This window comes from Salvelinus namaycush, chromosome 26 (assembly GCF_016432855.1).
Source record: "Salvelinus namaycush isolate Seneca chromosome 26, SaNama_1.0, whole genome shotgun sequence".
Lineage (NCBI taxonomy): Eukaryota > Metazoa > Chordata > Actinopteri > Salmoniformes > Salmonidae > Salvelinus > Salvelinus namaycush.
Genome location: NC_052332.1, coordinates 12247344 through 12391522, shown reverse-complemented (window position 1 = coordinate 12391522; position 144179 = coordinate 12247344). Strand labels below are relative to the sequence as shown.

At 43.6% G+C, this 144179-nt stretch overlaps 1 protein-coding gene across 2 annotated transcripts; it reads left to right on the top strand.

Moving 5' to 3' along the window:
- Nucleotides 1–48745: 48745 nt before the first annotated feature.
- LOC120021912 (synaptic vesicle glycoprotein 2C-like) lies at nt 48746–109507 on the top strand. 2 transcript variants are annotated; one of them, XM_038965749.1, is made up of 12 exons: nt 48746–49364; nt 77181–77361; nt 89128–89279; nt 99995–100128; nt 100281–100370; nt 102304–102414; nt 102515–102603; nt 103655–103819; nt 105118–105251; nt 108512–108715; nt 108943–109102; nt 109324–109507. In XM_038965749.1, exons 1-12 carry the CDS (start codon nt 48746–48748, stop codon nt 109505–109507), a joined length of 2223 nt encoding a protein of 740 aa, XP_038821677.1. The 2 variants fall into 2 exon arrangements, with proteins under 2 accessions (XP_038821677.1, XP_038821678.1); XM_038965750.1 differs by lacking the exon at nt 108512–108715.
- Nucleotides 109508–144179: the final 34672 nt, after the last annotated feature.

Sequence of the window (144179 nt, the reverse complement as noted above, 5' to 3'; positions counted from 1 at the left end):
ACATAGTTCACTTTCATAGCAGGCCTATTCAAACGGGATGATCACTTTGCTCATTGTATAATTCCTTCTCGCATCTCCACTTCTCACCTGTGCCCTTCACTTGAGCACAACACAACAGCTGTCTGTGACCAGGCAAAAAAAAACTTTCCAAGCCAAACCTTCATACCATAACCACTAACTGTAACACACACCCTAAATTGTTGTCACCATATTAGTTAACATCATAGTCAACATAGCTACTAACACGTTGGAAAACCCACTACAATCATGCAGTAGAGCGTACAGCAAGCAGTTTAACAGTTACACCTGCGGGCCACGGTGGCAATAAATTATTATCTGGAATGATGGAGTTGATGTGTGCCATACCTAGGGCTGTTGCGGTGACCGTATTACTGCCAAACCGGCAGTCATGAGTCATGACCGTTGAGTCACGGTAATCTCCTTTTATGCACTCTGGACATGCATTAGTCGTGAGTACCCAACTGGCTCAGGATCATCAGGTCCTTATGGCTGGGTACTCAGGGCTCTGTTGTCCCTCTAACCCCTCTGACGTCAATGCAAATGCAATGGAAAATCACATCAAGCACTTATCATCAAAACAGTATGTGCTTTTAAAACTCACCTCAATTTGAAGAAAGTTCACCAACAGGTTGAAACGGAGTGGAAAACATGGTCACTGTGGATGTTGTTTCAAAACCTAACACAATGAAACGGACAGCGCTTTCTAAGGTGATGATTCATTCAAAACCCTCATATGCATATTAGAGCTTATGCATAAACATAGGCCTACAATATATATCAGCCTAAGCCTGAAAAAAAAATCAGACTTAAAATAATGATTGTGCAATACATAGTCTACCGAATTTGTATTTTGATTTTGAATAGCCTAGTAAAAATGATTTTTTTTGTATATATTCATAATAAATAGGCTAACATTACCTTTAGATACAGAATAAGCTCACAGAGAAGTGGTAGGCCACACAAGCTCACAGAACAGGACCAACGAGTGCTGAAGCACGTAGTGCTGGAAGCAACGTCAGCACAAGAACTCATGGTTGGGAGCTTCATGAAATGGGTTTCCATGGCCGAGCAGCCGCACACAAGCCTAAGATCACAATGCGCAATGCCAAGCATCGGCTGGAGTGATGTAAAACTCTCCGCCATTCGACTCTGGAGCAGTGGAAATACGTTCCCTGGAGTGATGAATCATGCTTCGCCATCTGGCATTCCGATGAACAAATCTGGGTTTGGCGGATTGTGAGCCAGGCCTAATCGCCCAACATCAATACCTGACCTCACTAATGCTCTTGTGGCTGAAGGGAAGCAAGTCCCCACAGCAATGTTCCAACATCTAGTGTAAAGTCTTCCCAGAAGAGTGGAGGCTGTTATAGCAGCAAAGGGGGGACCAACTCCATATTAATGCCCATGATTTTGGAATGAGATGTTCGACGAGCAGGTGTCCATGTAGTGTTTGTGATAGTCATTGCTAAACAATATGAGTAGTATAGGTAAGGGATGAAGGGAAAACCAATAGGAGGATAGCTCTCCACGAGGTGGGTTGGGCCTGAAATGACAGCAGGCTGTTCAGTACTGAGTCATGCTGACTGACACGTGGTGTGGGTTGGTACAGGGCAATTCCACGATAACAAAATGATGCTGAGACTCCAATTTTTCACTTTAAAATGTATGTCAAACAAACCGAATGATTGCGAATTGTTAAATGAAGACCTTGTGCATAGGTTTAGTCCTGTGCGGCTCAGTTGGTAAAGCATGGCACTTGCAATGCTAAGGTTGTGTGCTCAATTCCCACGAGGGACCAGTATGAAATAAAACATTTCTCTAGAATCATTGGTTTTTGTTTGACATCATTTTTAAAGTGAAAAATCTGAGCGTCAGCATCACCCTGTTACCGTAGAATTGCCCTACAGCTCGGCTTAGTCCAGTTCCACATCGTGTGTTATCACTTATTTGGCTAAATGATCCATAGTTGCCTCTTTTGATACAGCCACAGCAGTCTTAAAATGGACTGTTACCTTGAATGTAGCATTAAGCCATTTAAACTCCAACTGAAGTTTGTCTGTTACGTTTCCTGACATCTTACTTTCTTCTCTCTCTCACTCCAGTTGTTCTCAGGAGACCGGTCAGTGTGTGTAGAGAGAATACATTTGATCAGGTGGAGTCAGGCTTCTACTTCATTGCCCTGGACCACTACACCAACGAGGCAGAGGACACCAAGTTTGGACCAGTCACCAACTCTTCTGCCTTACACAACTGAGCACATATGTATCGCTCCACCTTCCTCAAACTCTTGTTCCCTACTTTTGTTTACCTTTTGTCTATGGATTGTACAAGGATTTCAAGTTGGGACTTCGACTCCATACTAAATCTAATTCAATCTCCTGTATTGTTCTGCCCTCTCTATAGATTATGCTGATGCCCCACTGTAAGAACCTGGAGATATTCACTGGTTCTGAGGGAGGTGACGTGGCCAAAAACAGTGCCTGTCTAGAGAACAGCCAGAGGGTGGTCAAGACATCTGCCACAACTTCATCTTTAGTGTGTCAGCTCTGCTGCACCTGGGAGCTAAAGATAATGCCACGACACTCCCAACAGTCATGTATGCGTAGCCCTTTCATGCAGTCAAATGACCTAGTGGCCTCATGGGTGGAATGTTATTAATATTTGTCATAATTTAAACATTTATCAACATTATAAATAAATAAAAAAACACAGAAAATCCGGTATTTATATGTGAAACAGGTTTGTTATAATTCAGTCTTCTGTGATCTATATAAAGTGTAATATTGGGATGCAAACTCAAAATTGAATACATTTCAACTCTATATCTGACATGGTACAGGTGTCTTCTATTTTAAGCCCAGAACCATGTGTGTGAGGTGTATACTTTTGTTTCAAAGTGTATCTGTTAAAGACTATTAAAAAACACGACAGTAAAAGGTTAAACATACTTGTATGCGGATTTATGTGTTTCTTAAAGCGCCAATCAGCAGTTAAAACAATAACAAAGCCGCGTCCCTGCCACTGTTTCGGTAAAAGGCCTCAGTTTGGGACTGAAGAAATTAGACAGAGCTATGGATGCAAGGACTGACCATGGCACCTCCTTCTGAAACCCCATTGGAGGATCCTCGCCTCGGACTTCCTCCAATGGGTTTTGAGAACAATCTAAGTAGAGAGTACAGTAAGTGAGGAGTTGAGCAGAAATGAATTGGGACCGAGCTCATTTCATTGTTTTAGGTGGAATCTTATGTTGCATGATACTGTACATTTATTATCCGTTTGCACTTATATCTTTGTTCTCCTTGCGCTCTTTCCACAGATGGCTCTGTCTTGCTGATAACATCTGAACTGATGGGACTGCCTTTGCAATTTGACTCCTGTATTAGTGACTGTATTCAATCAAACTTCTGATGCCAAACTGAAATGTAACGTGACATTGTGTTGATCAGTCAGCGCAAATTTGGATTATAATGACAGGAAGAAAATTGCATTGACAGAGGAGGGAGCGTACAGAATTAGTGCATAAGGTAACGGCTAGAATTTGCTCTGGATCTTCTTACAGTGACACGTCTGTTCTGGTGTGTGCATGTATTATACATTAGCAGCTTGGCAATTTCCCCAAAGTTTGGTGTACCTAACTTGCTATAATAGCAGTCAAGGACATTCACTAACTTATTTGTGCTCTGACTACACGCAAGTGTCCAGATCAGCAGTTTAAACAGATGACTTCAGCCATATGAAAAACCTTCCATAGGAAAATTTACCTAGCTAGCGAGCTACTTTCCTTTTGCTTCTCATGCAACTGGTGTTAGCTAGCTACAGCTGCTAGCCTTCTACTAGCTAGCTGCTACTGTTGCACAGCAACCAAAGTTTTAGAACTCTGAGATTTGGCGTAAAAGATGTTAGTATTGTCAGAAATGCTACAAAAAAGGTAGCACATCTTTGGTTTTTATTGGGCAGAAATGTGCACGTGAGAGCAGTAAACTGGGTATTTAATGACATCTGTTGCCCCTAAAAACATATTTAGTCCAAATGGATGTAAGTCTAATGGTCAACTTATGGACGCTGTAGCCTCGTTTTAGTCTGACGTCTAGAATTTGAGCTAGGTTTGTGCCCAAAAAATTCTGACGACCCTATTTCTTTAAAAAAATGTAACCTTTATTTAACGACCCTACAAAAAATAATGTATAGTGGTTCTTGGTAAAGGCCGGACAGTCTCAGAACATTTCATATTATTCTGTATGTAAATCTGAGACACTCCATTTAGTATGATATGTTACATTCGTATGGTATGTATTCATTTCTGGATGTCCATCACCTATTTCGTATGATATGTTACAAATTATCAAAATGTACAATATGCTACAAATGTGAAAAATGTACAATATGTTACGAATTTGCAAAAGGTATGACTTGTTATCAATTCTAGCTAGGTGGCTAGGTGGCTAACGTTAGCTATCTCGCTAACGTTAGCTAGGTTAGGGGTTAGGGTTAGGGTTTAGGGTTAAGATTAGGATTAAGTTTAGGAGTTAGGTAAAAGGGTTAAGGGTTAGGGGAAGGGTTAGCTAAAATGGTGAAGGTTAACTCTGTAAGGTCTGCAATGACTGACATGACTAGAGGAAAACTGATGATGCACCACCCAATTTCGAAATTGCACCTTGTGCATTCTACTATTACAACTTTCAGGAGTAAGTTAAAAGCCGGACTGAGTTCCTTAAAAACAAATATTTCTGTATTACAATTAAAAACAAATTTGCTAAAATCTCTAAAAACATGTAATCATTTTGTCATTGAATTGCAAAGCTGGAGAAATGAGAGTTTCAGTCTCCTGTCTATTAGAACAGAGAAGGAGAGAGATCGAAGAAAGTGAATCTCATTCTAGTTCTGTGAGAGAGATACTGGCTCGCTTCTCTCTCTTACGGCTGAGATCCTCTTAACTTGTCAATTCGGATAGCCACGCTTGCTTTGCCATCATGTTGTTTCTAGCAAGCTAGCAAGTAGGCTAGATAGTGCTAGGTACCAACAGCCAATCTAGTAGGGGCTGGAAACTATAACGACCTTCGATTGGTCAATATCAAAGCAATGTTGTGGAGTATTTACATAAAGTTCAGCTTTCCCCAACTTTGTCCTGCCTTGTTCAGTTACCTTGCCCATGCTCGCCTCGCCCAACGGTCCCCCGCCCACTTTGATTCCTTCATTGAAAATGAATGGACTTTCGTTGTTTAGTCTCCCCAACATGCTATGTGGATCTCTTGTGTTAACGCAATGGCTACGCCTGAGTTATGTTAAAATGTTACGCAAACCTAAGCATGGGTGGCCCAAACCAATTCTTAGATTATCAGGCGCGGGCTATCGCATGGCATTTTTTAGGGGGGATGAGAATTAACGAGGAGGGAACTCAAATTAACTCTGATCGCTTTTATTTGAATATTTATTATACAAACAGTGAAAATGATTTTTTACGCCACGAGAGGTACCGGATCCGGCCAAACAGGTTCTGGAACGAAACAGACCAAAACTGAGAGGTGCCGGATGCTGTTCCAGCAAGTTCTGGCTCAAATTAAGCACTGGCAATATATCATACTCAATGGAGTGTCACAGATTTACGTACAGAATAATAAGAATTTCCCTGTGACCACGTTGCACCTAAAGGTCAAGTGAAGAGATCAAATCTGATCAAACACACAATAGTGATGATTGATGTGTCCCTCATATGACTAGTAGCCACACCGCCCACTCCTGACTCATTGCATTACATTTCACATTACTACCCTCACTCACGGCTGTATGGGACACCGGCGGAGAATCCACACCCACATTATATTGTGGTGCTAACTGGGAAACCCTGGCGGAAACACACACACACACACACACACACACACACACACACACACACACACACACACACACACACACACACACACACACACACACACACACACACACACAAACACCAGTAGTTTTCTTCCTGCAGGTCATACATTAAGCTAAGTGCTTCCCGTGGTTGTTGGAGTTTGTAAAGGAAGACTGGACAGCCTGGGGTGGATTCCACTCCTCTTCTCATTTCCTCCCACTTCCTTTTATTTCCTCTTTTCCCCTCTTCACCACACTCCCATCCCCCTCTTTCTTACTCTCCCCTCTACTCCCTTCCTTTTGTCTCGCCTCATCTCCTTTATCCCCTCTCCTCCCTCCTTACTGGTGATGGGAGGAAAAAGAGAGAAAACAAGGAGAATGGGGACAAGCGACAGATGGGGGGAGAGAAGAAGAGAAGGGATGAGAGGGAGGGGGAAGACAGTAAGGAAATAGGGAATGGGAGAAGAGAGGGAGAGGGGAAGATAGGAGAAAGAGAAGGGAAAGAGAGGAAGGGATAGTGGGGAAAAGAGAGGGCAAGGGCGTAAGAGAGGTTATCCCCTGGGGAGATATTTGAGCATCATCAGGTTTGTGTTGTAGTGAGAGATGGTCCTTTCACAGCTCTCTGTATTGTCCCTTACAGTCTCCCATTGGGATTGCATTAGGAAGGACAGACACACCAGACATTAGTTGAGATACATTATACACTGTGGCTATAAAACCAGGATGTCAAGCCAGCTAATATGTACTTAGCTCACTGCAGTAGTTTAGATACTATTGTTACATGTGATTGTCGAAATACGGTACATGTGTAAAAGAGAGTATGGTTATGGACCACATATGAGTGTAATGTGTTTTGTTCTACTTTAGGCAATGACGGATAATGAAGGAAAGAAGATGCTCAATTCCCTTGGTGAAGAAAGGAAAATAGGACAACAAGCAACAGCCAACATGACCTTAACTCACTGCAGATCACACACACACACGCACGCACGCACGCACGCACGCACGCACGCACGCACGCACGCACGCACGCACGCACGCACGCACGCACGCACGCACGCACGCACGCACGCACGCACGCACGCACGCACGCACACACACACACACACACACACACACACACACACACACACACACACGCTGTTACTCAGAACTCAGACACAGAGTGAGATCATTGTTGCAAATCTAAAGATACAGAGCACAAGATGACAACAATCCTGAGAGAGAAAGAGAAAGAAAAAGGAGAGAGAAAGATAGATATATACATATTTTTACAAGTTACGTTTCACTGTATGTATAAAAAAAGACAAATAATAGGCAAATAATAGAAGCTATAAACCAGACCTATAGCTTCGTATAGTGGCCATAAGATTAGCCAATTATTGTAAGCAACACACACATTTAGACAGGTAAAAACATCCTTCTATCTGTTGAATGTATCTTTGTTGTTATTTCTGGACCAGTAGCTGCTGACGTCTGGAGGAAAACCTCTGGGAGCTGCTTGACATTTTGGCATTTGCAGAGCCAGAATGCTCTTGGACAAAAGTTAACGTTTAGAAATGCGACAATGCTAAATATCACGCCATTCAGAGTGAATTGCTTGTTGTCATGGAACTTTCCAGAACGGAGCATGAATAAGCGTTTTTGTTCACAGCTGTTCAATGACAAGTTAGTGAGAAGAGTCGGCATATGAAGCATCGATATGTTTCTGTGTGTCTGTAAGTCCCTCTGGGAATTAATTCATAGCATGTCGACAAATGTAAAGGGTTAGAGTTACACACACACGCACGCATGCACGCACACACACACACACACACACACACACACACACACACACACACACACACACACACACACACACACACACACACACACACACACACACACACACACACACACACACACACACACACACACACACACACACACACCTCAGTGGAGAAAAAGATCAATGATATGCATGATGTGGATTTCCCTTACACATTTTTTTTTAAATCGTGGAAAAAATCCCATATGTTTTTATTACAGTATATATTTTTTACACGTGTATAAAGAACATTTGTCTGACAGACTGCTCGGTGTTGTATAGTGAGGCTGCCTCTTGAGTCTGTTACTGTTCTGAAGAGCTGTGTTCTGTGACTCTCTGTCTGGTTCTTAAAGCAGCAATGTGTCTCTCTGCCTCTGGAGGAAAATAAAAGGAACAGGGACATCCCCACCACTACATAACATCTCTGTTCTCTAAGGACTGCTGAAAGAGAGAGAGAAAAAGAGAGACGGGAAGAGATCTATCTCCTTCCTTTTGACCCCTTCACCCTTTCTCCTCATCTCTATTCCTCTCTCCCTTCCCTCACAGCCCTCCTTTATTCTCCTCTCTTCCTCCACACTCCCCCCTTCCTCTCTCCTCCCCCACCTCAGTGACTCTGGACCTCTGGGTGTTAACAGATGTAGTTAACCTTGCTGTAAACCCCCCCCAGCTACTATCCTATAGTCCTGCTTGTTTCACAACTTAATGCGATGTATGCATCATTCAGCCTTCAGAGGCTTGTTTATAGGCCCTGGTCTGGGAACTGTGGAATGAGGAAAGCGATGGATCAAATGCCTGCTAGAGGTGGATAGGAAATGATGGGCTGAAGGAAGATAGGAATTTATGGATGGAAACACCCATCAAGGAGCCTTGGTCTGAACGGGAATGTAGATTTTATTAGCTGTGACCCTCTCTGTAATCACTAGCAGACTGTCATCAGAAGTGATTAGCAAGTACATGCTATTTGTTCTTAACTCGTTCACTGTTGGTTAGGAGTACGGTTAGATTAGACTGAGAGCCTTAGATAGATAGAGCCACCACTAGCCAGTGGTTAAAATCCATTTTGTTGGAGAGAAGGCTCTATCGTTTTGTCAGCATTGCCAGAGAGTGATGAGTGTCTGTCAGTTCAGTGTGCGCACTACAATATCACGGAGTCAGAGGGGAAGTGCTGGAGGCTTAAAGCTTCCTCTTCGCATTAAGTGGAAAGAAAAATGAATTCACAGATGAACAAACACACTATCGATATCAAGATATGGAGAGCTAATATATGGATGTATTAATGAAATGAGAGTTTTATCAACAGAGGGGCTTTCATGACAGACATTTTTTAACAAGGCAAGTAAGCTAAAGAACTAATTCTTATTTACAATGACAGCTTAGGAACAGTAGGTCAACTGCCTTGTTCAGGGAAGAATGACACAATTTTACCTTGTCAGCTCAGGGATTCGATCTAGCAACCTTTCGGTTCCTGGCCCAACGCTCTAAATGCTAGGCTACCTGCCACCCCTATAGGAAATGGGATATCTGAACGCAGCAATTATGTTGAAGCTGATGGTATTGATGACCTCAAACTATTTACTTTGATGCATTGAGAGTTGGGTTGAGTCTTTTATTGCCATGAGTTTATTATGTGTGGAGACTGTGTGAGTGCGGTGGGTTGGAAGTAAAGAGAGACACGAAGAGAGTTTTTGGCAAACAAGAGGACCAGCAATATGTAATTATCACCCACTCTTTTTACACCCACAGGTGTTTTGTGTGTGTGTGTGTGTGTGCGTTAGCATCTCTCAAAAACGGCCCCCTACTGCTCCTTTCGAAGCCTATTCACACACACACACACACACACACACACACACACACACACACACACACACACACACACACACACACACACACACACACACACACACACGCACACACACACACACACACACACACACACACACACACACACACACACACACACACACACACACACACACACACACACACACACACACAACCTGATTGGGAGGGGAGGACAGAGATGAGAGGAGTGTGTAATTATAGCGAAGAACAAAGCACTGCATGGTAAAGCAGACCTTAACAACCTCCTATGTTTTCAGCCTCATCTGCATGGAATTATGTGCCCCGCTAAGCCATGTAATTGGTGATCAATTAAACTCCATTTCACACCTCTACCTCCACTGATGGAACAACTTGAAGACTATCACCTACACATGCTGCCCCCGGGGCCTTCATCAGGCGTTCTGGGAACGACCTCGGAAAATGTCAACGTTCTATTGAAGGATTGGAATTTTTGAACTGCTGGAAAATAAAAGATGACTTGTTCTGAAGGAAAATGGATAGAGTATGAAGTTATTGTGTGTGCGTGTTTGTGTGTGTGTGTGTTTGGGGATGGTGCAGCGGTCATACCTCTGCGTGTCAAGGGACGGCTGTGTGAAAAGTTAGTGTTGTATGTATTTAACGCTCAAAGTCAATGTCTGCGTGCGTGTATAGTGGTGTACCACTGCAGGTCCCCTGGGCACCAGTTCAAGTAGCCTATGTAGGCTACGTGCGGCTACAGTGCATCTCGCATAGCCGCGGGAAGTAGGGGTGCTGAGACTGCTGCACTACCCCCTGAAAAATCAAAAACCAAATAATAATAAATTCAAAATTATATGTATTTTTGAGAAGAATATAAAATCTCACAAAAGTAGTGCACTGGGCCTAGTCCTGTATTAGTGGATCGATATAGCAATCTGTGGCGCCGGAAAAATTACATTTTTGCAACAGTCGGCATGGGTTTGAATCCGGTCCACTGCCCTTTAACTCACCCTTCCCTGCCTTTCCAACACTGTTCTATCTCTCCAATAAAATGTTTTTTTTTAAAGTATCAAAAATAAATTCCATATGCTGAGATTCAGGTCAGAGATTTTGAGGTGGAAATTAAAGACTTCAGAGGACTTTTAAGCATCCAATACATAGTTCGCCTTTTCACTTTTGATTCACACATTGAGTGAGTGGAGGAGTTTCACCATTGCATCGTTATTTTCCCATGAACTTAACTAAAAAGTGGGCGAGCATCCACACTGGAGGTAAGTTAATCGTTTTACAGTAGGCCTCCATCTGTCAATCAACTGATGGCCCAAGTCAGCTCATCAACTCAGCCAGGGAAACCCAAACAGTAGCCTATCATTACGACTATGGATATAAGGGTAGCCAACAGAATGTATTGGAACCTAATAAAATAACAAGGGGCCTATTGCAACCATCGATTGCACTAGATTATCGCCAGTTGATGTCTTTGTAAATCAATTGCAACCATTTTGGTCACCTCATTAACGCTCCCTAAAAGATGATGTCGGTGTTACCTTAGTCTTGCAACCAAAGTTTTTCAAGATGTGGTTGGTATTATCATTGGAACAACTTAGTTATTTTTTAACAGACTAAGGGCAATTTATCTCCTGTATTTGACAAGCATTCCAAACAATAGAAATAAAGTATCTCTTCGTTTACTCTGGCAAATCCACTGTGGCAATTCACCCGAAACCAACGTTGGTGTAGTTTACTGTCTTTAAATTCTTTTTTATTTGCTTCCTATTTCTGTTTTCCATTAAATACAACTGTCTTTAAAATAAAAGTGTAATAAAAGGGTAATTTCTTATCAATATCACTAGACTGTCCATACTTTAAATGTGTAACTAAGTCAAGTCAGTAAGGGGGATAGAGTTATGGTCAAGGACATGGTAGGCGCTGAAGGCAGCAGCCCTAACTAGACACCCAGGCCATGATTGAGCAGTTGATTCATAAACCTAAGGTCCCCAGAAACCTTAAGATGTCCTCCTTTACAATAATAAATAATGTTGATTAAAAAAATATATATATGTTTTTTGGGGGGTTTTAAAATCTGAGTCGCTCTCTTTCATGCCATTGCATTCCAATCTGAGGGCTACCTCATTATTCTCAATTTCATCTTGTCTTTAAATCTGATATTATAGACCTCTGTGTGCAATTACACTGAAAACTAATTGTGTTGGTCCCACGTTTCATGAGCTCAAATAAAAATGTCTGTCAAATGTGGTGCACAAATCAAATCTAATTTGTCACATGCGCCGAATACAACAGGTGTAGACCTTATTGTGAAATGGTTACTTACAAGCCCTTAACCAACAATGCAGTTTAAAAAAATAGAGTTAAGAAAATATTTACTACATAAATTCAAGAAAAGAAAAGGAATACAAAATAACAATCATGAGGCTATATATACAGGGGGTACCGGTACCGAGTCAATGTGAAGGGGTACAGGTTAGTCGAGGTAATTTGTACATGTAGGTAGGGGTTAAGTAACTATGCATAGATAATTAACAGCGAGTAGTAGCAGCTTAAAAACAAAGGTCAATGCAAATAGTCCAGGTAGCCATTTGGTTAATTGTTCAGAAGTCTTATGGTCTTATGGCTTGGGGGTAGAAGCTGTTAAGGAACCTTTTGGACCTAGACTTGGTGCTCCGGTACCACTTGCCGTGGAGATAGCAGAGAAAACAGTCTCTGACTTGGGTGACTGGAGTCTTTGAAATTGTTTGTGCCATCCTCTGACACAGCCTAGTATAGTGGTCCTGGATGGCAGGAAGCTTGGTCCCAGTGATGTACTGTGCCGTACGCACTACCCTCTGTAGTGCCTTATGGTCGGATGCCGAGCAGTTGCCATACCAGGTGGTGATGCAACCGGTCAGGATGCTCTCGATGGTGCAGCTGTAGAACTTTTTGAGAATCTGGGGACCCATGCCAAATCTTTTCAGTCTCCTGAGGAGTAAAAGGTGTTGTTGTGTCCTCTTCACGACTTTCTTGGTGTGTTTGGACCATGATAGTTTGTTGGTGATGTGGACACCAAGGAACTTGAAACTCTTGACCCCCTCCACTACAGCCCCGTCGATGTGAATGGGGGCGTCCACGATCATCTCCTCAGTCTTGCTCACGTTGAGGGAGAGGTTGTTGTACTGGCACAACACTGTCAGGTCTCTGACCTCCTCCCTATAGGCTGTCTCATCGTTGTCTGTGATCAGGCCTACCACTGTTGTGCCGTCAGCAAACGTAATGATTGTGTTGGAGTCGTGCTTGGCCACACAGTCTTGGGTGAACAGGGAGCACAGGAGGGGACTAAGAACGCACCCATCAGGGGCCCCCATGTTGAGGATCAGTGTGGCAAATGTATTGTTGCCTACCCCTACCACCTGGGGGCGGCCCGCCAGGAAGTCCAGAATCCAGTTGCAGAAGGAGGTGTTTAGTCCCAGGGTCCTTAGCTTAGTGATGAGCTTTGTGGGCACTATGGCGTTGAACAGCATTCTCACATAGGTGTTCCTATTGTCCAGCTGAGAAATGGCAGTGTGGAGTGCAACTGAGATTGCGTCATCTATGGATCTGTTGGGGAGGTATGTGAATTGGAGTGGGTCTATGCTTTCTCGGGATGAGAGTGTTGATGTGAGCCATGACCAGCCTTTCAAAGAAATGTGTCTACATCTCTATTAGTGAGCATTTCTCCTTTGCCAAGATAATCCATTAACCTGACAGGTGTGGCATATCAAGAAGCTGATTAAACAGCACAATCACTATACAGGTGTACCTTGTGCTGGAGACAATAAAAGCCACTCTAAAATGTGCAGTTTTGTCACACAACAGAACGCCACATATGTCTCAAATGAGGGACCGTGCAATTGGCATGCTGACTGCAGGAATGTCCACCAGAACTGTTGCCAGAGAATGAAATGTACATTTTTCTAACATAAGCCGCCTCCAACGACGTTTTAGAAAATGTGGCAATACATCCAACCAGCCTCACAACCACAGACCACGTTTAACCATGCCAGAACCTCCACATCCGGCTTTTTAACCTGCACAAACTGTCAGAAACCATCTCAGGGAAGCTCATCTGCATGCTCGTCGTCCTCACCAGGGTCTTGACCTGACTGCAGTTCGGCGTCGTAACCGACTTCAGTGGGCAAATGCTCACCTTCGATGGCCACTGGCACACTGGAGAAGTGTGCTCTTCACGGATGAATCCTGGTTTGAACTGTACCGGGCAGATGGCAGATAGCGTGTATGGCATTGTGTGGGCGAGCGGTTTACTTATGTCAACGCTGTGAACAGAGAGCCCCATGGTAGCGGGGGGTTATGTTACGGGCAGGCATAAGCTACGGACAATGAACACAATTGCATTTTATCAATGGCAATTTGAATGCACAGAGATATCGTGACGAGATCCTGAGGCCCATTGTCATGCCATTCGTCCACCGCCATCACCTCATGTTTCATCATGATAATGCACAGCCCCATGCCTCAAGGATCTGTACACAACTCCTGGAAGCTAAAAATGTCTTAGGTCTTCCATGGCCTGCATACTCACCAGACATGTCACCCATTGACCATGTTTGGGATGCTCTGGATCGACGTGTACGACAGCGTGTTCCAGTTCCCGTCAATATCCAGCCACTTTGCACAGCTTTTGAAGAGGAGTAGAACAACATTACACAGGCCACAAGTAACAGCCTGATCAACTCTATGCGAAGGAGTCGCGCTGCATTAGGCAAATTGTAGTCACACCAGATACTGAATCGTTTTCTAATCCACACCCCTACTTTTTTTTTTAAGGTATCTTTAACCAACTGATGAATATCTGTATTCCCATCATGTGAAATCCATATTAGGGCCTAATGAATTTAATTCAATTGACTGATTTCCTTATATGAACTGTAACTCAGTCAAATCTTTGAAATTGTTGCATGTTGCGTTTATATTTTTGTTTGTGTAGTTTTAATAGTCTAAAGTAGAATATAGTTTAGGTGCATTTCAGATACACTTATGTTGTGGAAACCAATTTTGGTCTAGTTTTATTAAGCTATATAATGCATTTGTAATGCATTTATTAAGCTATATAATGCATTTGAGATACATTTTTGTACGTTTGAATGTTGCAGTAATAGGACCATAGGCCTACAGTACTGTAGCAGTAGGACATTTATTAATATTCTGTCTGGTGTTTTTAGCGTTTGAGCAAGCGACAGGGAGGATGATTTTGATAGCTGGCACTGGTCCAAATGATTTGACTGCCCCCGCATGGAGAGAAATAGAACTGTGGGTTTTCAGTTGCTGTATCTAAATCACAATTTATTTATTATAGTTATTTAACCTTTATTTAACTAGGCAAGTCAGTTAAGAACAAATTCTTATTTACAATGACAGCTTACCCCAGCCAAACCCGGACGACGCTGGGCCAATTGTGTGCCACCCTATTGGACTCCCAATCATGGCCAGATGTGATACAGCCTGGATTCGAACCAGGGACTGTGGTGATGCCTCTTGCACTGCGATGTAGTGCCTTAGACCGCTGCGCCACTCACACAAGGCTCATTTGAATTTCCTGATGCCCAGGAAAAAAAGTGCAACAAAAGTGTGAGCAAATTAAGATCCAACATCTGTAGGAAAGGTGGGGGCGGTGGGGGGTAGATGAGGTAGGACAGTGGGTGGGTTGATCAAATCAAAGGAGCAGGTTGTCTAATAAAGATGCTATGAAACACACCAGATGCCCAGAGCCTGACTTCTAACATGGACACGTTACACAACTCATATTAATTAAATAATGCCGGAGCAATTAGTTGCTGTGGAGCCAGGAGTGTGTGTTTATGCATGGTGTGCACGCGTGTGTGTGTGTTGGTGTGAGAGAGAGAGAGAGAGAGAGAGAGGGAGTGTGTGTGTGTGTGTGTGTGTGTGTGTGTGTGTGTGTGTGTGTGTGTGTGTGTGTGTGTGTGTGTGTGTGTGTGTGTGTGTGTGTGTGTGTGTGTGTGTGTGTGTGTGTGTGTGCGTGTGTGTGTGTGTGCGTGTGTGTGTGTGTGTGTGCCAATCTGTGCATGTGAGTGTGTAGATGAAACAGCAGCTGGTCGATATAAATGCACATTTATTAGCATTTTCATTTGAGTTGGAAAAAAGGGAGGTCCTTCCTTGCTTCCTTCCTCTCTACTTGAGATTTCTCTCTCTAATGGTTTTTTTTTTCGAGAAGAGAAGAGTAAAAAAAAGAGATGCTGGAAAAGGAGAGGAACAGGGGAAGAGGATAGGAGAGAAAAGGAGAGGAGAGGATAGGAGAGGAAAGGAGAGGAACGGGAGGAGAGGATAGGAGAGGAAAGGATAGGACAGAAGAGGAGAGGATAGGAGAGGAAAGGAGAGGAGAGGATAGGAGAGGAAAGGGAGGAGAGGAACGGGAGGAGAGGATAGGAGAGGAAAGGATAGGACAGAAGAGGAGAGGAGGATTCATTCACCAGAGTTGATAATGGATGTTGTCTAGCCAAGCAGAATAGATGGCGCTTTTTGGGAAGATGGGATTTTCTACCCACAAGTCTCTGGGGTCCTCTTCAGAGCCTAAACAATCAACACACACACAAGCACACACGCACACACAGTTTGTCTGTTCTCATTTGACCCATGATGAAGGATAAACCTATTAAGTATGCATCATTAAAAGTACAATTATACTTGTTTCATTTCTCTATTTGGAAAGTTAATGACACATGTAAAAACCCTACCAGGCCTGCTTGGATGATAAATCATTATTGAATTCACTGAATAAGTCAAGTGTCTATCTCTTGCTTAGGATTGTCCTCAGAATTCCAGGAAACAGTGAGTCATAATCTGACAGAAGTATGTGTCAATGCAAGGGTGAAGTGGATTAGTCTATCTATGCACAATAGTTCAACAGTGTTAGCTAGCCTACTGAACAGTAGTATTTGGGGAATTATAGGGTCAACTCAGACACACTCTCACTATATTCAAATCAAATATTATTTGTCACCTGCTTTGTAAACAACAGGTGTAGACTAACAGTGAAATGCAGAGATGCAGAGAGAAAAAAAGACAAATGATAGAAAAATAAAAACACGAGGAATAAATACACAATGAGTAACGATGACTTGGCTATATACACGAGGTACCAGTACTGAGTCGATGTGCAGGGATACAAGGTAATTGAGGTAGATACTGTATGTACAGGTGTTGGTTCCACTTTTCTGGGCTCCATTATTTACTTAACAAATAAGGAACACTCAAAATGTGCATATATAAAATTAAGATATTTTAATTAGAATACAGCTGTAGACAGAAGTCAAAGATCAAACATCAGACATACAACTGATGTATCTCCTGAGTTCTGCCCCGAACAAAAGAAAGACAGGATCTTATATACCCAAGATCACACCTTATGGTGCGACCTCCTATGTCAAACCCTGCATGTGCAGCTCAAAGAACAAGTTATTCTTAACACAAAGTTTCTGAGAACCTGTCTCAGTGGCATGCAAATCTGCCCTTGTTTCAGAGAAAAACAGACACTGTCTCTCTGTGTCTCGCTATCACCCTCAGTCCCTTTCTCACCTTCTCTCACAGACGCACTATACAGGGGTGCAACTTTCATTGGGGACGGGGGGGTCATGGCCAACCCACATTTGAAATTGCATTTTTGTCCCTCCTAGTTTTATCTTTGCAATGTGATAAAAAAGCGGCAACGGTGTGCTTTAAACGGTCTTTGAACCACGGGGACGGTCTTAGAACCACACGGACACCGCAGAGTAGGCTGACTGGCTGTGTGAACTGCGAAGGCAAAGCTTCTAGAAGGCTGGCTGGACCAGCATGGGAGAGTTGAGCATAGTTCAGTGTGTATGTGTTGTGTTCTTTCACCGAAGTTGTAAAAGCAAGAGGAGCAGAAACTGGCTACTCTTTAGTTGACTGATGTAGCTGGCAAGGTAACTGCTGTTTAACTTAACAGAAAAAACAAAACTAGTGTTTATTCGCAATGCTGAGCTACTATTGTAACTGACATGTAACATTAGCTAATGTTTCATCCTCTCTCGACTGAGGTGAATGAATAAGCTACACTAGCTAGTAGCTACCACAGCCAGGTCAGCTCTAGCCTCTAGTTATCTGTCAGAAAGAGATATGAGGTGGCAATTATTACTATCTAACAGCTGTTGTTTGTATGGAAATGTTTAGTAGCCTTTGTCCTGTTTCAGAAGTAAATGAACTTGGCTAGCTTAGGCCAGTTTATGTACCGTTAGAAAGAGAGCTGGCCAAAAGTTGGCTAACGTTAGCTATTATTTTTGCTTCAATCATTATATTACTGGGTAAAATAACGTATAATTGTACACCAAGGTAATTCTTTATCATGCCTCATTTTAGGAGGATCAGACAGGGGTCTCAGCACTGTCAGGCAGACAGGGAAGACCAGTCTGTGACAAAGGTGAGGTGAATTTTTGCAGATACAACACTTTATTCTCTCTGTGCAGCAAACACTGGACAAGCCAGATGCTATTTTAAGGCAGTCTGACAAACCTCCAAAGTTGATTTCCAAACTGTATCAAGGGTTGATAGAGGCTTTTACAGGGCTCTAACTCCTCTGGCTCCACAATGAGATAGGGTGCCTGCTTAGTGGAGTCTGCCACTAGCACAGTCAGTGTAGTCAGCTCAGCTATCCCTATTGAGACCGTGTCTGTGCCTTGATCTCTGATCCTAATCTTGATGTGACTGGCCTGACTGAAACATGGCTCAAGTCTGATGAATTTACTGTGTTAAATGAGGCCTCTCCTCCTGGTTACACGAGTGACCATATCCCCCGCGCAGCAAATTTCAATCCCCCCCCCCAAAAATGCCTGCATTTTTGTATTTTGAGCTTCTAGTCATGATATCTATGCAGCCTACTCAATCACGTTTTATAGCTAGTGTTTAAAGGCCTCCTGGTTCATATACAGTGTTCCTCACGGATTTCCCTGAATTCCTATTGGACCTTGTAGTCATGGCAGATAATATTCAAATTTTTGGGGACTTTAAATATCAACTCAGAGGGTTTTGTCCAACATGTCTCCAAACCTACTCATTGCTACAGTCATACCCAGTATCTAGTTTTAATAAATATTGTGGATCTAAACGCTTTTTCTCATAATCCTGGACTATCGGACTACCATTTTATTACATTTGAAATCGCAACAAATAATCTGCTCAGACCCCAACCAAGGATCATCAAAAGCCGTGCAATACATTTTCGGACATCTCAAAGATTCCTAGATGCCCTTCCAGACTCCCTCCACCTTCCCAAGGACATCAGAGTGCAACAATCGGTTAACCACCTAACTGAGGATCTTAATTTAACCTTGCATAATACCATAGATGCAGTCGCACCCCTAAAAACAAGAACATTTGTCACAAGAAATGTACTCTCTGGTATACAGAAAATACCCGAGCCCTGAATGAAGCAAGCTTCCAGAAAATTGGAACAGAAATGGGACTCCACCAAACTGGAAGTCTTCCGACTAGATTGGAAAGACAGTAACATGCAATATCGAAGAGCCCTCACTGCTGCTCGATCATCCTATTTTTACAACCGAATTGAGGAGAATAAGAACAATCCCCCCCAAAAAATGTATAAGGTTGCAAAGCTAACTAAAAAGCAGCATTCAACAAGGGAGGATTGCTTTCACTTTAGCAGTGATAAATTCATGAACTTCTATGATGAAAAGATCATGATCATTAGAAAGCAAATTACGGACTCCACTTTGAATCTGTGTATTTATCTAAAGTTCAGTTGTCCTGAGTTTGCACAGAACTGCCAGGGATCAATGGAGACACTCTTGACTAATTCATGAAAATAGTCATGGCCTCTAAACCGTCAAGCTGCATACTGGACCCTATTCCAACTAAACTACTGAAAGAGCTACTTCCTGTGCTTGGCACTCCTATGCTGAACATAATAAATTGCTCCCTATCCACCGGATGTGTACCAAACTCACTAAAAGTGGAAGTAATAAAGCCCCTCTTGAAAAGCCAAACCTTGACACGGAAAATGTAAAAATGTATCGGCCTATATGAATCTCCCATTCCTCTCAAAAATTGTAGAAAAAGCTGTTGCGCAGTAACTCACTGCCTTCCTGAAGACAAATAATATATACGAAATGCTTCAGTCTGGTTTTAGACCCCATCATAGCACTGACACTGCACTCGTGAAGGTGGTAAATTACCTTTTAATGGCGTCAGACCCAGGCTCTGCATCTTTCCTCGTGCTCATAGACCTTAGTGCTTCTTTCAACACCATCTATCACCCCATTCTTTTGGAGAGATTAGAAACCCTAATTGGTCTACATGGACAAGTTCTTGCCTGGTTTAGATCTTATATGTTGGAAAGATATCAGTTCTTCTCTGTGGATTGTTTGTCCCCTGACAAATCAATTGTAAGTTTTGGCATTCCTCAAGGTTTTGTTTTAGGACCACTATTGTTTTCACTATATATTCTACCTCTTGGTGATGTCATTCAGAAACACAATGTCAACTTTCTCTGCTATGCGGATGACACACAGCTGTACATTTCGATGAACATTGGTTCATTGACTACCCTGGAAGCCTATGTTTCAGACATAAGGAAGTGTATGGCGGCACATGTTTTACTTTTAAACTTGGACAAAACAGAGATGCTAGTTCTAGGTCTCACGAAGAGATTGACTGTTGGATCTGACAATTAACCTTGATGGTTATACAGTCGTCTCAAATAAAACTGTGAAGGACCTCGGCGTTACTCTGGACCCTGATCTCTCTTTTGACGAACATATCAAAACATTTTCAAGGACAGCTTTTTTACATCTTCGTAACAAAAAAACAGAAACTTTTTGTCCAAAAATGACAAAAAATCGAATTCATGCTTTTGTCACTTCTAGATTAGACTACCGCAATACCTTACTCTCCGGCTACCCAGATAAAGCACTAAATAAAATGTAGTTACTGCTAAACACGGTTGCTAGAGTCCTGACTAGAACCCTAAAATTTGATCATATTACTCCAGTGCTAGCCTCTCTATATTGGCTTCCTGTTAAGGCAAGGGCTGATTTCAAGGTTTTACTGATAACCTACAAAGCATTACATGGGCTTGCTCCTACCTATCTCTCCGATTTGGTCCTACCTACATACCTACATGTACGCTACGGTCACAAGAAGCAGGCTTCCTTATTGTCCCTAGAATTTCTAAGCTAACAGCTGGAGGCAGGGCTTTCTCCAATAGAGCTCAATTTTTATGGAATGGTCTGCCTATCCATGTGAGAGAGGCAGACTCGGTCTCGACCTTTAAGTCTTTAGTGAAGACTCATCTCTTCAGCAGGTCCTATGATTGAGTGTAGTCTGGCCCATGGGTGCGAAGGTGAACGGCAAGGCACTGGAGCGACGACCTGCCCTTGCTGTCTCTGCCTGGCCGTCTCACCTCTCTCCACTGGGATTTTCTGCCTCTGTCCCTTTTACGGGGTCTGAGTCACTGGCTTACTAGTGCTCTTCCATGCCGTCATTGGGGGGTTGCGTCACTTGAGTGAGTTGAGTCACAGATGTAATCTTCCTGTCCGGTTTTGCGTCCCCCTCGGCCTCTAGTGGTGTTTCTTCCTAGGTTCCCGCCTTTCTAGGAAGTTTTTCCTAGCCACTGAGCTACTACATCTGCATTGCTTGCTGTTTTGAGTTTTAGGCTGGGTTTATGTATAGCACTTTGGGACATCTGCTGATGTAAAAAGGGCTTTATAAATAAATTTGATTGATTTTCCCGATGATGCAAAACTTGTAAAACAAAAATGTGAGGAAGACCTGGTAAAAGCTATCGATGATGATGCATGGATACAGATATGTTTGAATGCCCAGTCATGTTCATATCATCATAGACATAAATTACTGCAGTTGAAGACCATCCATAGAACGTACTATATATGCCAGTGAAACGGAATAACATGCAGTTAGAAATGTCATTCCTCTGCTAGAGCTGTAAAACACTAAAGGGGACATATTTCCATATGGTCTTGTCGAGGCTGGCTGAATTCTGGCAAAGAGTATGTTATTATATCACAGATTCTCCCTTCTCCCTGTTTTTGTTTGCTTTGAAAAGTTGATACTGGAGACTGTTATCTGAAGAAACTGTGTAACCAAGCATTTATATCGGCTAAGCAATCCATTGCCATTAATTGGAAGGTTGGATATCCTCCCACAATATCAAGTTATACAGTTGAAGTCTGAAGTTTACATACACCATAGCCAAATACATTTAAACTCAGTTTTTCACAATTCCTGACATTTAATCCAAGTAAAATTTCCCTGGCTTAGGTCAGTTAGGATCTCCACTTTCTTTTCGTTAAAACTTCTTATGGCTTGGGGGCAGTATACTGAATTTCTGCCTGACTGACGTGCCCAAAGTAAACTGCCTGTTACTCAGGCCCAGAAGCTAGAATTAGATAGAAAACACTTTGAAGTATCTAAAACTGTTAAAATAATGTCTGTGAATATAACATAAATGATATGGCAGGCGAAAACCTGAGGAAAATCCATCCGGGAATTTTTTTTTTGAGCTCACATGCCTTTCCAATGAAAGTATATGGGTCTATATATAAACAATTCCTTCCAGACTGCAGTACCTATGGCTTCCAATAGATGTCAACAGTCTTTATACAGGGTTTCAGGCTTGTTTCTTGAAAAACTAACAAGTAATAGTAGTTTTTCCAAAGTGACCTCAACAGGAAAAGTAAGCTTTTGGCGCACGTGAATGAGGGCGGGCTCTTCGTTATTTTCCTTTCCTATTGAACACCGTTCTTTCCGTCTGAAATAGTATCATTTATTTACATATTAGGGTACCTGAGGATTGTTTAGAAACATTGTTTGACTTGTTTGGATGAAGTTTACCGGTAACTTTTTGGATTCCTTTGTCTGCATGTTGAAGGAGTGGATTACTGAAATCAATGGCGCCAACTAAACTGACTTTTTTGAATATAAAGAAGTATAAAGAAGGACTTTATCGAACAAAACGAACATTCATTGTGTAGCTGGGACCCGTGGGATTGCAAACAGAGGAAGATCTTCAAAGGTAAGTGATTGATTTAATCGCTATTTGTGATTTTTGTGAAGCCTGTGCTGGTTGAAAACGTATTTTGATGTGGGGCGCTGTCCTCAGATAATCGCATGGTATGCTTTCGCCGTAAAGCCTTTTTGAAATCTGATTAACAAGAAGTTAAACTTTTAAATGATATAAGACACTTGTATGTTCATGAATGTTTAATATTACGATTTTGTCATTTGAATTTGGCGCCTTGCAATTTCACCGGATGTGATCCCGCTAGCGGAACACCTAGCCCAAAGAGGTATTTTAAGAATGTGAAATGTCAGAATAATAGTAGAGAGAATGATTTATTTCAGCTTTTATTTCTTTCATCACATTCCCAGTGGGTCAGAAGTTTACATACACTCAATTAGTATTTGGTAACATTGACTTTAAATTGTTTAACTTGGGTCAAACGTTTCGGGTAGCCTTCCACAATCTTCCCACAATAAGTTGGGTGAATTCTGGCCCATTCCTCCTGACAGAGCTGGTGTAACTGAGTCAGGTTTGTAGGCCTCCTTGCTCGCACACACTTTTTCAGTTCTGCCCCACAAATTTTCTATAGGATTGAGGTCAGGGCTTTGTGATGGCCACTCCAATACCTTGATTGTGTTGTCCTTAAGCCATTTTGCCACAACTTTGGAAGTATGCTTGGAGTCATTGTCCATTTGGAAGACCCATTTGCAACCAAGCTTTAACTTCCTGACTGATGTCTTGAGATGTTGCTTCAATATATCCACATAATTTTCCTCCCTCATGATGCCATCTATTTTGTGAAGTGCACCAGTTCCTCCTGCAGCAATGCACCCCACAACATGATGCTGCCACCCCCGTGCTTCACGGTTGGGATGGTGTTCTTCAGCTTGCAAGTCTCCCCCTTTTTCCTACAAACATAATGATGGTCATTATGGCCAAACAGTTTTTCTATTTTTGTTTCATCAGACCAGAGGACATTTCTCCAAAAAGTACAATCTTTGTCCCCAATGTGCAGTTGCAAACCAGTCTGGCTTTTTTATGGCGGTTTTGGAGCAGTGGCTTCTTCCTTGTTGAGAGGCCTTTCAGGTTATGTCGATATAGAACTCGTTTTACTGTGGAAATAGATACTTTTGTACCTGTTTCCTCCAGCATCTTCACAAGGTCCTTTGCTATTGTTCTGGGATTGATTTGCACTTTTTGCACCAAAGTACGTTCATCTCTAGGAGACAGAACGTGTCTCCTTCCTGAGTGGTATGACAGCTCCTTCCTGAGTGGTATGACGTCCCATGGTGTTTATACTTGCGTACTATTGTTTGTACAGATGAACGTGGTACCTTCAGGCATTTGGAAATTGCTCCCAAGGTTGAACCAGACTTGTGGAGGTCTACCATTTTTTTCTGAGGTCTTGGCTGATTTCTTTTGATTTTCCCATGATGTCACGCAAAGAGGCACTGAGTTTGAAGGTAGGCCTTGAAATACATCCACAGGTACACCTCCAATTGACTCAAATGATGTCAATTAGCCTATCAGAAGCTTCTAAAGCCATGACATCATTTTCTGGAATTTTCCAAGCTGTTTAAAGGCACAGTCAACTTAGTGTATGTAAACTTCTGACCCACTGGAATTGGGATACAGTGAATTATAAGTGAAATAATCTGTCTGTAAACAATTTTGGAAAAATGTATTGTGTCATGCACAAAGTAGATGTCCTAACCAACTTGCCAAAACTATAGTTTTTTAACAAGACATTTGTGGAGTGGTTGAAACACTTAGGTTGGGGTCATTAAACCTTGTTTATGTAAACTTCCGACTTCAACTGTATATCACTGGATTTTATTTATTACAAGATTAAGGTTATACTGGGCAACTTTCATAAGGTCTGGATGCCTTATATGGAATACAGTATGACTAAAGGAGTCTGTATTAAAAACATGCCCACGTCAGGGGAGATACCTATTTAGGCGATCCCTAGCTGCTGGGCTGCTCATTCCTGGACCTGGAGGTCTGCTGTCCTGTAGGTTGTCACTCTGGCCTTGGCCTAACACACCCCAAACCAATAATGAATGTTTCGCTAAGATCCTAAAGCTGAGTGGTGTGTGTTGGGTTGGAGCGCTGCAGGGCCGTGGACCCCTAGAGACAGGGCGGAGCGACCCAGCTATATTGTGTAAGTAAAAATAGCTTTACATTACTATTAGTCCTATGAGATTAATTAAATGGAGGATTTGCTGTTTTTGTGTGTTAATGTATATTTGATGTGTATGTGTTTTATTTAGTTTTGTTGTTTTGTTTCCAAACCTTTCCCTTGGGAATATTATTTTTAATGCAGGCAGCTTGGGCTGGCTGGCCGGTCTGGCTGAAAATGTATATAGAGGATGTTTTAACAAAGACAATCAAAAGTCTTTGTATTGTTGATTTTTTTTTAGGCTATTGGTTAAAGGTGCAACACAATATTTATTATTGAATTACTTTTGATCTAGTTCAGTCTTATTAATCACTTAAACATATGTAATAATGATCTCTTACCTAGCTTGATGACTGTGGCTTATTTTGCTTACTTTTTGTTCTAAATAGAGACGGCATATTGGATTGTGTAAAAATGCAGGAAATTAGCTTAAAATGCCTAAAAAAAAATGATGGGGGAGGACCCCCAGAGCCCTCGCCAGGTTATGTCCCCCCACTACTAAAACCAAAGTGGCACCCCTGGAATAATAGAACTGAGCTGCAGGGATACTCTCTATCTTTCCAGCTGTACCTACTATATTAAGCAGGCAGCATCAGCTCAGTAGTGGCCAAGCTTCTGGAGTGACTTCTCTCAGAATATATCTCTATCGTTATACATCTTTCACATTACCATGTACGATGAATAAACGTCTTGTAGACTCACTCGCAAGTTTTATTCAGATTGATTCAGACCGAGTTTCAGTCAACTTGGAACACTTATACTAATTGTAAAACGGAATGCACAACGAGTCTGATTTCCTATTCAGTTGTAATAAACATGATGTGTGTTTTGATCGCGAATATTCGCTGTTAGATGTTGTGGCCTATTCCTCTGCATCAAAGTATTGCTTTATTATTTGAATATCCTCTCAACGTAGCAGCCAGTGTCCCATCCAACCCTCATCCCTCCCCGCATCAGATACTAGACAGATTGTTCCATTATAGGGGACTGCCCACTACTATTATTTCATTCACCCTATTCCATCGTAGGCTAGGATAATGGATAATTAAATGAAAAACACAATACAAAGATATGTACACCTTATAAATCCCGGAGTGTCTCTTGGGACTCAACAATCAATCAACACAGACTACACCCCGAATGTGTAGTACTCGCGCTCTCTCTCTCTCTCTCTCTCTGTTTTTCTTTCCCTCTCGGCGTCTCTTCTCTTTATTGGAGTACTGCAGAGGCACCGCTGCATCGTGCATCGTGTAGGAGAGGGGGAGAAAAAAAGAAGAGAGAAATAGCACTCCTTGCGCGGTCACTAACTACCTCAGTTTCTGCGTCGCGAGGGAAAAGAGGAAATATCCGCTGGAGAAGGCATACAGCTGGCTCCCTGCGCTGTTTTACCGAACTGTCCATCTTCTGTAGTCTGTGAGTATAGTTGTTTTCCTCTCTTTATACTTACATTTGACTTCAACTCTTTGATGCAAACCCTGTGTATTGTGAGTGGCCTATCCCAGTGATTCCTTTTATTTTTGCCAGGTTTACAGTTGGATAAATGTAGATTTGAAATGTGTATCAAACCGTAGTGGGTACTCATCTGCACTAGATTATCTCATCAATAGCTCGAAATACGCTATTTATTGTCATGTATGATAAGACATGAATGGAATAAGACGTTCGCATATTTTGGGAAAACTTTTAAAAGGTATGTCACGTTTCTAAACTTCAAACGGTGTAGTTTGCCATCCGCTGTCCTCCGTGTAATTCAGCAGCTGTCGCTGTTGGAGAGGGACACTTTGATCAACACGTCTCACCCTGCTGAGATCACAACACCGTACATGAATTATCACACATTTAGCTGTATTCATGTAGGCTACTCTAGGCTACAAGATGCTTAATTTATTTAAATTGAATTAATATAGTTATGCTGTTTAAACTCTAACGGTTTTGCAGAAAGGCAATTGACTAATTAACGAATTCACACTCTCTTTCATTCTAATAAACAACATTTTGGACTGAAGGATAATGAAATAAAGAACACAATACAAAGATATTTACACCTTATAAGTCCCTGAGCGTCTCTTGGGACTCATGAACCAATCAACACACATTACAACGAATTTGTATCACTCTCTCTCGCTCTCTCTCACTACACACACACACACACACACACACACACACACACACACACACACACACACATACACACACGGACACACACGGACACACACACACACACACACACACACACACACACACACACACACACACACACACACACACACACACACACACACACACACACACACACACACACACACACACATTATGCATAAAGAGAACAGATCCATCTACAGCAGAGAGAGCGAGCGAGAAAGAGATTGAGTTTGATGCAGATAGTAGCCTAGACTCATAGACTAGGCGTAACATAGTACATATAAATTAGTATGATATGTTATGTTTGGTATGGTTATATAAGACAAGGTTACTTGTTAAAGCAAAAAATGAAATGGATGGGTTTGGTGTATAGCGCAAACATCCAGCAACCCAAGGGTTGAGCGTTCAAATCTCATCATGGACAATTTTAGCATTTTAGCTAATTTGCAACTACTCAACTTGTTAGCTAACCCTTCCCCTTACCCCCTTAACCTAACTCATAGCCTAGCTAACAGTAGCCACCGAGCCACCTAGCTAACGTTAGACGCACCAAATGCATATATCATACTGTACTTATTGCAAATTCGTAACATATTGTACTAATTGCAATTCATAACATATATGAAATACAGGAGCATGTGCCTTGGGTTAAGTGCCTTGCTCAAGGGCACATTGTGGATGATGGAGGTTTGATTCCCGTCCACAATGTCAGGACAAGCCCTAGAATCTCATTACAGAACGCGGCTTTCGTCAAAAGGCCGGCCGGTGATTGATGTCCTTCCTGGCCGGGTTTACTGTGACCAAGTAGCAGCAGCGCAGCAGCGCAGCCTCTCACGAGCTGATAGAACCGCGGTAGTAAAGGGGGAACCCGTGGTGCGTGAAACGACCAGCAGAGAGAGGGGGTGGGTAGAACGAGAGCCAGAGAGAGAGAAAAGAAAGAGAGGAAGAGAGAAAGAAGGAGAGAAAGAACACTCAAGATATTCTCTCTTTGCCCAGTACTACTATCTCTGCTTCCATTGTTAGTGCTGAACATACACAACACCCCGCTGTCTCTCTTTGTACTGTAACATTGGCGATGTGTCCATTTGATGGAGACCGACACTAAACAGTTGAAACAGTTAATTATGGGAGCTTGAGCAGGACTGAACGTGGGCGTATTGACATTTCCCTGGCTCAGCTATACATCGTGGGCGTATGTCCCAAATGGCACCCTTTTCCCTATAGTGCGCTCCTTTTGACAAGAATCCCCAATGGGCCTTGGGAATAGGGAATAGGGTGCCAATTGGGACTGACTCTGGAGAACGTTATCTGGCTACCAGACAGACATCTACCTTAATTAACTCAATGTTGACTGTAAATTGGAATAGAGGTATATCAACGTTGGAATAGAGTGTATCAACTCACGAAAAGATTGTTCCATTGATTATAGTAGTCACATTTAATGTAATTGGGACTTTCTATAAACTAGGGTACCAGTGAAGAGTTCCAATGCTGGACAACTTGTTACAGCGGAAGTCATTCATAATAATATGCCACTTTGTTTAATGTCATTACATCAAGATATAGGGGGGGAACATAAAACCTATGTTTAACTCTTTATCATGGTTGGTGTCTTGACGGATTTTGTCGAAAATCGTTTAACATAAACATAATTTTTCTGTCTTTGCATTTATGGTAGAGTAAGTTGTCGCTATATCATATATTAACCATTAATTAGTTCAATTATACATTGAATTTGAACCCTGTAAGAATACTGGATCTTGCTGTCGGACATCTCACAAATGCAGTGTAACTATGTAACATTTCATGTATTATGTTACTGGGTGAAAACAGTTTTCATGGGCATACAAATCCAAAATAATAAATGCAATTGCAAAATCGAATGCTTCTAACCGAAAGAGTCATATTACCTTGATAATTAAAACCTAATTCGATACAGTCATTGACGTGGTTGATCAATAATTATGTATAATACTTGTTGGATGCACACTTGGTGTTGAGCTGCAATTATGCTGTGATAATTTCACACATCATCATCTGATCCAGGAAGGAACGCGGGGAACAGGAACAGCTGTTGTGACAGCGCATGCAATGCTACGACAGCCCGAGTGCTGAAAAAAAGGTGTTCACTAGGAATGTCCAGAATATTTTGGTGTCTCATTCGTTAAACAGGTGAAGACAGTTGTGAATGGATTCACGTCGGGTCTAATATCCCTAGTGAATTGATGTTCATCATCTGTTGTCTGCTTGATTTACAGCAAGGTCTCCTTAGATTTAACAGAGAAAAGCATCAAGGTAATGAGTTCACGTTTTCATATGTTTTTAGCCCTGGGATTGAACACGTGTGTAGTATATATTATTGCGCAACACTATTCCTATGAATTATTCTTGATATAATGACAACACATTACGTAGCCTCGTGGGCTTCTTCACACTATGATCTGGTAATGAAATAACATGACGAATACATTTTGTTCTCCATGTTAGACCTCCAATTTTAAACAACACGGGGCTTGAAGTAGTCTACTTGAATTTGAATTTGGAGCTCCGAAATTCAAGTAGGAATAGGCCTACCTTGAAATTCAGACATTTCCTCAATTTGGTGCTTGAAAAGTCCTTGTAATTATTGTAGCCAATTTCTAACTTCTCCTGCTACCTTATAATTATCCGTGATTTCATTTTTGATACGTTTTTGTGAGAGATGTGACCAGTTTCGGGTTGTTTCCCGCCGCTTCAATTGACGGGTGTTGGTGAGCTAATCTGTTGCGGTTAAACCACGTGCGGTTATTATGAGGATGACAATATCTATTGTTGGCTTCAACTTGGCTTCTCATAAAAATCCTCCCATTACAAAAGTAACCTGGTTTTTGGTCGTTTTGTCATTATAAAAACAGATGGCGAGATTAATGCTCCCGCTACTCATGGTTTTATTATGTTTGCCTGTGTGGGCAACATAGGCTACAGAAAACCGGCATGGATGTGTTCATTCAATTAATTTAGTCAGGCAAGTACACATTATTCTCACATATTTTAGGTATATAATAATAATTATAAAATCAATGCATTTACAAGGCCTAAACAATTCATTATTCTGAAAGTGTGTTAATTGCCTACTTATTTATTTATTTTTACACTTTTTGCATGTTTTTTTTGTTGGGGGGGGGGGGGTGTTCTATATTAAGCCCTATATGTGCATACATCTAAATTATGGCATTTTAGTCATTTAGCAGACACTCTTATCTAGATCGTTTTACAGGAGCAATTAAGGTTAAGTGCCTTGCTCAAGGGCACATGGACATATTTTTAACCTAGTCGGCTTGGGGATTCAAACCAGCAACCTTTAGGTTACTGGCCCAATGCTCTTAGCCACCAGGCTAACTGCTCCACAATTGTATAACATTGAGGTATTTGAAAATACAATTAAGTGCTTGAGAAAGTCCCTGAATGGCCTTGAATTTGACTCGCCGATGTCTGTATCAACCTTGCTTAAAGGATGTATTGTCCTAGGCCGATGTTGAAATTGGAATTATGGGTCAATTTGCATATATTCCTCTATTCCTGGAGCTGCATAAAAATCATTTTTATTTTTTGTTTCAAACCATTTAGAAATGTTGAGCCCAATGTCACACATTGGCCCCATTATTGATGGAAAGACCCAATTCCTTTTGGATACTTATATTTTATGGTCTTTATGTCAGTATTGGTACTTACATTGAACGCCGACTGCGAGCCAGGCCTAATCGCCCAAACACCAGTGCCCGACCTCACTAATGCTCTTGTGGCTGAATGGAAGCAAGTCCTCGCAGCAAGGTTCCAACATCCAGTGGAAAGTCTTCCCAGAAGAGTGGAGGCTGTTCTAGCAGCAAAGGGAGACCAACTCCATATTAATGTCCATGATTTTGGAATGAGATGTCCGACGAGCAGGTGTCCATGTAGTGCTTGTGATAGTCATTGCTAAACAACACACACACACACACACACACACACACACACACACACACACACACACACACACACACACACACACACACACACACACACACACACACACACACACACACACACACACACACACACACGCACACATGCACACAGTCCTCAGTGCCTCTATGAAACCAGTTTGATCTCTTACAGCTGTTGTGCAGTCATCCCCAGCAGCCAGTCAACCCACACAGCCATCCATCACCATATTACTGCACGCAGCCAGGCAGCTTGGTGGGTGTTGGTGCGTGCCCACGTGTGTGTCCTGAGACTATGACAGCTTTCATGCAGTGTGTGTGTGTGTGTGACTCCATAAATACATAATTGAGTCCCAGTGTAATGAATGGTTGTTATACTGCCCTTTGTCTTAAGCAGTCAGTAACCAATCACCAGACAATGCTATGTGGAGTACAGTAGGGAGACACACAAAATGTCGCAATGTGACATCACTGAGACTATGACATCATAGCCCCAAGAGAGGCAGAGCAGTGAATTTACACATAACTTTTTCAGCCAGTACTTTTTCACCTCTGGACCAATCATTCAAAAAATATATATATATATATAGTTTTCTTGTTTTTTATTTCTATTTTCCAATTGATGCAGGATGATTAAGAACAAGCCTGTACTGTAACCTTTGTTGCCCCTGAGAGGTAGAGTTTTGGGGTTGGCTGGGATGAAATGATTAAAGAGGGAGTGAGAGCATGGGGAAACCACGTCTGATGCTACTGCAGTATCCTGCAGCTACCTAGACAAGAGGACGGGTGTCGTTCCTTCTTCAAACATCCTTATAAGGAAACATCGCCACCCTGCACACATACACATTCACTCCCTGAGGAATACCTGGGTAGTGTTCAGAAAGCACGAAAAACAGGAGGAAACATTTTTTTTAAACGGAAAAGGTACTACATATATCTAAACAGTTCTCTCCAATCAGAATACAGATTTTTCTTTTAAAAACTTTTTCTGTTTGCAACCCTGGTTGGATATGGAAAGCTGCATGTTAGTCATTGAGCAGACACTCTTATCCAGAGCAGAGCAATCAGGTTTAAGTTTGTATTTTTTTTAAAATTTACATTTTTTATCCCACCATCTCCTACAGAACGGGAAAAATCTCCCCTGCTCTTTGAGCCACTGTGTGTGTGCATGCACGTGTGTGTCCGTGCGTAGGTGTGTGTGTGTGTGTGCGTTCGTGCATGCACGTGTGTGTGTGATTAATGAAGGTGGCTGGGTGGCGTCAGCGGGCCATGACAGCCCCACTAGGAGGAAATCATTTGTCCCCCTCAGCAGGCTCCTGATTCCAGCCAGCAGGAAATGTGCTGATTGCTTAAAACACATCTTGAGGCTGCGGCAGCTATATTAACCCCAATCACTGCACTAGGCACAGCAGCTACGCAGGGAGAGAGACGTGGAAAGGCATTTGACTCTGGATTTGAAATTGGAAGGGTAAAGTGTGTGTGTGTGTGTGTTTGATTTTCTGTTCGCACCTGCGTCAGTGTGTGTTTATACTGATGTACCATATAAATCCATAGTGTGTTATCTGTGACGCTCAAGGTGCATAGTGGTGATTTATAAATGTCAGCATTAATGAGCATTAGCATATTAACTGTATGTAGGAAGGAATGGATCCACCATCATACGTAATGAAATGTCAACAGACAGACATACAAGGCCTTTAAGTCCCAGATTGCCTGTATGAAGATGACTTTGAAGCGTTTTTACATTTACATTACATTACATTTAAGTCATTTAGCAGACGCTCTTATCCAGAGCGACTTACAAATTGGTGCATTCACCTTATGATATCCAGTGGAACAACCACTTTACAATAGTGCATCTAACTCTTTTAAGGGGGGGGGGGGGGGGTTAGAAGGATTACTTTATCCTATCCTAGGTATTCCTTAAAGAGCTGGGGTTTCAGGTGTCTCCGGAAGGTGGTGATTGACTCCGCTGACCTGGCGTCGTGAGGGAGTTTGTTCCACCATTGGGGTGCCAGAGCAGCGAACAGTTTTGACTGGGCTGAGCGGGAACTGTACTTCCTCAGAGGTAGGGAGGCGAGCAGGCCAGAGGTGGATGAACGCAGTGCCCTTGTTTGGGTGTAGGGCCTGATCAGAGCCTGAAGGTACGGAGGTGCCGTTCCCCTCGCAGCTCCGTAGGCAAGCACCATGGTCTTGTAGCGGATGCGAGCTTCAACTGGAAGCCAGTGGAGAGAGCGGAGGAGCGGGGTGACGTGAGAGAACTTGGGAAGGTTGAACACCAGATGGGCTGCGGCGTTCTGGATGAGTTGTAGGGGTTTAATGGCACAGGCAGGGAGCCCAGCCAACAGCGAGTTGCAGTAATCCAGACGGGAGATGACAAGTGCCTGGATTAGGACCTGCGCCGCTTCCTGTGTGAGGCAGGGTCGTACTCTGCGAATGTTGTAGAGCATGAACCTACAGGAACGGGTCACCGCCTTGATGTTAGTTGAGAACGACAGGGTGTTGTCCAGGATCACGCCAAGGTTCTTAGCGCTCTGGGAGGAGGACACAATGGAGTTGTCAACCGTGATGGCGAGATCATGGAACGGGCAGTCCTTCCCCGGGAGGAAGAGCAGCTCCGTCTTGCCGAGGTTCAGCTTGAGGTGGTGATCCGTCATCCACACTGATATGTCTGCCAGACATGCAGAGATGCGATTCGCCACCTGGTTATCAGAAGGGGGAAAGGAGAAGATTAATTGTGTGTCGTCTGCATAGCAATGATAGGAGAGACCATGTGAGGATATGACAGAGCCAAGTGACTTGGTGTATAGCGAGAATAGGAGAGGGCCTAGAACAGAGCCCTGGGGGACACCAGTGGTGAGAGCACGTGGTGCGGAGACAGATTCTCGCCACGCCACCTGGTAGGAGCGACCTGTCAGGTAGGACGCAATCCAAGCGTGGGCCGCGCCGGAGATGCCCAACTCGGAGAGGGTGGAGAGGAGGATCTGATGGTTCACAGTATCAAAGGCAGCCGATAGGTCTAGAAGGATGAGAGCAGAGGAGAGAGAGTTAGCTTTAGCAGTGCGGAGCGCCTCCGTGACACAGAGAAGAGCAGTCTCAGTTGAATGACTAGTCTTGAAACCTGACTGATTTGGATCAAGAAGGTCATTCTGAGAGACACTGTAGAGAGAGCGAGGGAGAGAGAGAGGGAGAGAGGGGGAGAGGGAGGGAGAGAAGGGAGAGAAGGGGAGAGGGAGGAAGAAGGACAGTGTGGTAAAGTGACGAGTCTTTCAATCAACCTTTACTAAAACATTTCACTGGCATTCCTATTCCACAGTCTACATCCCACCCCTACCTTGGCTGCTTGGTTATCCCATTCTCACCGGTATTCTTACCCCGTTTTGTAAAAGGTGTGCCGAAATTAGTCAGGCAGAGTTAATCAGCTATTCCCTCAACCTCCCCCCCTGGGTGCAAAACCTCAGCCTCCAGTGTGATTTTGGTCTGTTGTCCTGGTCAGACCCCCACTGAACCGTCAGACACTGTGTTAGGGAAGGAGGAGTACTGTAATTGATTTTAGGGAACTTGTCTAACATCCCAAATGATACACTGTTCCCTATATAGTGCAGTACTTTTCACCAGGGGCCATGTAGAGAATAGGGAGCCATTTAGGACGCAGCCTCCGAGACAGCTCTCTCCTCTCTAGATGGGCCAGATGAACAGGAAGTAGAGATATCTTTGTGTTTGTTGTCCTGGTGGTACATTATTGCTGTATGTTTATGGTTTGTTGCATTGTGGTTGAGGTATTTTACTTTCTTTATTGGACTGGGTTGATTGGTGCAGTGAAGTAGAAAGATACACCACATAACGTGGTTGTGTGAACACACGTCACATACTATACACATACAGTACACATGCTGCATGGGCACACACATGCGCACGCACGCACGCACGCACGCACGCACGCACGCACGCACGCACGCACGCACGCACGCACGCACGCACGCACGCACGCACGCACACACACACACACACACACACACACACACACACACACACACACACACACACACACACACACACACACACAAACACACACACACACACACACACACACAAACAAGACTTCCTTCTACACTACACACACAGACATCTTCACACGAACACACACACACCCCAAATCCACCAGCAAAGACAAAGTTAGTCAGAACAATGCTGCTTTCCACTCCATTTGACTGCTGCAATGCAGCAAAATCTCCAGGGCTGGTTGAGGTTGGTCTAGACCCCAGCTTCAATGCTCCTGGTAGCATGACAGATGCATCCTCATGTCTTATCTCAGTCCTGGGACCAGAGGTTAGCACAAACACCATACATCATCCTGTCATCTGCCTATACAGGGGCCTCAACCCACACTCAGCCCTCTCTACATATGAAGGCTACTACGCTCCACTCTACACTTCTTCTGTATACGCACAGTATACAGATACAGTGCATTCGGAAAGTAATCCATCCCCTTCACTTTTTTTTTTACATTTTGTTACGTTACAGCCTTATTATAAAATTGCTGAAATCGTTTTTTCCCCTCATCAATCTACACACAATACCCCATAATGACAAAGCAAAAACAGGTTTTTAGAAAATTTGCAAATGTATTAAAAACAAACAACAGAAAGATCATATTTACATAAATATTCAGACCCTTTAATCAGTACTTTGTTGAAGCACCTTTTGGCAGCGATTACAGTCTCGAGTGTTCTTGGGTATGATGCTACAAGCTTGGCACACCTGTATTTAGGGAGTTTCTCCCATTCTTCTCTGCAGATCCTCTCAAGCTCTGTCAGGTTGGATGGGGAGTGTCACAGCACAGCTATTTTCAGGTGTCTCCAGAGATGTTCGGTCGGGGTTCAAGTCCGGGCCCTGGCTGGGCCACTCCAGGACATTCAGAGACTTGTCCCGAAGCCACTCCTGCATTGTCATGGCTGTGTGCTCAGGATCAACTTCCAACCCGACTTTGCTATTAAGTTACATTTTTTATGTTGACTTTTTTGTACAGAAAGTTCATACTATTATCACATATTTGACCCAGCGCCTCTTTTCAGTCTTATATAGCAACATTAGAAATAGTGTGTTTCACATTGGATAAAAGTACAGACTCAAAGCTACAAAATTGTATATCATAGACTGCAGTTGAGGAACAATGGCGAAATAATTATGCTTTGATAGTGAATAAACTTGTAACCCCACTTGTTTTGAATGTTTTGGTACACCCTGCTTGAGAGCTCTTCTTTGTCTACTCCCACTCAGCATTGTTCACACCCTCTTATGCCTTAATCCCACACATCTCTTTTAAGGATTCACATGTGAGGCCATGTGCTAAACAGGGCGAGTAAGGTAGTGTAGTAAACAAGCAAAGATTTCAAGACTAAATGTGGTGAAAATAGTAGCCTACAATAAAGAAAAACCCAAGGTAAAAAAAATATTTATCTAGTCCTTGGCCTATATATTAATCTGACTTTGAAGCAGGTCATGTTGTTCTTCACATTACCTTCTCTGGTAAACACACACTATATCAAATGAAATCCAAGTCTGTTTGTCACATGCACAGGATACAGCAGGTGTAAACATTACAGTGAAACGGTTACTTGCATATTTCCATAGTAACAATATCAAAAACAGAAAGTGTCCAGATAAAAAAAACTATAACAAAAAGTGTCAATTCCAGTAGAGAAAGAAGTAAATAATATACAGTGTGTACAAGAGCAATATCAATAAGGATATCAGTGATACTGGTGATAGATGAGGTAGTTACAGTACATGCATACAATCAGGGCAAAAGTGGCTGAGCAGCAGGATAAAAAAAATCTATAGTAGCAGCAACGGTATGGTGTGTGTGTGTGTTAGGAGAGAGTCATGTGAATGTGCATAGAAATGGTCCGTCCGCACCACGCATAAACAAGGGAATCTATATTCGGAGAGCCTGTTTCTGTTCTGCCCTTGACTTAGGTCAATGTCCGTGCCCTCTTCATCGCCAAACTTCCTGATCTTCTCAAAAAGCTACATTTGTCTAGTCGTGTCCAGTCCAGGTGGTGCTTGTACAGGCAGACCATCTATAAGAGGGAGGACATCAGCGTTTTGCAGCAGCAGAAACCTGGTACCGACAGTCTGAACGCTCCTTGACAACACCAGGCTCCAGAGCCTCAAAGCTGTAAAACAGTAAAATAGACAAAACATTTACAACACAATACAACCTTAACATAACATCAATTCACCTCCCACGTTTAGATAATAAACAATAACCTCATACAATGCAATGAAAATGATATTCATCTGAAGTGCTGGTACTGCTGAAGTACGGAGTCAGGTGTTGTTGCCAGCCATAGCTTTCCACCAGCACCGTACCATCCTCCAGTCCAACCAGCTGTGGGATGTTGACCCCTGTCACAGTGCTGTCCTTCACCACACCAGAAATCTCCAACAAAGTGTTCACTCTGGTCTTTCCGAAGTGGTGCTTGATGAGGCTGAAGCACCAGTTGGGGGCAAACTTGTTGTGGCCTGTGAACAAGAAGTGAATGTCCAGACTGTGATGGAACTTGTGCATGGTCCGCCAGGTACAATACCAGAGTAAAAACTTGTTCTTGTTAAAAAGTATATGGGACCTGGCTGCAAAAAAAGAGGAAAACAATAGGGTCAGAAGGATTGTGCACCTGCAAACAACAACAAAAGAACATTAGAGAAATGAAAATTCATTGTCACATCCCTGTCGATCTGTCGTTACACAGTTCAGTGAAAGATGCGTGCCTGCTTCCCATTTATATACACAGTGCATTCGGGAAAGTATGCAGACCCCTTGACTTTAACAACATTTTGTTACGTTACAACCTTATTCTAAAATGATGAATTAAATAAAAAATCTCAGCAATCTACACAAAATATCCCATAATGACAAAGCGAAAACAGTTTCGGGGAATTTCTTGCAATTTATAAAAAAACAAAAACAGAAATACCTTATTTACATAAGTATTCAGACCCTTTGCTACAAGACTCAAAATTGAGCTCAGGTGCATCCTGTTTCTATTGATCATCCTTGAGATGTTTCTACAACTTGATTGGAGTCCGCCTGTGGTAAATTCAATTGATTGGACATTATCTGGAAAGGCACAGACCTGTCTATATAAGGTCCCACAGTTGACAGTGCATGTCAGAGCAAAAACCAACCCACGAGGTTAAAGGAGTTGTCCGTAAAGCTCTGAGACAAGATTCTGTCTAGGCACAGATCTGGGGAATGGTACCAAAATATTTCTGCAGCATTGAAGGTCCCCAAGAACACCGTGGACTTCATCATTCTTAAATGGAAGAAGTTTGGAACCAACAAGACTCTTCATGGAGCTGGCCACCCGGCCAAACTGAGCAATCGGAAGAGAAGGGCCTTGGTCAGAGAGTTGACCAAGAACACAATGGTTACTGTGATAGAGCTCGAGAATTCCTCTGGGAGAACCTTCCAGAAGGACAACCATCTCTGCAGCACTCCACCAATCATGCCTTTATGGTAGAGTGGCCAGACGGAAGCCATTCCTCAGTAAACGGCACATGACAGCCCGCTTGGAGTCTGCCAAAAGGCACCCAAAGACTCTAAAACCATAAGAAACAAGATTCTCTGGTCTGATGAAACCAAGATTGAACTCTTTGGTATGAATGCAAAGCGTCACGTCTGGAGGAAACCTGGCCACATCCCTACGGTGAAGCATGGTTGTGGCAGCATCATCCTGTTGGAATGTTTTTCAGAGGCAGGGACTGGGAGAGTTGTCAGGATCGAAGGAAATATGAATGGAGCAAAGTACATAGAGTTCCTTGATGAAAACCTGCTCCAGAGCGCTCAGGACCTCAGACTAGCGCAAAGGTTCACCTTCCAACAGGACAACGACCCTAAGCACACAGCCAAGACAACGCAGGAGTGGCTTCGGGACAAGTCTCTGAATGTCCTTTTGTGGCCCAGCCAGAGGTGAAATGTTTTTTTTTTAAAAGAGCCCGGACTTGAACCTCGATCGAACATCTCTGGAGAGACCTGAAAGACGCTCCCCATCCAACCTGACAGAGCTTGAGAGGATCTGCAGAGAAGAATGGGAGAAACTCCCCAAATAACGGTGTGCCGAGCTTGTGGCGTCATACCCAAGAAGACTGAAGGCTATAATTGATGCCAAAGGTACTTCAACAAAGTACTGAGTAAAGGGTCTGAATACTTATTTTTTTTAAATACATTTTCAAAAAATTCTAAAAACCTGTTTTTGCTTTGTCATTATGGGGTATTGTGTGTAGATTTATGAGGGTAAAAAATTATTTAATACATTTTAGAGTAACGCTGTAACAACAAAATGTGGAAAAAGTCAAGGGGTCTGAATACTTTCCGAAAGCACTGTATTTAAAGTACCCGTCAAAAGTTGACACACCTACTCATTCAAGGGTTTTTCTTCATTTTTTACTTTATTTTTTACTATTTTCTACATTTTAGAATAATAGTGAAGACATCAAAACTATGAAATAACACATATGGAATCATGTAGTAACCGTAAAAGTGTTAAACAAATCAAAATATATTTTATATTTGAGATTCTTTAAAGTAGCCACGCTTTGCCTTGATGACATTTACATTACATTACATTTAAGTCATTTAGCAGACGCTCTTATCCAGAGCGACTTACAAATTGGTGCATTCACCTTATGACATCCAGTGGAACAGCCACTTTACAATAGTGCATCTAAATCTTTTAAGGGGGGGGGGGGTCAGAAGGATTACTTTATCCTATCCTAGGTATTCCTTAAAGAGGTGGGGTTTCAGGTGTCTCCGGAAGGTGGTGATTGACTCCGCTGTCCTGGCGTCGTGAGGGAGTTTGTTCCACCATTGGGGTGCCAGAGCAGCGAACAGTTTTGACTGGGCTGAGCGGGAACTGTACTTCCTCAGTGGTAGGGAGGCGAGCAGGCCAGAGGTGGATGAACGCAGTGCCCTTGTTTGGGTGTAGGGCCTGATCAGAGCCTGAAGGTACTGAGGTGCCGTTCCCCTCACAGCTCCGTAGGCAAGCACCATGGTCTTGTAGCGGATGCGAGCTTCAACTGGAAGCCAGTGGAGAGAGCGGAGGAGCGGGGTGACGTGAGAGAACTTGGGAAGGTTGAACACCAGACGGGCTGCGGCGTTCTGGATGAGTTGTAGGGGTTTAATGGCACAGGCAGGGAGCCCAGCCAACAGCGAGTTGCAGTAATCCAGACGGGAGATGACAAGTGCCTGGATTAGGACCTGCGCCGCTTCCTGTGTGAGGCAGGGTCGTACTCTGCGGATGTTGTAGAGCATGAACCTACAGGAACGGGCCACCGCCTTGATGTTAGTTGAGAACGACAGGGTGCTGTCCAGGATCACGCCAAGGTTCTTGGCGCTCTGGGAGGAGGACACAATGGAGTTGTCAACCGTGATGGCGAGATCATGGAACGGGCAGTCCTTCCCCGGGAGGAAGAGCAGCTCCGTCTTGCCGAGGTTCAGCTTGAGGTGGTGATCCGTCATCCACACTGATATGTCTGCCAGACATGCAGAGATGCGATTCGCCACCTGGTCATCAGAAGGGGGAAAGGAGAAGATTAATTGTGTGTCGTCTGCATAGCAATGATAGGAGAGACCATGTGAGGTTATGACAGAGCCAAGTGACTTGGTGTATAGCGAGAATAGGAGAGGGCCTAGAACAGAGCCCTGGGGGACACCAGTGGTGAGAGCACGTGGTGAGGAGACAGATTCTCGCCACGCCACCTGGTAGGAGCGACCTGTCAGGTAGGACGCAATCCAAGCGTGGGCCGCGCCGGAGATGCCCAACTCGGAGAGGGTGGAGAGGAGGATCTGATGGTTCACAGTATCGAAGGCAGCCGATAGGTCTAGAAGGATGAGAGCAGAGGAGAGAGAGTTAGCTTTAGCAGTGCGGAGCGCCTCCGTGATACAGAGAAGAGCAGTCTCAGTTGAATGACTAGTCTTGAAACCTGACTGATTTGGATCAAGAAGGTCATTCTGAGAGAGATAGCAGGAGAGCTGGCCAAGGACGGCACGTTCAAGAGTTTTGGAGAGAAAAGAAAGAAGGGATACTGGTCTGTAGTTGTTGACATCGGAGGGATCGAGTGTAGGTTTTTTCAGAAGGGGTGCAACTCTCGCTCTCTTGAAGACGGAAGGGACGTAGCCAGCGGTCAAGGATGAGTTGATGAGCGAGGTGAGGTAAGGGAGAAGGTCTCCGGAAATGGTCTGGAGAAGAGAGGAGGGGATAGGGTCAAGCGGGCAGGTTGTTGGGCGGCCGGCCGTCACAAGACGCGAGATTTCATTTGGAGAGAGAGGGGAGAAAGAGGTCAGAGCACAGGGTAGGGCAGTGTGAGCAGAACCAGCGGTGTCGTTTGACTTAGCAAACGAGGATCGGATGTCGTCGACCTTCTTTTCAAAATGGTTGACGAAGTCATCTGCAGAGAGGGAGGAGGGGGGGGGGGGGGGGGGGGGGGGGGGGAGGGGGAGGAGGATTCAGGAGGGAGGAGAAGGTGGCAAAGAGCTTCCTAGGGTTAGAGGCAGATGCTTGGAATTTAGAGTGGTAGAAAGTGGCTTTAGCAGCAGAGACAGAAGAGGAAAATGTAGAGAGGAGGGAGTGAAAGGATGCCAGGTCCGCAGGGAGGCGAGTTTTCCTCCATTTCCGCTCGGCTGCCCGGAGCCCTGTTCTGTGAGCTCGCAATGAGTCGTCGAGCCACGGAGCAGGAGGGGAGGACCGAGCCGGCCTGGAGGATAGGGGACATAGAGAGTCAAAGGATGCAGAAAGGGAGGAGAGGAGGGTTGAGGAGGCAGAATCAGGAGATAGGTTGGAGAAGGTTTGAGCAGAGGGAAGAGATGATAGGATGGAAGAGGAGAGAGTAGCGGGGGAGAGAGAGCGAAGGTTGGGACGGCGCGATACCATCCGAGTAGGGGCAGTGTGGGAAGTGTTGGATGAGAGCGAGAGGGAGAAGGATACAAGGTAGTGGTCGGAGACTTGGAGGGGAGTTGCAATGAGGTTAGTGGAAGAACAGCATCTAGTAAAGATGAGGTCAAGCGTATTGCCTGCCTTGTGAGTAGGGGGGGAAGGTGAGAGGGTGAGGTCAAAAGAGGAGAGGAGTGGAAAGAAGGAGGCAGAGAGGAATGAGTCAAAGGTAGACGTGGGGAGGTTAAAGTCACCCAGAACTGTGAGAGGTGAGCCGTCCTCAGGAAAGGAGCTTATCAAGGCATCAAGCTCATTGATGAACTCTCCGAGGGAACCTGGAGGGCGATAGATGATAAGGATGTTAAGCTTGAAAGGGCTGGTAACTGTGACAGCATGGAATTCAAAGGAGGCGATAGACAGATGGGTCAGGGGAGAAAGAGAGAATGACCACTTGGGAGAGATGAGGATCCCGGTGCCACCACCCCGCTGACCAGAAGCTCTCGGGGTGTGCGAGAACACGTGGGCAGACGAGGAGAGAGCAGTAGGAGTAGCAGTGTTATCTGTGGTGATCCATGTTTCCGTCAGTGCCAAGAAGTCGAGGGACTGGAGGGAAGCATAGGCTGAGATGAACTCTGCCTTGTTGGCCGCAGATCGGCAGTTCCAGAGGCTGCCGGAGACCTGGAACTCCACGTGGGTCGTGCGCGCTGGGACCACCAGGTTAGGGTGGCCGCGGCCACGCGGTGTGAAGCGTTTGTATGGTCTGTGCAGAGAGGAGAGAACAGGGATAGACAGACACATAGTTGACAGGCTACGGAAGAGGCTATGCTAATGCAAAGGAGATTGGAATGACAAGTGGACTACACGTCTCGAATGTTCAGAAAGTTAAGCTTACGTTGCAAAAATCTTATTGACTAAAAATGATTAAAATGATACAGTACTGCTGAAGTAGGCTAGCTAGCAGTGGCTGCGTTGTTGACTTTGTATGAAAGTGTAGCTGGCTAGGTAACCTCGATAGCTAGCTAGGTAACCTCGGTAACTGGACGTAGCCAGCGGCACAATTATCTTAGATACAAAGACAGCAAAGACAACTAGCAAAGGCAACTATGTAGCTAGCTAACACTACACTAGTCAAGTCGTTCCGTTGTTCCAGCTTTACACACTCTTGGCATTTTTACACACTCTTGGCATTCTCTCAACCAGCTTCACCTGGAATGCTTTTCCAACAGTCTTGAAGGAGTTCCCACATTTGCTTGTTGGCTGCTTCCGTCCCTCTGCGATCTAACTCATCCCAAACCAGCATGCTGTGGTAGCCATGCTGGTTAAGTGTGCATTGAATTCTAAATAAATCACTGACATTGTCACCCTCACACCATCATACCTCCTCCTACATGCTTCACGGTGGGAACCACACATGCAGAGATCATCCATTCACCTACTCTGCGTCTCACAAAGACATGGCGGTTGGAACCAAAAATCTAAAATTTGGACTCATCAGACCAAAGGACAGATTTCAACCAGTCTAATGTCCATTGCTTGTGTTTATTGGCCCAAGCAAGTCTCTTCGTCTTATTGGTGTCCTTTAGTAGTGGTTTCTTTGAAGCAATTCGACCATGAAGGCCTGATTCACGCAGTCTCCTCTGAACAGTTGATGTTGAGATGTGTCTGTTACTTAAACTCTGTGAAGCATTTATTTGGGCTGCAATTTCTGAGGCTGGTAACTCTAATGAACTTATCCTCTGCAGCAGAGGTAACTCTCGGTCTTCCTTTCCTGTGGAGGTCCTCATGAGAGCCAGTGTCATCATAGCTTTTGATGGTTTTTGCGACTGCGCTTGAAGAAACTTTCAAAGTTCTTAAAATTTTCCACATTAACTGACCTTCATGTCTTAAAGTTATGATGGACTGTCATTTCTCTTTGCTTATTGGAGCTGTTCTTGCCATAATATGGACTTGATTAGGCTATAACTAGCAATGCAAATGGATTTCTGAGATACAAATAATATTACTACACAGATCATGTAATCATCGGGCGAAATGGAGTCTTTTGTTTAGACATGTAAGTTCGCTAGCTAGCTAAACAATGAACCATAATCCTAACCCATACAGTACTAGCAATACAAACCGATTGTCATAGCTAGCTACCATGCATGAACTTATGTAGTATGAATCTGCAGGTAGCTAAAACTAACCAGCAAGTTTCAATGTTGGCTAGCTAGCTAACATTAGGCTATGACTAGCAATGCAAATGGATTTCTGAGATACAAATAATATTACTACACAGATCATACACATAACTTTAGCTAGCAAGCCAGCCAGCTAACGTTAGCTAGCTAGCTAACAGTAGGCTTTAACTTGCAATGAAAACAACTTTGACAAAATTAGAAACGTATAATATCTGAAAATGTATTTCGACCCTTACCCATATATATCGATGAACGCTTCTCCCTCTCTGTCTTGGATGCCATGGTTGCCCTTATTTGGAAGATTTGATCCGGAGACAGGTGTTTTATACAACAGCCTTCTGTGTTCTCTTTTCGACTCCCTCTGCATTTGCAATCAAACGCTGCTTCCACTGGGCATTCCACTGATTTCGAAACATGGTCAACTTCTTCTGTGACAACATCACTGTTGTTTGCCATGTCTTCCTCATCACTGTCATTAGAAGACTCTACAATGTTTTTGCCTAAATCAGGAATTTCCTCATCGTCTGATTCATTTTCAGTCAGATAGAATAAGCATGGCCCGATCATCCTCCAGAAAGTAGTCCATCACAACTTTTCCCCACTGATCTTTGTCAGGGCAGCAATGTTGTTGAGAGCATTAGAAACACTTTGTAAGTTCTCCATGATATCTTTCAAAAAAGCTGCAGTAGCAAGGATTATCTACACATACTGAGCAGCTCACGTTATAGACAGAAGCAGGCTACATGGCAGACCAATCTGAACTCATCTCTTGGCATGTCCAGCCCATCCATTATCTCAGCCAATCATGGCTGGCGGGAAGGTTCCTGACTTTATCCGTGGTGAAACCAACTTGGCTCGTAATTTCACAATTTTATTCGTATTTACAGATGGCATGCAAGTTTGCTTTTAAGGCACATGAAAGTTCACATGTTCCAGAAAGCATTTCTGCCTAAAAACACATTTAGATAACAAAAATTGTCCAGTGAAGTAGTGACGTGCGGCATACGCCTAGCTTCCTGAAACGGTTCACATATGACCATCAAGCACTTTTGGATATCAGATCGACAGTTACTAACCTCGATTTTGACTTAAAATCTGACTCAGCTATTCCCTTGTTCACACTGAACCCTATTCCTTTGTTTCATGGGCTATTAAAATGACGCGGGCGTAGGCACAGTAGATGGGCTGGCGTCCTGGTGAGACTGAGACAAAGTTAAAATCGACCAGCACTCACCTCCGTTTTATCGGCAAATGTCCAGCCACTCAAGAATAAGATGGATGAGCTTCGTTCGAGAGTCTCCTATCAGAGAGACTTGAAAAGCTGCAACATTATATGCCTTGCAGAAACTCCATGCAGCGGCATGATCAACCGACAGTAGCCTCGGGCAAGTTCAAAGGGAGAGGGGTGTGCCTCTTCATAAACAACAACTGGTGCACTGTTTCCAGTGTGAAGGAAATCCCTCGCTTTTGCTCACCTGATATAGAATAAGCTGCAGACCTTTTTATCTACCGAAAGAGTTCTCATCTGTAATTATCACAGCTGTCTACATCCCTCCACAAGCCAACACCACTTTGGCAATCAACAAACTGTATGGGGCTATAAACAAATAAGAAACCGCAAACCCAACGGCAGCATTTCTGGTGGACGGAGACTTTAACGCAGGCAGACTTAAAACCGGTCTACCTCACTTCTACCAACACGTCTCCTCCGCCACTAGGGTCGCTAAAACTCTAGACCATGTTTATTCTACCCACAGAAACGCATACAGAACTAGGGATGTTAACAGTTAACCGTTAATCCATTAGCCGACAAAAATACATTTGACCGGTCATGCTTATCGGTCTATAGGTTAATTTGCATAATTTTGAGGAATTCAATTGGCGTGTGTATTATTCCATTAGTCGTTAGGTATCTTATCACATGCACACAGCATACAGAGCCTAGTTTGAGGAGCAGAATGGCCTATCACCTGTCAGACAGCACGAGAGCAGCTCCTCAAAAAGCTGGTACTGGAGTGAAATATGCTTTTATAAGCCCAGTCATTGCGCAACCAATAATTCTAAATGCAATCACGTGTTAATTGTTTTGATGGCCACGATTCATGTGTTAAAACTGTTTTGATAGTCTCGATTAAAAATAGCTACCATTTTATTTCTCAATCTCAACTCATAATTAAAGCACGTCTCCCATTCGCCATTCAAGTCATTGGTTGCTTTCAATGGTAGCCATGATATCAATGTGTTACCCACCACTAAAATGCCCCGAAAGTTGCTAAAGATGTCAGCCACCCAAGCCATAGGCTGTTCACTCTGCTACCGTCCAGCAAACGGTACCGGAACATCGGTTCTCAGACTAACATGCTCCGAGACAGCTTCTACCTCACAGCTATAAGACTGCTAAATAGCCATAACACTGCTATACAGTTAATTAAATGGTTCATTAAGACTGCATTGACCCTATCTTGCATTTACCCTATGCACACTCACAAGACTATTATACACACTATATACGCACTCACTCACAGACATTACACTGACACACTTACAAAAAAAACACACACATACACAATCATACACACACACTTTAACACTCATCATATGCTGCTGCTACTCTGTTCTTTATTTTACTCTTATTATTATCTATCCTGATGCCTAGTCACTTTACCCTGCCTTCATGTACATATCTACCTCAAATACCTTATTATTATCTATCCTGATGCCAAGTCACTTTACCCTGCCTTCATGTACATATCTACCTCAAATACCTTATTATTATCTATCCTGATGCCAAGTCACTTTACCCTGCCTTCATGTACATATCTACCTCAAATACCTTATTATTATCTATCCTGATGCCTAGTCACTTTACCCTGCCTTCATGTACATATCTACCTCAAATACCTTATTATTATCTATCCTGATGTCTAGTCACTTTACCCTGCCTTCATGTACATATCTACCTCAAATACCGTATTATTATCTATCCTGATGCCTAGTCACTTTACCCTGCCTTCATGTACATATCTACCTCAAATACCTTATTATTATCTATCCTGATGCCAAGTCACTTTACCCTGCCTTCATGTACATATCTACCTCAAATACCTTATTATTATCTATCCTGATGCCTAGTCACTTTACCCTGCCTTCATGTACATATCTACCTCAAATACCTTATTATTATCTATCCTGATGCCTAGTCACTTTACCCTGCCTTCCTTCATTTACATATCTACCTCAAATACCTTATTATTATCTATCCTGATGTCTAGTCACTTTACCCTACCTTCATGTACATATCTACCTCAAATACCGTATTATTATCTATCCTGATGTCTAGTCACTTTACCCTACCTTCATGTACATATCTACCTCAAATACCTTATTATTATCTATCCTGATGTCTAGTCACTTTACCCTGCCTTCATGTACATATCTACCTCAAATACCTTATTATTATCTATCCTGATGCCTAGTCACTTTACCCTACCTTCATGTACATATCTACCTCAAATACCGTATTATTATCTATCCTGATGTCTAGTCACTTTACCCTACCTTCATGTACATATCTACCTCAAATACCTTATTATTATCTATCCTGATGTCTAGTCACTTTACCCTGCCTTCATGTACATATCTACCTCAAATACCTTATTATTATCTATCCTGATGCCTAGTCACTTTACCCTGCCTACATGTACATATCTACCTCAAATACATTGTACAGCACCTCTGCACATTGATCTGGTACTGGTACTCCCTTTATATAGCTTCATTCTTGTGTATTTTATTCCTCCTGTGTGTTACTATTTAAATGTTTGTGTTATTTCTTTAATGCATCCTTGGGAAGGGCTCCAAAACAAGCATTTCACAGAAAAGTCTACACCCGTTGTATTCGGCGCATGTGACATATAAAATGTGATTACATCTTTGATTTAGTGGTGAAGCAGGATGGAACACACATGCTCAGACAGAATACACACACTCTAGACCAGTCTAGAGACGGAACACAGAAACTAGATGGAACGTACCGTATAGGACTAGATGGATCAGACCTAACCGGAACTCGTAGACCCCCAAACAGATCACATGGGTGTCTCAGACCCATTCCAGTCAGAGAGTGTATGGAATGGATCCACTTTTATTTAGCCCCTTCTCTCTGTCCCTTGTTTCCGCCTTTTACGTTCGTTTCCTTCCATTGACGTCACAGACAGATCCCCTGATAATGTTGAGGGAGAGTTATAGCTAGCACACTGAAGTCCTCAAGGCTTCCTCACTAAATCTACAGGCACAAACAGTCCACTCTGCAGAGAACCTGACTTTAGAGACTGACACTGAGATGGGACATTAAACCTGAACACTGCTGGATCAGAAATTAAGCAAATGTATCTCTCTCCACAGAAAGATGAGCTGTGACCAGACCTAAAGACAGTGTGGATGGTGATCTCTCCTACTGGAACTCAGCTGTCTTCACCTCTCAACCGTGTGACTGCTCCCATCCCACTGCCATAGAGATCTGCTCTCCCTCACACCAGCAGCATCAGCTAGCTATCCTAGCCAACGCTAGTATCATTTGAACCATCTCCCAACTTACTGTCATTTGCTGCAGCTGAGTTGCCCTGTTGTAACTTACATCAGAAGAAAGTAAGAACTTAAGCTAATGTTTGTTACTTTCTAATTTTCTCTCACACTTAGGTCAGCTTTTTTGGCAGTTCTTTTTGCCAGTGAGCATTGGTTCCCAACTGACCTAGCTGGTTCGATAAAGGACAAATAAAGACAGGTAGATAGAATCAGAGTCAGCAAGATGGATGAGCCGTACAACAACAGGACGTCACTGGTGAAGGGCGCCAAGGACATCGCCAAGGAGGCCAAACGCCATGCCGCTAAGAAGGTCAGCAAGGTCGTCAACCGCGCCGCGGACGAGTACTCCTCCCAACGCAACTACAGCCAGTTCCAGAACGAGGACGAGGACGATGATGATGGACGCTACGCCTACACGCAGCCCGACGGCAACGACCACTTCCCCGGTGGTCTTACCGCAAAAGACGAAGACGGGGAAGACTACGCCAGTGACGCCACTGAGGGTCACGATGATGAAGATGAGATCTATGAGGGGGAGTATCAGGGGGTGCCTGCTGACGGGAAGCCTAGGGACGGGCATGATTCTCTGGGTCAACTTGTCTCAGACAGCATGAGGGACCGTAAGGACCTGGAGCAGGAGAGGCAGGCGGACGAGGAGGAGCTGGCCCAGCAGTATGAGCTGATCATGCAGGAGTGTGGCCACGGCAGGTTCCAGTGGCAGCTGTTCTTCGTGCTGGGCATGGCGCTGATGTCTGATGGAGTGGAGGTGTTCGTGGTGGGGTTCGTCCTGCCCAGCGCCGAGCTGGACATGTGTGTCCCCAACTCTGGAGCAGGGTGGCTAGGTAAGGTGTGTGTGTGTGTGTGTGTGTGTGTGTGCGTGTGCGTGTGTGTGTGCGTTTGCGTGTGTGTGTGTGTGTTGATAGAAACTAGTGATTGGGGGAAATAACGATACAGTTATATATCGGGACATTATTTTTGATGATATATTGTATCGTGTCATTTTGACAACAGAGCAATATTATTTTTGCGCTAGTTGGAATTGTCCTTTGATAGCATGTTCTCCATGTTCTTTTTCAATAGTGAGCCAATTTGATTTCAGCACTTTTATTTCCATGACTGATCAAAACTCGTTTTCTCATGGCTCTTTCTTGTACCTCTGCAGCAGACATACAGTGCATTCGGAATGTATTCAGACCCCTTGACTTTTTCTACATTTTGTTACACTACAGCCTTATTCCAAAAAGGATTAAATAGATATTTTCCCTCATCAAATTACACACAATACCCATAATGACAAAGCAAAAACAAGCTTGGCACACCTGTATTTGGGGAGTTTCTCCCATTCTTCTCTGCACAGCGTTGCTGCACAGCTATTTTCAGGTCTCTCTAGAAATGTTCGATCAGGTTCGATCAAGTCCGGGCTCTGTCTGGGCCACTCAAGGACATTCAGAGGCTCCCAAGACATCTTCTGTGTTGTTTTGGCTGTGTGGTTAGGGTCGTTGTCCTGTTGGAAGGTGAACCATTGCCCCAGTCTGAGGTCCTGAGCGCTCTGAAGCAGGTTTTCATCAAGGATCTCTGTACTTTGCTCTGTTCATCTTTCCCTCGATCCTGACTAGTCTCCCAGTCCCTGCCACTGAAAAACATCCCCTCAGCATGTTGCTGCCACCACCACGCTTCACCGTAGGGATGGTGCCAGGTTTCTTCCAGATTTGACACTTGGCATTCAGGCCAAAGAGTTCAATCTTGGTTTCATCAGACCAGAGAATCTTGTTTCTCATGGTCTGAGAGGTTTTTTAGGTGCCTTTTGGCAAACTCCATGCGGGCTATCATGTGCCTCACTGAGGAGTGGCTTCCATCTTGCCACTCTACCATAAAGGCCTGATTGGTGGAGTGCTCCAGAGATGGATGTCCTTCTGGAAGGTTCTCCCATCTCCACAGAGGAGAGTGACCATAGAGTTTTTGGTCACCTCCCTGATCAAGGCCCTTCTCCCCCGACTGCTCAGTTTGACTGGGCGGCCAGCTTTAGGAAGAGTCTTGGTGGTTCCAAACTTCTTCCATTTTCTTGGGGACCTCCAGACCTCCAGATCTGTGCCTCGACACAATCCTGTCTCGGAGCTCTACGGACAATTCCTTCGACCTCATGGCTTGGTTTTTGCTCTGACACCTTATATAGACAGTTATGTGCCTTTCCAAATCATGTACAATAAATAGAATTTACCATAGGTGGACTCCAATCAAGTTGTAGAAACATCTCAAGGATGATCAATGGGAACAGGATGCACCTGAGCTCAATTTCGAGTCTCGTAGCAAAGGGTCTGAATAAGGTATTTCTGTTTTTTAAGGTGAATAAATCTGAAAACCTTTTTTTGCTTTGTCATTATGGCGTATTGTGTGTAGATTTATGATAAAAAAATGTATTTAATCAATTTTAGAATAAGGTTGTAACGTAACAAAATGTGGAAAAAGTCAAGGGGTCTGAATACTTTCCAAATGCACTGTATGGTGAGCAATATGTTTGGAATATCGAATCACAATTAAATCACAGTATCGAATCAAAATACATATAGAATCGTGAGAATCGCAATACATATCGTATCAGCCTAAGTATCATGATAATATCATATCGTGAGGTACCTGGCAATTCCCAGCCCTAGTAGAAACAGGGGCAGTGAGGACATTGGATGCCATTTACAACTGTATTCTCATTGCGTTCGAGCATGTTGAGTTATCATGCCACCTATGGAACGCCGTTTTGGTCTTTGCGTGTCAAATGACTGCAGTTTCTACTGGTCATTGTTTTCAGGCTGGATGTATTGGTGCTAGCTAGGTACCAAGCTAAAGCTAGCTACCCCAGAAGTTGCGGTCGAACAAATAATGCCTTATTACCATCGCGGTATTGAAAACACATCGTTCGTGGCCAGTGTGTCTAGGTCACAAAGGTTCCTTAATAGCTTCTACCCCCAAGCCATAAGACTGCTGAACAATTAATCAAATGGCCACTTGGACTATTTGCATTGATACCGCCCTTTGTTTTTACACTGCTGCTAATAGTGTTATTTGACGCGTAAAATAGTGTTATTTAACGTGTATCTTTTTTGACACGTAAAGACCCAAACGGCGTTCCATACCCACCCGCTATTTGTATACCTGAGTAGGAGGTGTTTTCTTTCCTTCCGCACTAGGGAGCAGTGTGTATGTTGTTAGTGTCTACAGAACTATGAATTCCAAGGCCACATAAACCCAGATGCAGTTAACACGTCATCCTATCTGAGGTAATGGTGACTCACACTAAAGAAACCGAGAAACCACCCACTGCGCAAACCAATTCATCACCAAGTCATTTCAACGAGGATAATTGGGTAATATTTGTTTGAAATTCAGGGGGCAGGTGCTCAAAATGAGAAAAAAAACTTCTGTAGCAAACATTTTTCTTTTTTTTGAGCATAGCCCTATTTATTTTTGCAGCAAAATATTCACTCACCCAACCTGACAGAGCTTGAGAGGATCTGCAGAGAAGAATGGGCGAAACTCCCCAAATACAGGTGTGCCAAGGTGTGCCAAAACATATAATAATAATACAAAAAAAGAACACAATAAAATAGCAATAATGAGGCTATATATACAGGGGGTACCGGTACCGAGTCAATGTGCGGGGGTACAGGTTAGTCGAGGTAATTTGTACATGTAGGTAGGGGTGAAGTGACCATGCATAGATAACAAACAGCAGGTAGCAGCAGTGTAAAAACAAAGGGCGGTGTCAATGCAAATAGTCCAAGTGGCCATTTGATTAATTGTTCAGCAGTCTTATGGCTTGGGGGTAGAAGCTATTAAGGAACCTTTGTGACCTAGACTTGGCACTCCGGTATCGCTTTTCGTGCTGTAGCAGAGAGAACAGTCTATGACTTGGGTGACTGGAGTCTTTGACAATGTTTTGGGCCTTCCTCTGACACCGCCTAGTATATAGGTCCTGGATGGCAGGAAACTTGGTCCCAGTGATGTACTGGGCCGTACGCACTACCCTCTCTAGCGCCTTATGGTCTGATGCAAAGCAGTTACCATACCAGGTGGTGATGCAACTGGTCAGGATGCTCTCGATGGTGCAGTTGTAGAACTTTTTGAGGATCTGGGGACCCATGCCAAATCTTTTTAGTCTCCTGAGGGGGAAAAGGTGTTGTCTTGTCCTCTTCACAACTTTCTTGGTGTGTTTGGAATATAATAGTTAGTTGTTGATGTGGACACCAAGGAACTCAACCCGCTCCACTACAGCCCCGTCGATGTGAATGGGGGCGTGTTCGGGCTCTCCTTTTCCTGTAGTCCACAATCAGCTCCTTTGTCTTGCTCACATTGAGGGAGAGGTTGTTGTCATGGCACCACACTGCCAAGTCTGACCTCCTCCCTATAGGCTGTCTCATCATTGTCTGTGATCAGGCCTACCACATTGTCTAGTCAGAAAACGTAATGATGGTGTTGGAGTCGTGCTTGGCCACGCAGTCGTGGGTGAACAGGGAGTACAGGAGGAGACTAAGCGCGCACTGCTGAGGGGCCCCAGTGTTGAGGATCAGCCTGGCAGATGTGTTGTTGCCTACTTTTAACACCTGGGGGCGGCCCGTCAGGAAGTCCAGGATCCAGTTGCAGAGGGAGGTGTTTAGTCCCAGGGTCCTTAGATTAGTGATGAGCTTTGTGAGCGCTATGGTGTTGAACGCTGAGCTGTAGTCAATGAACAGCATTCTCACATAGGTGTTCCTTTTGTCCAGGTGGGAAAGGGCAGTATGGAGTGCGATTGAGATTGGAGCGGGTCTAGGGTTTCCTGGGATGATGGTGTTGATGTGAGCCATGACCAGCCTTTCAAAGCAATTCCTGGCTACAGACGTGAGTGCTACGAGACGATAGTCATTTAGGCAGGTTACCTTTCTTTTCTTGGGCACAAGGACTATTGTGTCTGCTTGAAACATGTAGGTATTACAGACTCGGTCAGGGAGAGGTTGAAAATATCAGTGAAGACACTTGCCAGTTGGTCCGCACATGCTCTGAGTACACCTCCTGGTAATCCGTCTGGCCCCACGGCCTTGTGAATGTTGACTTGTTTAAAGGTCTTGCTCACATCGGCTACGGAGAGCCTGATCACACAGTCTTCCGGAACTGCTGGTGCTCTCATGCTTACTTCAGTGTTGCTTGCCTCGAAGCGAGCATAAAAGGCATTTAGCCCGTCTGGTAGGCTCGCGTCACTGGGCAGCTCTCGGCTGAGTTTCCCTTTGTAGTCCATAATAGTTTTCAAGCCCTGCCACATCCGCCGAGCGTCAGAGCCGGTGTAGTAGGAATCAATCCTAGTCCTGTATTGACGCTTTGCCTGTTTGATGGTTCGTTTGAGGGCATAGCTGGATTTCTTATAAGCATCCGGATTAGTGTCCCACTCCTTGAAAGCGGCATCTTAGGCTTTAGCTCAGTCCAGATGTTGCCTGTAATCCATGGCTTCTGGTTGGGAAATGTATGTACAGTCACTGTGGGGACAACGTCATCGATGCACTTATTGATGAAGCCGGTGACTGAGGTGGTATACTCCTCAATGCCATTGGATGAATCTCGGAACATATTCCAGTCTGTGCTAGCAAAACAGTCCTGTAGCATAGCATCCACGTCATCTGACCACTTCCGTATTGAGCGAGTCATACTACATCCTGCTTTAGATTTTAGCTTGAAAGTAGGAATCAGGAGGATAGAATTATGGTCAGATTTGCCAAATGGAGAGTGAGGAAGAGCTTTGTACGCATCTCTGTGTGTGGAGTAAAAGTTGTTTAGATTTTTTCCCCCTCTGGTTGCACATGTGAAATGCTGGTAGAAATTAGGTAAAATGGATTTAAGTTTGCCTGCATTATGGTCCCCGGCCACTAGGAGCACCGCTTCTGGATGTGCATTTTATTTTTAGCTTATGGCCTTACACAGCTCGTTCAGTGCGGTCTTAGTGCCAGCGTCGGTTTGTGGTGGTAAATAGAAAAAAATACAAAAAATATAGATGAAAACGCTCCTGGTTGATGGTGTGGTCAACAGCTTATCATAAGGTACTCTACCTCAGGCAAGCAATACCTCAAGACTACCTTAATATTAGACATCACGCACCAGCTGTTACTGACAAATAGACACACACTCCCACCTCTTGTTTTACCGGACGTAGCTGTTCTGTCCTGCCGATGCACGGAAAACCCAGCCAACTATTTGTTGTCCGTGTCGTCGTTCAGCCACGACACTGTGAAACATAAAATATTACCGTTTTTAATGTCCCGTTGGTAGGATAGTCTCGAATGGATCTCATCCAGTTTATTCTCCAGTGATTGCACGTTGGCCAATAGAATGGATGGTAGAGGTTTGTTACCCACTCGCCGACGAATTCTCACAAGGCACCCTGATCTGCGTCCCCTGTATTTCCTTATTTTCTTCATGCGAATGACAGGGATTTGGGCCTTGTCCGGGAGCAACATTATATCCTTTGTGTCAGACTCATTAAAGAAAAAATCTTTGTCCAGTTCCAGGTAAGTAATCGCCCAGAAGCTCTTTTCGGTCATAAGAGACGGTAGCATCAATATTATGTACAAACTGAGTTACAAACAATGTGAAAAAACACACAAAATAGCACAATAGGTTAAACAGCAGCCATCCACTTTTTTCTGGACAATAATCACGATTAGATAAATCAAGTTCTTGACCACAGCTGAATCTGGTAATGAATGGTGTGGCTGTTGAACAAGTTGAGGAGACTAAATTACTTGGTGTTACCGTAGATTGCAAACTGTCATGTTCAAAACATATAGATTCAATGGTTGTAAAGATGGGGAGAAGTCTGCCTGTAATAAATAGATTCTGTGCTTTTTTGACACCACACACAAGTGCTGCAAAGAAAGCTGCTGCTGGCCCAGAGCAGAGCTGAACGTCTTGCTCTTCATTGTAATCAGAGGGCTAAGAGGGCTGCCACCAGGGGTCTTTTCACAGTCCCCAGGTCCAGAACAAATTCAAGGAAATGTACAGTATTATACAGAGCCATGAGTGCATGGAACTCCCTTCCATCTTTTATAGCGCAAGTAAACAGCAAACCTGGTTCCAAAAACAAATAAAGCAACACCTCACGGTGCAACACCTTTCCACCTTGTGACCTACTTGCTGTGTGTATGTACTGACATGTATGTGTAACTGATAGATGCACTTACACACACACTCTACATGTTAATGTTTTAATTATCATTTTTTTAATCTGCCATTGGAGTTGGCCATGGATGTGTTACGCATTTTACGTTTGTAAGATAGCCTTAACTTTAGGCTATTTGCTTCATTACTCAACCAAATATCAACATTTAAAGTAGATGTATCTGAGCCACTGGCTTAATCCCGTATTTTCACTTGTATTTTTGGTTGAGTTGGAGACGTGAATCCAACATATAATTTGTTAACATGTCGACAAGTTAATAGGCTATTTATTGTGTTTCAAGTGGGATATTGTCACGACTTCCGCCGAAGTCGGCTCCTCTCCTTGTTCGGGTGGCGTTCGGCGGTCAACGTCACCGGCTTTCTAGCCATCGCCGCTCCATTTTTCATGTATCCATTTGTTTTGTCTTGTTCCCTGCACACCTGGTTTTCATTCCCCAATTAATCTACATGTATTTATTCCTCTGTTCCCCATCATGTCTTTGTGTAAGATTGTTTGTGTTACGTGTTTGTTGTTGACGCGCCAGACTGGTTTGTTTTTTCCGTGGTATTTCACGAAGATGTTTATTGTTAAACATAATTCTTGTGACTGTTTTGCGCGTTTTGCACTTTTGCTTCAATAAAGTGTGCGGCTGTTTCACAAATCTCTGCTCTCCTGCACCTGACTTCGCTACCAGTACGCACACACCTGACAGATATTGAATTGTGTTTGGTTGTCAAATCAACCAAATATCAACATTCGAAGGAGATGGATCTTCCGCTTGGCTAGTTTAATTCCAGTTTGTCTACAAATTAATAATTGATAAGTTGGATTCACGTCTCCATCTGAATCAAAAATCTAAGTTAAAGAACAGGACTAAATCAAATCAAATCAAAATTTAAATGTACTTTAAATTAAGTTAGATTTGATTTAAAAATGAAGTTTGATATGATTTAGTCGTAGGGAGACAGGTAGCCTAGCGGTTAAGACCGTTGGGCCAGTAACTGAAAGGTTGCTGGTTCAAATCCTAGAGCCGACTAGATGAAATATATAACAATGTACCTTTGAGTGAGGCACTTAATCATAATTACTCCTGTAAGTTGCTCTGGACAAGAGTGTCTGCTAAATGTAGTCAGTCCTGTTCTTTATCTTAGATTTTGGATGGAGATGGAAATCCAACATAATAATAATTAATTTGTAGACAAACTGGAATTAAAGTTAGATACTAAATATCATGCAATTTTAAACCAACCAGACTTTGAAACCGATGGCCGGTCCGCTCATTAGGCAACATCTCCAACAACAACACATAAAACCTCATATAATTCTGCCCCAAAACAATGACATTTTCTCTCAACCAGTGGCATAAGGGCTTTTTACGTGAGCGTTGATGCTGTCCTGTGATAAGCGGTGCTCACTTTGTCGTATCAAAGATCTGGGGAAGGGTACCAAAAAAATTCGCATTGAAGGTCCCCAGGAACAAAGTGGCCTCCATCATTCTTAAATGGAAGAAGTTTGGAACCACCAAGACTCTTCCTAGAGCAGGCCGCCCGGCCAAACTGAGCAATCGGGGGAGAAGGGCCTTGGTCAGGGAGGTGACCAAGAACTCGATGGTCACTCTGACAGAGCTCCAGAGTTCCTCTGTGGAGATGGGAGAACCTTCCAGAAATACAACCCTCTCTGTAGCACTCCACCAATCAGGCCTTTATGGTAGAGTGGCCAGAGAGCTCCTTGATGAAAAACTGCTCCAGAGCACTCAGCACACAGCCAAGACAACACAGGATTGGCTTCCGGACTTGAACACGATCGAACATCTCTGGAGAGATTGAAAATAGCCGTGCAGAGACGCTCCCCATCTAACCTGACAGAGCTTGAGAGGATCTGCAGAGAAGAATGGGAGAAACTCCTCAAATACATGTGTGCCAAGCTTGTAGGGTCATACCCAAGAAGACACGAGGCTGTAATCGCTGCCAAAGGTGCTTCAATAAAGTACTGAGTAAAGGGTCTGAATACTTATGTAAATGTTATATTTCAGTTTCTAAACTTATTTTTGCTTTGTCATAATGGGGTATTCTGTGTAGATTGATCCGGATTTTTTTTCAATCCATTTTAGAATAAGGCTGTAACGTAACAAAATGTGGAAAAAGTCAAGGGGTCTGAATTCTTTCAGAAAGCACTGTAAATCATGTAGCAGATATAGGATATGGTAGAAAGAGTATGTGGCCTTTTCTGTAGCCTACAGGCTGGAGATAAAATGTATGACAATGTAATGAGATGGACACTTTTTACATCATGCAGGTTTCTCTGATCAAATAGCCTAACCTAAGACACGTTTTACATCAAATAGCTTAACCTAAATGACGCCCAATAAAGAAAAATGCATTGTCATGATAACAAACAACATATCTTAAAAACAGGACAGGTCAAAGTAAAATGGACAATATGGAATGAACAATCACAACTGTTGTCCAAGAGTTTCACCCCTTGTCATGATCATTGGTTTCAAGTGTGTATCTGTACATTTTTGACAAGCTGATAATAGCGAAAAATAAAATACTTTTGCATTTCCCGCTGTGTAAACACATTGCAAATAGGCTCACAATAACTCCTGATAAAGTTGGGTAGCTGATATTCAGAGCTTAAATAGCCAAATTGATAAGTCAGGACTAACAAAGCATTTGCAACAGCCTGTTTTACAAATGGTGGGCCTACCACATGGATGGGAATTCATAAAATTCCTTTGTGGGCCAACATGGGAGGCTACACCCCAGTAAGCAAGAGGCGACGTCTTTTGGACTTATTTTTTTTATTTTTTTTAAATAAACGGTCGGCTTACCACATACTGTAGATGGGCATTCATAACATTCAATTTCACCTCAGTAAGCATGGACGGACGCCAATGCCTTTTTAATGTTTTTTTTTGGTGCAGTTCAGACTGCCTTGATTTCCACATCCATGGACATTGGTTTTTGGTCCGGTCCAGACCAAATTTGAAACAATCATAGACGTCTATGTTTGGTTCAGATTTTGTTCATTCTGGACAGCCTTGATTTGGCCCAAAAAATAAGTATTTTCAATTTTGATTCAGAACCAAAAATAAGCGTGATTTCAACATCCGGAAAATACATATTTTCAACGTCTGGAAAAAAACTATTTTTAACATTCGGAAAATGTATTTTTTCAATTTTTAATTCCGAGCTGAAAATGAACCTGATTTCAACGTCCGCAAAGTACGTATTTTCAACGTTCGAAAAATATGCATTTTCACCTTTCATTCAGAACCTAAATTGAACCTAACTTCAACGTCTTTTCAGTCTTTTAGACGTCTTTCCAACATCATCTTTCTTAATGGGACTATTCTAGTTTTGCATGGGAGCATTTTTTGGTCTCACCTAGGGCTGCAGAATGGCAAGGGCCGGCCCTGGGCCTATTTATTGTCTATTTTTTTATGAATCATGGGTTGAATTGAGACAATAGCTGTTGATGGCTTTGCAAATGCTATATAGTGTTAAAAGGCATCATTGATGATATATGAGTGATAAAGTATGCGTACATTTAATTTGCTCTGTTAAACCTACCCTTTGGAATGACTTTCATAGCAACAGTAAATATATTTAGTGGAGATCTCTCAACATTTATTCTCATGATTGCAGATGGTCAGAGACAAGTATCATAGCTAAGCAGGGCTGGGCTTGGTTATAACCCTGGATGGGAGAGCAAAACATTGCTCTAGAAAGATCAATTTAGCGTTGACGATCTGGTGATACTTTAAAGGTACAAATTCAACATATTTTATCCAGGTTTGTCTATGTTAAAATGTGGTTACCATGATGACATAATCCTGTGGTTGAAATTCCACTCTCAAAACAGCAGTTGATCATTTTTCAAATCCAAGGTATTATCCACTTAGATTTCACATCACAATACATTGACAAAAATTCAAGCAGTTTGTGCTGAGATACAGAGGAACTTGTGCCTTAACCAGACCTCTTCAATTACAGACCAAACTCTTTAGGTGCGGTGTGCGGTGTGTGGTGTGTGTGGTGTGTGGTGTGCGGTGTGTGTGGTGTGCGGTGTGTGTGTGTGTGTGTGTGTTTGTGCGTGTGCGTGTGTGTAGAGGCCTTGGGGCCCTGAAATAGCCCTCTGGTACAGTATAGCCTAGCCTCATCATGGCTCTATATGAAGGTCATCCACACTGTTAGTGGAGAAGGGCTCCTAATTGACTGTCTGGTTAAGGAGAGAGAGAGATAGATTGTTAACAATAGTATTGTTGTTCTGATTAATATTGTTGTTGTAGTTGTTGTTAATGGTAATCCCATGTCCACTACTACTATTATTATTGCTGTTGGTCCCACCATTTATTTATATATAAATATATATATATTTTGTATATATATACATATATATTTGATTTTAATTTTTCGATATGTATACTTTGACAACGTAAGTAATAATGAACTTGCCATGTCAATAAAGTCAATTGAATTGAATTGATAGATAAATAGAGCGATAGAGAGAGAGCCAGAGAGAGAGAGAGATGGGGGTCGGAAGAGACAGAGAGAGAAGTCAGAGAGGGAGACAGTCAGAGAGAGACGGAGAGAGAGAGAGAGAGAGACAGTCAGAGAGAGACGGAGAGATAGAGAGAGAGACAGTCAGAGAGAGATGGAGAGAGAGAGAGAGAGTCAGAGAGAGAGAGAGAGACAGTCAGAGAGAACCGGAGAGAGAGAGAGAGACAGTCAGAGAGAGACGGAGAGAGAGAGACAGTCAGAGAGAGACGGAGAGAGAGAGAGAGACAGTCAGAGAGAGACGGAGAGAAAGAGAGAGAGACAGTCAGAGAGAGACGAATAGAGAGAGAGAGAGAGACAGTCAGAGAGAGACGGAGAGAGAGAGAGAGAGACAGTCAGAGAGAGACGGAGAGAGAGAGAGAGACAGTCAGAGAGAGACGGAGAGAGAGAGAGAGAGACGGAGAGAGAGAGAGAGAGACAGTCAGAGAGAGACGGAGAGAGAGAGAGAGAGACGGAGAGAGAGAGAGCGATGGAAGACAGGATAAAAATGATAAAAAGATTCACACAGACATTCGACCAGGCCCAGCCCAGGCCAATGGTCTCACTCCAAGATTTTTTTTTATTCAGGCAAGTGTTATAGTTCTGCAATGGCTGGTCAGAGACAAAGAGAGGCATGATTGACTCCAACGAGAAAACACTGCAGCTTTTCTTTTCCCTGATTTCCTTCATTGTCCATTCACACCCCTCCATTCATTCACACCCCTCTCTCTTTGTGCTACCTCCCACCCTTCATCCCTTTTATCTCTTCCTCTTCCTCTTTTTATTCCATGTCCTCTTCATTACATCCCCCTCTCTCTCAATCAATCAAGTTTATTTTATATAGCCCTTCGTACATCAGCTAATATCTCGAAGTGCTGTACAGAAACCCAGCCTAAAACCCCAAACAGCTAGTAATGCAGGTGTAGAAGCACGGTGGCTAGGAAAAACTCCCTAGAAAGGCCAAAACCTAGGAAGAAACCTAGAGAGGAACCAGGCTATGAGGGGTGGCCAGTCCTCTTCTGGCTGTGCCGGGTGGAGATTATAACAGAACTATGCCAAGATGTTCAAAAATGTTCATAAGTGACAAGCATTGTCAAATAATAATCATGAATAATTTTCAGTTGGCTTTTCATAGCCGATCATTAAGAGTTGAAAAACAACAGGTCTGGGACAGGTGGCGGTTCCATAACCGCAGGCAGAACAGTTGAAACTGGAATAGCAGCAAGGCCAGGCGGACTGGGGACAGCAAGGAGTCACCACGCCCGGTAGTCCCGACGTATGGTCCTAGGGCTCAGGTCCTCCGAGAGAAAGAAAGAGAGAAGGAGAAAATTAGAGAGAGCCAAGATTTTCAAAATGTTCATAAATGACAAGCATGGTCAAATAATAATCAGGAATAAATGTCAGTTGGCTTTTCATAGCCGATCATTAAGAGTTGAAAACAGCAGGTCTGGGACAGGTAGGGGTTCCATAACCGCAGGCAGAGCAGTTGAAACTGGAACAGCAGCAAGGCCAGGTGGACTGGGGACAGCAAGGAGTCACCACGCCCGGTAGTCCCGACGTATGGTCCTAGGGCTCAGGTCCTCCGAGAGAAAGAAAGAGAGAACGAGAGAATTAGAGAGAGCATACTTAAATTCACACAGGACACTGGATGAGACAGGAGAAGTACTCCAGGTATAACCAACTGACCCTAGCCCCCCGACACATAAACTACTGCAGCATAAATACTGGAGGCTGAGACAGGAGGGGTCAGGAGACACTGTGGCCCCATCCGAAGATACCCCCGGACAGGGCCAAACAGGAAGGATATAACCCAACCCACTTTGCCAAAGCACAGCCCCCGCACCACGAGAGGGATATCTTCAACCACCAACTTACAATCCTGAGACAAGGCCGAGTATAGCCCACAAAGATCTCCACCACAGCACAAACCAAGGGGGGGCGCCAACCCAGACAGGAAGATCACGTCAGTAACTCAACCCACTCAAGTGACGCACCCCTCCTAGGGACGGCATGAAAGAGCACCAGTAAGCCAGTGACTCAGCCCCTGTAATAGGGTTAGAGGCAGAGAATCCCAGTGGAGAGAGGGGAACCGGCCAGGCAGAGACAGCAAGGGCGGTTCGTTGCTCCAGAGCCTTTCCGTTCACCTTCACACTCCTGGGCCAGACTACACTCAATCATATGACCTACTGAAGAGATAAGTCTTCAGTAAAGACTTAAAGGTTGAGACCGAGTCTGCGTCTCTCACATGGGTAGGCAGACTGTTCCATAAAAATGGAGATCTATAGGAGAAAGCCCTGCCTCCCGCTGTTTGCTTAGAAATTCTAGGGACAATTAGGAGGCCTGCGTCTTGTGACCGTAGCGTACGTATTGGTATGTACGGCAGGACCAACTCGGAAAGATAGGTAGGAGCAAGCCCATGTAACGCTTTATAGGTTAACAGTAAAACCTTGAAATCAGCCCTTGCCTTAACAGGAAGCCAGTGTAGGGAAGCTAGCACTGGAGTAATATGATCAAATTTCTTGGTTCTAGTCAGGATTCTAGCAGCCGTATTTAGCACTAACTGAAGTTTATTTAGTGCTTTATCCGGGTAGCCGGAAAGTAGAGCATTGCAGTAGTCTAACCTAGAAGTAACAAATGCATGGATTAATTTTTCTGCATCATTTTTGGACAGAACATTTCTGATTTTTGCAATGTTACGTAGATGGAAAAAAGCTGTCCTTGAAACAGTCTTGATATGTTCGTCAAAAGAGAGATCAGGGTCAAGAGTAACGCCGAGGTCCTTCACAGTTTTATTTCAGACGACTTTACAACCATCAAGATGAATTGTCAGATTTAACAGAAGATCTCTTTGTTTCTTGGGACCTAGAACAAGCATCTCTGTTTTGTCCGAGTTTAAAAGTAGAAAGTTTTCAGCCATCCACTTCCTTATGTCTGAAACACAGGCTTCTAGCGAGGGCAATTTTGGGGCTTCACCATGTTTCATTGAAATGTACAGCTGTGTGTCATCCGCATAGCAGTGAAAGTTAACATTATGTTTTCGAATAACATCCCCAAGAGGTAAAATATATAGTGAAAACAATAGTGGTCCTAAAACGGAACCTTGAGGAACACCGAAATGTACAGTTGATTTGTCAGAGGACAAACCATTCACAGAGACAAACTGATATCTTTCCGACAGGTAAGATCTAAACCAGGCCAGAACCGTGTAGACCAATTTGGGTTTCCAGTCTCTCCAAAAGAATGTGGTGATCGATGGTGTCAAAGGCAGCACTAAGGTCTAGTAGCACGAGGACAGATGCAGAGCCTCGGTCTGACGCCATTAAAAGGTCATTTACCACCTTCACAAGTGCAGTCTCAGTGCTATGATGGGGTCTAAAACCAGACTGAAGCATTTCGTATACATTGTTTGTCTTCAGAAAGGCAGTGAGTTGCTGCGTAACAGCTTTTTCTAAAATTTTTGAGAGGAATGGAAGATTCGATATAGGCCGATAGTTTTTTATATTTTCCGGGTCAAGGTTTGGCTTTTTCAAGAGAGGCTTTATCACTGCCACTTTTAGTGAGTTTGGTACACATCCGGTGGATAGAGAGCTGTTTATTATGTTCAACATAGGAGGGCCAAGCACAGGAAGCAGCTCTTTCAGTAGTTTAGTAGGAATAGGATCCAGTATGCAGCTTGAAGGTTTAGAGGCCATGATCATTTTCATCATTGTGTCAAGAGATATAGTACTAAAACACTTAAGTGTCTCTCCCGATCCCAGGCCCTGGCAGAGCTGTGCAGATCCAGGACAGCTAAGCCCTGGAGGAATACGCAGATTCAAAGAGGAGTCCGTAATTTGCTTTCTAATGGTCATGATCTTTTCCTCAAAGAAGTTCATGAATTTATTACTGCTGAAGTGAAAGCCATCCTCTCTTGGGGAATGCTGCTTTTTAGTTAGCTTTGCAACAGTATCAAAAAGAAATTTTGGATTGTTCTTATTTTCCTCGATTAAGTTGGAAAAGTAGGATGATCGAGCAGCAGTGAGGGCTCTTCGGTACTGCACGGTACTGTCTTTCCAAGCTAGTCGGAAGACTTCCAGTTTGGTGTGGCGCCATTTCCGTTCCAATTTCCTGGAAGCTTGCTTCAAAGCTCGGGTATTTTCTGTATACCAGGGAGCTAGTTTCTTATGACAAATGTTTTTCGTTTTTAGGGGTGCAACTGCATCTAGGGTATTGCGCAAGGTTAAATTGAGTTCCTCAGTTAAGTGGTTAACTGATTTTTGTCCTCTGACGTCCTTGGGTAGGCAGAAGGAGTCTGGAAGGGCATCAAGGAATTTTTGTGTTGTCTGAGAATTTATAGCACGACTTTTGATGCTCCTTGGTTGGGGTCTGAGCAGATTATTTGTTGCGATTGCAAACGTAATAAAATGGTGGTCCGATAGTCCAGGATTATGTGGAAAAACATTAAGATCTACAACATTTATTCCATGGGACAAAACTAGGTCCAGAGTATGACTGTGGCAGTGAGTAGGTCCAGAGACATGTTGGACAAAACCCACTGAGTCGATGATGGCTCCGAAATACTTTTGGAGTGGGTCTGTGGACTTCTCCATATGAATATTAAAATCACCAAAAATTAGAATATGATCTGCTATGACTACAAGGTCTGATAGGAATTCAGGGAACTCAGAGAGGAACGCTGTATATGGCCCAGGAGGCCTGTAAACAGTAGCTATAAAAAGTGATTGAGTAGGCTGCATAGATTTCATGACTAGAAGCTCAAAAGACGAAAACGTCATTTTTTTTTTTGTAAATTGAAATTTGCTATCGTAAATGTTAGCAACACCTCCGCCTTTGCGGGATGCACGGGGGATATGGTCACTAGTGTAACCAGGAGGTGAGGCCTCATTTAACACAGTAAATTCATCAGGCTTAAGCCATGTTTCAGTCAGGCCAATCACATCAAGATTATGATCAGTGATTAGTTCATTGACTATGACTGCCTTTGAAGTGAGGGATCTAACATTAAGTAACCCTATTTTGAGATGTGAGGTATCACGATCTCTTTCAATAATGGCAGGAATGGAGGAGGTCTTTATCCTAATAAGATTGCTAAGGCGAACACCGCCATGTTTAGTTTTGCCCAACCTAGGTCGAGGCACAAACACAGTCTCAATGGGTATGGCTGAGCTGACTACACTGGCTGTGCTATTGGCAGACTCCACTAAGCTGGCAGGTTGACTAACAGCCTGCTGCCTGGCCTGCACCCTATTTCATTGTGGAGCTAGAGGAGTTAGAGCCCTATCTATGTTGGTAGATAAGATGAGAGCACCCCTCTAGCTAGGATGGAGTCCGTCACTCCTCAGCAGGTCAGGCTTGGTCCTGTTTGTGGGTGAGTCCCAGAAAGAGGGCCAATTATCTACAAATTCTATCTTTTGGGAGGGGCAGAAAACAGTTTTCAACCAGCGATTGAGTGCTGAGACTGCTGTAGAGCTCATCACTCCCCCTAACTGGGAGGGGGCCAGAGACAATTACTCGATGCCGACACATCTTTCTAGCTGATTTACACGCTGAAGCTATGTTGCACTTGGTGACCTCTGACTGTTTCATCCTAACATCGTTGGTGCCGACGTGGATAACAATATCTCTATACTCTCTATACTCGCCAGATTTAGCTTTAGCCAGCACCATCTTTAGATTAGCCTTAACGTCGGTAGCCCTGCCCCCTGGTAAACAGTGTATGATCGCTGGGTGATTCGTTTTAAGTCTAATACTGCGGGTAATGGAGTCGCCAATGACTAGGGTTTTCAATTTGTCAGAGCTAATGGTTGGAGCCTTCGGCGTCTCAGACCCCGTAGCGGGAGGAGTAGAGACAAGAGAAGACTCAGCCTCAGACTCCGACTCGCTACATAATGGGGAGAACCGGTTGAAAGTTTCTGTCGGCTGAATGAGCGACACCAGTTGAGCATTCCTACAGCATTTCCCTCCAGAAGCCATGAGAAAGTTGTCCGGCTGCGGGGACTGTGCGGGGGGGTTTATACTAACGTTACTGTCTGTACTTACTGGTGGCACAGACGCTGTTTCTTCCTTTCCTACACTGAAATTACCCTTGCCTAACGATTGCGTCTGAAGCTGGGCTTGTAGCACAGCTATCCTCGCCGTAAGGCGATCGTTCTCCTGTATATTATGAGTACAGCGACTGCAATTAGAAGACATCATGTTAATGTTACTACTTAGCTTCGGCTGTTGAAGGTGCTGACGAACCATGTCCAGATAAAGCGTCCGGAGTGAAAAAGTTGAATGAGGGAAAAAAGTTGCGATGGAAAAACTAAAAATATAAACGGTAATTAAAAACAAAAAAAAACAAAACGTAAAGTTGTCAGCTAGCAAAGTAAAGTTGGCAGCAAAACGCACAGCAACAAAACGCACAGCAACACGTCTGCAAATTCAACAGGAAGTGACGTGTTGAATTTGATGTAAACAAATTTGAGCTGGTTCTGTAAAATGTCTCTCCCTCCCTCTCTGTGTCTCACTGCTATTAGGTGATTGTGAGGGTGAGATATTACTGTGAGGTAGTATAATCGCTACGGTATTGTGTTTCTCTCTGCAGTTTAGCCATGCTTAGCTGGCTCAGTTAAACCCGCTTGACTGAGGAGAACAGAGAGGAGGAGGAGGAGAGAGCAGGAGACTACGGTTGAGCCTGCCTCCCTACAAAACACTCTGACACACTTCAAATCTCTCCTCCTCTCTTCCTGTCTTCACTCCTCCTCTCCCTCCAACTATCTTCTCTGTGTTCTGTTGAAGGTTTGAGTCAGGGTCAGTGGATAGACACAGCAGGGGTCAGCAGAGAATGATTGGAGATGTGTGTGTCTGTGTGTGTGTGTGTCTGTGTGTGTCTGTGTGTGTGTGTTAATCAACACAATGGGGTGATAAATTGGCTGAACTGGAGCTTGAGGTCAACTAATTAAAGCATACAGGGATAAAGCACCAACGCTGTGCGTGTGTCTCTGTGTGTCTTTGTGTGTGTGTGTGTGTGTGTGTGTGTGTGTGTGTGTGTGTGTGTGTGTGTGTGTGTGTGTGTGTGTGTGTGTGTGTGTGTGTGTGTGTGTGTGTGTGTGTGTGTGTGTGTGTGTGTGTGTGTGTGTGTGTGTGTGTCGTTGTGGGTGTGTGAAATGGATGGGTTAAGCTGAAAAAACTGACAGACACAAACCAGCTCACAGTCTGATGTCAAGTGTTCAGTCCACCCTGGCCTGCCCCCTCCTGTCAGTAGGCTAGTGAAGACTGGGGGCTGCAGGCAGGCAGGAGGCAGGATGCTAATACAAGTGTCTGCCTCAACATGATAATGGACTGCTTTGTTTCCTGACAGGCCTCCTGTCTCTGTGTGTGCCTGCGTGTGTGTGTGTGTGTGTGTGTGTGCCTGCGTTCGTGCGTGCCTGTGAATGTGTGTGTAATACTGGCATTTTCTCAAATGAATCAGAATCAAAAGACACTGAACCAAAATATAAATGCAACATGTCAAATGTTGGTCCCATGTTTCATGAGCTGAAATAAAAGAAGCAAGAAATGTTCCATATTCACAGAAAGCTTATTCTTCTCAAATTTTGTGCACAAATTTGTTTACATCCCTGTCAGTGAGCATTTCTCCTTTGCCAAGATAATCCATCCACCTGACAGGTGTGGCATATCAAGAAGCTGATTAAACAGCATAATCAATACACAGGTGCACCTTGTGCTGGGGACAATAAAAGGCCACTCCAAAATGTGCAGTTTTGTCACACAACACAATGCCACAGATGTATCCAGTTTTGAGGGAGGGAGTGCAATTGGCATGCAATTGGCATGCTGACTGCAGGAATGTCCACCAAAGCTGTTGCCAGAGAATTTAATGTAAATGTTCACACCATAAGTCGTTTTAGAGAATTTGGCAGTACGTCCAACCGGCCTCACAACCACAGACTACGTGTAACCACGCCAGTCCCGGACCGCCACATCTGGCTTCTTCACCTGCGGGATCGTCTGAGACCAGCCAACCGGACAGCTGATGAAACTGTGGGTTTGCACAACCGAAGAACAAACAAACTGTTGCACAAACAAACTGTCAGAAACCGTCTCAGGGATGTTCATCTGCATGCTCGACTTCCTCACCAGGGTCTTGATCTGACTGCAGTTTGCTGTGGTAACCAACTTCAGTGGGCAAATGCTCAACTTCGGTGGCCACTGGCATACTGGAGAAGTGTGCTCTTCACGGATTAATCCCAGTTTGAACTATTCTGGGCAGATGGCAGACAGCGTCTATAGGGGGCGAGCAGTTTGCTGATGTCAACGCTGTGAACAGAGAGCCCCATGGTGGCGGTGGGGTTATGGTATTGGCAGGCATAAACTTCAGACAACAAACATAATATCATTTTATCAATGGCAATTTGAAAGCACAGAGATCGTGATTCTGAGGCCCATTGTCGTGTCATTCATCCACCACCATCACCTCATGTTTCAGCATGATAATGCACGGCCCCATGTCACAAGGACCTGTACACAATTCCTGGAAGCTGAAAATGTCCCAGTTCTTCCATGGGCTGCATACTCACCAGGCATGTCACCCATTGAGCATGATTGGGATGCCCTGGATCGACGTGTACGACAGCGTGTTCCAGTTCCCGCCAATATCCAGAAACTTCGCACAGCCATTGAAGAGGAGTGGGACAACATTCCACAGGCCACAATCAACAGCCTGATCAACGCTATGTCGCGCTGCATGAGGCAAATGGTGGTCACACCAGATACTGACTGGTTTTCTGATCCACGTCACTACCTTTTTTTTTAAAGCTATCTCTGACCAACAGATGCATATCTGTATTCCCAGTCATGTGAAATCCATAGATTAGGGCCTAATTATTTATTTAAATTGACTGATTTCCTTATGTGAACTGTAACTCAGTAAAATCTTTATATTTTTATATTTTTGTTCGGTGTCATTTAGAACAGTTGTAAGATGATATAACTGTATTCCTTCTCTACACCATTCTAATATTCCTTGTAATAGATGCTCTCAGACAGACCTGTCAATCAAACGTCAACCTCAGGGGATTCCCGGAATCTTGGGGGAATCCCTTAAGAACCCCGGAATGCACCCAATGTTCCAGTTCCGGAATTACTCAGCTGTTTCTCTCTGTTGTCGCCCTTCTCTCCTCTTCTCCACTCCTCCTCTCTCATCCTCTCCTCCTTTCTTTTTATCCTCTCATCCGTGCTGAGAGTGTAGTGGCGAGGAGCGTAGCGTGGACGGGGAATTATGCTTACGCATAAGAGCTAATTACCATAGAGACAAACCCACCGCGCCGCTCCCCGCTTGACGCTTACTGCTCCCGTCTCGTCTGGCGGAGATAGCAGCAGCAGCTAAAGTTGAGTTAGTGAAGTATTCCCTCTGGGTTGGAGGCAGAGCTGCACACTGTACCGTACCGTTGGAGAGGAGAGAGATAGACAGTCTGCAGAAATATCTCTCTAAAGTCTATGATTAGTTTCTAATTCAGTTGGACTAAATGCAGCGTTATTTGATGAATGCTTCCTACGCAGTCATTTGTAATGGAAGTCAACTCTGAAACTGTGTTTGTGTGTCTGTGTATGAATCACATCGTTCAGATGTGAGGGTTTTGATTTGATTAGGATCTCTTTTAGTCCCCATTTGGACTAATCTTCCAGGAGTCCTTAAACATTAAAATACAATTTATAATACATTCACATTTTCACATATAACACGCTGTTACAAACAGACATAATACACGGACATGTTGACCAGATAAACACTCTAACAATCTGAAAAGATAGATTGATTCCTTAATCTACCATAGTCCTGCACAACCTTCCAATGTATTATATTTAAATGGTTTTAAAGTATTATTTGAATTTATATATTGAAAGGTTTCTGGTTTGCTCAGATACATTATTACATTTCTTTATTAGTTTTGAATCGACATTTTATTTTGCCTATTTTTCTTTACTGTCTGGATAACACATAGATGGTGGACAGTCTATTCCTAGTATTTACTGAATGACTGTCTCTTACTAACTGAATACTGTTGTGAATAGAGTTTGGCCGTTTTAAATGGTGTATATTAGGAAATAAAATAAGCATGTTTATTTCTCAATTATCTTGTTGATCAAATTACCACCCAAGAGCATTGTGCAAGACTGCAACAGAAGAACCATATCTCCACCTTCAAACAATCCTTGCTGCTTTGTTCTGTACTATCTGCATCCTCCTAATTTAACTTGCTGATGCATTTTCCCAGAACACAGAACAATAGTTCACCTGACTCCCAATTAATGTTTTGAGACGACCATGATAAGCAGTTGTCTAGCTGCACTCCTAGTAGTTTGGTTTCTGCCACTTCCTCAAGTTGTACTCCCCCCCCCCCCCCCCATGCTTAACTGTATCCCATGCTGTGTTGGCCTTTTCCTGGTGGAACAGGCCAACATAACCTTGGTTTTCATGGTGTTCAGAACAAGTTGGTTCCGGCAAACCCACTCCCTGATATTTCCCAGATCTACTTGTAGAGCTTGCTGTACCTGTTGAACCGATTGTATTGCTGTATAAATTGTAGTATCATCTGCAAATATAGTAGCTTGAGCTTCAAGGTCGTTGGTGTACTAAGTAAAGAAGTGGCCCAAGGCAGCTCCCTGCAGTGTGTCAGTTAGATATGATTGTATCCAATTCAATGCTGCCTCCTTAAAACCATCATGCATTAATTTTGTCAAAATGATTTTATGATCCACTAAATCAAATACTGCACTAAAATCTAAAAATAATACACCCACAAACCTGCCATTATCCATAACATTGAGCCACTGGTCAGTCATGTCAACCAATGCAGTGGTAGTGGAATGGTTTGTGCGATAAGCATGGTGATTGGCTGTGATCAGATCCTTTTTCTCCATGACCTCCTATATGTGTCTACTCACAATACCCTCCAACATCTTACTGAGTGAAGGGAGTAGACTAATTGGTTGACTATTGGCAGTAGTAATGGGTTATTTGCTGTCTTTCGGAATAGGACACAGTTTAGCACGCTTCCATACATTTGCAAACATCCCCTTTTCCAGTGACCAATTAAATATGTATTTCAGTGGAGCTGCAATCTGGGGAGCAGCATAGTGAAGTGAAACATTGTCCATAAGATCATAACCTGTAGATTTACCATTGGGTAATGACTTCAATAGGTTTAACACCACCTCTACTGATGCCATTTGTAGACTAAAAGAGCAGGTTTTTTGCTCATAATATGATCATCAATCCATTGGACAATAGCTTGTTTGGAGGAATGGGTGTTCACATTATCGCTCAGTAAATACGTTTTCTTTGTCAAGAAATCTGCAAAATGATTGGTAATATCAACTGGTTATGTTGTTGTTCTCCCGTCAACCTCCACACTAGATGGACATGATGAAATAGATGTACCAAGTAAGCCCTTCACTGTATTCTATACCTTTAAAAAAAAAAAATTCTTACAACAATAAAAGCATTTTTGTCCCCCAGAAAATGTCTAATGATTTAATTTAACTGCGTAATTGCGTAGTGTTCTATAATTCTGTTAATCAGTTTCTAGTTTGGATTTGGCTGCTAAGACATTTTTACATATTTCTTTGAGGAAATGCCTCACCCAGTTGATCATCAATCCATGGAGATGGACGAGCCCCAACTGTACTCTTTCTTACTGGGGCATGATGGTCCATTACCTCAGTGAGCAAATCAATAAAACATTCTGTAGTGTGATTTAAATCATCCTCTAGATAAATCAGCTCCCAGGGTACAGCAGCCAAATCATTTTGAAATAGCTCATGATTAAATGTCTTAACATTTCTCTTGACCACAATCCTTGGGGGTTTCTTTGGAACCTTGGTGTTCATGGTTATGGTCACAATATTATGGTCTGTCCAGCCCACTGGCATTGATCTGTCTTTTAAGCATTGCAATGGTATATTACAGAAGATCAGATCAATGCACGTGTCCGAACTGTGACCCAACTTAGTTGATGATCTAGTAGTATCATTAACCTGTTGTTTCAAACCACAACTCTCGGCATATCTCATCAATTTAGTTCCATTTGATTTATTATGATCCTTCCAATTTATATTAAAATCACCCAAGATAAATACATCTCTGTTACTATCTGTGGCCTGGTCAAACCCAGTACATAAGTCATCCAGATAGGACACCTTAGAGCTAGGAGGTATATTCACACATCCTACCTATATGGCTGCCTGGTGAGGCAGATGTACTTCAGCCCATAGTGCCACTATTTGACATACATTAAGGTCATCCCTCCTCTTAAAAGGTATATGATTCTGAATATACAGTGCTACACCCCCACCAGTCCTATTCCTGTCCCTTCTCAGTAGACTATATCCTTGAATGTTCATTTGCCCATCGTTTACTGTTGCATCCAAATGCGTTTCGGTCAAAGCTAAAATATGAATATTATTTATGTTGACCAAGTTAAAAACCTCATGTATTTTGTTAGGAAGGCTACATACATTAACCTGAGCTATATGCAGCCCTTTCCTTATCAAGTGGAGATCAATAGAGCATGTATTCGTTATAGTTTAAATTGTCATGATACACTACAACACACAAACTCAGATTTGAACATTGGATTAAAATAGCCAGGGAGTTCCTCTAGAGTCCTGATATAGCTGGATTAAAATAGCCAGGGAGTTACTCTAGAGTCCTGATACAGTTGGATTAACATAGCCAGGGAGTTACTCTAGAGTCCTGATGTAGTTGGATTAACATAGCCAGGGAGTTACTCTAGAGTCCTGATGTAGTTGGATTAACATAGCCAGGGAGTTACTCTAGAGTCCTGATGTAGTTGGATTAACATAGCCAGGGAGTTACTCTAGAGTCCTGATACAGTTGGATTAAAATAGCCAGGGAGTTACTCTAGTCCTGATATAGCTGGATTAAAATAGCCAGGGAGTTACTCTCGAGTCCTGATATAGCTGGATTAAAACAGCCAGGGAGTTACTCTATAGTCCTGATATAGCTGGATTAAAATAGCCAGGGGGTTACTCTAGAGTCCTGATGTAGTTGGATTAACATAGCCAGGGAGTTACTCTAGAGTCCTGATGTAATTGGATTAAAATAGCCAGGGAGTTACTCTAGAGTCCCGATACAGTTGGATTAACATAGCCAGGGAGTTACTCTAGAGTCCTGATACAGTTGGATTAACATAGCCAGGGAGTTACTCTAGAGTCCTGATATAGTTGGATTAACATATCCAGGGAGTTACTCTAGACTCAGTTTTTTTTCTCCTTTCATTGATCTCCGTGGGGAAGTGATCATTCATTCCAAAATCAGTGTTTCTGAGTTCTCTGCCCCTGCTCTTCGCCATTTCATGTTGCTTAAAATGTTCAAAACATTTGGCCTTACCCATTCTATGGACTCTGGAGAAAGTGACATGACACACAACGTCAGTGGGCAGTTTCAGTTGAGTTGACCTAGGGTCTCGGACAGTGTCCTCACAGCTTCTGCTGTTGTCATTCTCCAGTATCCCTGAAAAGATTAGATTGTCCCGCATTGATCGACACTGTACGTCAAGCAAGGTTTCTTTAAGTTGTTTGTTTTCCCTCTGCACCACCTCCACCTTGCCATGAAGAGTCTACAGTACCTTTCAGCTCCGTGTTCTCTTTCCTTAGATCATCAATCTGACATTGGCTGAATTCTAGACTGGCACATAATGCATTGATGTCCTCTCGTAGTATATCCAATATATCAAGTTTGGCAAGCCTTTCATTGATGGATTTCAGCAAGTCATCATCCATATCAGTAAACCCCTCCCCACCCTCCTGATTTGCTGTCGTTAGACTCTAGTTCCGATTCTTCTCTGAGATCTTTGATTGGACAAAACTCTTAAGAAAGCAAAGCAAGTCTGGATCATTCATACTGTTGGGTGGAGATAAATACTGTACATGTGTGGGTAAGGGGTAAAGACTGGGGTGTCACTGTGGGAAAGTCTCAAATGACAACCTATTTTGTCCCAGGAACAAGGAATATAGGGTATCATTTGGGATGCAGTCTGAGGTTCTACTACACCCTGACCCCTGGTTGAACCCTACAGGAAATCACCTCGTCCGGAAAAGGTTGTTTACTATACTCTGATACCAGCCCAGCTGTGGGGAGTCATAAAGTAAATTAGGTGTTGTTAGCCGATACCATGGACTGTGTCTCTGCATTGCTCCTGAGTGGCACAGCGGTCTAAGGCACTGCATCTCAGTGTTAGAGGCGTCAATATAGACTCTGGTTCGATTCCAGGCTGTATCACAGCTGACCGTTATTGGGAGTCCCATACGGCGGCACACAATTGGCCCAGCGTTGTCCGGGTTAGGATTTGGCCGGGGTAGGCCAACTTTGTAAATAAGAATTTGTTCTTAACTGACTTGCCTAGTTAAAAAAAATTTAAACAGAGAGGTGCTGGGCTCTGGGCTTCCCGGCAGCGATGGGGAACAGCATCTGTGAACAATCGCCTCTCCCCATAAAAACAGATTAGCATTTTTATTAGCATATCTAGACTCTGGCTGAGTGAAGTGGATTATTTACTGCCCCCCACCCGCCTCCATTTCCCAGTGTCCACTGGGACTGGAAGAGAGATCACACTTACTTCCTGTGGAAAAACAACCTTATCTGATAGTTTATAGGTCAGTCAATGCTCGCTTATCAAATGCTGTGGTCAGAACATAGTACCGTTGAAATTCAGTTAGTGTTGAGTCTTCCATAGTGAGGTTCAGTTAGTGTTTAGGCTTCCATAGTGAGGTTCAGTTAGTGTTGAGTCTTCCATAGTGAGGTTCAGTTAGTGTTGAGTCTTCCATAGTGAGGTTCAGTTAGTGTTGAGGCTTCCATAGTGAGGTTCAGTTAGTGTTTAGGCTTCCATAGTGAGGTTCAGTTAGTGTTGAGTCTTCCATAGTGAGGTTCAGTTAGTGTTGAGTCTTCCATAGTGAGGTTCAGTTAGTGTTTAGGCTTCCATAGTGAGGTTCAGTTAGTGTTTAGGCTTTCATAGTGAGGTTCAGTTAGTGTTTAGGATTCCATAGTGAGGTTCAGTTAGTGTTTAGGCTTCCATAGTGAGGTTCAGTTAGTGTTGAGGCTTACATAGTGAGGTTCAGTTAGTGTTGAGGCTTCCATAGTGAAGTTCAGTTAGTGTTTAGGCTTCCATAGTGAAATTCAGTTAGTGTTTAGGCTTCCATAGTGAGGTTCAGTTAGTGTTGAGGCTTCCATAGTGAAATTCAGTTAGTGTTTAGGCTTCCATAGTGAGGTTCAGTTAGTGTTGAGGCTTCCATAGTGAAGTTCAGTTAGTGTTTAGGCTTCCATAGTGAGGTTCAGTTAGTGTTGAGGCTTCCATAGTGAGGTTCAGTTAGTGTTGAGGCTTCCATAGTGAGGTTCAGTTAGTGTTGAGGCTTCCATAGTGAGGTTCAGTTAGTGTTGAGGCTTCCATAGTGAAATTCAGTTAGTGTTTAGGCTTCCATAGTGAGGTTCAGTTAGTGTTGAGTCTTCCATAGTGAGGTTCAGTTAGTGCTGAGGCTTCCATAGTGAGGTTCAGTTAGTGTTGAGGCTTCCATAGTGAGGTTCAGTTAGTGTTTAGGCTTCCATAGTGAGGTTCAGTTAGTGTTGAGTCTTCCATAGTGAGGTTCAGTTAGTGTTGAGTCTTCCATAGTGAGGTTCAGTTAGTGTTGAGGCTTCCATAGTGAGGTTCAGTTAGTGTTGATTCTTCCATAGTAAGGTTCAGTTAGTGTTGAGGCTTCCATAGTAAGGTTCAGTTAGTGTTGATTCTTCCATAGTGAGGTTCAGTTAGTGTTGAGGCTTCCATAGTAAGGTTCAGTTAGTGTTGAGTCTTCCATAGTGAGATTCAGTTAGTGTTGAGTCTTCCATAGTGAGATTCAGTTAGTGTTGAGGCTTCCATAGTGAGGTTCAGTTAGTGTTGAGGCTTCCATAGTGAGGTTCAGTTAGTGTTGAGTCTTCCATAGTGAGGTTCAGTTAGTGTTGAGTCTTCCATAGTGAGGTTCAGTTAGTGTTGAGTCTTCCATAGTGAGGTTCAGTTAGTGTTGAGGCTTCCATAGTGAGGTTCAGTTAGTGTTGAGTCTTCCATAGTGAGGTTCAGTTAGTGTTGAGTCTTCCATAGTGAGGTTCAGTTAGTGTTTAGTCTTCCATAGTGAGGTTCAGTTAGTGTTGAGTCTTCCATAGTGAGATTCAGTTAGTGTTGAGTCTTCCATAGTGAGATTCAGTTAGTGTTGAGGCTTCCATAGTGAGGTACAGTTAGTGTTGAGGCTTCCATAGTGAGGTTCAGTTAGTGTTTAGGCTTCCATAGTGAGGTTCAGTTAGTGTTGAGGCTTCCATAGTGAGGTTCAGTTAGTGTTGAGGCTTCCATAGTAAGGTTCAGTTAGTGTTGATTCTTCCATAGTGAGGTTCAGTTAGTGTTGTAGCTTCATGGCTGCCTCTGTGTTCTTTATTAGGTTTGTCTGTCTGCAGGTCCCCAGGCAAATCAGATCGATTGGATCTCTGTGACCCCTCAGTGGTTTATCAATGACTGGGAAATGACAAGCCTGGTTAAATCACATAACTCTTTCTGCTCTGGACTCCACTAATACAGTCAGACATGCAGCGATACTGATACAGTTGCTGTGTGTGAGACACACCGGCTTCTCTGTGTGGGACTGTGTTTGTGTCCTCCCTAGTCAGCAGTTTGCCTGAAAAGCCATTTTGGTCCAGATGGTTCAGATCATTTTCAAGTGCTGCAAATCTAGAAGTGTCAAGTAAAAAGTTAACACTAAATACATTTTCTCTCTCCTTTTATCCAACCTAATTATCTTCCCTCTCGTCCTGCCCCCCTCTCCCTCCCCCGCTTCTCTCTCCCGCTCTCTTTTTCTATCGTTCATTCTCTTTTTTTTTCTTTCGATCTCGCTCCTCTCCCTCTCCCTCCTCTCTGCAGGCAGCATAGTGTACCTGGGGATGATGATGGGGGCATTCTTCTGGGGGGGTCTGTCGGACAAGGTGGGCCGTAAACAGTGTCTGCTTATCGCTATGTCGGTCAACGGCTTCTTCTCCTTCCTCTCCTCCTTCGTCCAGGGGTACGGCATGTTTCTCTTCTGCCGCATGCTCTCCGGCTTCGGGTGAGTGTTGTCTGATTTGTTCTGTTCTATTCTTTTCTATTCTATTCTACTATTCTAAAATACTCTACTCTTCTCTACTGTACTCTACTCTGTTGTGTTCTTTTCTATTCCATTCTACTATACTATACTATAATATACAGTGTTCTATTCTATTCTACTCTATTACAGTCCTTTATAATGTGGCTTCCCACTGTCTTGAAAAACAGTTCATTTCCCTTCGCTCTTCCAGAACACCATTACGTTCTACTAAATTGTTCTTGAACACTCTCCATCACTAATAGTCTTCCATGATGACATTGTGTTCTTGGTTGAGAGTTAGTGGTCCTCCACTCAATATCTCGCTATATCTCTATATCTCTCTCTATGTCTATATATATCTCTATATCTCTCTCTAAGTCTCTATATCTCTATATATTGCTATATCTCTCTCTATATCTCTATCTCTCTACAGTATATCTCTCTATATATCTCTATATCTCTCTCTAAATCTCTATCTTTCTACAGTATATCTCTCTATATTTCTATCTCTCTATATATCTCTCTAAATCTCTACATCTCTCTATTTCTATATCTCGATATCTCTGTATCTCTCTATATCTCTATCTCTCTAAATATCTCTAAATCTCTCTGTATCTCTCTATACCTCTACATCTCTCTATATATCTCTATATCTCTATCTCTCTCTATCTCTCTATATCTCCCTATGTCTCTCTATATCTCCCCATGTCTCTCTATATCTCTATATCTCTATATAGCTTTATATCTCTCTTTATCTCTCTCTCTCTATATCTCTATATCTCTCTCTACCTCTCTAAATCTCTATCTCTCTCTATTTCTCTCTCTATTTCTCTAAATCTCTATCTCTCTCTATGTCTCTCTATCTCTCTCTCTATCTCTCTTTATCTGTCTATATCTCTCTCTATCTTTCTATAACTCTATCTCCCTATATCTCCCTATATCTCCCTATATCTGTCTGTCTGTCTGTCTGTCTGTCTGTCTGTCTGTCTGTCTGTCTGTCTGTCTGTCTGTCTGTCTGTCTGTCTGTCTGTCTGTCTGTCTGTCTGTCTGTCTGTCTGTCTGTCTGTCTGTCTGTCTGTCTGTCTGTCTGTCTGTCTGTCTGTCTGTCTGTCTGTCTGTCTGTCTGTCTGTCTGTGTGTGTCTGTATCTCCCTCTCTATGTCTTCCTCTCTATGTCTCCCTCTCTCTCTGTCTCTCTATGTCTCTCCCTCTCTCTCTATGTCTCTACACTCTTAGAAAGAAAGGTGATATCTAGTACCTGAAAGAGTTCTTTGGCTCTCCCCACAGGAGAACCCTTTTTGGTTCCAAGTAGAACTCTTTTGAGGTCCATGTAGAACCCTTTCCATAGAGGTTTCTAACTGGAACCTGTAACCAAAAAGAGTTATCCTATGGGGACAGCCGCAGAACCCTTTTGGAATCCTTTTCTCTAAGGGTGTAGTCCTCCAAAGTCAGAGAACAGGACAGGAGGTTATTCTAACTGTCTGGCATCAGCCCATCCCCTGAGTGGAAGACAGAAAGAACAGAGAGAAACACAAATGTTAGCTAAACATTCACAGCAGACTAAATGTCTTTAAGTTTCTGTTTATGACTGATTAAAAGTCGGTTCATAGGTCACAAGATGTCTCAGACTTTGACAGTGGAAAGAATTTTCTTTTGTTGTTGTCCTCAGTAAATAAAATAAAAACATTGCTAAGATGCATTGGTCAAAACTGAAGTTACATTGTCAAAACTTGTCACACAGTCAGCGAAACAGAAGTGTATGTGGACCAAACTGTAAATCATTTTTCATTGCTTTCATACAAAATGCATTCAATGACCACATTCTCCGAAATCCATGAACTCTTTTCTCATTCATACTTCACCACCTGCAAAACTATATATTTGCAGCACATGTTTTCAAATGCTAACACACTGTTTCCAAAACTGTTAAAAACACATTCAAAACAGAATGATGGCAAATGTCGTGCATTTCTGCAGTAACCAGATTGAAACATATAGAAAATCTCAGCAGAAAATTGAATCATTCCGAACGCAGCTGATTGCAATTTCAGCTGAAAGCCTTACCTGTCCTGTTTTAAGTCTCGTTACCATACAGACAAAAGAGGACGGCTTCGGAATGATTTAGTTTGGAAACATGGATCAAGGAAGACAGGTTGGTGGGGAAAGAAGAGTGGCAGGAGAGGGAGAATGCGTGGAGGACAAAGGAGAGGAAGACCAAGAGCGGTGGTCACTGATGAGATAAGGGCCACAATTATTGACCATGTTGTAAACCATGGTCTCTCTTTGAGAGAGGCCGGTTTAAGGGTGCAACCAAATCTGCAGCGTTCAACAGTTGCATCAATAGTACGAATTTTCCAGCAAAACAACAGGTGAGATGTGCATCCTTCAATGATAATTGAACTACATATTACAGTACAATACAGTATGTTCACATTTTTACATGTACTGACATTTTGAAATATATTGATTGTTTTGTGTTTTTCAGTAGGATCCAAAGGTTGCCTCCCACAGGAGGGAGAGGCAGAATATTATCAGATGTGCAGGAAATTGCCATTGTTGACATGGTAATTGGCAACAATAAAATAAAACTGTGTGAAATTCAGGACAGAGTGCTGGCAGGCAGACAATATCACTTTTGGGAATGTGAATACGGTCAGCACAACGATAATTGCCAGAGTCCTAGAGTAACCTAAAATAAGGATGAAGCAGTTGTACACTGTACCCTTTGAGAAAAACGGTGAACGTGTGAAAGAACTCCGGTATCAATATGTCCAGGTAAGATGTCTGTTCAATAACCAAACAGGGTACATACACAGCTATGCATAATGTAAAGTACTGTAAAACTGTGGATTTACTGTATTTTAGAGAGTAATGGAGATGGAAGCCAGGCAAACTGCACATACATTCATCTTTGTAGATGAAGCTGGTTACAACCTGGCAAAAACACGCCGCAGGTTAAGAAATGTGATTGGACAGAGAGCAAATGTGGATGTCCCAGGCCAGAGAGGCACTAACATCACCATGTGTGCAGCACTGTCCAATGATGGTTTGCTGTTACACAAACCACTCATTGGCCCCTACAATTCAGAGAGGCTCATTTCTTTTCTGGAGGACCTGCATAATCAACTTGTGCCAGCGGAGGAGAGAGGGGCAAGAAACTCCCCTACCTTCATTGCTGTGTGGGATAATGTGGCATTCCACCACTCTGCTGCAGTCAGACTGGCTTGCTGCACATCCCAGGATGTCAGTTCTATTCCTGCCTCCATTCTCCCCCTTCCTAAACCCCATAGAGGAGTTTTTCTCTGCGTGGAGGTGGAAGGTGGAAGACCACCATCCACATGACCAGATGTCCTTACTGGACATGAATGCGGGGTGTGAAGACATTTCTCCTGAAGACTGCCAGGGTTGGATTAGACATTCCAGAAGATACTTTCAAAGATGCATCGCCAGAGAAGACATACGATGTAATGTTGATGAGAACTTGTGGCCAAATGCAGGAGAGAGGGAGAACTTGAATCCTCACAGTACTGTACAGTATGAGTGATTATACTATACATGTTGATGAGAACTAGAACCCTCACAGTACTGTACAGTATGAGTGTTATACTATACATGTTGATGAGAACTAGAACCCTCACAGTACTGTACAGTATGAGTGATTATACTATACATGTTGATGAGAACTAGAACCCTCACAGTACTGTACAGTATGAGTGATTATACTATACATGTTGATGAGAACTAGAACCCTCACAGTACTGTACAGTATGAGTGTTATACTATACATGTTGATGAGAACTAGAACCCTCACAGTACTGTACAGTATGAGTGATTATACTATACATGTTGATGAGAACTAGAACCCTCACAGTACTGTACAGTATGAGTGATTATACTATACATGTTGATGAGAACTAGAACCCTCACAGTACTGTACAGTATGAGTGTTATACTATACATGTTGATGAGAACTAGAACCCTCACAGTACTGTACAGTATGAGTGATTATATTATACATGTTGATGAGAACTAGAACCCTCACAGTACTGTACAGTATGAGTGATTATACTATACATGTTGATGAGAACTAGAACCCTCACAGTACTGTACAGTATGAGTGATTATACTATACATGTTGATGAGAACTAGAACCCTCACAGTACTGTACAGTATGAGTGATTATATTATACATGTTGATGAGAACTAGAACCCTCACAGTACTGTACAGTATGAGTGATTATACTATACATGTTGATGAGAACTAGAACCCTCACAGTACTGTACAGTATGAGTGTTATACTATACATGTTGATGAGAACTAGAACCCTCACAGTACTGTACAGTATGAGTGATTATACTATACATGTTGATGAGAACTAGAACCCTCACAGTACTGTACAGTATGAGTGATTATACTATACATGTTGATGAGAACTAGAACCCTCACAGTACTGTACAGTATGAGTGATTATACTATACATGTTGATGAGAACTAGAACCCTCACAGTACTGTACAGTATGAGTGTTATACTATACATGTTGATGAGAACTAGAACCCTCACAGTACTGTACAGTATGAGTGTTATACTATACATGTTGATGAGAACTAGAACCCTCACAGTACTGTACAGTATGAGTGATTATACTATACATGTTGATGAGAACTAGAACCCTCACAGTACTGTACAGTATGAGTGTTATACTATACATGTTGATGAGAACTAGAACCCTCACAGTACTGTACAGTATGAGTGATTATACTATACATGTTGATGAGAACTAGAACCCTCACAGTACTGTACAGTATGAGTGATTATACTATACATGTTGATGAGAACTAGAACCCTCACAGTACTGTACAGTATGAGTGATTATACTATACATGTTGATGAGAACTAGAACCCTCACAGTACTGTACAGTATGAGTGATTATACTACATGTTGATGTTTTTTTTGTTGTAATTATTATTTCAGCCCTGGAATTTCAGGATTTTTTATTTTTTACCTTTTATTTTTCACAAGTAAATTACTATTTGCGAAGATATAGAACAAATAAAGGCTATTGAAACAAATTGCTGCATTTCTGATTCATTCTTGTTACATATACTTTACTACAGTCAATAAAGTGATAAGGTGATATTCTTATTCTATAATGAAATACTGATTTATGTGAAAAATCATTCAAACTTCAAAGAGAAGTTCACCATTTATGTAATGCTCCCTATTAGTGTTTTGTAGGTCAGTGTGTTATGAGTGACAACGTATGCTTTCTGAGTGAGAACTGTTGCCAGTGTTATGGTTGAACGATCTTTTTTTGAGACATGTATGAAGTGTTTTGGTGGTTTGAGTGAGTTTTGGAGGTGAGATTAGCTGTTTGGCCAAGATGCATGTTGGTAATGCAGACTGACGAGTTTTGAAAAAGTGGCTTCAGTATTGACCGATGCTTGTTAGCGATTGAAGAAAACTGTAAACAAGAAAATAGAGACATTGATACTACATACAGACTTTTGCAAAATGGAAAAAAAGGTCTGCAAAAAGATGAATAACCAGATGATATATAGACTTTGACAGAATATATGCCCTTTGCTCTTAGCTAAAACACTCTCTGCACGATTAGCTGGTGATTGTTGCACATGATTATTCATAGCCTGTCCTGGCTCTCCGGTGGGTTTACATTAAAAGTAGCTGTAATTGAATCTGAGACAGCCTGTTTTAACCTCAGGGGATTCATAAATCATAGGACTGTTTCTAAAGCAGGGTTTCACTTGGACAGAGCAACACAATGGATTTACACTCAGCTGTGTGTGCATGTGTGTGCGTGTGTGTAAGCCTGTGTGTGTTGTGTGCACGTGTGTGTTCGTGCGTGTGTATCATAGACTTCACCTTACTGCAGCTCCACTCTACCAGACCTACTTATCCTCAACATGTTCTATCTAATACAATACCTGTCTTTTATTTCCATGTCGATTTAAAGACTCTTCTCTCCTCTCTTCAATAGCCACCAGCTGGTGGTTTCCACTACTTGTCAGAGGAATGGTACCTACTACCATTTCACTAGAATTGCTACACTTACAGGTAGCTTATACTCACTTCCACTCTATTCTCAATAAGACAGAAGAAAGAAAAAGTAACTTTCAGATTCACAAGACAAGTCTCCATTTTGTTCCCTTCCCAAACAAACCCGTCAATAGAGACCCTAACAACAAAAGCAGCAGAAATAGACAGACCAACAGTGGTGGAAAAAGTACCCAATGATACTTGAGGAAAAATCGATATATACCTTAAAATAGAAAATGACTCACGTAAAAGTGAGTCACCCAGTAAAATACTACTTGAGTAAAAGTATTTGGTTTTAAATATACTTAAGTATCAAAAGTAAATATAATTTGCAGAAATATTGCCGTGGTAATTATTCTACTGAAAGGAGAGACTTTTAGAATTCTTCAAAAAAATTATTTAATTACTGCAGTAATGGAGCTAGTCAACGACCTGCCCGTAGGTGATTCGTGGAGAGCCCAACCACCAGGACTAAGCCACAGTATTTTATAGCAAAGTCCATCCTCCTGGATGTTCATGACAAACAACTGATGTGTGGAATGGGTCAATAGGTTAGAATTTGTATGAAAGAAATTAATAATTCACAGTAGACAGTATCTGCTGTGAAAACTGTTCTAAATGTAAGGAAACCAGGGTTTGCCCCCCCCCCAAAATGAGGTTCCTCTCAACCCGAGCCATCTCTCCCTGGTACCTTCCATTACACAAACACTAATTCAACATGCTTCAAGAGGGCCACCATTGTTCCTGTTCCCAAGAAAGCTAAGGTAACTGAGATAAATGACTATCGCCCCGTAGCACTCACTTCCGTCATCATGAAGTGCTTTGAGAGACTAGTCAAGGACCATATCACCTCCACCCTACCTGACACCCTAGACTCACTCCAATTTGCTTACCGCCCCAATAGGTCCACAGACGACGCAAACGCAATCACACTGCACACTGCACACTGCACACTGCACACTGCCCTAACCCATCTGGACAAGAGGAATACCTATGTGAGAATGCTGTTCATCGACTACAGCTCAGCATTTCAAATCAAATTGATTTATATATCAAATCAAATCAAATGTATTTATATAGCCCTTCGTACATCAGCTGATATCTCAAAGTGCTGTACAGAAACCCAGCCTAAAACCCCAAACAGCAAGCAATGCAGGTGTAGAAGCACGGTGGCTAGTAAAAACTCCCTAGAAAGGCCAAAACCTAGGAAGAAACCTAGAGAGGAACCAGGCTATGAGGGGTGGCCAGTCCTCTTCTGGCTGTGCCGGGTGGAGATTATAACAGAACATGGCCAAGATGTTCAAATGTTCATAAATGACCAGCATGGTCAAATAATAATAATCACAGTAGTTATCGAGGGTGCAGCAAGTCAGCACCTCAGGAGTAAATGTCAGTTGGCTTTTTTAGCACGTCCGGTGAACAGGTCAGGGTTCCATATCCGCAGGTAGAACAGTAGAAACTGGAGCAGCAGCAAGGCCATGTGGACTGGGGACAGCAAGGAGTCATCATGTCAGGTAGTCCTGACGCATGGTCCTAGGGCTCAGGTCCTCCGAGAGAGAGAAAGAAAGAGAGAGAGAATACTGAGAGAATACTGAGAGAGAATACTGAGAATTAGAGAGAGCATACTTAAATTCACACAGGACACCGGATAAGACAGGAGAAGTCCTCCAGATATAACAAACTGACCCTAGCCCCCCGACACATTAACTACTGCAGCATAAATACTGGAGGCTGAGACAGGAGGGGTCAGGAGACACTGTGGCCCCATCCGATGATACCCCCGGACAGGGCCAAACAGGCAGGATATAACCCCACCCACTTTGCCAAAGCACACCCCTCACACCACTAGAGGGATATCTTCAACCACCAACTTACCATCCTGAGATAAGGCCGAGTATAGCCCACAAAGATCTCCGCCACGGCACAACCCAAGGGGTGGGGCGCCAACCCAGACAGGAAGACCACGTCAGTGACTCAACCCACTCAAGTGACGCACCCCTCCAAGGGACGGCATGGAAGAGCACCAGTAAGCCAGTGACTCAGCCCCTGTAATAGGGTTAGAGGCAGAGAATCCCAGTGGAGAGAGGGGAACCGGCTAGGCAGAGACAGCAAGGGCGGTTCGTTGCTCCAGTGCCTTTCTGTTCACCTTCACACTCCTGGGCCAGACTACACTCAATCATAGGACCTACTGAAGAAATGAGTCTTCAATAAAGACTTAACCTCTCTAGGGTACGTGAGACGTTAGCGTCCCACCTCTTCAACAGCCAGTGAAAGTGCAGGGCGCCAAATTCAAAACAACAGAAATCCCATAATTAAAATTCCTCAAACATACATGTATTTTACAGCATTTTAAAGATACACTTGTTGTAAATCCAGCCACAGTGTCCGATTTCAAAAAAGCTTTACGACGAAAGCAAACCAAACGATTATGTTAGGTGAGTGCCTATTCACAGAATAACACAGCCATATTTTCAGCCAAAGAGAGGATTCACAAAAAGCAGAAATATAGATAAAATTAATCACTAACCTTTGATGATCTTCATCAGATGACACTCATAGAACTTCTTTTTACACAATACATCTATGTTTTGTTCGGTAAAGTTCATATTAATCCAGAAATCTGAGTTTACATTGGCGCCTTACGTTCAGAAGTCACAAAACATCCTTTGATTTTGCAGAGAGCCACATCAATTTACAGGAATACTCATAATAAACATTGCTAAAAGATACAACAGTTATGCATGGACTTTTAGATGCACTTCTCCTTAATGCAACCGCTGTGTCAGATTTCAAAAAAGCTTTATGGAAAAAGCAAACCATGCAATAATCTGAGTCGGCGCTCAGAGCCCAATCAAGACACAAATATAGCCGCCATATTAGGCATATTATGGTCCTAAAACTGAACCTTGAGGAACACCGAAATTTACAGTTGATTTGTCAGAGGACAAACCATTCACAGAGACAAACTGATATCTTTCCGACAGATAAGATCTAAAACAGGCCAGAACTTGTCCGTGTAGACCAATTTGGGTTTCCAATCTCTCCAAAAGAATGTGGTGATCGATGGTATCAAAAGCAGCACTAAGGTCTAGGAGCACGAGGACAGATGCAGAGCCTCGGTCTGACGTCATTAAAAGGTCATTTACCACCTTCACAAGTGCAGTCTCAGTGCTATGATGGGGTCTAAAACCAGACTGAAGCATTTCGTATACATTGACTGTCTTCAGGAAGGCAGTGAGTTGCTGCGCAACAGCTTTTTCTAAAATTTTTGAGAGGAATGGGAGATTCGATATAGGCCGATACTTTTTTATATTTTCTGGGTCAAAGTTTGGCTTTTTCAAGAGAGGCTTTATTACTGCCACTTTTAGTGAGTTTGGAACACATCCGGTGGATAGAGAGCCGTTTATTATGTTCAACATAGGAGGGCCAAGCACAGGAAGCAGCTCTTTCAGTAGTTTAGTTGGAATAGGGTCCAGAATGCAGCTTGAAGGTTTAGAGGCCATGATTCTTTTCATCATTTAACACCATAGTACCCTCCAAACTCGTCATTAAGCTCAAGACCCTGGGTCTCGACCCCGCCCTGTGCAACTGGGTCCTGGACTTCCTGACGGGCCGCCCCCAGGTGTTGAGGGTAGGAAACAACATCTCCACCCCGCTGATCCTCTACACTGGGGCCCCACAAGGGTGCGTTCTCAGCCCCCTCCTGTACTCCCTGTTCACCCATGACTGCGTGGCCATGCATGCCTCCAACTCAATCATCAAGTTTGCAGATGACACTACAGTGGTAGGCTTGATTACCAACAACGACGAGACGGCCTACAGGGAGGAGGTGAGGGCCCTCGGAGTGTGGTGTCAGGAAAATAACCTCACACTCAATGTCAACAAAACAAAGGAGATTATCGTGGACTTCAGCAAACAGCAGAGGGAGCACCCCCCTATCCACATCGACGGGACAGTAGTGGAGAAGGTGGAACGTTTTAAGTTCCTCGGCGTACACATCACGGACAAACTGAAATGGTCCACCCACACAGACAGCGTGGTGAAGAAGGCGCAACAGCTCCTCTTCAACCTCAGGAGGCTGAAGAAATTCAGCTTGTCACCAAAAACGCTCACAAACTTTTACAGATGCACAATCGAGAGCATCCTGTCGGGCTGTATCACCGCCTGGTATGGCAACTGCTCCGCCCACAACCGTAAGGCTCTCCAGAGGGTAGTGAGGTCTGCACAACGCATCACCGGGGGCAAACTACCTTCCCTCCAGGACACCTACACCACCTGATGTCACAGGAAGGCCAAAAAGATCATCAAGGACAACAACCACCCGAGCTACTGCCTGTTCACCCCGCTATCATCCAGAAGGCGAGGTCAGTACAGGTGCACCAAAGCTGGGACCGAGAGACTGAAAAACAGCTTCTATCATAAGGCCATCAGACTGTTGAACGGCCATCAGACTGTTGAACAGCCATCACTAACATTGAGTGGCTGCTGCCAACATACTGACTCAATCTCTAGCCACTTTAGTAATAAAAAATTGGACATCGTAAATGTATCACTAACCACTTTAAACAATGCAACTTTAAATAATGTTTACATACCTTACATTACTCATCTCATATGTATATCCTGTACTCTATACCATCTACTGCATCTTGCCTATTCCGTTCGGCCATCGCTTATCCATATATTTTTATATGGATTATTCATTCCTTATTCATTCCTTTACACTTATGTGTATAAGGTAGTTGTTTTTATACACTCCGACATAATTTACAAACAAAGCATTTGTGTTTCGTGAGTCCTCCAGATCAGAGGCAGTAGGGATGACCAGGGATGTTCTCTTGATAAGTACGTAAAATGGACATTATTTTCTTTAGGAATGTAGTGAAGTAAAATATGAATCGTAAAGTACAGATACCCCAAAAAACTACTTAAGTAGTACTTTACAGTAGTTTTACCAAAGTACTTTACACCTCTGCGGATAAATAGCAATCTATTAATAGTTTGATGTCTGTTGTACTGTGTTGCCAATGTGACCAGATGAAAGGCTGTTTGGCTGCTAACTGCTGGCCTATTGATTTTGCACTCTCTCTCTCTCTCTCTCTCTCTCTCTCTCTCTAACTCTCTCTAACTCTCTCTCTCTCTCTAACTCTCTCTCTCTCTAACTCTCTCTCTCTCTCTCTCTCTCTAACTCTCTCTCTCTCTCTCTCTCTCTCTCTCTAACTCTCTCCCTCTCTCTCTCTCTAACTCTCTAACTCTCTCTCTCTCTCTCTCTCTCTCTCTCTCTCCCTCTCTCTCTCTCTCTCTCTCTCTCTCTCTCTCTCTCTCTCTCTCTCTCTCTCTCTCTCTAACTCTCTCCCTCTCTCTCTCTCTCTCTCTCTCTCTCTAACTCTCTAACTCTCTCTCTCTCTCTCTCTATTTCGCTCCCTCTCTCTCTCTCTAACTCTCTCTCTCTCTAACTCTCTCTCTCTCTAACTCTTTATTTATCTCGTTCTGTCTTTCTGTTTCTCTCTCCAGACTCAATCCCATTGCGTTAGATGAGAGCAGCCATGTTTCCCGAACTGCTCACACAAACACACATACAACACCAATGACCGGACAAAAGGGACAAAAGGGGCACTCCAAAAATGGACCCTACGTTTCGCAGTTAATTTGTCCATATAGTGCTGACTATGTTTCCCATGTCCCCGTGCAGGATTGGTGGGGCTGTGCCCATCGTGTTCCCCTACTTTGCTGAGTTCCTGGCGAGGGAGAAGAGAGGAGAGCACCTGAGCTGGCTCTGCATGTTCTGGATGATAGGAGGGATCTACGCCTCAGCCATGGCTTGGCTCATCATACCACACTATGGTGAGTGACTGACAGCCCTGTCCTCCTATCAGGTGCAGGATTATCTGAGTGACTCACTTAGTTCACCAATAATAACCGTTCTAAGGCAAGTTACATTTGTCACATGATTGACATTAGCAACTTAGGCCTGAACGGGCTGCAACCCGTATCCTAGAATGGACAAGTATATTTAACAGCAACCAAAGCTAGAGAAGAGGGAAGCAAGAGAGAAAGAGAGGGGATCCAAGAAAGAAAGGACAGAATAGAGGAGAGAGGGCCAACAGTTAGAAAAGAGAAGGAGAGACGGAGGGGAATGAAAAGAGGAAAAGGAAGGAAAGAAAAAGCACGAGGGAAGGAGAGGTGGATAAGTGAAGATGATTTATGTGGGCGGTGTCAGGGATATTTAACGGGTGAAGGAAAAACAGAGCGAGGGAGGGAGGGACAGAGCGTGATCGATAAAGAAAAACAGAGTGGGAGAGACAGGGGGAGAGAGAGAGAGAAGGGACGAGGGAGAACGTGAACAGGAAAAAGAAAGACTGGTGAAGAGAGAGAAAAGGAGAGCAAATGAAGGATAGAGACGAAGGGGGGGGGGGGGGGTGATTGAAGAGGTGTGGTGAATGCATGGTGGTGTATGCAATGTGGTGGGTGTGGGTGTAGGCAGGTGTAGAATTTTCAGTGAAGTCATTGATTTACTATAAAAGACTGTTGAGGACAGAAGATAAAAAAGCACTCGTCATAAAACACACGACATGTCTTCACACACACACACGCACCACACACCGTTAACACCTTGGTCTCTCTGTGTGTAGCAGCCGTGTGTGTGTGTGTGTGTGTGTGAAGCAGCCGTGTGTGTGTCGTAGGTTCCGCCGCAGTGGACTCTTCATTGACTGCTGCTAGCCAGGGGCTGCAGGACTCCTCTTCCTGGAAAACCTCAGTGTTGGTGTGTGTATGTGTATGTGTGTTTGCTGAATTAAGTTGAGGGGCGTGGCGTAACCTCACAGCCGTAATGTTTTGTACGTGAAGTATCATTTTTATATATCATTTCCAAACCACCTGAAGTCAACTCCACATTTGGTTTGATGATACCAAAAGGTGATTTTTTTTTTTTTTTTTTTACATGTACCCATCACTTCGATAGATTTTTAGCTAGCGGTGGCTAAAGTTAGCTGAAGTTTGTCATGGCTGATTAAAGAAAAACTGAAACCCCCCGCCCCCCAATATTAGAAACAGGTCAATTTGACTCCCCCAATAATATAATATGATGAGTTTGATTGGAAAAACATCCCCACTGTAAAGTGGCAGGCAGCTAATGGCTTTATGTGGCTTTGCACCACAGTGACTCAGTTTCTAATTTTATGAGGAGGCAGCCTGCCCAATGTATTGCGTTGGTCTGCAGTGACAGTTCAACAGCATGCACTACGCTCTCTTTTTCTCTTTGTGGTGTTTGCTGAGGAGAGGTAGCGCAGCTATATTCATGAGCGCTCCAATGTATAAATGTTTTGAGAGTTTCCAAACGAGTAAAAGTTCATGAACATTTCATAAATGTATTCCTATGTTGTTGTTTAACTAGCAAACTATTGCTGATGAGATAAGATTGTGTAAAAAACTGTTTTATACCGAGTGACCCAATGCTAAGTTGGCTATTTTAGCTAGGCTAACATTAGCTAGCTAGCTAAGCTAGCACCAAAGCACAGATGGAAGAGTGAGCCAGATGTTTCACTGGATGTATACATCTGAAGCATCTGGCCAAATTTGGTGATGAGAGGAAGACCAGTGGCCAACAGTGGGAGAAGGTGGAGCGAGATGGATCTTGCCCGACATTCTGCTAATTTTCTCATCAATGAAACATTTGATCTCAACACAGTGTTCTGTCCCAAAACTAGCATATGTTATGAACAGAGTGGACTAAGTTTTGTAGACTTTACCCTTTGCCAAAGTTTTAAGAAATGGCATTTTTTAGAAAGAGTGCAAGGGCGAATTGGGTTATTGCACACACGCACATCACAGAGTAGGTGTTTCCTGACAGAAATATGTGAATACATGCTAGAATGTGACAATATGATCTCACTACCTCTTTGCTTGTTCTGCCCACTATGATTAATTTGCTCCCATTGGAAATGACAGGCTGTGGTCTATCTTGGGTTGGTAATAAACATCTTTGACCAAAGCCAGCACAGTATCTGGATCTTCCCCTTTTCCTTTTCAATTGCAGTTTCAGATAAGCAGCACTCAAAGGGTCAGTGTTCACCCTAGTGAAAAGGTAGCTAGTGCCCTTCATGCCAAAGAGGAGAAAAATGCAGGACAAATATTTTTGGTGAGAGTGCAGAGGGCTGTAAGCTACACTGTACAATTCACAATAAACAGGTACTATGTAGTCGGATTGCTAGCTATACCTATTACCAGACAGTAAATCATTAATTTAGCTTAGAAAAGTACAATTGAATTCATGTTAATAAGCTAACACCATCATTGTTAAGGCCAGCCATTTTTGTCATGTGATAATTGTAGATGATCATATGATTATGGCTGGGCTCAAAGTGAGTGAGAGAGAGCAATATAGTGAGTGAGAGAGAGAGAGCAATATAGTGAGTGAGTGAGAGAGAGCAATATAGTGAGTGAGAGAGAGAGAGCAATATAGTGAGTGAGAGTGGGAGAGCAATATAGTGAGTGAGAGTGAGAGAGAGCAATATAGTGAGTGAGAGAGTGAGAGCAATATAGTGAGTGAGAGAGAGAGAGCAATATAGTGAGTGAGAGAGAGAGCAATATAGTGAGTGAGAGAGAGAGAGAGCAATATAGTGAGTGAGAGAGAGAGAGCAATATAGTGAGTGAGAGAGAGAGAGAGCAATATAGTGAGTGAGCGAGAGAGAGCAATATAGTGAGTGAGAGAGAGAGAGCAATATAGTGAGTGAGAGTGGGAGAGCAATATAGTGAGTGAGAGAGAGACAGCAATATAGTGAGTGAGAGTGAGAGAGCAATATAGTGAGTGAGAGTGAGAGAGAGCAATATAGTGAGTGAGAGAGAGAGAGCAATGTAGTGAGTGAGAGAGAGAGAGCAATATAGTGAGTGAGAGAGAGAGAGCAATATAGTGAGTGAGAGAGAGAGAGCAATATAGTGAGTGAGAGAGAGAGAGAGCAATATAGTGAGTGAGCGAGAGAGAGCAATATAGTGAGTGAGAGAGAGAGAGCAATATAGTGAGTGAGTGAGTGAGAGAGAGCAATATAGTGAGTGAGAGAGAGAGAGCAATATAGTGAGTGAGAGAGAGAGAGCAATATAGTGAGTGAGAGAGAGAGAGAGCAATATAGTGAGTGAGAGAGAGAGAAATATAGTGAGAGAGAGAGAGAGAGCAATATAGTGAGTGAGAGAGAGAGAGCAATATAGTGAGTGAGAGAGAGAGAGCAATATAGTGAGTGAGAGAGAGAGAGCAATATAGTGAGTGAGAGAGAGAGAGCAATATAGTGAGTGAGAGAGAGAGAGCAATATAGTGAGTGAGTGAGTGAGACAGAGCAATATAGTGAGTGAGAGAGAGAGAGCAATATAGTGAGTGAGAGAGAGAGAGCAATATAGTGAGTGAGAGAGAGAGAGCAATATAGTGAGTGAGAGAGAGAGAGAGAGAGAGCAATATAGTGAGTGAGAGAGCGAGTGCAATATAGTGAGTGAGAGAGAGAGAGAAATATAGTGAGTGAGAGAGAGAGAGCAATATAGTGAGTGAGAGAGAGAGAGAGAGCAATATAGTGAGTGAGAGAGAGAGAGCAATATAGTGAGTGAGAGAGAGAGAGCAATATAGTGAGTGAGAGAGAGAGAGCAATATAGTGAGTGAGAGAGAGAGAGAGCAATATAGTGAGTGAGAGAGAGAGAGCAATATAGTGAGTGAGAGAGAGAGAGCAATATAGTGAGTGAGAGAGAGAGAGAGCAATATAGTGAGTGAGAGAGAGAGAGAGCAATATAGTGAGTGAGAGAGAGAGAGCACCGTCCGTGTTGAAGCAGGGAGAGGATGAACAGGTTATCAGGTGAGAATTTGAGTTATAAAGCACTATCAGTTCAATTCCTCATCTTTACTGACAGTAGCCCAAGTAAGTGCTATAACAAAACAGTTGTTGCCTGCATTCTGATTTCATTTGGATTTCATGGCGGGGGGTCAGAGACAGTTAGGAGAGGGAGATCCCTGCCCATGTTGAGGCACAGGGAGAGAACTAACAGGTCATCAGGTGAGTGAGTTATAAGGCAGTCTGGTAAAGCATGTTGCACAGCAAGTTACGTTGCACACAGGATTGGAACTATCAGTTCAACTCCTCATCTTGGCTGACTCTAGCCCGAGGGCTATAATAAATGTTGTTGCCTGCATTCTGATTTCATTTGGTTGTCATGGAGGTTGAAGATGTGGCTGCGCTCAACAATGACACAAAGCAGATAAACTGGTTACCAACGTAATTACAACAGTAAAAAGTCCTTTTTGGTCATACCTGTGGTATACGGTCTGATATACCCCAGCTTTCAGCCAATCAGCATTCAGGGCTCGAACCACCCGGTTTATAATGACTGTTATTGATTGTGTATGTTTGTTGAATGACAATGAGTTTCTTCTATGCATTATGCCATACGCTTGATCCATATTAAAGGGCTATACACTATATATACAAAAGTATGTGGACACCCCTTCAAATTATGGATGTGGCTATTTCAGCCACACCCGTTGCTGACAGGTGTATAAAATCAAGCACAAAGCCATGCAATCTCCATAGACAAACATTGGCAGTAGAATGGCCTTACTGAAGAGCTCAGTGACTTTCAATGTGGCACTGTCATAGGATGCCACCTTTCCAACAAGTCAGTTTGTGAATTTTCTGCCCTGCTAGAGCTGCCCCGGTCAACTGTAAGTGGTATAATTTTGTGAAGTGGAAACGTCTAGGAGAAACAACGGTTCAGCCGCAAAGTGGTAGGCCACACAAGCTCACAGAACAGGACCGCTGAGTGCTGAAGCACCTAGCACGTAAAGATCATCTGTCCTCTTTTGCAACACTCCAAACTGCCTCTGGAAGGAACATCAGCACAATAACTGTTCATTGGGAGCTTCATTAAATGGGTTTCCATGGCCAAGCAGCCACACACAAGCCTAAGATTGCCATGTGCAAAGCCAAGCGTTGGCTGAAGTGGTGTAAAGCTTGCCGCCATTGAACTCTGGAGCAGTGGAAATGCTGGAGTGAATCTGGGTTTGGCAGATGACAGGAGAACGCTACCTGCTCGAATGCATAGTGCCAACTGTAAAGTTTGGTGGAGGAGGAAAAATGGTCTGGGGCTGTTTTTCATGGTTTGAGCTAGGTCGCCTTGTTCCAGTGAAAGGAAATCTTAACGTCACAGCATACAATGACATACTAGGCGATTCTGTGCTTCCAACTTTCAAATCAAATCAAATGTTATTGGTCACATACACATGGTTAGCAGATGTTATTGCGAGTGTAGCGAAATGCTTATGCTTCTACTATAGATCCAACGATACAGCAGTATCTAACAGGTAATATCTAACAATTCCACAACAATCCCTAATACACACCATCTAGTAAAGGAATGGGATGAGGATATATAAGTATAAAATATATGGATGAGCACTGACAGAGCGGCTAAGATGCAATAGATAGTAAAGAATAGATAGTGAAGGATACAGTATACAGTATATACATATGAGATGAGTAATGCGAGATATGTAAACATTCTTAAAATGGCATTATTAAAGTGACTAGTGTTCCATTTATTAAAGTGGCCAATGATATCAAGTCTGTAGGTAGGCAGCCGCCTCTCTGTGCTGGTGTTGGCTGTTTAACAATCTGATGGCCTTGAGATAAAAGCTGTTTTTCAATCTCTCTGTCCCAGCTTTGATGCACCTGTACTGACCTTGCCTTCTGGATGATAGCGGGGTGAACAGGTAGTGGCTCGGGTGGTTTTTGTCCTTGATGATCTTTTTTGCCTTCCTGTGACATCGGGTGTTGTAGGTGTCCTGGAGGGCAGGTCGTTTGCCCCCGTTGATGCGTTGTGCAGACCACACCACCCTCTGGAGAGCCCTGCGGTTGTTGGTGGTGCAGTTGCCGTACCAGGCGGTGATACAGCCCGACAGGATGCTCTCAAATGTGCACCTGTAAAAGTTAGTGAGGGTTTTTGGTGTCAAGCCTTCTTCACCTGTGTGCGTGGACCATTTCAGTTTGTCGATGATATGTACACCGAGGAACTTAAAACTTTTCACCTTCTCCACTGCTGTCCTGTCGATGTGGACAGGGCATTGCTCCCTTTGCTGTTTCCTGAAGTCCATGATAATTTCTTTTGTTTTGCTGACATTGAGTGAGAGGATATTTTCCTGACACCACACTCCGAGGGCCCTCACCTCCTCCCTGTAAGGCCGTCTCGTCGTTGTTGGTAATCAAGCCCTCCACTGTAGTGTCGTCCGCAAACTTGATGATTGAGTTGGATGCGTGCATGGCCACGCAGTCGTGGGTGAACAGGGAGTACAGGAGAGGGCTGAGAACGCAGCCTTGTGGGGCCCCAGTGTTGAGGATGAGCATTGGATAGACCTATGCACGGGCACTTCCTGTTTTACTTTCTGCCTAAAGGAGGGGAGCAACAAGATGGAGTCATGGTCAGATTTGCAAAAAGGAGGGTGGGGGAGGGCCTTGTATGCATCGCGGAAGTTCGAGTATCAGTGGTTGAGCATGTTACTCGCTCGTGAACTGCAATCGATATGCTGATACAATTTGCGAACAAGGCTACCTAAATTCTATGTCCCTAGCTAGCCATGTCTCCGTGAAATGGAGCATGTTACAATCACAGATAACTCTTTGGAAAGCAACTCTTGCCCTAATTTTGTCGACTTTGTTAACTAGGGACTGGACATTAGCGAGTAATATACTCGGAAGTGGTGGGTGGTGTGCGCTTTGTGGCAATAGTTTGGGGAAGGCCCTTTCCTGTTTCAGCATGACAATGCCCCCATCCACAAAGCGAGGTCCATACAGAAATTGCTTGGTGAGATCTGCGTGGAAGAACTTGACTGGCCTGCACAGAGCCCTGACCTCAACCTCATCAAAAACCATTGGGATGGGCCTCCCGGGTGGCGCAGTGGTCTAGGGCACTGCATCGCAGTGCTAACTGCGCCACCAGAGTCTCTGGGTTCGCGCCCAGGCTCTGTCGCAGCCGGCCGCGACCGGGAGGTCCGTGGGGCAACGCACAATTGGCATAGCGTCGTCCGGGTTAGGGAGGGTTTGGCCGGTAGGGATATCCTTGTCTCATCGCGCTCCAGCGACTCCTGTGGCGGGCCGGGCGCAGTGCGCGCTAACCAAGGGGGCCAGGTACACGGTGTTTCCTCCGACACATTGGTGCGGCTGGCTTCCGGGTTGGAGGCGCGCTGTGTTAAGAAGCAGTGCGGCTTGGTTGGGTTGTGCTTCGGAGGACGCATGGCTTTCGACCTTCGTCTCTCCCGAGCCCGTACGGGAGTTGTAGCGATGAGACAAGATAGTAATTACTAGCGATTGGATACCACGAAAATTGGGGAGAGAATGGGATAAAATAAAATAAATTAAAAAATTAAAAAATTAAAAAAAACATTGGGATGAATTGGAACGCTGACTGCGAGCCAAGCCTAATCGCCCAGCATCAGTGCCCGACCTCACTAATGCTCTTGTGGCTGAATGGAGTGGAGAGAGGAAGCTGTTATAGCAGCAAAGGGAGGACACTCCATATGAATGCCCATGATTTTAGAATGAGATGTTCGACGAGCAGGTGTCCACATACTTTTGGTCATGTAGTGTAGTTTGACTGTCACTGAAATATTTTATGAATTAACACTGCAATTAAATTGTGTAACCAACTAAAAAGTTTGTGGACTCAGATTCCCTCGACTCATTTTAAGTTAATTGGGTATAAGAAATGAGTTATTCAAGACCATGTACTAGCCAAGCGTAATGCTGGGTACATAAATAGAATAATAGTTTTAGACATGTAAATGTAGTTAAATAAGGGTTGTGTTGGTGACTTTCTGAACTGTTAAGAGTAAGAACACAGTTTAAAGTAATATAGAAAAATATTGGTGTTTCCATTGTGATTGTAGTATATTGACCAATTTATCAGCACATTTTATGATGTATTTTCACTTCAAAATTAACCAGAAATAACAATTTCACAGCTTTTTAATGTTTTTTTATCTCCCATGTGGGGATTAGTAGATCCGGCTGCATACTGTACCGCCGGATCCCCCTACAGCGGTGTTGACAACGGAAACTCATTGACCCTAATCCCCCCAAAATCCAACACAAAGTTACACCCTTGAACTAAACCATGGATTACAGTTTCTCCTGTAGACTACTTTCAGGGCGAGGAACCTTCTAACATCAAGTTGTAAAATAGTGAACTACTCCTTTAAAGCAGATAGAAGTGAAATGCTTGTGTTTCTAGCTCCAGCTGTACAGTAAATGTCTAACATACTAATACAAAGAATATACAGTACCAGTCAAAAGTTTGGACACAGCTACTCATTCAAGGGTTTTTCTTTATTTGTACTATTTTCTACATTGTAGAATAATAGTGAAGACATCAAAACTATGGAATAACAAATATGGAATCATGTTGTAACCAAAAAAGTATTAAACAAGTCAAAATATATTTTAGATTTTAGATTCTTCAAAGTAGCCAACCTTTGCCTGGATGACAGCTTTGCACACTCCTGCCATTCTCTCAACCAGCTTCATGTAAAGAGCTTTTTTTTGTTTTAAAAGGCCAATGTTGTGTTTTGAGACAGGCTTGAAAAAGCTAAGTAGCCAGTAGGCAGAGGGTAGCATAATTTTCCTGATTCTCTGTTATAATGCTATGGGAATAATGATGCATTTTTTTGTTTTGTAAAGTGATTTCTTGCGTCAAACAACACAATAACATTTCAGTCACCTCCTTGTCTGAAGGACAAGTGGATAAACAGGTTAAGGGCCTCCCAAGTGGCGCAGCAATCTAAGGCATCACAGTGCCAAAGGCGTTACTACAGTCCTGGATTCGATCCCAGGCAGTGTCACAACCGGACGTGATCGGAAGTCCCATAAGGGCGGCACACAATTGGCCCAGCGTCGTCCGGGTTATCGGAGGGTTTGGCCGGGCGTGCTTTACTTGGCTCATCGCGCTCTAGCGACTCCTTGTGGTGGGCCGGGCGTCTGCAGGCTGACCTCGGTTGTCAGTTCGAACTGTGTTTCGACTGACACATTGGTGCAGCTGGCTTCCGGGTTAAGCGTGCGGGTGTTAAGAAGCGTTTGGCGGGTCATGTTTCGGAGGACGTATGATCCGTCCTTCACCTCCCAAGCCCGTTGGGGAGTTGCAGCGATGAGACAAGATCGAAATTGGGGAGAAAAAGGAGGTAAAAAAAATATTATAATAATAATAATAACTTAAAGCGGGTACAGCCTCAGTGTTCACAGTAAGTGTGCGCTGGAAGTTGCACAGAATTTTCACAACGTTCAAGTTTGCACTCAGCAGACCTGAAATTTGCTCAGTGATTTAACATTGGTCGTGGGCAATGCGCTGAGACCAAGGATACTGCAGGTGTGTATGTGTGTGTGGTGTGACATTGCGTTATTCTGCATAGCGTAGCTCAATAAATCTTGCTGTGTGTGTGTGCGCGCGGATGCCTGTACGTGTGCATATGTGTGTGTGAGTCAGTCAGCCATACCCTCCAGTCCATTATAATTCTCCTAATGAGATTTGTACTGGTAGAATCTAACGCATCCCCATGGGATACACACACACACACACACACACACACACACACACACACACACACACACACACACACACACACACACACACACACACACACACACACACACACCAACAACCCTCAAACAGACATGATTTGGTTTACAATACTGTGATATCACCATAACTCCCCCTTACACTTCTGCTATCTCCCTGCCATAACCATAGAAATAGAATCCATGGATTGATTTACTTATTAAATAGAATAAATTGATAATATTTTTATGTATTCTATTCTATGACAGCTCTGTGGCTTTCTCCCTCCACCCCAGGGGCAAGCCAGAATACCACCCATACACTGACTGTAAAATCACCAGCTGTCTGCTTGCTGTGTGTCTTTATTTTCATTCTGTTCAGGGGATGCTGAAGATATACTTTATGTGCTGTCGGCCTACATTCCTTCCTGTAAGAAAGAGAATAATAGATACAGAGAAGAAAAGACAGAGAGGAATCAAAGAAAAAGAAGGGAAGAGAGAGAGAGAGAGAGAGAGAGAGAGAGAGAGAGAGAGAGAGAGAGAGAGAGAGAGAGAGAGAGAGAAAAGGTAGTGTGTGCAGTGGTTGCTAACTGAGGCTGTTACCTGAGTTCTTGCTTTGCTGTCCTCAGAGATTGCTGTATCAATTAGTCTCACTGAATGCCTCCAATAAGAATTGAACCCAACGCTTTGTCTTTCTCTCTCCTTCTCTCTCTCTCTTTCTCTCCCGTTCTCTTCACCATATGGTGTTCTTCAGCCTCTAGTCATTCTCATTACCATCAACATGCTGCATCTCATGTGGAAAATAGAAGTGTGTGTTTCCTCATAAGAGACAATAATGAAACAGGTTGATGATTTAAGGGTGCTTGGTGGCACTTTAAGATTTTCAGACCTTCATACTTTTTACAAAAATACGTCATATTAGGCATGGAATTTGTATTTCTGTGCTAATTTTGCTTGTATCTGATTCGTGGTTTCTGTTTGTGTGTGCAGGTTGGAGTTTCAGTATGGGCTCGGCTTACCAGTTCCACAGTTGGAGAGTGTTTGTGGTGGTGTGTGCTCTGCCCTGTGTGTGTGCTGTTGTAGCACTCACCTTCATACCTGAGAGCCCACGGTTTTTCCTAGAGGTAAGGAGTGTGTGTGTGTGCGTGTGTGTGTGTGTGTGTGTGTGTGTGTGTGTGTGTGTGTGTGTGTGTGTGTGTGTGTGTGTGTGTGTGTGTGTGTGTGTGTGTGTGTGTGTGTGTGTGTGTGTGTGTGTAACCCTCCTCTCTGTGTATAGATGGGTAAACATGACGAGGCCTGGATGGTGCTGAAACAGATCCACGACACCAACATGAGGGCCCGCGGAGAACCAGAGAAAGTCTTTACTGTGAGTATACAGTACCTCTCTCTCTCTTGCTTGCTCGCACTTGTCTGTCTGTCTGTCTGTCTGTCTGTCTGTCTGTCTGTCTGTCTGTCTGTCTGTCTGTCTGTCTGTCTGTCTGTCTGTCTGTCTGTCTGCCTGTCTGCCTGCCTGCCTGCCTGCCTGCCTGCCTGCCTGCCTGCCTGCCTGCCTGCCTGCCTGCCTGCCTGCCTGCCTGCCTGTCTGTCTGTCTGTCTGTCTGTCTGTCTGTCTGTCTGTCTGTCTGTTTTGTCTGTTTGTCCGTCTCTCTTTCTCTCTTTCGCTCTCTCTCTCTCTCGCTCTCTGTCTCTCTCTCAATTCAATTCAATAGCTTTATTGGCATGGGAAACATATGTTTACATTGGCAAAGCAAGTGAAGTAGATAATAAACAAAAATGAAATAAACAATAAAAATGTACTGTTAACACTACACTCACAGAAGTTTCAAAAGAATAAAGACATTTCAAATGTCATATGTCTATATACAGTGTTGTAACGATGTGCAAATAGTTAAAGTACAAAAGGGAAAATAAATAAACATAAATAAGGGTTGTATATACAATGGTGTTTGTTCTTCACTGGTTGCCCTTTTCTTGTGGCAACAGGTCACAAATCTTGCTGCTGTGATGGCACACTGTGGTATTTCACCCAGTAGATGTGGGAGTTTATCAAAATTGGTTTTGTTTTCAAATTCTTTGTGGATCTGTATAATCTGAGGGAAATATGTGTCTCTAATATGGTCATACATTTGGCAGGAGGTTAGGAAGTGCAGCTCAGTTTCCACATCAGTTTGTGGGCAGTGTGCACATAGTCTTCTCTTGAGAGCCAAGTCTGCCCACGGCGGCCTTTCTCAATAGCAAGGCTATGCTCACTGAGTCTGTACACAGTCAAAGCTTTCCTTAAGTTTGGGTCAGTCACAGTGGTCAGGTATTCTGCCACTGTGTACTCTCTGTTTAGGGCCAAATAGCATTCTAGTTTGCTCTGTTTTTTTGTTAATTCTTTCCAATGTGTCAAGTAATTATCTCTTTGTTTTCTCATGATTTGGTTGGATCTAATTGTGTTATCTATCTATCTATCTATCTATCTATCTATCTATCTATCTATCTATCTATCTATCTATCTATCTATCTATCTATCTATCTATCTATCTATCTATCTATCTATCTATCTATCTATCTATCTATCTATCTATCTATCTATCTATCTATCTATCTATCTATCTATCTATCTATCTATCTATCTATCTATCTATCTATCTATCTATCTATCCATCCATCCATCCATCCATCCATCCATCCATCCATCCATCCATCCATCCATCCATCCATCCATCCATCCATCCATCCATCCATCCATCTATCTATCTATCTATCTATCTATCTATCTATCTATCTATCTATCTATCTATCTATCTATCTATCTATCTATCTATCTATCTATCTATCTATCTATCTATCTATCTATCTATCTATCTATCTATCTATCTATCTATCTATCTATCTATCTATCTATCTATCTATCCATCCATCCATCCATCCATCCATCCATCCATCCATCCATCCATCCATCCATCCATCCATCCATCCATCCATCCATCCATCCATCCATCCATCCATCCATCCATCCATCCATCCATCCATCCATCTATCTATCTATCTATCTATCTATCTATCTATCTATCTATCTATCTATCTATCTATCTATCTATCTATCTATCTATCTATCTATCTATCTATCTATCTATCTATCTATCTATCTATCTATCTATCTATCTATCTATCTATCTATCTATCTATCTATCTATCTATCTATCTATCTATCTATCTATCTATCTATCTATCTATCTATCTATCTATCTATCTATCTATCTATCTATCACAAATACACACACACATTGACTGTGTCTACCCCTGTACTGTAGGTGAACAGGATAAAGCTTCCTAAGCATCTGGATGAGTTGGTGGAGATGCAGTCAGACTCAGCCAACCCTGTGGCCAAAGTCCTCTTCAGGATCAGGACCGAACTCAGAGGGGTAGGAGTCCGATTCCCAGATGACATGAAAGCATTATGATGAATGAATTTATCACCCTCTCCCTATTTCCATCTCTCTCTCTCTCATTTACTCTGTTTAGATCTGGTTAACGTTCATGAAATGTTTCAACTACCCGGTCAGAGACAACACCATCAAACTGGCCATCGTGTGGTTCACACTGTCTTTTGGGTAAGATTGTCCTCTCAACTCCACTCTGTTTATTAAATGAAGGTGTTGAAGTGTTGCTCTTCTCTCAGCAGTACTTATCCCAGTTATCAGTCTGTCCCAGCTGAGTCTGTGTGTTCATAATGATAAGTGTCTGACTCTGAGATATAGCCAGTGTCTCGCTGATATCCCTGTGATAAATGCTAACACGCTAACAGGGAAAGAGATCGCCCATCTAGACTGAACAAAAATATAAATGCAACATGCAGCAATTTCCAAGATTTTACTGAGTTAAATTTCAGAGAAGTAAATCAGTCAATTTAAATAAACGTATTATGCCCTAATCTATGGATTTCACATGACTGGGCAGGGGCACAGCCATGAGTTGGCCTCGGAGGGCGTAGGCCCACCCACTGAGGAGCCAGGCCCAGCCAATCGGAATGAGTTTTTCCCCACAAAAGACAGAAGTACTCCTCAGCACCCCCCCTCCCCCTCCTCAGACGATCCCGCAAGTGAAGAAGCCAGATGTGGTCCTGGGCTGGCGTGGTTACACGTGGTGTGCGGTTGGAGGCCGGTTGGATAAACTGCCAAATTCTCTAAAACAGCTCTGTTCGACATTCCTGCAGCCAGCATGCCAATTGCACGCTCCCTCAAAACTTGAGACATCTGTAGCATTGTGTAGTGGGACAGAACTGTACATTTTAGAGTGGCTTTTTATTGTCCCCAGCACAAGGTGCTCCTGTGTAATGATCATGCTGTTTAATCAGCTTCTTGATAAGACACAACTGTCAGGTGGATGGATTATCTTGGCAAAGGAGAAATGCTCACTAACAGGGATGTAAACAAATTTGTGCACAAAATTTGACAGAAATAAGCTTTTTGTGCATATGGAAAATGTATGGAATTTTTCTATTTCACTTCATGAAACATGCGACCAACACTTTACATGTTGCATTTATATCTTTGTTCAGTATAGCTAAAGGAACCACTTAGTATCAATAATACATTGCACTACTTTTCAAATGAACAACGTTGAAACAAAACAAGCTACGATGATGTAATTTCCTGTGTGCAGGTACTACGGCCTATCAGTGTGGTTCCCTGATGTCATCCATCACCTTCAGTCTGATGAGTACGCCTCCAGAGTGAAGACTCACAACAACGAACGTATAGAAGACTTCACCTTTAACTTCACCCTGGAGAACCAGATACACACCAACGGAGTGTTCGTCAACGACAGGTACTGTGTCAGCACGCACACACACACACACACACACACACACACACACACACACACACACACACACACACACACACACACACACACACACACACACACACACACACACACACACACACACACACACACACACACACACACACACATCAACGGAGTCTTCATCAATGACAGGTATTGTAACCAACAGACTCTCTTAAAGAGACTGTCTTTAATGTGTTCAACAGACTTTGTCAGAACCCCCAGTTTCTCCAATGATAATATATTTAAAGTAGCCTGTCTCATTCCATGTTTGCAGTGTGATCCGTCATTCCGGTAAACAACACACCGTTCCTTTATCTACACCGCCTCCAGGAAATTAAAAAACATCATCTCTCTCCCTCGCCTCCTCCCTACCATTCCTTCTCTGTCTCTCTCTTTCTTCCTCCCTCTCTCTTTCTCTCACTCCCTCTTCTCCTCGCACTCCTTCTTCGCCTCTCTTCCTCTCTCTCTCTCTCTCTCTCTATGGCAAGGTTATTATTGCCTCTTTCAGAGGCCAGAGGAGACACCACAATGTATATTTGTATTATGCTTCTCCTCTGTACCTCATCTATGAATACAACATGACACAACACACATATATTAGATTAGATGAGAGGCAGTATCGTAATACAGTAGCTGTGGGGTGGATAAGAGACAGGCATGCTGGGATACACACAATATCACAGGACCATGTTGACGTACTACACCGCTTACATTAGAAACCATGGTTACCTCAGAACTGAAAACAATCTATTCGAGCTGTAATACGTGAGAGATTAACTTTGTTCATCTCAACACCGCATGTGTGTGTGTTCGTGTACGTGTGTGCGTGTGTGTGTTCGTGTACATGTGTGTGTGTGTGTTCGTGTACGTGTGTGTGTGTGTGCACTTATGCTGTGTTTTGTTTGTGCATCAACAATACTGGCCAGTGGACCTGCGTTGCGTCTCTGTTTTGTAAAGTCTTTAATCAGTCCAGTCCAGCCGTCCAGTTCAACACGTCTCCTTATCTCGCGGATAGAAAGGGCTGAGTCAGCGTATAGGCCAGGATTGGCTCCTAGTTAGTGGTCTCACACCGCTGGCTGCTGGAGAGGATATCATAAATCGTTTATTTGCCTGATTACAATCTCAGCTCCTCGGCTTTGTGTGTGTCGACCATAAATAAGTGTTGGTGTAATGGAGTTTTTTATTTATTTCTGTATTCTTCTTTTTTCTTCTTGTTTTCTTATTTTCTTCTCCTCTCCTCCTCTCATTCTGTCCTAATCGCATATCCGGCTCGCTAGGTTCATCAGCATGAAGTTGAAGTCCGTCACCTTCGTAGACTCCACGTTTCAGAACTGTTACTTTGATGACGTGTCAACAGTAGGCTCATTATTCAAGAACTGCAGCTTCGTAGAGGCCTTCTTTTATAACACAGGTGAGAGTTGACACACACACACTTGGATATTTACTTGAAATGTAACTCACGTCTCTTCCTCACAGCAACCATGTTACAGATGAGGTGTCCCCCTGCCTAGCCTCTCCTAAAACCCTATTATGCTTCGGACATAACTCTCTTCCTCTCCTCTCTCTATATTTCTCTGCTCTCTTTCTTTCTGCTCTCACTCTCTCTGTCACTCTCTCTGTCTCTCTCTCTGTCTCTCTCTCTGTCTCTCTCTCTGTCTCTCTCTCTGCCTCTCTCTCTGTCTCTCTCTCTGCTCTCTCTCTGCTCTCTCTCTGCTCTCTCTCTCTCTGCTCTCTCTCTGCTCTCTCTCTCTCTGCTCTCTCTCTCTCTGCTCTCTCTCTGCTCTCTCTCTGCTCTCTCTCTGCTCTCTCTTTCTCTGCTCTCTCTCTGCTCTCTCTCTGCTCTCTCTCTGCTCTCTCTCTGCTCTCTCTCTCTCTGCTCTCTCTGCTCTCTCTCTGCTCTCTCTCTGCTCTCTCTCTCTCTGCTCTCTCTCTCTCTGCTCTCTCTGCTCTCTCTCTCTCTGCTCTCTCTGCTCTCTCTCTCTCTGCTCTCTCTGCTCTCTGCTCTCTCTGCTCTCTCTCTCTCTGCTCTCTCTCTCTCTGCTCTCTCTCTGCTCTCTCTCTCTCTGCTCTCTCTGCTCTCTCTCTGCTCTCTCTCTGCTCTCTCTCTCTCTCTCTCTCTCTCTGCTCTCTGCTCTCTCTCTCTCTGCTCTCTCTGCTCTCTCTCTCTCTGCTCTCTCTGCTCTCTCTGCTCTCTGCTCTCTCTGCTCTCTCTGCTCTCTGCTCTCTCTGCTCTCTCTGCTCTCTCTCTCTCTGCTCTCTCTCTCTCTGCTCTCTCTGCTCTCTCTGCTCTCTCTGCTCTCTCTGCTCTCTCTCTCTCTCTCTGCTCTCTCTCTCTGCTCTCTCTCTCTCTCTCTCTCAATTCAATTCAATTCAATTGACTTTATTGACATGGCAAGTTCATTATTACTTACATTGTCAAAGTATACATATCGAAAAATAAAAATCTAATATATATGTATATATATACAAAATATATATATATTTATATATAAATAAATGGTGGAACCAACAGTAATAATAATAGTAGTAGTGGACATGGGATTACCATTAACAGCTCTCTCTCTCTCTGCTCTCTCTCTCTCTCTCTCTCTCTCTCTCTCTCTCTCTCTCTCTCTCTCTCTGCTCTCTCTCTCTCTCTCTCTCTCTCTCTCTCTCTGCTCTCTCTCTCTCTCTCTCTCTCTCTCTGCTCTCTCTCTCTCTCTCTCTCTCTCTCTCTCTCTCTCTCTCTCTCTCTCTCTCTCTCTCTCTCTCTCTCACCTTTGTAGAGGTTGTAGAGGAGAGTGAAGAGTGGGTTCAAGCAGTTATAGCTTTTCCTTTGAATTTTCCCCTGCTGAGATTGCCTCTTTGCTTCCTGTTCATTGTGCTTGACAAAGAAACCGAGCCGTGTGCACCACCTACAATAGCATTGCAATGATCATTACACACACATAGGCTCCTGCAGCATTAAGTTCAATTCCATTTGATAGACAGAGGGTCACCAAATTAAACATTCTGCTCTAAAGTTAAGGCAAGGAAAGATATCCTTTCTAAATTGGCTTCACACAGACCAATTCACGTTGTAATGGTTAACGCTCCCAGATCTTGGTTAACGCTATCTTATAATACTGTTTATGACATACAGTAACAGTCAAAAGTTTGGACACAGCTACTCATTCAAGGGTTTTTCTTTATTAGTACTATTTTCTACATTGTAGAATAATAGTGAAGACATCAAAACTATGAAATAACACATATGGAATCATGTAGTAACCAAAAAAAGAGTTCAACATATCAAAATATATTTTAGATTTTAGATTCTTCAAAGTAGCCACCCTTTGCCTTGATGACAGCTTTGCACATTCTTGGCATTCTCTCAACCAGCTTCATCTGTTATTCCATAGTTTTGATGTATTCACTATTATTCTACAGAGTAGAACATTGTAAAAAATAAAGAAAAACCCTTGAATGAGTAGGTGTGTCCAAACTTTTGACTGGTACTGTATGTTATATCATCTCGGGTAGAGTGCAATTTAATTATAAGAGGACCTGACTAATGGTTGAACCAGACAACACCTCCAGGACACCAAGTGTTTCTGAGGGAGTAGTGAATTTGGGGGACTGTAAACAGCCACGGTGCAGTTCAGCTGACACAGGTTTAGAAACGGTTCCCCCTCAGCCTTTAGGAAACAGCTGAACATGAAAACAATTTGGGCGTGTCAGCTTGGTGCAAAAGCCACATGGGAAATGTAGTCTTACTGCCTCTAGCAGTGACACTCCTCCTGGGAGCAGAGACCAAAGAGAGAGGAATGGGGAAGGGTGTGGTAATGGAGGGAGCGGGGAGAGAGAAAAAGGGAGTGAGAGATGACGAGAGACAGGTAAAGAGAGAGAAAAAGGGAGTGAGAGAGGAAGAGAGAGAGGTAAAGAGAGAGAAAAAGGGAGTGAGAGATGAAGAGAGAGAGGTAAAGAGAGAGAAAAAGGGAGGGAGAGATGAAGAGAGAGAGGTAAAGAGAGAGAAAAAGGGAGTGGGAGATGAAGAGAGAGAGGTAAAGAGAGGGCAGTGATTGCTGCCTTTGTCTCCTTTATGTGTATTAATAGTTTTTCGATCAGAGGGGAGTTACGTAGTTATCCCTAAAAGACCTGGGATGTTTTTGCTGATGGACCATGTTTTTGACCCCCCTCCCACCCCCTGTTCACCCTTCCCTTCATGAAGAGAAGTTACTGAGGCAAAGAGGCAGGGTGGTACCATTTGTGAATTATAGTGGGCAAACATGAGTTAATAAAAGAGTTATAGGCCTACTGTCTTTCCTTATGAAAAGGGGATACCTAGTCAGTTGTACAACTGAATGCATTCAACTGAAATGTGTCCTCCGCATTTGACTCAACCCGTTTGAATCAGTGAGGTGCGGGGGGGCTGCCTTAATCGACATCCACGTCTTCAGCATCCGGGGAACAGTGGGTTAACTGCCTTGCTCAGGGGCAGAACGTCAGATCTTTACCTTGTCAGCTCGGGGATTCGATCCAGCAACCGTTCAGTTACTGGACCAATGCTCCTACCCGCTAGGCTACCTGCCGCGGGTTCAACCACAGCGGGTTCAACCACAGCAACAAAATCTACCTGCCAGACAAAAAGCACAGAAAGGAGTCAAATTAGTACTCTTCATTCTCTGTTCGTCTCCATGTCTTTCTCTCCAGATATTGACGATTCTAAGCTGGTTGGGTCGAGGGTGATCAACAGTTCATTTCATCACAACAAAACGGGCTGTCAGATGACTTTCGACGACGACTACAGCGCCTACTGGGTCTACTTTGTCAACTTCCTGGGGACACTCGCCGTGTTGCCCGGCAACATAGTCTCCGCCCTCCTCATGGACAAGATAGGGCGCCTGAGCATGCTGGGTAGGAGTGTTTCAATTGTACACGTTTTTGAAATTCTACTGCATACAGAGTATGTCTTTGGAATTCAGACAGAGTTTCAATTGCATGACTACCCCACTGGAGTTTGACCTTGCTGTGAAATGAAGAAAAACAATCATCACCAAAAAGAGTATGTATTTGTAATGTGTTATCAAATGACATCTCGTGTTTTTGTGATCTTGTGTGTAATAGCATGTTTTGTCCTTCAGGGGGCTCCATGGTGCTGTCAGGCATCAGTTGTTTCTTCCTGTGGTTTGGTACCAGTGAGTCTATGATGATCTTCATGCTGTGTCTCTATAACGGCCTCAGTATATCAGCCTGGAACTCCCTGGATGTAGTCACTGCTGAGCTTTACCCTACAGACAGGAGGTGGATAGATCACGCACGCACGCACGCACGCACGCACGCACGCACGCACGCACGCACGCACGCACGCACGCACGCACGCACGCACGCACGCACGCACGCACGCACGCACGCACGCACGCACGCACGCACGCACGCACACACACACACACACACACACACACACACACACACACACAGAGAGAGACACATGTACCCTGACTCTCTCCTCCTCTCCTCTCCAGGGGTACAGGCTTTGGCTTCTGTAATGCCATGTGTAAGCTGGCAGCGGTGCTGGGGAACCTGATCTTCGGCTCTCTGGTTGGCATCACTAAGGCCATCCCCATCCTGCTGGCGTCGACTGTACTGGTGGGAGGAGGACTGGTGGGGCTACGGCTGCCTGACACACGCGGCAATGTCCTGATGTAGAACTACACTACCCAGCAGCCTTCACTCATGTGCCGGTTAGGCTTTTGTTGAACATGCTGTCATAAGGACTACATATCTGGGCTGGTATTCAAGTATGCTATCTGGCCAGCTTCATGCTTAGCCAATTAGCTAAGCTAAACAATAGTACACGCCGTAACAGTACAAAGTCCGTCATAAGCTGACATGTACTGTCTTTGTTTTAAGACAGTGTTATGTAGGCCTTATTACAGCATGTTCAAATAAGGTAATAGAGAAACACCAATGGTTGCCCTACACAGGCGCCACACAGAACACATGTGTGTAAAAGGCTTTACCACCAACCACTCACAGACTGTACTCTGTCTTCAGTTCAGATTTTACTGTAAAATATGGGCCATCATTTGTTTGCTTGTTTATTTATTAATTTGTCTATCAATAATGTAATAATGTTATTTATTGTGTCGCTGCTGTGCTATCTTGTACTTCAAACCAAAATGCCAAGAAGTGCTGTACACTTCAGAGTGGGGCGTGATTTCTACTTTCAAAGTAGTCAGTTATTCATGATGTATGTTCAAGCCTTTTGCACCCCCAGCTCCAATTGCAAGAAAAACATGGCCATAGTAAAATAGAAATAGTAAGAAATAGCTTTTAGTGTCGTCAAAAGTTACAGGAAATTAAGCAGCTACATTTCTAAAGAAAACTGTGTGTTTGTGTGTGTGTGTGTGTGTGTGTGTGTGTGTGTGTGTGTGTGTGTGTGTGTGTGTGTGTGTGTGTGTGTGTGTGTGTGTGGGACAGCTTAGGGCTTTGTTCTCTGTTGCTGTGGGTCTCTGTCAAAAGGAATTTATTCAGTAAGAAACCTCTGAGCTGCTAGCGATAGCTCTTCCCCGTTTCTTTGTTTCTTTGTATCTGTTTAACTCTTTCTTTGTCTTTACCTGTATCCCTACATCTCTCTCTCTCTCTCTCGCTCTCTCTCTCACTCTCTCTGTCTTTCCATTTATCTTTCTTACGTTGTCTCTCTCTCCTTACCTTGCTCTCTCTGTTTCTTTCTGTTGTGATTCTCTCTCCATCCCTCTGTCTTTCTCTCTCTCTGCCATGCTGCTTGTCTCATACGGTAGCTTACCCTCTACAAAACTCGATGGCCTTTCTCAAATGTCGTGCCTCGTTCCCTCCAACCTTTCTCTCTTATGAAACTCTGCTGGAAATCGCTCTAGTATGTAGTTCTTCTCTTCTTCGCTCTAGTGTGTGTGTGTGTGTGTGTGTGTGTCTGTGTGTGTGTTTGTGTGTCTGCGGGTGTGTGTGATATATGGGCAATCTCCTGTGAGCTAGCTTGTCAGTTTCACCATCTTGGTGTGTGACCTAATTTAAATCCATAAACAGAAAAGTAATATCTGCTTATGCGTGTTTAGGTTATTTGTTGCTGAGTTGGTATAACATTAAACTATGTGTTTAAGCAGAAAGCAGGTGGACTTTAATGGGATGATATATGAAAAAGCCATTGTAACAGCCTGGTCTCATTGACTAGACCTAACATGGTAAACGTAAATCCGGGACACTCAAATTAGTATGATATGTTGATTTGATATGATATGTCACGTTTGGTAGGGTTACATAAGACCGATGGTTACTTAAGGCAAAAACTAAAGTAGAATGGTTGATCGGGGTGGATGGGTTGGCGTATAACACAAACGTCTAGAAACCCAAACGTTGCGAGTTTGAATCTCATTACGGACAACTTTTGCTAATTAGCAACTTTTCAACTACTTAGTATTCTTTAGCTACTTCGCAATTCTTTTGCATGTTAGCTAACCCTTCCCCTAACCCTAACCTTATGTCATGCCCTGTTTCTGTTCTGTTTCACCTGTCCTTGTGCTTGTCTCCACCTCCCTCCAGGTGTCGTCCATCTTCCCTATTATCCCCTGTGTATTTATACCTGTGTTCTCTGTCTGATTGTTACCAGTTCGTCTTGTTCGTTCAAGCTTACCAGCGGTTTTTCCTGTCAGCTCCTATCGTTTCCCAGCCTCTCTTTGCTAAATCAAATCAAATCAAATTTTATTGGTCGCATACACATGGTTAGCAGATGTTAATGCGAGTGTAGCGAAATGCTTGTGCTTCTAGTTCCGACCGAGCAGTAATATCTAACAACGGTTTTGACCATTGCCTGTCCTGACCCTGTACCCGCCCTCCTAAACCTCTCTGCCTGACCCAGAGTCCGCCTACCGTCCTGTACCTTTGCCTTACCCTGGATTTCCGACCCATGCCAACCTTGACCTGTCTTTGTCTGCCTCTGTTGCCACAATAAACAGTGTTACTTCGACAGTCTGCATCTGGGTCTTACCTTGATCCCTGATACCTTAACCCATTAACCTAACCCCTAAACTTAACCCTAACACCCAACCCTAACTCCTAGCCTAGCTAATGTTAGCCAGCTAGCTATAATTCGTAACATATCATATGAAATGGGTGATGGTCATCCACAAATTAATACATACCATACGAAACGTAACATAGTGTTTTCAGATTTACGTACAGAATCATACGAAATGCTCTGAGACCAGGTTGATTGTAAACGTAGCCTGAGTTTTATCAAAGGTACATATTGCTGCTACCCTCAGTGCTACGGGTCTGATGTGAATACAAGTTAGGTGATAAGATACGTACTTTAGTCAGCCTAGGTGCCATAGTTTTACTATGTTACAAAATATTGATTCTGTAAGGACAGAATCCGAACTAGAGAAGCGTCAATGAAGGATTCCGGCTTGTCATGTTAAAGGGATATTTCACCCATTTTACTTGTTTACATGGATTACTTTCTAGGTATCCATACGATTATCTAAATGTCTAGTTTGTGGGGAAACTGCAGTAGGATATTGGCATTACTGCAGTGCATGCTTTTGCTTTTGACCAGGAATGGATAGTTTGTGTAGATGTACAATATGTGTGTGCATGTGTGTGTGTGTATGATATCGGGTGTGCGTGTGTGTTTATTCTAATGTATACGTTCAAAAGTTTTTAGTTTTTCAACCATGGGTTGGGGTCGATATTGATGAGTTGATTTGACTCACTGAGGTGTCTGATTGGTTTGTTAATGAGTTTCTGTGTCTGTCAGCTTGTCCAACTGCATAATTTGCAGCCATCTATCCCTCCTCACATCACTCTGTGTGAAACAAACTCTAAGGCCTAGATTCAATCAGATCAGCATTAACTGGAGACAGCAGACACCAGCATAGTGGATGTTTTGGCAGCAGCAAATCTGTGAGCAGCTGCTCTTTTGCGATCATTGTCACAAAGAGTTGGAAGTTCCGAACGAGAAAGTATAGGCTATACAGAAATAATTATGCTCAGAATGAAAAATCATGAAATCAAAATTAGGATTTCTGTCAGCCTAATTGATGTGTAGATTACATCTCAAATTCCTGTGTTCCAACTTGTAAACAAGGCTGCATAGGATTTACGTTAATGCGATGGCAATGTCCGCTTTAGGTATAATGCCAGGAGCCGCTTGTGGATTTGACAGCTCTAACGCAGTTCCGCCTCCGCCAGAACAACCGCTATGCGGATCTGATTGAATAGAGCCCTAAAACTACACCTCTGTTAAAATAGGAAACTTTGCACGTGTGCTACTAAAGTATTTATGTTGCTGTGCTGTTTTTGTGTCTCTGCTTACAGGGATGTAGTGGTAAAAAATATACAAAGGTGGCTATACGTTGAATGCCGGCCGAGATGACAGGCGTAGAGGATCGAGTAACGTAAGCTCTAATGCTAACCATGCTAGTTGATGTAATAGCCAGGTGTGCTAACAACATAATAAACACTTTTTTAACGTTTGTTTCCGCTCCACTACATCCCTGCTGCTGTTCTTCTGTAGAGGAGCTGCTATGTTAATCTGGGTCAAAGGTGAATGTATCATTCTGGTGAGGTCCTTGTTGTCAGGTTGTTCTGTGGGCAGGTGTCTGTCCCTTCTTCTGAGTTGACTTCTGGGTAGTTGTGACAGGCATGCCAGTGGTGAGATGACTGTACTATACGTAGCTACAGACATGTTATAGACCAGGACACCTCAACTCCAGGCCCTCCAGGTCCATCCACAGTACTGCTAGGTTTCTCTTCTCCCCTTCTCTCTCTCCTTCTTCTCACCGATCATTCAATAATTCAAGTTTATCTGTACTTTTTCCAAAAACATTTGTGCTTTACAGTAACCCAGTCTAGACCCTGAAAGAACAAGCATGCGTTAGATTGGCCAGAGAATCCACTGAATCAGTCCCTGATCAGAGGGGAGGGATGAAAACCAGCAGTGCTGCAGTTACTAGTCCTTTAGGCCCAGGTTGGAATAGCCCTGCTATAGACAATACATAGATAGAGGTGTGTGTTAAACCATTTACTAAATACCTGTCCTTGATGTAATTTATCTTGATGAGGGAACGTTAACATGTGCAATGTCTAAAGTCTAAAGAGGTAGGTTCTACTGGGATCTACATGTATTCAATAAAGGCTTACATTATCTAACAACCATGGTACTTGTATTACAGATTTTACATTGGTGTCATTTGTCAAGATGGACAGAGGGTGGAGCTGTTCTTTCAGTATGTGTGTGTGTGTGTGTTACAACTGTTTTGGCTTAGAGTTATAGGGCTAATGTGCTCTTCTGTTGCGCATGGGATCCAGTTTGACCATAACTGAGTGTTGCTGAGTATCTCACAGTTGTACATAAGCTTCAGCAACATCATAAGCGATTTCCAATAACACCCTTCATGTTATCTACAGGCTACTGTGTGTGTGTGTGTGTGTGTGTGTGTGTGTGTGTGTGTGTGTGTGTGTGTGTGTGTGTGTGTGTGTGTGTGTGTTTGTCCTTTATCCGGATCCTTTGAGAACCCTGTTGCTACTAAAGTCACTACTACTAATATTACTAAGTAGTAATACTAATACTACTACTGCAGCATTCTAGTTTCAGAGATCAGTGACAACAACAAGAGCAAAAACTCCCTTGAGGATCAACTTTGCTCTTTCTGCTACACATTATATAAGCTTTACGAGCATCCTATGGCAATACATTGGACTGAATGTTGCTGAATTGCTCACAGTTGCACATCAACCACAATAGGATCATATGATGATGTAATAGCTAAGTCAATTATTTGTACTGATGACACCCTTCATTCGATCTACACTTCTCTACTTGACTTACCTGAGAAGAGAAGTACCTAAGTAAAGGTGAAAGTGGAAATTTCCTGTACAGGCCAAAAGAGTGTTCAGTAAAAATGTTGAATACATTCAGTGCATTCGGAAAGTATTTAGACCCCTTGACTTTTTCCACATTTTGTTACGTTACAGTCTTGTTCTGAAATGGATTAAATATTTGTTTTCCCTCATCAATCTACACACAATACCCCATAATGACAAAGCCAAATCAGGTTCGAAGGTCCCCAAGAACACAGTGGCCTCCATCACTCTTAGATGGAAGAAATTTGGAATCACCAATACTCTTCCTAGAGCTGGCCGCCCGGCCAAACTGAGCAATCGGGGGAGAAGGGCCTTGGTCAGGGAGGTGGCCAAGAACCCGATGGTCAGTCTGACAGAGCTCCATAGTTCCTCTGTGGAGATGAGAGAACCTTCCAGAAGGACAACCATCTCTGTAGCACTCCATCAATCAGGCATTTATAGTAGAGTGGCCAGATGGAAGCCACTCCTCAGTAAAAGGCACATGACAGCCCACTTGGAGTTTGCCAAAAGGCACCTAGAGGACTCAAGATTCTCTGGTCTGATAAAACCAAGATTTAACTCTTTGGCCTGAATGGAGGAAACCTGGCACCATCCCTATGGTGATGCATGGTGGTGGCACAATCATTCTGTCGGGATGTTTTTCAGCGGCAGGGACTGGGAGACTAGTCAGGATTGAGGGAAAGAGGAGGAGTGGCTTTGGAGTGGCTTTGGGTAAAGTCTCTGAATGTCCTAGAGTGGCCCAGCCAGAGTCAGGACTTGAACCCAATCGAAAATATTTGGAGAGACCTGAAAAAAGCTGTACAGCGACACTACCCATCCAACCTGACCGAGCTTGATAGGATCTGCAGAGAAGAATAGGAACACCACAAATATAGGTGTGCCAAGCTTGTAGCATCATACCATCATCACCTTTATTTAACCAGGTAGGCTAGTTGAGAACAAGTTCTCATTTACAACTGCGACCTGGCCAAGATAAAGCAAAGCAGTGTGACACAGACAACAACAGAGAGTTATACATGGAATAAACAATAAACAAGCCAATAACACAATAAACAAGTCAATGACACAGTAGAAAACAAAAATAAAGTCTATATACAGTGTGTGCGAAAGGCATGAGGAGGTAGGCAATAAATAGGCCATGGTAGCGAAGAATTACAATTTAGCAGAATAACACTGGAGTGATAAATGAGCAGATGATGATGTGCAAGTAGAGATACTGGTGTGCAAAGGAGCAGAAAAGTAAATAAAAACAGTATGGGGATGAGGTAGGTAGATGGGTGGGCTATTTACAGATGGACTATGTACAGCTGCAGCGATCGGTTAGCTGCTACTTGAGGCTGCATTCGCTTCCAAAGATGCATCAACAAAGTACTGAGTAAAAGGTCTGAATACTTATGTTGATGTGATATTTCCGTTTTATATTTTTAACCTCTTTGGGCTCAAGGGGCAGTATTGAGTAGCCAGATAAAAGGTGCCCATTTCAAAAAGGCCTCGTACTCAATTCTTGCTCGTACAATATGCATATTATTATTACTATTGGATAGAAAACACTCTCTAGTTTCTAAAACCGTTTGAATTATTTCTCTGAGTGAAACAGAACTCATTCTGCAGCACTTTTCCTGTCAGGGAGTGAGATTTCAGAAATCCAGGTCCCTGTTCTGAGATCAGTTTATAAGTCCCCATGCAAGCTATGAGGGTACATGCACTGCATACGCCTTCCTCTAGATGTCAGTAAGCGGTGAGACTTTGAATTGAGTCGATTGCGCAATCTGGGACCTTATATTAGACCGTGGAACAGGAAGTACCGTTCTTTTCAACAGTGCGCTTGACGCATGAAGACATCAGAATGGCGTCCTGCAAACGCTTTCGTTTTAGTATTTCTATATCTCCGGTCATGTTTTTATTCGTTATAGGTGTTAAAGACATCATAAGGTAGTTAATTTAAACCGACTTATAGCAGTTTATAGCAGTTTATTGCAATTTTCTGGGATTTCTTTGCCATGCGCTTTCACGAGTTGGACACCACTCCAGTTGGCGTCTAACGTTTAGCGGCTAATTCGACCGGACAAGAGGACATCTTTCAACCCAAAGACGATTGTTTTGAAGAAAGGACACCTTGCCCAAGATTCTGATGGAAGCTCAGCTAATAGTAAGCAGTCTTTATGCTGATAATTCATTGTTCTGTTGAAAAATGTCAAATGCATGAAACGCCATTGCTTGCAGTGTAGCATTGTGTTATCGCAGCCTGTATTGCGCAGTAAGGTTAATTTTAAAAATGTAATTCGGCGATTGCATTAAGAACTAATTTGTCTTTCAATTGCTGTCCAACCTGTATTTTTTTAGTCAAGTTTATGAATAGTTTTCGATTAGAGTAGGTGGCTTTCCAAGATGGCGCGGGACAGATTGCTTGACGTTATGGACACTATTCTCATTGTATAAGCACAATTTGTGCCGCTAAATATGCACATTTTCGAACAAACTCTATATGCACTGTGTAATATGATGTTACAGGACTGTCATCTGAAGAATTCTGAGAAGGTTAGTGAAACAATTAATATATTTTGGTGGTTTATACGTTATAGCTATTTTTGCCTTGAATCAATGCTGTTGTTATGTTTGCTATTGTGCTAAGCTAATATAACGCTATATTGTGTTTTCGCTGTAAAACACTTGATAAATCGGAAATATTGTCTGGAATCACAAGATGCCTGTCTTTCAATTGCTGTACACTATGTATTTTTCAGAAATGTTTTATGATGAGTATTTAGTTATTTGGCGTTGGTGTCTGTAATTTTTCTGTCTGCTTTCGGTGCAATTTCTGACTGTAGCTGCAATGTAAACTATGATTTATACCTGAAATATGCAAATTTTTCTAACAAAACATATGCTATACAATAAATATGTTATCAGACTGTCATCTGATGAGGTTGTTTCTTGGTTAGTGGCTATTTATATCTTTATTTGGTCGAATTTGTGATAGCTACTGATGTAGTAAAAAACGGATGGAGTAAAAATAGTGGTGTCTTTTGCTAACGTGGTTAGCTAATAGATTTACATATTGTGTCTTCCCTGTAAAACATTTTAAAAATCGGACATGTTGGCTTGATTCACAAGATGTGTACCTTTCATCTGGTGTCTTGGACTTGTTAATGTGTGAAAGTTAAATATTTAAAAAAAATATCTTTTGAATTTCGCGCCCTGCACTTTGAGCTGGCTGTTGTCATAAGTGTACCGGTGTCGGGCTTGCACGCCAAACAGGTTAATGCATTTGCAAACATTTCTAAAAACCTGTTTTGCTTTGTCATTATGGGATATTGTATGTAGATTAAAAATTAGGGGTAAAAACAACTGAATCTATTTTAGAATAAGGCTGTAACGTAATGTGGAAGAAGTGAAGGGGTCTGAAAACGTTCCGCATGCACTGTATGTCTGTACATACTCATGTACTGTAACGGCAGTCTAAGTCGTCCTCCTCCTCAGACGAGGAGAGGCGAGAAGGATCGGAGGACCAATGTGCAGCGTGGTAAGTTTCCATGATTTAATGAACATGAAAACAAGACACTATACAAAATAACAAACAAACTAACCGTCACAGTCCCGTGTGGCACAAACACTGACACAGAAAACAACCACCCACAAAATCCCAACACAAAACAAGCCACCTATATATGATTCTCAATCAGGGACAACGATTGACAGCTGCCTCTGATTGAGAACCATATTAGGCTGAACACAGAAACAGACAAACTAGACACACAACATAGAATGCCCACCCAGCTCACGTCCTGACCAACACTAAAACAAGCACAACACATAAGAACTCTGGTCAGGACGTGACAGTACCCCCCTCCTGAGGTGCGGACTCCGAACGCACCCCTAAAACTCAAGGGGAGGGTCTGGGTGGGCATCTGTCCGCGGTGGCGGCTCCGGCGCAGGACGAGGACACCACTCCACCACTGTCTTTGTCCTCCTCCTTAGCGTCCTTTGAGTGGCGACCCTCGCCCCCGACCTTGGCCTAGGAATCCTCCCCAAGGCCCCCACATGATTTAGGAGACAGCTCAGGACAGAGAGGTATCTCAGGACAGAGAGGTAGCTCAGGACAGAGAGGTAGCTCAGGACAGAGAGGTAGCTCAGGACAGAGAGGTAGCTCAGGACAGAGGGGCAACTCCGGACTGAAGGGCAGCTCCGGACTGAATGTCAGCTCCGGACTGAGGGGCAGCTCCGGGCTGAGGGGCAGCTCCGGGCTGAGGGGCAGCTCATGACTGGAGGGCAGCTCATGACTGGAGGGCAGCTCATGACTGGAGGGCAGCTCATGACTGGAAGGCAGCTCATGACTGGAAGGCAGCTCATGACTGGAGGGCAGCTCATGACTGGAAGGCAGCTCATGACTGGAGGGCAGCTCATGACTGGAGGGCAGCTCATGACTGGAGGGCAGCTCATGACTGGCTGGCGGCTCTGGCAGCTCCTGACTGGCTGGCGGCTCTGGCAGCTCCTGACTGGCTGGTGGCTCTGGCGGCTCCTGACTGACGGACGGCTCTAGCGGCTCCTGACTGACGGACGGCTCTAATGGCTCGGGACAGACGGGCGGCTCTGAAGGCGCTGGGCAGACGGATGGCTCAGATGGCGCTGGGCAGACGGATGGCTCAGATGGCGCTGGGCAGACGGATGGCTCAGATGGCGCTGGGCAGACGGATGGCTCAGACGGCGCTGGGCAGGCAGGCAGCTCAGACGGCGCTAGGCAGACGAGCAGTGCAGGCGGCGTTGGGCAGACGGCCGACTCTGACCTGCTGAGGCACACAGTAGGCCTGATGCGTGGTGCCGGGAACTGGTGGTACCGGACTGGAGACACGCACCTCAAGGCTAGTGCGGGGAGCAGGAACAGTGCGTACAGGGCTCTGGAGACGCACAGGAGGCTTAGTGCGTGGTGCCGGAACTGGAGGTACTGGGCTGGAGACACGCACCACAGGGAGAGTGCGTGGAGGAGGAACAGGGCTCTGGAGACGCACTGGAAGCCTGGTGCGTGGTGTAGGCACTGATGGTACTGGGCTGGGGCGGGAAGGTGGCGCCGGATATACCGGACCGTGCAGGCGTACTGGCTCCCTTGAGCACCGAGCCTGCCCAACCTTACCTGGTTGAATGCTCCCCGTAGCCCGTCCAGTGCGGGGAGGTGGAATAACCCGCACTGGGCTGTGTTGGCGAACCGGGGACACCATGCGTAAGGCTGGTGCCATGTACACCGGCCCGAGGAGACGTACTGGAGGCCAGATATGTTGAGCCGGCTTCATGGCACTTGGCTCAATGCTCAATCTAGCCCGGCCAGTGCGGGGAGGTGGAATAACCCGCACCGGGCTATGCACACGTACAGGAGACACCGTGCGCTCTTCCGCATAACACGGTGTCTGCCCGTACTCCCGCTCTCCACGGTAAGCATGGGAAGTGGGCGCAGGTTTCCTACCTGTCTTCGCCACACTACCCTTTAGCCCCCCCCCCCCAAGAAATGTTTGGGGTTTCTTCACGGGCTTCCAGCCACGCTTCCGTGCTGCCTCCTCATACCACCGCTCCTGGGCTTTAGCTGCCTCCATCTCTTCCCGAGAGCGGCGATATTCTCCAATGTGAGCCCAGTGTCCTTTTCCCTCCAAAATGTCCTCCCATGTCCAGGAGTCCTGTGTAGCTGGCCGCTGCTGCTGCTGTCGCTGCCCGTAGCCACGCTGCTTGGTCCGAGTTAGGTGGGTGGTTCTGTAACGGCAGTCTAAGTCGTCCTCCTCCTCAGACGAGGAGAGGCGAGAAGGATCGGAGGACCAATGTGCAGCGTGGTTTCCATGATTTAATGAACATGAAAACAAGACACTATACAAAATAACAAACAAACTAACCGTCACAGTCCCGTGTGGCACAAACACTGACACAGAAAACACACAAAATCCCAACACAAAACAAGCCACCTATATATGATTCTCAATCAGGGACAACGATTGACAGCTGTCTCTGATTGAGAACCATATTAGGCTGAACACAGAAACAGACAAACTAGACACACAACATAGAATGCCCACCCAGCTCACGTCCTGACCAACACTAAAACAAGCACAACACATAAGAACTCTGGTCAGGACGTGACATGTACGGTATGTTTTTCATGAATAATGGGTCATTGTGGATTTAAATCAACCATGTATCATCTGAAGTGGAGGACGTGAAGACCAGGACGTGAAAACAATGAGTGGAGAAAGAGGAAGAGGTGTTTGTGTCGTCTGTATTTGAGAGGAAAAGAACGAGAGCACTCTCGTTTGAAAACAATGAGTGGAGAAAGAGGAAGAGGTGTTTGGTGCGTGCCTGACAGAGAGACAATCTGATGAATAGTTGTTGGATGTAAACGTTAACATTTTATTGCAGGCAAGATGGCATAGCTCGGGAGACGTAGAACCACTAATAGTAAGTCACTATGATATAATTAAGCAATAAGGCCCGAGGCGGTGTGGTATATGGCCCTTTCCCACCTGGACAAAATGAACACCTCAGAGAGAATGCTGTTCATTGACTACAGCTCAGCGTTTAACACCATTGTGCCCACAAAGGTCATCACTAAGCTAAGGACCCTGGGACTAAACACCTCCCTCTGCAACTTGATCGTGGACTTCCTGACGGGCCGCCCCCAGGTGGTAGGGTTAGGCAACAACACATCTGCCACGCTGATCTTCAACAAGGGGGCCCCTCAGGGGTGCGTGCTTAGACTCCTGTACTACCTGTTCATCCACAACTGCGTGTCCAAGCACGACTCCAACACCATCATTAAGTTTGCTGACGACACACCGGTGGTAGGCCTGATCACTGACAACGATGAGACAGCCTATAGGGAGGAGGTCAGAGACCTGGCCGGGTGGTGCCAGAATAACAACCTATCCCTCAACGTAACCAAGACTAAGGAGATGATTGTGGACTACAGGAAAAGGAGGACCGAGCACGCCCCCATTCTCATCGACGGGGCTGTAGTGGAGCAGGTTGAGAGCTTCAAGTTCCTTGGTGTCCATATCACCGACAAACTAGAACGGTCTAAACACACCAAGACAGTCGTGAAGAGGGCATGACAACGCCTATTCCCCCTCAGGAAACCAAAAGGATGTGGCATGGGTCCTCAGATCCTCAAAAGGTTCTACAGCTGCAACATCGAGAGCATCCTGACTGGTTGCATCACTGCCTGGTATGGCAATTGCTCGGCCTCTGACTGCAAGGCACTACAGAGGGTAGTGCATACGGCCCAGTACATCACTGGGGCTAAGCTGCCATCCAGGACCATCCAGGACCTCTACACCAAGCGGTGTCAGAGGAAGGCCCTAAAAATTGTCAAAGACCCCAGCCACCCCAGTCATACACTGTTCTCTCTACTACCGCATGGCAAGCGTTACCGGAGTGCCAAGTCTAGGACAAAAAGGCTTCTCAACAGTTTTTACCCCCAAGCCATAAGACTCCTGAACAGGTAATCAAATGGCTACCTGGACTATTTGCATTATATGCCCCCCCCAACCCCCTCTTTTACACTGCTGCTACTCTCTGTTTATCATAAATGCATAGTCACTTTAACTATACATTCATGTACATACTACCTCAATTGGCCCGACCAACCAGTGCTCCCACACATTGGCTAACTGGGCTATCTGCATTGTGTCCCGCCACCCACCACCCGCCGTCCCCTCTTTTACGCTACTGCTACTCTCTGTTTATCATATATACATAGTCACTTTAACCATATCTACATGTACATACTACCTCAATCAGCCCGACTAACCGGTGTCTGCATGTAGTCTCGCTACTTTAATAGCCTCGCACTGTATATAGCCTCGCTACTGTTATTTTTCACTGTCATTTTACTGTTGTTTTTATTTCTTTACTTACTTATTGTTCACCTAATACCTTTTTTGCACTATTGGTTAGAGCCTGTAAGTAAGCATTTCACTGTAAGGTCTACTACACCTGTTGTATTCGGCGCACGTGACAAATACATTTTATTTTGATTTGATTTGATCTTTGGGGCATTCTACAAGATGATGTAAACGTCCCACAGTGAAGTTGACGCGATGGCATCAGGCAGTTGCTGCAGATTGGATGGCGATACATTCATGAGGTGAACAGATTCCATCTCATCCCAAAGATGTTCTATTGGGTTGAGGTCTGGGGACTGTGCAGGCCACTCAAGTCAACTGAACTCGCTGTCATGTTCCCACTCCTCAATTGTCCAGTGTTGGTGATCGCGTGCCCACTGGACACGCTCCTTCTTGTTTTTTACCTCATAGGAGTGGAACCCGGTGTGGTCGTCTGCTGCAATAGCCCATCCGTAACAAGGATCGACGAGTTGTGCTTTCCAAGGTGCCATTCTGCACACCACCGGTGTTTTGCACCATTATGTCTGTTTGTGGCCCGCCTCTTAGTTTGCACGATTCTTGTCATTTTCCTTCAACCTCTCTCATCAACGAGCTGTTTTCACCCACAAGACTGCCACTGACTGGATGTTTTTTGTTTGTTGCAACATTTTCGGTAAACCCTAGACACGGTCATACGTGAAAAGCCCTGGAGGGTGGCCGTTTCTGAGATACTGGATCCGTCACGCCTGGCACCGATGATCATACCACGCTCAAAGTCGCTTAGGTCACTCGTTTTGTCCAACATTACATCTAACAGTAACTGAATGCCTCGATGCCTGTCTGCCTGCTTTATATAACAAGACACGGCCACGTGAATCACTGTCTGTAGGAGCATTCCCTTTTCTGGAACGGGGTGGTGTACCTTATAAAAACTGGCCTTTGAGTGTAGTTTGTGGTCATATTTCTCTGCACATATACACTGAGTGTACAAAACATTAGAAAGACCTTCCTAATATTGAGTTGCACCCCCTTTTGCCCTTAGAACAGCCTCAGTTAGTCGGAGCATGAACTCTGGCCCATGTTGATTCCAATGCTTTCTTTCCACATGTATGTCAAGTTGACTGGATGTCCTTTGGGTGGTGGACCATTCTTGAAAAAACCCAGCAGCATTGCAATTCTTGACACAAACCGGTGCGCCTGGCTCCTACTACCATACCCCGTTCAAAGGCTCTTAACTTACCCATTCCCCTCTGAATGGCACACATACAAAATCTGTCTCAATTGTCTCAAGGCTTAAAAATCCTTCTTTAACCTGTCTTCCTTTTCAGCTACACTGATTGAAGTGGATTTAAGTGACATCAATAAGGGATCATAGCTTTCAACGGGATTCACCTGGTCAGTCTATGTCATGGAAAAAGCTGGTGTTCCTAATGTTTTGTTAAGTCAGTGTATGTGTTTATAAGCTCAGGAGTTGATAGTATGTTTATATACTTAAAATAGTCTGGAGGAGAGAGGATATGTTCAGGGAACATGATTGATCTCATTCAGTTTGACAGTGACTAATTAATGAATGATAATGAAATCAGCTGACTGTTGATTGTCAGAGTGGCTGGATGCAGATATACAGTAGCTGGTTGGTTTAACTGATTAAATCAGATTGTGAAAGTGTCTGTATGAATGAATGAATTAATTAATATCAGTGTTGTGTTCAAGACCAACTAAAGCGAGAACGATCCAAGACCGGGGCAAATCCAGTCCAAGTCAAAACCGAGACCAGAACAATGTGAGTCCAATTCTAGACCATGATTGTAATGTTGTCAAATCACCACCATAGTAAGAGATCAAAATGTCCAGTATTTCTGTGTTCATATTTCAGAACAACATGTGGATTCGTTAAAACATTCAGAATGGTGAAAAAGATGCATTCTGCAGAAAATAGAGCCACTACAAATTATTACTAACCCAAATACAGCAGGGAACAATGGACCTTCTATGCCTTCAGAGAAGGACTAAGGATTTATAAAATAATGATTTTAATAATATAATCTTCAAAGATTCTATGATTTAATCTCTTCAGTTTTTGTTGGAAAGCAAAGGTTTAACACTGAAGAGAAAAAAAGAGATCTAATCAGGATTGTTCTTCGCTGGTCTCTGGAGAGATAAATCTAGCCAATCAGCCATTGGCTAGGCCATCAGAAGCTAGATAAAGGCATCTGCCTTTCAAATGTATTCGGGCAACATTTTGGAGTGACAGTGGAATCGACCAATCACATTTTGAATTAATGAGTGGGACCGTTTTTACAACATGTATGGTAACTTCTGCTTTCTTGAAAGCCAACAGGTCACTGCGAAATAGCAAGCAGGAGTTTTCCCACGCTCTAGCTAGCTAGCTTTTGTTATCAAAGAGGATGTTGTTAATTTGTTAGCTTCTCCCTTTTCAAGAATAACTTTCAACAAGAAGTTAAGTTTCAAATGATCATCATCTGGTTAGTGGAACTGTTTTTTATTGCAGTGCACTTGCTGTTGTCAGCCGTCTCTTTGAAAATAACTTGCGTGTGAAACATTGTTGCATTTAAAGTAGAACTGACAGCATTTTAGTGACCACTTAGATATGGTAATTTTCACGTTTCCTAAAATTATGTATACTAAGGAATTTGTGAAAATTCTATTGCAATATAGAGTGGGAAAGCGGCTGTGTGTTTGTACAATTAATAGACCAAAAAAAACATCTGTCTTGTCCAGGACCGGAGTCTACACAGACCGGTGCGCTATAGCCAATCGGAAATTCAGTAGACCTATATACAAACAAACAATTTGCCATCATTGAACTGGACTGTGTGTTTACAGGCAGTAGCAACAACTTTAGATCATTAGAATACATTCGCCAAAAGCCACAAAATGCACCTGAATGGATTTCTGCAAATAATTAAACACCACGGGAGTCCTCTTACATTTGTGAACTTGAATCCTATTGATCAAACAACCAAAAGGTAGGCTCTCTCTCCCTCAGTTATGCACAACAGCAACAAGATCAACAACTAATCCTAGCCAGAGCAAGATGAGCTAAAATCTAACAAAGGAACATTAGATAAATCCTCTCAAACTTGTTCAGCTAGTTTGCCGTCAAAATTGCAGTGCTAAACGATGGAGAATTTCAGCCTCCTCATCCTTCTGCAGCTTGCCTGTCAAATGTGTGCTTTCCCCAACCAAGCACCCAAGCTAACTGGCTAAAGTTGACTAGCTTGCTAGCTAACGTTAGCTACTTCCAGACAGAAATGAGAGAACACCTCACTCTGACCATTTTTTGGACGTCAGGAAACAGCAGAGGGAGCACCCCCTATCCACATCGACGGGACAGTAGTGGAGAAGGTGGAAAGTTTTAAGTTCCTCTGGCGTACACATCACGGACAAACTGAAAAGGCCTACCCAGACAGACGGAGTGGTGAAGAAGGCGCAACAGCTCCTCTTCAACCTCAGGAGGCTGAAGAAATTTGGCTTGTCACCAAAAACACTCAAACTTTTACAGATGCACAATCGAGAGCATCCTGTCGGGCTGTATCACCGTCTGGTACGGCAACTGCTCCGCCCACAACTGTAAGGCTCTCCAGAGGGTAGTGAGGTCTGCACAACGCATCACCGGGGGCAAACTACCTGCCCTCCAGGACACCTACACCACCCGATGTCACAGGAAGGCCAGAAAGATCATCAAGGACAACAACCACCTGAGCCACTGCCTGTTCACCCCGCTATCATCCAGAAGGCGAGGTCAGTACAGGTGCATCAAAGCTGGGACCAAGAGACTGAAAAACAGCTTCTATCTCAAGGCCATCAGACTGTTAAACAGCCATCACTAACATTGAGTGGCTGCTGCCAACATACTGACTCAATCTCTAGCCACTTAATAATTACAAATTGGATGTAATAAATGTATAACTAATCACTTTAAACAATGCCACTTTATATAATGTTTACATACCCTACATTACTCATATCATATGTATATACTGTACTCTATACCAACTACTGCATCTTGCCTATACCGTTCGGCCATCGCTCATCCATATATTTATATGTACATATTCTTATTCATTCCTTTACACTTGTGTGTATAAGGTAGTTGTTGTGAAATTGTTAGATATTACTGCATGGTTAGAACTAGAAGCACAAGCATTTCGCTACACTCGCATTAACATCTGCTAACCATGTGTATGTGACCAATAAAATTTGATTTGATTTACTTGTCGTAGCAGAGTTGTTTACACAGAGCGTTCTTGACTAACTATTACTGTTTTTGCCTACATTTACTAACCCCGGTCATATTCAGCAGGTGTTGCACATTCGTAAATTCAGTTGTTCTGCACTCTGGCACACTCAGATGAGTGCTCTGAAATCAGAGTAGATAGCTAGAGTGAATCTGCGAATGCAAGAGAGATGCTAACTATATAAGTCGTTCAAGTTCTTGCTCGCTAACCAAGTTACACCTGCCTCTCTAGCTGTTTTTAGTCACCGAAGAACGATATGAGGGGAAAAAGTCAGTTGCTGTAAGGGTGTTTAACTGGCGGCAGAGAAGTCAGACACAGGAAAGAAATAACTGTGTTTCCAACGGCGCAGTTTACTCACAAAAAACCCACCGGAAAACATAATAATAAAAATCAATGGGTAACATAACCCGACGCACACCAGTACAGATGTACACACATACTTACAATAAACAATCACCGACAAGGACATGAGGGGAAACAGAGGGTTAAATACACAACATGTAATTGATGGGATTGGAACCAGGTGTGATGGAAGACAAAACAAAACCAATGGAAATTGAAAAATGGATCAGCGATGGCTAGAAGGTCGGTGACGTCGACCGCCGAACACCGCCCGAACAAGGAGAGGTGACGTCGACCGCCGAACACCGCCCGAACAAGGAGAGGGACCAACTTCGGCGGAAGTCGTGACAGTTGCTCATCCACTCTTCCAATGGCATGACATGACATCCTCCTAGCAGCTATCTTGCTAACGTTAGGATCTGTGTTTTTAGCTTGCTACATAAATAGATACAATAGCCTATTAGCCACGTTATGACTGACTTGTGATCATTGCCTTTGATAGTTTGATTAAATTGACATTCCCAGCCTTAGTTACATTCGTCCGTTTTTGTCCCAAATATTTAGTAGTTGAAACTGAAACAGTGCATTAAACAATGTACCAGGCCAGCTGTGATTTACAACCTGATAGTAATATTTTTTTAGACTAACAAGAAATGTATTGGTGAATTATATGAATCATGCATTGAATTGCATCCATCGTTTCTGACAACAATGCCTTAGTGTGCCTTGGGGCGGCAGGTAGCCTAGTGGTTAGAGCATTGGGCCAGTAACTAGAAGGTTGTTAGATCGAATCCCTGAGCTGACAATGTAAAAAATCTGTTGTTCTGCCCACTGTTCCTAGGCCGTCATTGTAAAAAAGAATTTGTTCTTAAACTGACATGCCTACTTAAATAAAAGTGTACATCATGGAACGTTGAGTCAAATAGAACCTATTTTTAAAACCTCTTATAAAGTTAGCTTTGTAGTATAAACTTGGAATTTGTATTTTTATTAGTTTTCATATAGATTTTTCAGATTTTCACTCTCAATATCCCTTTTTTTATAGACCATATTTTGTTTTAATTTTTCTAAGTCCACAACAATGCTTAAACCACATCAATCTGATTGGGTGGGCCTGTCAGGGCCTGTCTGCCCAGTGAGTAAGCCTCTGTCCCTCTACGCCCCTGATGCAAACAGGCATGATGACAATTGCGCATCACAAATAGCCTACTAACCAACACACGGACTAAACTTTTTCAATGCATGGTTTGCATACCCATTGCTGCCTTAGTTAGCGTTTACTGGTAGATATCATAAGTTGAAACGTATTTCCTACCCTACCGGCTACAGATGTCATTCTTTTGTGAGCTGCTCCATGCCAAAACCAGCTGAGAGCTGCACACTTGCAGCATGCAGATGACATTCCGCTAAAACTAGGTTATTTTGCGGATCACGTGTTTAGCATCACCCGTTATTGCGGGTGTAGTGAAATTCTTGTGTTTCTAGCTCCGACAGTGCAGTAATATCTAACAAGTAATATCTTAACAATTTCACAACATATACCCAATACACACAAAAATCTAAGTAAAGGAATGGAATTAAGAAAATATAAATATATGGACGAGCAATGTCAGAGCGCCATAGACGAAGATACAGTAGTATAGTATAGTATACAGTATATACATATGAGATGAATAATGCAAAATGTGATACTTAACATTCAAATTTCACTAAAAACCCAGAACTACACTTCAGTAGGTTTATACCTTCATGTGTCACTGAGGTAACGTAAACCTACCTTCATGTGTCACTGAGGTAACGTAAGACTACCTTCATGTGTCACTGAGGTAACGTAAACCTACCTTCATGTGTCACTGAGGTAACGTAAGACTACCTTCATGTGTCACTGAGGTAACGTAAACCTACCTTCATGTGTCACTAAGGTAACGTAAGACTACCTTCATGTGTCACTGAGGTAACGTAAACCTACCTTCATGTGTCACTGAGGTAACGTAAACCTACCTTCATGTGTCACTGAGGTAACGTAAGACTACCTTCATGTGTCACTGAGGTAACGTAAACCTACCTTCATGTGTCACTGAGGTAACGTAAGACTACCTTCATGTGTCACTGAGGTAACGTAAACCTACCTTCATGTGTCACTGAGGTAACGTAAACCTACCTTCATGTGTCACTGAGGTAACGTAAGACTACCTTCATGTGTCACTGAGGTAACGTAAACCTACCTTCATGTGTCACTGAGGTAACGTAAGACTACCTTCATGTGTCACTGAGGTAACGTAAACCTACCTTCATGTGTCACTGAGGTAACGTAAGACTACCTTCATGTGTCACTGAGGTAACGTAAGACTACCTTCATGTGTCACTGAGGTAACGTAAACCTACCTTCATGTGTCACTGAGGTAACGTAAACCTACCTTCATGTGTCACTGAGGTAACGTAAACCTACCTTCATGTGTCACTGAGGTAACGTAAACCTACTTTCATGTGTCACTGAGGTAACGTAAGACTACCTTCATGTGTCACTGAGGTAACGTAAACCTACTTTCATGTGTCACTGAGGTAACGTAAGACTACCTTCATGTGTCACTGAGGTAACGTAAACCTACTTTCATGTGTCACTGAGGTAACGTAAGACTACCTTCATGTGTCACTGAGGTAACGTAAACCTACTTTCATGTGTCACTGAGGTAACGTAAGACTACCTTCATGTGTCACTGAGGTAACGTAAGACTACCTTCATGTGTCACTGAGGTAACGTAAGACTACCTTCATGTGTCACTGAGGTAACGTAAACCTACCTTCATGTGTCACTGAGGTAACGTAAACCTACCTTCATGTGTCACTGAGGTAACGTAAACCTACCTTCATGTGTCACTGAGGTAACGTAAGACTACCTTCATGTGTCACTGAGGTAACGTAAACCTACCTTCATGTGTCACTGAAGTAACGTAAGACTACCTTCATGTGTCACTGAGGTAACGTAAACCTACCTTCATGTGTCACTGAGGTAACGTAAGACTACCTTCATGTGTCACTGAGGTAACGTAAACCTACCTTCATGTGTCACTGAGGTAACGTAAGACTACCTTCATGTGTCACTGAGGTAACGTAAGACTACCTTCATGTGTCACTGAGGTAACGTAAACCTACCTTCATGTGTCACTGAGGTAACGTAAGACTACCTTCATGTGTCACTGAGGTAACGTAAACCTACCTTCATGTGTCACTGAGGTAACGTAAGACTACCTTCATGTGTCACTGAGGTAACGTAAACCTACCTTCATGTGTCACTGAGGTAACGTAAGACTACCTTCATGTGTCACTGAGGTAACGTAAACCTACCTTCATGTGTCACTGAGGTAACGTAAACCTACCTTCATGTGTCACTGAGGTAATGTAAACCTACCTTCATGTGTCACTGAGGTAACGTAAACCTACTTTCATGTGTCACTGAGGTAACGTAAGACTACCTTCATGTGTCACTGAGGTAACGTAAACCTACTTTCATGTGTCACTGAGGTAACGTAAGACTACCTTCATGTGTCACTGAGGTAACGTAAACCTACTTTCATGTGTCACTGAGGTAACGTAAGACTACCTTCATGTGTCACTGAGGTAACGTAAACCTACTTTCATGTGTCACTGAGGTAACGTAAGACTACCTTCATGTGTCACTGAGGTAACGTAAGACTACCTTCATGTGTCACTGAGGTAACGTAAGACTACCTTCATGTGTCACTGAGGTAACGTAAACCTACCTTCATGTGTCACTGAGGTAACGTAAACCTACCTTCATGTGTCACTGAGGTAACGTAAACCTACCTTCATGTGTCACTGAGGTAACGTAAGACTACCTTCATGTGTCACTGAGGTAACGTAAACCTACCTTCATGTGTCACTGAGGTAACGTAAACCTACCTTCATGTGTCACTGAGGTAACGTAAACCTACCTTCATGTGTCACTGAGGTAACGTAAACCTACCTTCATGTGTCACTGAGGTAACGTAAGACTACCTTCATGTGTCACTGAGGTAACGTAAACCTACCTTCATGTGTCACTGAGGTAACGTAAGACTACCTTCATGTGTCACTGAGGTAACGTAAACCTACCTTCATGTGTCACTGAGGTAACGTAAACCTACCTTCATGTGTCACTGAGGTAACGTAAACCTACCTTAATGTGTCAGTGTTCCCATAAAGGGTTGTTATATGTCCAATAAATGGTTGTTGTGTTTTAGAACGTGGAGAGACAACAGACATCAGCACCACCGTTCTACTGAGGAGGACAAAGAGCGTGGAAGATACTCCATAGAGTGAGTTCCAGTATTTTTTTGCTTGCACTGTGTCTAATCCCCAGAGTCAGTGTGTTGAGCAGTGCTGTGTTGTGTTGCAGTGGTAGGCGAGACCTCAGATACAGACCCCCCCCCCCCCCCACACACACACACACACATTGAGGAGGACAAAGAGCATGGAAGATCCTTGACTTAGTGAGTTATGGATGTTGTTTTATGTTTTAAAGTGGTCCAACCTCCAGAGAGTCAGAATATTGAGCAGTACTGTGTGTTGTGTTCCAGTGGGAGGAGGGAGCAGAGGTCCAGACTCCCCAGTGTCTCCCAGTGTGTCTGAACTGAGACTGGTGCTGCTGTGGAGGACTGAGGATGGGAGGAGTGCAGCAGGAAACACCATCCTGGGCAGAGAGGAGTTTAGGGCCCAGGCCAGCCTTGCTATCATCATTCAAATGTATTTATAAAGCCCTTCTTACATCAGCTGATGTCACAAAGTGCTGTACAAAAACCCAGCTTAAAACCCCAAACAGCAAGCAATGCAGGCGTAGAAGCACGGTGGATAGGAAATACTCCCTAGAAAGGCCAGAACCTAGCCTCCTGGGTGGCGCAGTGGTCTAAGGCACTGCATCGCAGTGCTAGCTGTGCAACCAGAGATTCTGGGTTCGAGCCCAGGTTCTGTCGCAGCCGGCCGCGACCGGGAGGCCCATGGGGCGGCGCACAATTGGCCCAGCGTCGGCCGGGATAGGGAGGGTTTGCAGCGTCGTCCGGGTTAGGGGAGGGTTAGGCCGGCAGGGATATCCATGTCTCATCGCGCACTAGCGACTCCTGTGGCGGGCTGGGCGCAGTGCACGCTGACCAGGTCACCAGGTGTACGGTGTTTCCTCCGACACATTGGTGCGGCTGGCTTCCGGGTTGGATGTGCATTGTGTCAAGAAGCAGTGCGGCTTGGTTGGGTTGTGTTTTGGAGGATGCATGGCTCTCTCGACCTTCGCCTCTCCCGAGTCAGTACGGGAGTTGCAGCGATGAGACAAGACTGTAACTACCACGAAATTGGGGAGAAAGAAAGGCCAGAACCTAGGAAGAAACCTAGAGAGGAACCAGGCTATGAGGGGTGGCCAGTCCTCTTCTGGCTGTGCCGGGTGAAGATTATAACAGAACATGTTCAAATGTTCATAAATGACCAGCAGGGTCAAATAATAATAATCACAGTGGTTGTTGAGGGTGCAACAGGTCAGCACCTCAGGAGTAAATGTCAGTGAGCTTTTCATAGACTCTCTCAACTCTCTACCGCTCCTGCTGTCTCTAGAGAGTTGAAAACAGCAGGTCTGGGACAGGTAGCACGTCCGGTGAACAGGTCAGGGTTCCATAGCCGCAGGCAGAACAGTTGAAACTGGAGCAGCAGCACGACCAGGTGGACTGGGGACAGCAACGAGTCATCAGGCCAGATGGTCCTAGGGCTCAGGTCCTCTGAGAAAGAAAGAAAGAGAGGAGAATAGAGAGAGTATACTTAAATTCACACAGGACACCGGATAAGACAGGAGAAATACTCCAGATATAGCAGACTGACCCTAGCCCCCCGGCACATAAACTATTGCAGCATAATACTGGAGGCTGAGACAGGAGGGGTCGAGACACACAACCCCACCCACTTTGCCAAAGCACAGCCCCCACACCACTAGAGGGATATCTTCAACCACCAACTTACCATCCTGAGACAAGGCCGAGTATAGCCCACAGTGACCCAGAGGAGTAAGAGGGACCTGTGTGGGAGACAGCTGGTGCTGGTGGACACTCCAGACTGGTTCTGCCCTGGACTCTCTCTGGAGGAGATGAGACAGGATGTGGGGCTCTGTGTCCATCTGTCTGCCCCGGGACCCCACACCTTCCTCCTGGTCATACTAGTGGAGCCCTCCAAGGGGAGGAGAGAGAATAGAGGAGATGTTTGGGGAGGGGGGTTTGTGAACACACTGTGATTCTATTCACTCATACGTATAGCCTGAGAGAGCAGAGTGGGGAGTCAGGACATCCAGCAGCTTGTACAGAAGTGTGGGAGCAGGTATCATGTCCTCAACATTAAGGACAGGGCCCTTGGCACTCAGGTCCCAGAGCTGCTGGAGCAGGTAGAGGAGACGGTGGCAGGAAACAGAGAGAGCTTCTACAGCAGTCAGACCTACCAGCAGGCAGAGGCCCAGGTTAGAGGGATGGAGGGAAAGATCCAGAGAGAAAGAGAGGAGAGGAAACAGAGGGAGGAGAGAGAGGAGAGAGAGGAGAGAGAGAGAGAGAGAGAGAGAGAGGCTTAAGAAGGAGTTGCAAGACTCTCTGAAGAAGATAGAGGGAGAGATCCAGGAGCACGAGGGAGATATTATCTGAACTCTCAGCGAAAAAAACTACTGAACTGGAGAGAAAGGTGATGGAGATGAAGCTGGAGACATCTAAAGAGAGGAGAGATAATGAAAGGCGGGAAACAGACGGAGGAGAGACACAAACATGAGACTGAGGAGATGAGGAAGCACTATGAAGGAGAGGCCAGAGTTGAAACAGAGAGAAACCTGATGAAGATAGTTCTACCTGACTTACAGAGGGACATCATGATCGTAAAGACAAAGACGCAGAGGGAGTTCAGAAGATTGATGGAGGAGAAGGATAGACAGATGAATGAGAAGAATATGCAGATGGCGGGAAATGAGAGATAGAGGGACTGACAGAAAGACTGAAGGATTTCAGTGGGGGATGTGTAAATTACTTCCTGTAACTACCCTGAAAAGCAGTTCACAGATACAGGGAGAAGGAGAAAGAGGAAAGGGAATAGAGATCTGATGAATGTTAGGGCAGATGAGACTCCTTCGTGGAGGGGTTAGAGAGGAGACAAGTTCGGGAGAATCACACTGGATTTATCCCACAATGTGAGTTCAACGTGGTAGTCTTACTATTTGACCAAAGAGTCATTCCGTTTTCTTCAGTTAGTATATTTCCATTAATCAAAGTGCACAGACTGTATTTGTCATGTTGAAACTAGGTTTAAGAGTAATGTATTTGTTTATTGTGCAGTGTTTGTTGATTAAACCTGTAATAAGTGATGTGAAAGTATTTTTTTCTTACCAATGATAGCTCCAGAGCAGTAGCCTACCTTGTCCCACCCAATTGATGTCTATTGTTCAATTAAAATGGTCAAAAAGAAACAAAAATAGCTTTTTAGCACAGAAAACTATTCCTCAACCAATAATTTTGCTTGGATTGTCTGGGAGCGGTCTTATAAGGGGCCTAATAGGAGGGGCCTAAAGGGAGGGATATGTACAGCCAGATTGCTCTAGATTGACTTCGAAGTTGGATATCTGTCCATGTCCCGAGGACGTCGGTAAATGCCTTCAAAACTGTCCACTAGGGGCAACAGTGAGCGCTGAGGCTCGGGTTTTGCTAGGGCGTTATTTTCAACCAACATCTATCAGGAAATAACAAGGATCACATCGTTTGTCACACTTTTACAGTTGTACAATATGATACAAAGCACAGGTAAAAAAAGATGTCTAGACGACCAGAAGATGGCAGTGTTAAATCCTTTGAAGAGATGGCATTGTTATTTCTCTCTTGACCTGTGTAACTACACGGAATGATGCGAGACGTTAGCTAACGCTTTATCCATTCAAGACATAACCAGAAAGACAGCAGCTGTAAGAGTATAGATGAACAACATTCCACACAGATTCTATCAGCCCACTGGCCTGATTAGAGAGACCTACCCCCTTTAATCAACATACTTGGCAGAAAATACCAACACAGTGAGAGAGAGAGCGGTGTCGATGTGTTAAATGAGGCCTCACCTCCTGGTTACACTAGTGACCATATCCCCCGTGCATCCCGCAAAGGCGGAGGTGTTGCTAACATTTACGATAGCAAATTTCAATTTACAAAAAAAAAAATGGCGTTTTCGTCTTTTGAGCTTCTAGTCATGAAATCTATGCAGCCTACTCAATCACTTTTTATAGCTACTGTTTACAGGCCTCCTGGGCCATATACAGCGTTCCTCTCTGAGTTTCCTGAATTCCTATCAGACCTTGTAGTCATAGCAGATCATATTCTAATTTTTGGTGATTTTAATATTCACATGGAGAAGTCCACAGACCCACTCCAAAAGTCTTTCGGAGCCATCATCGACTCAGTGGGTTTTGTCCAACATGTCTCTGGACCTACTCACTGCCACAGTCATACTCTGGACCTAGTTTTGTCCCATGGAATAAATGTTGTAGATCTTAATGTTTTTCCACATAATCCTGGACTATCGGACCACCATTTTATTACGTTTGCAATCGCAACAAATAATCTGCTCAGACCCCAACCAAGGAGCATCAAAAGTCGTGCTATAAATTCTCAGACAACACAAAAATTCCTTGATGCCCTTCCAGACTCCTTCTGCCTACCCAAGGACGTCAGAGGACAAAAATCAGTTAACCACTTAACTGAGGAACTCAATTTAACCTTGCGCAATACCCTAGATGCAGTTGCACCCCTAAAAACGAAAAACATTTGTCATAAGAAACTAGCTCCCTGGTATACAGAAAATACCCGAGCTTTGAAGCAAGCTTCCAGGAAATTGGAACGGAAATGGCGCCACACCAAACTGGAAGTCTTCCGACTAGCTTGGAAAGACAGTACCGTGCAGTACCGAAGAGCCCTCACTGCTGCTCGATCATCCTACTTTTCCAACTTAATCGAGGAAAATAAGAACAATCCAAAATTTCTTTTTGATACTGTTGCAAAGCTAACTAAAAAGCAGCATTCCCCAAGAGAGGATGGCTTTCACTTCAGCAGTAATAAATTCATGAACTTCTTTGAGGAAAAGATCATGACCATTAGAAAGCAAATTACGGACTCCTCTTTGAATCTGCGTATTCCTCCAGGGCTTAGCTGTCCTGGATCTGCACAGCTCTGCGAGGGCCTGGGATCGGGAGAGACACTTAAGTGTTTTAGTACTATATCTCTTGACACAATGATGAAAATAATCATGGCCTCTAAACCTTCAAGCTGCATACTGGATCCTATTCCTACTAAACTGCTGAAGGAGCTGCTTCCTGTGCTTGGCCCTCCTATGTTGAACATAATAAACAGCTCTCTATCCACCGGATGTGTACCAAACTCACTAAAAGTGGCAGTGATAAAGCCTCTTTTGAAAAAGCCAAACCTTGACCCGGAAAATATAAAAAACTATCGGCCTATATCGAATCTTCCATTCCTCTCAAAAAATTTTGAAAAAGCTGTTGCGCAGCAACTCACTGCCTTTCTGAAGACAAACAATGTATACGAAATGCTTCAGTCTGGTTTTAGACCCCATCATAGCACTGAGACTGCACTTGTGAAGGTGGTAAATGACCTTTTAATGGCGTCAGACCGAGGCTCTGCATCTGTCCTCGTGCTACTAGACCTTAGTGCTGCCTTTGACACCATCGATCACCACATTCTTTTGGAGAGACTGGAAACCCAAATTGGTCTACACGGACAAGTTCTGGCCTGGTTTAGATCTTACCTGTCGGAAAGATATCAGTTTGTCTCTGTGAATGGTCTGTCCTCTGACAAATCAACTGTACATTTCGGTGTTCCTCAAGGTTCCGTTTTAGGACCACTATTGTTTTCACTATATATTTTACCTCTTGGGGATGTTATTCGAAAACATAATGTTAACTTTCACTGCTATGCGGATGACACACAGCTGTACATTTCAATGAAACATGGTGAAGCCCCAAAATTGCCCTCGCTAGAAGCCTGTGTTTCAGACATAAGGAAGTGGATGGCTGAAAACTTTCTACTTTTAAACTCGGACAAAACAGAGATGCTTGTTCTAGGTCCCAAGAAACAAAGAGATCTTCTGTTAAATCTGACAATTCATCTTGATGGTTGTAAAGTCGTCTCAAATAAAACTGTGAAGGACCTCGGCGTTACTCTTGACCCTGATCTCTCTTTTGACGAACATATCAAGACTGTTTCAAGGACAGCTTTTTTCCATCTACGTAACATTGCAAAAATCAGAAATTTTCTGTCCAAAAATGATGCAGAAAAATTAATCCATGCATTTGTTACTTCTAGGTTAGACTACTGCAATGCTCTACTTTCCGGCTACCCGGATAAAGCACTAAATAAACTTCAGTTAGTGCTAAATACGGCTGCTAGAATCCTGACTAGAACCAAGAAATTTGATCATATTACTCCAGTGCTAGCTTCCCTACACTGGCTTCCTGTTAAGGCAAGGGCTGATTTCAAGGTTTTACTGTTAACCTATAAAGCGTTACATGGGCTTGCTCCTACCTATCTTTCCGAGTTGGTCCTGCCGTACATACCAATACGTACGCTACGGTCACAAGACGCAGGCCTTCTAATTGTCCCTAGAATTTCTAAGCAAACAGCGGGAGGCAGGGCTTTCTCCTATAGATCTCCATTTTTATGGAACAGTCTGCCTACCCATGTGAGAGACGCAGACTCGGTCTCAACCTTTAAGTCTTTACTGAAGACTTATCTCTTCAGTAGGTCATATGATTGAGTGTAGTCTGGCCCAGGAGTGTGAAGGTGAACGGAAAGGCTCTGGAGCAACGAACCGCCCTTGCTGTCTCTGCCAGGCCGGTTCCCCTCTCTCCACTGGGATTCTCTGCCTCTAACCCTGTTACAGGGGCTGAGTCACTGGCTTGCTGGTGCTCTTTCATGCCGTCCCTAGGAGGGGTGCGTCACTTGAGTGGGTTGAGTTACTGACGTGATCTTCCTGTCTGGGTTGGCGCCCCCCCTTGGTTTGTGCTGTGGTGGAGACCTTTGTGGGCTATACTCGGCCTTGTCTCAGGATTGTAAGTTGGTGGTTGAGGATATCCCTCTAGTGGTGCGGGGGCTGTGCTTTGGCAAAGTGGGTGGGGTTATATCCTTCCTGTTTGGCCCTGTCCGGGGGTTTCTTCGGATGGGGCCACAGTGTCTCCTGACCGCTCCTGTCTCAGCCTCCAGTATTTATGCTGCAGTAGTTTATGTGTCGGGGGGCTAGGGTCAGTTGGTTATACCTGGAGTACTTCTCCTGTCTTATCCAGTGTCCTGTGTGAATTTAAGTATGCTCTCTCTAATTCTCTCGTTCTCTCTTTCTCTCTGAGAACCTGAGCCCTAGGACCATACGTCAGGACTACCGGGCATGCTGACACCTTGCTGTCCCCAGTCCGCCTGGCCTTGCTGCTATTCCAGTTTCAACTGTTCTGCCTGCGGTTACGAAACCCCTACCTGTCCCAGACCTGCTGTTTTCAACTCTTAATGATCGGCTATGAAAAGCCAACTGAGATTTATTCCTGATTATTATTTGACCATGCTTGTCATTTATGAACATTTTGAAAATCTTGGCTCTCTCTAATTTTCTCCTTCTCTCTTTCTTTCTCTCGGAGGACCTGAGCCCTAGGACCATACGTCGGGACTACCGGCCGTGGTGACTCCTTGCTGTCCCCAGTCCGCCTGGCCTTGCTGCTATTCCAGTTTCAACTGTTCTGCCTGCGGTTATGGAACCCCTACCTGTCCCAGACCTGCTGTTTTCAACTCTTAATGATCGGCTATGAAAAGCCAACTGAGATTTATTCCTGATTATTATTTGACCATGCTTGTCATTTATGAACATTTTGAAAATCTTGGCTCTCTCTAATTTTCTCCTTCTCTCTTTCTTTCTCTCGGAGGACCTGGGCCCTAGGACCATGCGTCGGGACTGCCGCCCGTGGTGACTCCTTGCTGTCCCCAGTCCGCCTGGCCTTGCTGCTATTCCAGTTTCAGCTGTTCTGCCTGCGGTTATGGAACCGCCACCTGTCCCAGACCTGTTGTTTTTCAACTCTTAATGATCAGCTATGAAAAGCCAACTGAAAATTATTCATGATTATTATTTGACCATGCTTGTCACTTATGAACATTTTTGAACATCTTGGCATAGTTCTGTTATAATCTCCACCCGGCACAGCCAGAAGAGGACTGGCCACCCCTCATAGCCTGGTTCCTCTCTAGGTTTCTTCCTAGGTTTTGGCCTTTCTAGGGAGTTTTTCCTAGCCACCGTGCTTCTACACCTGCATTACTAGCTGTTTGGGGTTTTAGGCTGGGTTTCTGTACAGCACTTCGAGATATTAGCTGATGTACGAAGGGCTATATAAAATAAAATTGATTGATTGATTGATTGATACATTTGCATCTTTGCTCAATTTTTGAATGAAGTCCTGAAGTGGTGTCGATATATTGACAAAACATTTTTGCACATGGGGAGGAACAGGAAAAGAGCTGTCAGACTTTATGGCATCACTCAATGACATTGACCCCAATCTCAAATTCACTATTGAATGTGACACTCAACGTGTTCATTATCTCGATATGTGGTTGAGAAATCAAATGGAACCCTGTTTACAACTCTGTATAGAAAAGAAACGGACAGAATATTCTATTACAGGGGGACAGCTTCCATCCTGAGCCATTAAAAAGAGGACTTCCAAGAAGCCAGTTTTTCAGACTGCACCGTTGTGCCGAAAAGCTCCCCCCTGCCAGAATCCCCCCCCCCCCCCCCACTTCGCGTGAATGCACACGCACTCAATTCTTCATTGCTGAAACTTGCTTGCTAGTTGAGATTTCTGATCACGTTAGGCTGCGTTTCATTTTATTTTTATGTCGGTTTGATAGCGGGGAGGCACTAATAATGTCTGCAGTTTTCGGTTTGGCTATTTGTTTCAAGTGTATTAGTCTATAAATAAATCTCTTTGCCAAAATGTGTCATCTCTCCCATGTCTTATTCGACTAGTATTTTTGAAATTGTAATGATAATAATTCAGCCATAGTTGTTCTGAAATGTTTATTGCTTGCCAACATTTTACTCCCTCCTCTATGTTTAATATAACACACATACATTTGAAGTCAGAAGTTTCAAACACCTTAGCCAAATACATTTAAACTCAGTTTCACAATTCCTGACAATTAATCCTAGTAAAAAGTCCCTGTCTTAGGTCAGTTAGGATCACCACTTTATTTTAAGAATGTGAAATGTCAGAATAATAGTAGAGAGGATGATTTATTTCAGCTTTTATATCTTTCACATTCCCAGTGAGTCAGAAGTTTACATACTCAATTAGTATTTGGTAGCATTGCCTTAAATTGTTCAACTTGGGTCAAACGGCTAGCCTTCCACAAGCTTCCCACAATAAGTTGGTGAATTTTGACCCATTCCTCCTGACAGAGCTGGTGTAACTGAATCAGGTTTGTAGGCCTCCTTGCTCACACACACCTTTTCAGTTCTGACCACACATTTATGGGATTGAGGTCAGGGCTTTGTGATGACCACTCCAATAGCTTGACTTTGTCCTTAAGCAATTTTGCCACAACTTTGGAAGTATGCTTGGGGTCATTGTCCATTTGGAAGACCCATTTGCAACCAAGCTTTAACTTCCTGACTAATGTCTTGAGATGTTGCTTCAATATATCCACAATTTTTCTTCTCATGATGCCATCTATTTTGTGAAGTGCACCAGTCCCTCCTGCAGCAATGCACCCCCACAACATGATGCTGCCACCCCCATGCTTCACGGTTGGGATGGTGTTCAGCTTGCAAGCCTCCCTCTTTTTCCTCCAAACATAACTACTATCGTTATGACCAAACAGTTCCATTTTTGTTTCATCAGACCAGAGGACATTTCTCCAAAAGTACGATCTTTGTCCCCATGTGCATTTGCAAACCGAAGTGATGGCGGTTTTGGAGAAGTGGCTTCTTCCTTGCTGAGCAGCCTTTCAGGTTATGTCAATATAGGGCTTGTTTTACTGTGGATATAGATACTTTTGTACCCGTTTCCTCCAGCATCTTCACAAGGTCCTTTGCAGTTGTTCTGGGATTGATTTGCACTTTTCGCACCAAAGTACGTTCATCTCTAGAAGACAGAACGCGTCTCCTTCCTGAGCGGTATGATGGCTACGTGGTCCCATGGTGTTTATACTTGTGTACTATTGTTTGTATAGATGAACATGGTACCTTCAGGCATTTGGAAATTGCTCCCAAGGATGAACCAGACTTGTGGAGGTCTCCTATTTTTTTCTGGGGTCTTGGCTGATTTCTTTTGATTTTCCCATGATGTCAAGCAAAGAGGCACTGAGTTTGAAGGTAGGCCTTGAAATACATCCACAGGTACACCTCCAATTGACTCAAATGATGTCAATTAGCATATCAAAAACTTCTAAAGCCATGCCATCATTTTCTGGAATTTGTCAGGTTTGTATGTAAACTTCCGACCGACTGGAATTGTGATACGGTGAATTATGAGTGAAATAATCTTTCATTTCGGTTGCCTATCCTGATGTGAAGTTTGTTCTATAGAAAGTATTTGACTCTAGCCACAAATTTAAGGATATTAGAAGGGGTAGGGGGATTTCGGCAGGGCTATTTTCTTGCCTGCCGAAATTCTGTTCTCTTGTGTTCTGTGATTACAGGTTTAATTTGTACGCTGCCAGTTCTGCAATTGTAATGAGATTGATTTAAGTGCATGTGATTTCAAAGAAGCTACTAACGTATGGTTTCCACCACTTCTGAATTCGGCAGACTAAGTTCCACCCCATTTATTTTCCACGGTAGAACGAGGAGCATTGCGCAGGGGATTGTAGGAAGGTGAGTGGCGCGACAGAAACGTACAGACAAAAATCATAAGGTAAATGGCATAGAGGAGGATTTCAGAGATTGTTGGTGTTGATGTTGGGTGAAGAGAGATTTGCAAAACAATGTCTGCTTGTGCTGCTAGCTAGCAATGAACATCAAGCAACCTGAACCCCTAAACTGTGATCAAAGCCACCATTTGTGAATGTGTTGACTAAATTAAATTGTGATTTTTACTCATTAAAGGATAGAAATCACCAGTAGCACGCATTACAACTGACTAGGTATCCCCCTTTCCCTTCTATAACATTGTAATGATTTAAGCATGAATTTCTCATGTAATATGCTACCAATTGGATTATGGTATCTTAACATTATGATTCCAATATATTATAGCTTATGGTTCTTTCATTGTACTTGTATCATGACATTGATGATTGTAAGTCACTTCCTGTGAAATACACAGGCCTACATTCATGTGAATGGGTCATTTGGGTAAATTGTGGCTTTGCAAATCTCTCTTTACCCACCAACACCAACATCTCTGCATTCCTCTTCCATGCCATTGACCTTATGATTTTGTCTCTGTTCTAAAATCAGTCTCGGGCAAATAAATGTGGAATTACAATGCTCCCCATGTCAACCCCTAGTTAAATAAAGGTTAAATAAATAAATAAAACGCTCCCCACGCTAGCTAGCAAACATGCATCTCATTAGCTTACACACAGTGGCCTGCTGTAAGCAAGCCAGCTAGCTAATAGTACAAGACTCTTCCTAAAGTTGGGCGCCCGGCCAAACTGAGCAATCGCGGGAGAAGGGCCTTGGTCAGGGAGGTGAGCAAGAACCTGATGGTCACTCTGATAGAGCTCCAGAGGTCCTCTGTGGAGATGGGAGAACCTTCCAGAAGAACAACCATCTCTACAGCCCTCCACCAATCAGACGGAAGACGGAAGCCAATCCTCAGTAAAAGGCACATGACAGCCTGCTTGGAGTTTGCCAAAATACACCTAAAGACTCTCAGACCATGAGAAATGAGATTCTCTGGTATGATGAAACCAAGATTGAAATCTTTGGCCTGAATGCCAAGAGTCACGTCTGGAGGAAACCTGGCACCATCCATACAGTGAAGCATGGTGGTGGCAGCATCATGCTATGGGGATGTTTTTCTGGGCAGGGACTGGGAGACTAGTCAGGATCGATGCAAAGATGAACGGAACAAAGTACAAAGAGGTCCTTGATGAAAACCTGCTCCAGCGCGCTCAGGACCTCAAACTGGGGCAAATGTTCACCTTCCAACAGGACAACTACTCTAAGCACACAGCCAAGACAACTCAGGAGTGGCTTCGGAACAAGTCTCTGAATGTCCTTGAGTGGCCCAGTCAGAGCCCGGACCTGAACCCGTTTGAACATCTCTGGAGAGACCTGAAAATAGCTGTGCAGCAATGCTCCCCATTCAATCTGACAGAGCTTGAGAGGATCTGCAGAGAAGAATCTGAGAAACTCCCCAGATACAGGTGTGCCAAGCTTGTAGCGTCATACCCAAGAAGACTCAAGGCTGTAATTGCTGCCAAAGGTGCTTCAACACAGTACTGAGTAAAGGGTCTGAATACTTGTAATGTAAATGTAATATTTCGTTTTTTTATACATTTGCAAACATTTCTTAAAACCTGTTTTTGCTCTGTCATTTTGGGGTATTGTGTGTAGATTAATGAGGAACAAAAACAATTTAATCAATTTTAGAATAAGGCTGTAACCTGAATACTTTCCGAAGGCACTGCAAAGGGTTATGTTTGGGGCAAATCCAATACAACCCATTACCGAGTAGCACACTCTATTTTCAAGCATAAGGGTGGCTGCATCATGTTATGGGTATGCTTGTAATCATTAAGGACTGGGGAGTTTTCAGGACAAAAAAATCAATGGAATGGAGCTAAGCACAAGCAAAATCCTAGAGGAATTCCTGGTTCAGTCTTCTTTCCACCAGACACTGGGAGATGAATTCACCTTTTAGCAGGACAAAAACCTAGGCCAAATCTACACTGGATTTGTTTACTAAGAAGACAGTGAATGTCCCTGAGTGGCCGAGTTACAGTTTTGACTTAAATCTGCTTGAAAATCTATGGC

Excerpts from the sequence above, each read along its gene's own strand:
- LOC120021912 (XM_038965749.1), top strand. The coding sequence starts at position 48,746 with ATGGATGAGCCGTACAACAACAGGACGTCACTGGTGAAGGGCGCCAAG. Across the intron at positions 102,415-102,514 it reads TCAGGACCGAACTCAGAGGG|ATCTGGTTAACGTTCATGAA; the intron begins GTAGGAGTCCGA and ends TACTCTGTTTAG. Across the intron at positions 102,604-103,654 it reads TGGTTCACACTGTCTTTTGG|GTACTACGGCCTATCAGTGT; the intron begins GTAAGATTGTCC and ends TCCTGTGTGCAG.